The sequence below is a fragment of the Neocloeon triangulifer genome, unplaced genomic scaffold, assembly GCF_031216515.1.
Source record: "Neocloeon triangulifer isolate White Clay Creek 2 clone unplaced genomic scaffold, ASM3121651v1 ptg000015l, whole genome shotgun sequence".
Taxonomy (NCBI): Eukaryota; Metazoa; Arthropoda; class Insecta; order Ephemeroptera; family Baetidae; genus Neocloeon; species Neocloeon triangulifer.
In genome coordinates, this window is record NW_026775557.1 from 2,049,060 (window position 1) to 2,170,955 (window position 121,896).

The following is a 121,896-nucleotide window of genomic DNA, read 5'->3' on the forward strand; positions in this document are numbered from 1 at the left end:
TCCGCTCACCTGCACATTCTATTGTTGATTTTCGCAATTTTTATCGATAATAGAGTGCTTACGAACAGTACACAGTGATTGTGAATGGTAATTCTGCATGAAATGGCTGAGGTGCACCCTCCGAACGCTCTGCAACTCCCATTTTTCCACTTTAAAGACACTGACCTGCGGTACCTGCCGGCCGCCCAGCCAAACATCATGGCGGCCCACTCAGGTTTTGTTCCACTACACGAATTTCAGAAGCTTCAACACGCTCATCTAGAACTTCAGAGGGAGGTGAGCGTGCTGAGGATGACCGTCAGCCAGTTCCTCGGCTCCCAGCCAGAAACGTTTACGAAAGAAAACATTTCTCTCCACGGCCCAGTACCAAATGGCCCAGGTGAAAATCAAAGCTATGCAGGTGGCAGCACCGATCGGGACCACCAAACGGCACCTGAAAACGCTGCCCCTTGGGCCCCTTGCGCCCCTGCTGGTGCCCCTCATGACCCAAATAATTTCCTTGCAATTTCAAATAAGCCTCGTAATAATAAAACATGGAATAGCCCGCGCGGAGAAGGGGGCGCCCAAACAATCGGAAGTGGACATGAAATCCGCCGCCCCCGCCCTCCACCCCCAACAGCCGCCCCCGCACCTAGGGGTCAAAAAATGAAGTGGTTCCAACTCCCTCCTCACCAATACAATGACGAGACTTACAACAATTTCCGCGCCGAGGTCGACCGAATCAACGAGAAGGGTATCGGACACAAGGAGGGCGCCAAATGCAGGGTGCAACGGAAGCAGGGCGACCTGATGCGCGCCAACGAGCCCTTCAAGGCGCACGCCATCGCGGCCGACTGCGGCCTCCGCAGGGGCTACGCAGCTCACCATAAAAACGTGGTGGGAGCTCCGACCGTTCCGGAGGGCACGGTTGTCCGGCCGGGGACCATTCTGCCCCAGAATTTTGAAAAAAAGCAGGGGTTTCCGAAGACCACTTTCCTCAACTGTGTGTCCAAGGTCTATTCCTCGGAGCGGCTGCAGGACACCTGGGGACAGTTTGTCAACAATGTGGAGGTCATGGTCAAGGGTCTGGCCACTTTTTGCAAGGAGAATGGAGTGACCCGCTTGGCCATGACCAACATGTGCTGCGGGCTTGATGGCATGCCTGCGAAATGGATGGAGCAGCTCCTCTTCAAAGAGTTCCACGACCTGGACATTGAGATCAACATCTACCACATCAAGAGCTGGTGGCGCCGGCAGCAGCGCCTCACCGACCGCCCGCCTGCCCGAACAACCCACTACCCCCAACAGCATCCTCATGAGCAGCTACCTCAGCAGCCTCCTCCTCCCGGAGCTGAGGATTTTATCTCGGCCCCGTAGTCCACCCAGCACAGGATGAGAAAACTGAATTTTCAATAATGCTCTGGAATGTTGAGGGACTTTATAACACATTAGAAGCAATTCATTTTAAAGACTCTGATTTTTTCAATGGTTTTGATTTGCTTTGTTTTACCGAAACTTTTTCACAAAAACCACTTAATATTCCGGGATATCATTCTAATAATCTTTTTGCATATAAAGAGAAAAGGCAGGGAAGACCACTAAGGGGCATTTCACTTTTTTATAACGACCGTTTTGGGGATATAATTAAAACAATCAAAATTAAAGACTGTACATTAATAACATTTTTTAAAAATATCATCATAATTCTTTGTTATTTTAATCCGAACATGAATGAATTTGAATTTTTAGAAGAAATTTTGACTGCTTTCGGGAAGATTGATAACTTTTATGAACAAAACATTATTTTCTTGGGCGATTTTAATGCACGACTGGACAAAAACAGCGAAAAGGCCAAAGAATTAATTAACCAGACACAACAACATGGCTTAAAATTAGTTAATGATAGTCTAACAAAAACATTTGGAAATGATAATCATGGTAGCACAATAGACCTGATTTTTTATAGTAGAAACTTTTCATTAGAATATAAAAAGATTAATCAAGAAACATTTATTAAGAGCCACCATCCAGTTGAATGTAAATTAAGCACAAAGAGCCAAGGTTTTCATAAGCGAGTACCAAGGAATAAAAATAAACCGGTTTATAAAATTGACCTAGAAAAACTTAATTACTTGGTCGAAAATAATTATGTAAATATGAATACCCTATTAGACAATGAGAACATTGAAGCTTTTTACTTGCATATAGTTGACATCATTCAGAATAGCAGGCAGACTCCTCGAAAAAATAATAGAAAAAGTAAACCTTGGTTTGATGAGGAATGCTTCCTATTCCGAAAAGAATTAATTAATATTTATCACAGATTAATAATGGGAAATTTCAGAAATGATAACCTTGTTCAGGAATTTAGAGATAAAAGAAGAGAATATAAGAAACTTATTAAATCTAAGAAAATAGACTTTCAAGGGCGCAGGGAGCAAGAATTAATCAAAGCAGCCGAAGCAGAGGCTTATATGTTCCTACGGCAGCCAGTGGACATACGGAAAAAAGTTCAGAATCATATTCCAATCTCTGAATGGGTAGAGTTTTTGAGTAATGTATTAAACACTGAAAACCTGAACTTCACGGACAGTCTTGAGTTTGACTCTCTACTTGCTGATTATGACGAAGATATAATTTGCGAACCAATTTCAGATGCAGAAATTCAATATGCCGTACAAGGTTTAAAAAATAATAAATCTCCTGGCCCAGACTTAATTACTAATGAAAATATAAAAGTCCTATTGCCACTTATGATGCCACTGTTCAATAAATTTTTAAATAAATGTTTAACACTTGGGAAAATTCCTACGCAATGGAAACAATCAAATTTGAAACTTCTTTACAAAAATAAAGGGGATATAACGGATTTAAATTCATACCGGGGAATCTGCCTCAGTAATACCTTGTGTAAATTATTAGACAAAATTATTGCAAGAAGACTTTTAGAAAAGTTCAATGATTTTATACCAGAGGAGCAGTTCGGATTTATGCCGAAAAAGTCCACAATAGATGCAATTAAACTTTTTCAAGAAAAAATTTATAAAAATATAGGTCAAAAAGGATATAAGAAATATGCATTGTTTATAGATTTAAAAAAGGCCTTCGACTCCACTTCGAGAAAAATTTTTATTAAAAAAGTTGCAGAAAAAAGTAAATTCTCAAAAAGTGAACTCCTTTTGCTTTCGGAACTTCTTGCGATAGATTCAATTCGAGTCGACGACGGTGTGTCTTTATCAGAATTCTTCCCACAATCAAATGGTTTTAAACAAGGTATGAATTCTAGCCCAACCTGTTTTAATATTTATATACATGATGTAATTAAAATTTTTGAAAATGTAGAAGGGGTAGAATTCCTATTTTATGCCGATGACATGGTTTTTATTAGCGACTGTTGCAAAAAACTTGAGCTTGCTATGCGTAATTTTTTGGAATATTGCAAAGAAAACAATCTGCAACCTAATTTCGAAAAAACAAAAATCCTGAAATTTACAAATAAAGGCAAGGGTGCCAAAGGGAAAAATAATGAATTAATATGTGCAGGGAATAACATTGAATTTGTTAATAGTTTTTCGTACTTAGGAGTTGTGTTTCAACCCTCAGGAACTTCTTTTTCAAAGCATATTAGCGACAGATGCAAAAAGGCAGTCACGGCAATGTATGGCTCGGGAGATTTAAGGAATTTATCAATCGATTGTGCTCGCCGTCTATTTGCATTAAAATTTGCCCCGATAGCAACGTATGGCATTGAAGCCATTTGGCCACACCTAAAGTCTTGCGACTTTTTTATTTTGGAGAAATTAATGACAACTTTTTATAAAAAAGTACTAGGAACAGGAAAATACTGCAGAAACACGTTAATCTACCATTTAATTGCCGCCGAAGAATTTTTTGTCACAACCACCATGAACAAATTCAACTTAACCCACTCCGGCATACGAAGAGTTTTTAATTAATATTGAAATTAGAGCTGAAAGGGAATTTGATTTAAACTTCTTTGAAACGCCAGCTATGATAAATGACTGCTGGAAGCAACCCCTTTTCAAAAATAGACATGCTTTTACTCGATATGCAATGACTGGGTTTCATTATCTAATTTGTAAAGACAAAAGTTTTCACTCTACTGCTGGCGAGGACTGCGTGTGCGAGCTATGTGACGAAAAGTGCACCCAATACCACCTTGAGTTCTGCAAGAAGAGACTTCACTCAATAAACTTTTACGCCACGATGAAGAAGAAATAGTGCAATTTAATTACTTGAAAATTATATCTGTATGAGTGTATCAAAAGTTGTACCCAGATGGGTTTAATAAATAAATAAATAAATTAATTAAAATTTATTAGAATTAAAGAAAAATTATGTTGATATTATATATATATAAATCTGAGTGCGTTTAATTAACGCTCAGAGATAATTATAGTAAAATAGTTCCACATTTAATTAATGTATTAAATATTTTTAATTAGTTTTTAATAGTTCATGACATTATTATTGAATGCTATGCGCATTTTTCAAATTTTTATTGTTTTTCCAAAGAATTTTATGTTCAAAAGTTTATTGGTGTAAAAGTTTTAATGGAAAATAATATCCTTCTGGTCATCTTCATTCAAATAATAAAAAACTTATCGTCAGTGATGGGTTAAAATACTGTTTTTTTTTCCAAATTTTTTTCCCAATTTTGGAAATATGAGGTTTTCTATATCATTTCCATTCACAAAATATAATTTTATCGAGGTCACCAAACCCTTCTTTGTCATATTTTTCCAGAGCACTGCAGAATGGTGAAAAGCAGTGTTCTGGTGAATGGGGCACGACTTTGCGTTCAAATCTCGCAACGACTACGAACGTGCTCTACAGAGTTTTTTTTTCGTATTTGGCGATGCGCGAGAGTTTGCATGTTTGGCCGCTGCGAGATAATAATTGCACTTTGTTTCCTCGTCCGATGTTTGCGCGTTTCAAAAAGCAACATTGCTCGCGTCCAACGAGAGAGAATAAATACATTTTTATATTTGGAGTGGCCGTCGAAAAAGAATAGAATTCCCTCTCGTGCAGCATCTGTGTGGTCCCGGGCTGGCGAAAATATATTAAAGGCAGCGCGTGTTCCTCCATTATATTAAAAATAACGTACCACGGCTTTGATTGAAGAGACATTCGCTCTCTTTTGTGATGCGGTTTGAATGTCGCCGTCGTCGTGAGTGTTGCGTTTATTTATTAACCAAGCACAAGAGCTAGAGAGCGCACACAATGGAGGACTTCTTGTGTACAAAACCGAACACGCGCGCTGTGACACTTTTGCTTAATGAATTCTTTATTAGGTGCGGACGACAGAAGAAAGGCCTGCGAGAGGCTCAAGTGATAAATGGCTCATGTTGTAGCTCGGCGAAGGACGGTTTTGCGAATTTAATTGGTAAATATAGCAACATATCATTGCTAAAAATATTTTTTGGGGGAACTTCCAATGATACGAAGAATAAAATACAATTAAAGACAAATTTTGAAGAAGAGAAATCAGACATTATGTGAAAATCGACAATCCTATTACGTATAAAAATATTAAAACAAGAGATAAAAATTATTTGAATTGAAGAGGTTAAAGAAGACTTTATGCTGAAAGCAAAAATAATTTTAACTGGTTTTTAGCAATACTTAAGTTTTAACAAATTTAAAAAAACTCAATTTAATTTTAACTGATTTAAAAAGAACTGAAAGAAAACTGAGTTGCCAGACTAAAAGAAAAATAAAATTGGATCCTATAAAGCTGGAATATGAATAAAAACTAAAAATAAAAAGCGGCATGTCGAAGTATCAGAGGCAGTCTAAATAAATGCAAGTCAAAACCTTTTAATTTTGATTACCCTTGTGGTGTATCGATAAAAAATTTAATATATCATTTTGACATGTTATGAATTTGATTTTAGGTTTTCTAAAACTGAATGGCTTGAGCGTGAATGTTTATCCTTCTTTTACAAAACATATATATTTTCTAAATTCAACCCATAAGTTTGGTACAATATTTGATCCATATAATTATTTTGATCTCTTTTTCTATTATACACCCCTAATATTAGATTCCGTGTGCTATTTTCATTTAAAAAAAAAACTTTTTCAATCTTAAGTTTCATTGAAATTTTTTCTCAAGGGCTAATTTACCAATTTTGATACATTATTGTTTTCTTATTTTATTTCTTCAAAAAAGAAATAATGTTTAGACTCCTGAAGTATTTTTAATTTGCCAGTTATTCAAATTACTTGATGTACTTCTCAATCTTGGGCTTAGGCGGGTTCAGTTTGAGATTACAAGCGGCTGTATGTGTGTTTGTGATTCATGTAATGAAACCGGCGGGCGCCATATTGATCAAAAGAGAGGCGGCTTCGGCAAGAACAAGAATGAATATCCGGCGGCGGCCGTGCCGTCGGAGAATGACAGACAAGCGTAGGAGCTTCTCTTGTCGGTGAAACAATAGAGCGCCTACTGGGGCGGAGCATTCATTATTATTATGAATTTTGAGATGGGAATCAAATAAGAAGAAGAAGTGGCATAACAGTCAAGTCATTGGAAGAGTGGTTGGTTGGTTGGTTAGCTGTGCCTTTCTTTATGTACAGGGAGCTCTCTCGTCTGCATTGTTAGGCCATCAACTGATAACGAGGCCCGTCGCTTGTCATTTAATATGGCAAGTAGCGAACTCTTTGTTCAAATACCATTGTCTCGGACCTCGTCATTAATTTTCCTCTCTCACACACGGGCAGAAAAATGCTATTCAAATTCGGGGAGATGCCGCTACATAAGCAGAATGACACCGAAAAAGAATAAAAGAATTGCCTTTCATGGGAGGGAAACAATGTTCAGACCCACCCATGCAATATTAAAAGGTTTTCAATTGAAATTTAGAAAGAAAGAGGTTTAAATTAAAATTTTAGCAAGAGAGGGCTTAAAACTTTGTGTTTATGAATTATTATTTGTATGAAAAAAAAAACAAAATTAAAATACTTTTTATCATATTTCATTATTTTCTCTTGTAATAAACTACTCAACTGAAATTAGTATTTGAAAATAATAATTTAAAATTTCCAATTACAGAAAAATATTAACTTGCTGTTTCACAATTTCATGCCTCTCTCAGCTTGCGTGTTTGTTATTTGTTTGAAATCACAGAAAACCGAAAATCAAAACACGTGAAATAAAAACCATAGCATGAACACGACCAAGAAAAAGTAGCGTTTATGAGTTTCTTACATTTTTACAGCCGGTGCTGGCACCTAATAATGGCGCGGACAAAAAGTCGAGGCGTGTTGCGGAAAACCGGGCGAGCGACAAACTAAAAAAAGCGACAGACACGGAAACGGTGCACGAGTCCCTGGAAAAAAGAAGCGCGCGTGGCCAATTTGAATAAACGCGTATGATGAGCGCCGCAATTTGAATATCCTGCTCTGCTGCGAACGGAAACATAAGGCTAATAGCTTAAAGAGAGCTATCAATTGATGGGAATCTCGTCGGCGCTTAATTTTATTCTTATCACACCTGCGCGCAAGGCAAACGAGAGCACTCACAAGCACGCGGCGGCCCCGAATTTCCCTCTCTAAAAATAGGTCCCCGTGCTAAAGTCAGACGCACAGAGGAATATCATTATCAGCATCGACCGATTTCGCATCCGGTCTTGTGCAATTTAAAATGTATTCAGCTTTAATTAATTTGGCTAATTATGCGTAATTTCGGTAATAACTTTTTATTTTGTTTATAATTGAAGCAATCGTGCAAGAAAAATTTTTAATTTGTATGCGTAATTTGTACATCAGATAAAGAAATAATAAATACACTATATAAGATTCAAGCTAAATTATTTTATAATTAAATGTTGATAAGGAAAAAAATCAAATTATGATATTGATCATACAGATGAGTTACAACGAAATACTAAGACATGCAACTGCTTAATCTGCTGTCTTTTTGCTGTAATTTTTTTTTTAATTTCAGATATTAACAAACAATACAAAGAGTAAAAATTTAGTATTTTTCCACTTTTATTATTAACTTTTTTTTTGGCACTCTGAACAACATTTATTTTTATCTGATTAAAATTTCATTAGTTTTCATTTTTCCATAAATTTAAAAATAAATATCGTTTCAAAAAGAAAGTCTCTAAAGTTAAGGCCCATAAAAATGCAAATCAATAGACTCCCTCACGCCTATCGCATTTCAAACGCCGCCGCTGAGCAGGCAATTTGAATTGAATTCGCACACAATCACGTCTCTTTTCGCGGTCGCGCGACTCTAACATGTATATTTTTATCGGGGGTGCACATACAATTGCAGCCCATGCAGAGATCATAATGTGGCTGGGTGCGACACATTTTTCACGGGGATATCAGGTTACCTTTTTCAAAAGCATCGTCACATGCATGGGGATAATGTCGCGGACGCTTTTCATTGTGAGTTTGCGGTGGATTGCAATAAAGAATAAAAAGTGGTGCTGGCGCGGGATGCAAAGCGGGCGTATCAGTGTCCAGGAAGGAAGGAAACCGCCGACGACGGCGTTGACGACGGCGACAGACACATGCTGAAAACGCGTCGCATCAGCTGCAACCCTCAAAGTTGTAACGTGGCCGCATTGATGGTGAAACGCAACATCTCCTACAATGCGTGATACATCCGAATGCGACACTGCAGAGATGAATGAATGCTAATTAATTCACAGGAAACCAAGTCTAATAAGTTAGCTTATATTTATCATCATTTATTACTATTCAAGACGTATGGAATACTATATAAAAATAAAAAAGTTTAATAATTTATTTAAATAATCAAATTAAATAGAGATTTAATATTGCAAATTTTAATAATTATTTAAGTGATTAATTTAAATACATATAAACAAACATAAAAAATTTAAAAAAACAATACAAATAAAAAATTTTCAAGTTTAATTTTTAATAAATATATTTTCATAGCTTAATATTTAAATTAAACTTTAAACTTATTAAATCTAAAAATGTTAATTCCTGATGATAAATTAGGATATTGGCTAAAAGGAAACACTTTTTTCTTTTACCCACTTTAATAAATTAATAAATTTTTGTATTCAATCGAATTATTCTCTAATAAAACAATCTTTATTAAAAAGAAAAAAAATTATATATTATCAGCATGATGGGTGGCCTTGCTTGGTGCACTTCTATTAATGAAGGACACCCGTCTCGTCTGATGTATAAAAAGCTGCACCACTGTTGTGTAGGGACACGAATTAAGAGTCTCATCTGCTGCGCTAGTGTATGCACGCACGCATCCTCATCATCATCACGGGCATTGACAATAGAGGTGCGCGATGGGAATGTAAACTAATATCAAAGTGGAGTATGCGGGAAGTTCAAGTGGCGAGAGAGAGAGAGCAAGTTGTATACTGTGTGTGTTTGTCTCTGAATTACCAGCAGCAGAAACATTAACAAGGGAGGATATATCGACGCAGACAATGGAGCGCGACGTGGGGGGTGGCCGCGCGTGATTCCTCGACTAAGGGGGTGGATTGTTATTATTTATGCACGTCATCAACCCTTTTGTCTTTAGCCGAGACCACGGAACTCAAGTGTGAGAAACACGTCCGTGCATCCGCTCCTTAAATTTTCAAAATTCATAAATCCATCCAAGTTTTAACCACAACTTGATTCAGTTCTGTCCAATTCCATAAAAAAATTATTTATAAATAAGAATTTGGTATTTGAAAATTTATCAAAAGAAAGATCGGTTGTGATTGAAATCTAGAAATATGAACTAACGTTATTTGTTGGGTTTGCAGACGAAAATTTGATGGGAAGTATGCAACCTGCACATCGTCGGAGTGGAGCGCATTGCTACCCCTCTGGAATGCCAGGCAAGGGGGAGATTGTAACTCGCAATCAGTGCACATCTCTTGGCTTGATCAAATCTCATTCAGGAGGGATGAAAACAACAAAAAAATAAATCCAAAATTTAAATTAAATTGTCTGAATTCGCTAAAAATTTATGGATTTCATCCAACCTGAAGAAAAATAGGCTCCAATTTCAATAATTTTTTAACCTTTATTTGATTTTAAATTATTAAAAAGAGAAATCCTTCTAACTAGATCTGTTCTTTCAACCACAGAACGTTAGCCACAGCCAATTTGAATAAACACGCGATCCGCGAGAAAACGTCAAACGGTAGTTTTTGATATTTAATTGACCATTGTGTGCTCGGGATTGAAAACGCGGCAGCAGCAGCCAGGAGCACGCTTTGCTTTTTCCCTACGTAGGTGTCGTTTTATTTGAAGCACGAACACATGCACTCGGTGATTGGCCGATGTAAAGTGAACGCCTCCTCTCGCATTCGAACCGCCGCCGCATTTTTTATAAGCAGCAAGAAAGAAAGTCCCTCCTGTTTTAAATAATCTCACGGCAACCAGCAGCTCTGACGCTAAACAAGCATCCGCTCTTCCATCGAATAATTAATTAATCAGTAATAAAATATTATTGATTAAATCTAAATTTTATTATCTTTTATAATTGGCAGCTTCCTTTTTTCAAATAAACCAAAACTATAAAAATAAATATTTTATTTATATATTTTCAATTTTGAAGATTTCTGATCTAGAAATTTTTGCAAAGTTTTTCTATGTTCCTTTGTCACTTGTTTCTTCCGTGACTCTTGATGTTGCGGTTTGCCAGTCGGTCTCGTGCACTCTCGCACGCGCGGCCATAATTCTAAAAGGGTTTTTACGTTTTCAGTGTCGCAACGTCGTCCTTCACAAAATCTTGGCCGGTTATCAATCATTCTGCGTGCCGTGTCACGCTATCTCCAAAAACGCTTTACTGGGCCACTTAATTTTCGTTCTGCCCTTTACACTTCGTGCGAACAAACCCAACTAAAGCCCATATCAGACTAACATAAGCTCCTTAAAACCGTTAAAATAAAATTTGGTTTTGCTATATTTGACATACAAGAAAATTTAGATGTTTTCTGATCATTTTTTTTTTTAACAATTACCTTGGGAAGGAATTTCTTATACTCTTTTGTAGATCTGCTTTGCAATATACCATATCACTTTTAAATTTTTACCCAAAATGGAATTTTTTAAAGTTATCTGCAGAGGAATAATAATTAAAAAAAAATTCCTGTAAAAAATAAATTATATAAAATTCCATTTAAAAATGGACTGTACGGAAAACGTTGTGAAACACACAAACTTTCCGTGCACAAGCTCAATATAATTATGCAGAATTAAGTTTAATTTATGCCAAGTCTGGTGAACACATTATGCTAATAGAGTTAAGGGAGTTACGCCCTTGTATCCATAATTAGTTTTCTCTCGTATGTGGAATTTGCATGCACGCGGAGGGACGGACGGCCCAGCACTGTAGGGACGATGTATGCAAAAGTCGCCGCTCATCAAAAGATGCATCATGCCCTCCCTTAACTCGGGTAGGCGCGGCGGCAGTAGTGAGAGATGAATGTGCGCTGCACGTACTCGGTACAACCTACAATTAGCGACAAGATTTATGGAGCAAATAATAGTAAAATTGCGTTTCATCATTTTAAAATGCACACAATACGCGATTCGCGTGCGAGTTAATTACGACAAGGGGTGTTTTATTTTTGCAACACCCGGGTAAGTACACATAATACGCGGTGCAAATTATGCTGCATAATGTACTTGACGCTAATTACCGGGTCCTAATTACAGGGAGCGAAATTATTCTGCCCAATCAATTATGTTAAAGTTTTAATGCGAGAGAGAGAAAAAAGGCCTTAGGGTAATTACACTTTTAAAAACTTCACCAACTATATTTTGAAATAAATTTATTGTATCTGAATCTGACATACAATTTGAGACAAAGGGTTATTTAATTTTTTTAATTATAATTAATAATTGGGAAAAATTAAAAATAGAATTTTTTTAATTAATATACTTAAAGGCAATGCTTATTGTCAAGGTATAAAAATCATAGAAAAATGAGCTTGTCTAAATAATTAAATAATTATTGAAGCGGATTTATATTAAATAATGGGAGATATTTTCACATTTTAAATCAACTAAACGATTTCACGAATAGTTTGATTGTAGATTATTTAAGGCATTCACTGCAAATTCCATTTTAGACTATTTTTATTTTTTATTTTTAACAAACAGGTCTAGATTTTAAAAGCACTTGATTTAATTGACTTTTAATTCAAATCTTTCTTTGCTATATATACATTTAAAGCGTTAATTAACGCCCGGCAAATTAATCTAAATCAGAAATCACGCCCATTTTCAGGCAATCGTGCCGTGAAATCGCGAAACCAAACAACAGCAAATGCACATATAAAAGGAAACGGGTAAAGGATGAAAGCGAAAACATTTTTGTGATAATTGAATTCCGGGTGTCAAAGAGCGATAAAATTTTATATATGAATTCCACGCCCGTCCGACGTGATGTGTGCGATATAAATGCGTTATATATTTATAAATCTAATTGTTTTAAAGCGGCAGACACGCTATTTGATGGCCGCGTAGCATTCATATTATAAAATAAACGCGTGGCCGTTTTATATAAAATTAGGCCGCAGACACCTGTCGATATCATCAAACGGGCAGAGTGGAAAAGTGAGTGAGTGTTGCAGCGGCTGCCTGCGGTATGCGATAATGAATTCATTCTGCCAAATGTGTTACATCAAAAATATTTATTTATGTGTGTTGAAGCCAGTTGAATTTAAAAAAAAAAATAATAATAATAAAATATGGTTTGTGACAGACATTAAATAAATCAAAATTTGAATTAAACTCTTACTAAAATGCTAAAATATGCTAACTAACCTAAATTATTAGTTTTTTTTACTGCTTGTTATAGAGTAATTTGACAAAATTATTGAATAATTTGTCCTCTTGTCTTGCAATCAAACTCAAGCCTAGTATTTAATATTTATGAAATCTGAAAGATATTAAATTTTTGAAACTGTAGTTAATTTTTCAATATTATAATGTTATCTGAATCTTCCAGTTACTCAAAAAGAATTTTTATAGCCAACATAATAATAATGTTATATTAAACTTGTCTTATTACATCAAGCTTTTTTTCTTCTAATTAGCCATCATTATTTTCCGAGAAGTAACGTTCATACTGCAATGATGGCATTTTAATCGTTTCGCATTTATTTTTATTTTCATTTCCCTCAATTCAAGGGCATTCACCGCAGGCCGGGTGGCTGAGTCAGAAAATTTATTTTCACACTCTTGAGAGCCGCTGCCGAATGAAACAATAAATATAAAAACACTCACCGCCGCGGTCCAGACCAGAAAAAGAAATAAACACGAGAACAAATAAATAAGAACTCTATCTGCCGGCGCGTTATATTTTTTAATGAGCGCTCGGGCTTGCACACGTTTATTTTCACGGCCAAAAAAGGGGTTGACAGAATTAAGTTTCTCCGCACTACGAGCACAAAAATGTATGGCGGTCCTCGAGTATTAAATCATTGTTCCACCTTGTTTGTAATCTAAAACAACTAGGCGCGAGAGCAGGGACGCCAAAGAAGAGATAATGTAACGAAAGGCAGCGCGCATGGCTAAACATTTTTACACACCGACGCTTATTTCCGAACGACTCTGTTTCTCCAGGTCTAGTTTTACACTGTATATCTTAATCAACGCATTCCCACATGAAATATTAATGGGCAAACTGTTTTTCTTCTTGTAAACTGTAATTTACGGCCGCTTTATCCTTCTTTTTTTTACAAATTTAGGATTATACAAACTCAACGCTACTCACAAGTCTAGAAAATACACCAAATCTCTTATTTCCAGCTTGAACTATAATTTTGTAGTTCCAGCCTTCGATCTGATAGCAAGCAGAGTAATAAATTTTATTAAAAACAACTAGAAAATTAGAATAAAGTTGGCCAAAAATTTTATTTCATCCCTGGATATTTGGTAAAATTTATTTTCGATTAAAAAAATTATTAAAATCATGTTTTAAAATTTTGTGGTTCTCTTTCTTGAAAATTTCTTGCATGAATTATTTTAACCCCACCTGCTGAGGACGTTCCTCTGGTCTGACACACATCCGCTCAAGAGCACTTTCATTAGAAGCACGAGAGACCATTAATCAAGCTGGCATTATTTATTTTCCAAGATCAGGCGCCTCATATCAATATAAATTCATCAGCAGCAGCCATATGTATTGTGTGGATCTAGAATGAGTCACGTTAATTGGAGTGCAAAACCAGTAAAACCTCTTTTGCATATTGTAAATAGCTGTTGCTGTCTTACTTGTTTTCTTAATAAGGACAATATTTATATAAATGAACAATCCTGAAATGGACAGTTTTGCTTCTGTCTGCAGAGTATATCGTTTATAAAAAGTGTCAACACAGCAGGTCTCTTATTTCAGATTAACGCACAAAAGGGTAAAAAAGTTGCTCTGAATCTTAACTAAATAATTTTTAATTTAAAATTAATTAAAAGTACTTTTTAGTTGAATTGACTAGATAATTATTTTTCCCCTTCAACCGCAGAAATATTTTGAATTTTCATAATAAATTTAGAATAATTTAGGATGTGCTTGGAATCTTTTTTAACAATTTTGTTGGAGTGAGATGCATTTATATTAGGGTGGCAACGCGAACGGCCATAAAAATGTGCAGTTGCTGGGAGTGAAAAAAGCGGCGTTTTCCCTCCATAAAGTTTCAAAACCCGGCGGCGAAATGGGCCAGCGAGACGAGCATCAGGGAAATTTTCCGCGACATTAAAATTTGATATGGAAAAAGTGTCCGTTTATAGAATTTTTATGGTGTGGTGTCCGCTTGCGCGCGCGCTGCATGGAAGGCGAATTATGGTGGGCGCGCGAGAGCGAAAAGGCAAAAGCGCGCGGGCTACATTTTCTCCACCTCCAAACCCCCCGGTATAAATTATTACAGCAGCAGCAAACGACGCAGTGGAGTTTTAACTGTGGTGATATATATCGCGATAAGACTTTATTCCAGCGAGCCAGAGAGAAACAACGATTAGTGCTGGTCACATAAATCTCCCTGAAATAAAACACAATTCTGCTCTCGGCTCGCTCGTTTGCTCGCAGCCCCGGCAGCTCGGCTTGCACCAAAGTCTTGTTTTCTCACTCAAATTTTGCCACGGAATTATTTCAACCTCCCATTGGATGTGGCGCAAAATGAATTCAAATGATGTTCTGATCACACTCATTTTGCCGTTTTGTCTAACATGTAAATAATATTATTCTTAAAAAATTGTCTTTTGTTTTATTGTTAAAAACTATGCATTCGAAGGCGGCTTAAATACACTGCAAAGTGCAAAAAACATTGCTTATTTATTTAAAATAGTAAAATTGTTTTTGCCTATTTTAAATATTGATTTAAATTATAAATATATAACAATTTAATTTTTTATTTTATTTTGCCTTTTAATTTTTTTAAAATTAATTATGGTTTTGAGTATATTTTTTTGGCATGTGCAAAAAAAATGTATATAAGAAAATAATAAAATTGATGATGTGACAGACACATGAGTTAAAGATTTTCATACAATGAACATATCATAGCACTGTGTGACATTTATCTAGCATTCGGAATAAATACGTGTGAATTTATAATGTTAACCGAAAACCACTACAAATAATTATCAAAAATATCAGTACATAATCAAAAAATTGAATGTGTGGACCATCTGAGGAACAATAAATATTGTGTTCTTCATTTACTACAATTTTGACTTACTTTGACCTTGAGACGTGAAACCAAATTGCGTGCGCCTAATTCAAAATTAAATTAACCTTAATCGCTTCCCAACATGCACGCACTTCTAGTTCCTTATTTCATTAAACGTTTGCTTCCCCTTTTGTCTGCAAAAGATAAGGAAAACAAATAAAATGCACAATAAAATAAAAGGAGAAAATGTTGTTAATTCCATTAATTAAGATTTTCATGGAAATGAAGCAAAATCCGCGAGATTCTCGGCTTGCATGATGCTAACATAAATTCACACCACGTTCAGAAATTCCCTTTTCCTGGGAGAAGAATGCAGAGTTATTGGTAAACAAATCATCAAAAGGTCAGAACAAGTCGCGCAACAACCGAAATTCCAGACGTTGATTGCTCTTGCCGTGAAAAGCAAAAATGAATTTTCATGCTGGAGAAAGAACAATAAACACCGCGCGAGTTCACATGCTAGCTGGCACATTTAATTACCGGGGCAGCGCGCGTGTGCATTAAAAAAGTTAAAACGCGTATGGAAAAATAATACCCGCCCAAAAGCATCGCGTTGCTGCAAAGTGCGGGAAAAAGAGAAAGAGAAAAAAGTCGGCGGCTAATTACCCCTTTTATTTATGTTGTGTGTCGGGAGTCCATTAAAGCAAGCAAGCAAGCAAGCTGGTTTATAATAAAAATTTTATTCTTCTTTTAAAAGCTTATAATTACGCGCGGCCCAATGAGATTCGAAAACGGCGCGCATGCATGCATAACGCTCGTAACTTAAATTACACACGTTGCGCTCCTGCTTGTTGTTCTTTGTATATTTTTATTATTTTTTTTTATACCTCCAGCTCCGCCTCTGTACCTGTGTTTTCCGGCGCCGTACGGAAATTTTCGACATTGCTCCAATTCCAGATGCGAATCGCATTTTTGCGCCCTTTCTAATTCAAGGCAAATCGCGATTTAAGTTAGATGAGATTAATAAATTGGACCGGGCGACGGTGCTTATGTTGCCTTAAAACGTTTTGGTGGTACCTTTATTGCCAGCGATTGATTACAATCGGGAAAGTGGAGTGTTTATTTGTGGAAAAATTAAGCGTTTCAAGGGAGAATTTTATTGTGCTGCAATCAAAAGTTTGTTCATATCAGGTTCTCACCCTGATAAGTTTTCAAGATTTTTTAATAAGAAATTTTTTCATTTTATTGTTAATTGGAAATTGTGTAGCATAATAATTAAATGATTAAACATTAAAATCAATATGGTAGGCGCATTTTAGTAAAATTGAAAGAGGCACAATAAGTCGGAATAAGTATCAGAGAGTCTAAATTTTAAGTACCAAATCAGTCATTTTATTTCTTTTGTTATTAAACTTTATATAATTTAAAAAGCATTTACATTTATTGAAAAAAATTGAGTAGAAAACGTATCTTGTAAAATCCTAATTATTTCTCTTCTTAAAATCAAATTGGCCGAAAATAAATTTTGAATCTTTACATGATGTATATTGGTGTTTCTCGCACAGTTTCAGTAAATCCACGAAAAAAACCTCTTAAAAAAACTAATATATGATATATACGGTTTTATGAATAATAATAAAAAATTAAGAATTTGCCAGGTTATGAGAAAAATAATTAAATGTATTTAATTTTTACAATAAATTAAAATTTTATTTATTTATTTATTTAGTTTTCACGATCATCACAAGTTGCTCTATTTGATCCTCGGATTGGGCTCAAAATGCAATTCGATGCAACCACAAGTGCAGCCGTTGGGTCCGCAGACGCGCGTACCGAGCGTAATAATTTAAATAGCCGGCGGATAGATAAGTGAAGTACGGGCGAATATACGCGCAATAGAGCTAGAGACGGGCCTTAGCGAGATACAATCAGCAGTTATGCGTATATTTGGCCATAAATTATAGAGAGCCAAAATGACCCTTGAAGAGCTGATAAGCCGGCGGGCGGGCGGGCGGGCGGGCGGCACAATGGAAATGCAGTGCAGCAAGCTGCATCGCTCTGCAGGGATTTGCTCAATTGCACCCCCTTTGTCTGTTTAGCGGCCGCATTTTTGTCGCCCGCCGCCGTCTCCGATGTGATAACATCGCCCGCCATAATTCGCGATACACGCCTGCGGGCCGAGTTTGAATGTTTGCTTGCGATTCGCGCACATTATGTAGAGAGGGAGGCGCGATAAATTCTCTCAAGGTGCTGCGCCAAGATGTTTGCCCTCCAGATTAGCGCAGGGTTAATTGCTTCCGCGGTCAACAAGTTCCGTTCGCCACCGTGCAAGAACGAGATTTACGCGGGGCCACCTTTTGAGAGCATCAGCACGCGCCCTAGCTCTGCATCAATTCGTCATTATTTAAATAGCAAATTATAATATATTTTTTTATCGTGACGATTTTATCTCATCTGATAAGTTCATTTTGGTTTAAAAAAATGGTTTCATTCTAATTCTTACAATTAGTTTTATAAAAAACGTAAATTCATGATGCCAGCTTCTTCGTTTTTATTAAAAGTTGCGAAAAGTCAAAAGTTTCGCTTGAAGTTATGCAGCACGCAAAGCATCAGTGCAATGATGTTGCATAAATTTAGTGAAAAAATGCATCATCCTTAATAAGTAGTATATTTTGCCACTTTCTTAACCACTCTCATGAAATATAATTATTATTTGTACAAATTCATTAATTTTTCTCGAAACAGATCAGAGGAATCAATTGTGAAAAATTTGTTCGGAGGTAATAAATTTTATTACATCGGCCTATAACTCCATTTGGATTTGGCCGTACTTTTTATTTCTTTCAAATAAAAACTTTGTAATATTAAAAAAAAAATCTTTTTTAGATACTAAAAAACCAAAATGCAAGAGGAATTTAAATTGAGGATTGCTCTCTCAAAATATTTTAATAAATTTGATTATATCATAGCTCATATACCAGGGTGCTGGGCGGCCCGTCGGCGGGGCTGGCTTTAAATTTTAATTCACAAATATTTTTTTAAGTGCCCTTATTGTTAGTAACAATACGAGCTGTGGTGCTTTGGAAAACCACATGGTTAATCTTTTCTTTCATTAATTATTTCATCTCCTTCTAAAAGCAATCAAGTATCTAGATCAACAATTGAAAGCGTGTTACCCAACCCAAAAAACCGATTTGAATGTTATATTTTTATTATAAAGCATCGTTCACTACGTACACTATCTTGTTTTATAGAGTATGAAAACATCATATATAAGTATGTTATCTATTATCTCATTAAGGCATCAAAATAATCTAATCAAATATTTTTATTATTGCACTAGAAAGAGATTCTCCTTTTATTTTCCTTGAAAATACCAAAATATGCCTTAAAATTTGTATTTTTTTTTTCATCACAGCAATTAGCGCGCTTTTGATAATTACTTCCATCCTTTTTTCATTATACTCAGGATTTCTCTCACCGACAACCTTGAGAGCGAAAAACTGTCCTTTGTGCTGAGAATTTGGCTCACTTTGTTTGAAGCTGAGGTAGAATGCAGACCTGCAGATCAGCAGCAGTTTTTTGCTTCATTACTTTGATGAGTTTTGGATTTGCTGAAGGTAATTTACATAATTTTAAATTTTTTTACAACTAAGCGTTTCGCAATGTATTAGTTTTCACGGAGTTAAATTAATGGTTGAAAAATATTTAAATAGATAAAACGGCAAAGCTTGAACATGATTTGGAGGACCTTGAGCTTGTGACACATCCCGCCAGGCAGATCTCCCGTCGTAACGCCCAGGAATTGTATTATACTTGGAACCCTTGGAACTTTCGTGAATACTTTGAGGATGACGTTCCAACAGCACTGACCATAATAACTGCACCCACAAGAAACATGTATACGTGGAATCAAATAACACAAAAAATTATAGCGCAGAAAAAAAAATTTATTTGATAATTTGTACTCGGAATCGATTGGTTTCAATTTTCATTTAGGTTTTTAAATTGTATATATTCAATTTTTTACAACATTTAATTGTGAAATTCCATAAACAAAAAACATTGATCACTAAAGCTACAAGTTGATTTTTTTCCAATTTCCGTTCCACTCTTCAAAAAGCCACAACCGGCAGCGAAATTTTTTCTTCTTTCCCGTCATTTCCATTTTTCACTCCATCAGGGCCAGATTAGCCGCGGTGTGTGTCGTCGTGTAGCGACCGCAGAGGCAATTTTTGCAAAACTCGCTCACAAATCATCTGACAGCGGCAGTCGGTTGGCGCGGCGAAAAATATAAATCCCGGCGGCGGCACCGCAGAAAAAGAATAACCGCGCGAGAGTAAAATAAATGACAGCACTTTTAAACTGCAAAAAGAGAAAGAGCCAGTCTCATTCAGTGGTGACCACACCAACCACCAACAGCTCATCTCGCTCGTATAAAAATGAGAAAAAAAAATGTATGAAAACGGAATCACACTCTTTGCCTGCAATAATAAAAATCCCGCACCCTTCCTCTTTTTTATAGTTGGTTGTTTGTTCTCTCTCTCGCGCACACAATGAAATATGGAAACACGCAGTAAACATCATCAGTTAAAAATAAAAAAAAACAGCCTTTTTAAAATGTATCATCATAATGTATAAAAGCCAGCAGCACCGTCAGGACGGCAGAAGAGAGTGAGAGATAACGCGCAAAAATCGCGTTGGCCGTGCTGAATGTGAAACACACACCCGGCCAAAACTCTGCTCTCTGCCTTTATTTTGCGCAAAAAAATTGCCATTCGCGCTGGACATTGAATTCGGCGAGAGGCTTTTTATTATTCCCTGCCTCGAATTTTTTACAAGGGAGAGGAATGTAACATTTCGATAGCGCACGCCAACAGAGGAAAGAGATATGAATAATAGGGGACGCACTGCACAAACGTTCATTCTTTTCATACCCCTGGTTTGTTTGGCCGTTCGTTTGGCTTGCGGTAATTACGGAAGAATTGCCATTTTTTTCCTCTATCGCGCCGCTGAGTAAATCAAAACGCTTCGGACACGAGTGAAAAAAAAAATCGCGCGGTGATTTGCATCCACCTACTGTTATCTACAGGGGAGCGTAGTTTGATGAGTTTTTAGAGGCAAAAAAGGGTTGCTTTATTTTACTTCACTTCTGGCTTTTTCAATTGCTCACAATCAAAAACTTAATATTGTTGAAATTTCTTTAAAGAACCACACAAAAGATACATACATCATTTGTGGCTAATAATTAAATTATTTGAATTTTTATTTTTATTCTGTGTACATAATTTATTATGACTAATTTAAAATATCAAGCTAAGTGTTTTATGTGCTTAAAAGAATTTTATTTATAACATAGATTTTAAAAATAAAATTTTATTATTAAAATTATGTACAATTAGGGCTATTTATTTCTTTATTTAATATTAGATTTTAAGTTTTTTTTTAAATTTAAATATATTTATTATAACCAGTTTTCTTTATTATTTATTAGAGAATTTCTTTTCATGTGTTGAAGAATTTGTCATTTTAAAATATAAACTAAGAATTAAAAAAAAATAATAATAAATTTTTGTTTCCAAATGTAATCTACATGCAATTGGTTGTGCAAGGAGAAGAATGTCATCTCTCAACTCATATAATTAAAATTTCCTCTTATTTGTAATACAAACAAATTTGGATATTTTGAAGTTTCCATTAAAATGAGTACTTTTCAAAGATGAATGGTGCGAGGCAAGTTTAAATCCACACCCACCCTTATATAAATCTCCCTCTAGTGCTATTAAAATAATGAAACGCGTGTTTCACATTGAATTTTAAAATGAATTCAAGCAAGTCGACGGGCCGTGCTAATAAAACACGCTAACTAAGTGAAATGCAATGCACGTCTATTTAGTGCAGCCGCGCGCCCGCCCGCCCGGTCTCCGCTTTCAATCTGACCAGGCAAGTGTGAGAATTAACCCTCGCTTCATTTACTTTTGATCTACTTCGCTCGCCGCCGACCAAAAAGTATCAAAGGGGAGGCGAAGACTAATTTATTATTTTTGTCACCCTCTCCGTGTGCACAGAGAGAGAAAGAGAGGGACCAAGTGTGTTTGTGCATTAAAGCGGTTCCTTCTTATCGGACGTGCAGCAGATTTTGCAATGAGCAGTGAAATTGAAAGTGATTTTTAAAATGCGTTTGGCACTAGGCACTTTCATTGTAAAGAGAAAGAAACTTTCAGTTGATGTATAAAATAATGATTTATATTTGTTCAGTGATGGATCTTTTTAAATTTTATAAATAGTTTGAAGGAAAAGGGTAGATTAAAATTTAAATAAACATTCAAAAATAAGAAATCAAATTTGTAAAATTTATTGATTGTACAATTCATACTTATATATTTAATTTATATTTTTGGGGGAGGATGGTAGAGCAGTGTAATGTGAGAATGATCACGCACTGGTTTGGGGTGTGAAAACGGTGGGTTCTGCTTGCTTGGCTATGACTTTGAATAAACGCGGCACATGCACAGTCAATGTGCAACTCTCGCTCGACACGCGCCCATTGTGTTTCTCCAGAGTCATGCATAAAGATGTGTATGTTATTTCAAGCTTGCTATGAACAATGAACCCTTCGATGACGTAATTCTGGATGTATAAAGAGCCGTGAAAATTTTACTCAAAATCTTTGGATAATTTAATTAATAAAATCGAAATATAATTTGGGTTTTGAGAATACATCGTCAAAATCTAGCATTTCTCCCCTCTTAAATACATTTAAAATTAAAAACTTTATTTTAGGTACTTTTATTTTCAATTGTTAATTCAATTTAATATTTTTTAATGTATAAAAACGAAACGATGAATCATGGGATACAGTATTGGTCCAGTGATGCATATCAATTAAAACAATCTTAAAACTAAACCAAGTGCTGAGATTTAATATTAAGACTATACATGGTAATTTCAAAGCTTTTTAAAGAAAAAAACCTTAGGATAATTTATGGAATGGTGTTTCTGCATCTGCCATTGAAGTTGAATTGACCAGCCCCGCAACGCATTCTATTTGGAGCGACAAGTGTTCCAGATTCAGACATTCCTTAAATCATATTAGAAAAACAGTGTTATTAAATTGTACACAAAAAAACTTTCAATTTTCTTCAGTTGATATTAAAAGTATGAAATAACAGTTTATTACTTCCAGTTTGTGTTACACCACGGCACCGTCCATTGAAGAGAACCTGATTTTCTCCACATAGGTCGCGATCTGGAAAAATCCCAATTGCAGCTGAAGTAGGTGCTCCGGTAACAACGTTTGGCTCCGATGATTGCTTCAAATATTTATTTCCAAACGGCGTCATCGTGTAGTCGCCATTAGCTGAATAGCAGTAGCAATATTGTTGGCAAGTTTGAATTTTCCCTTAAATGAAACACGATTAAAATTAGTATGAGCAACATTGAACACTAAGGGGGCTATCAAAAAATTTAATATATTGACTTTATTTTTTTTTTAAATTATCCAAGAAAAGGATCGTCACAATCATTTTTTTCAGTATTAATTTGAGCAGAAATTGAGCGTTATTATAGTTGATCACCCATTGTTATTGCAGCTTATATAAAATGAAAAGGACTAAAAGGAAAAATTAAGATACTGAAATTACCATGCACGTATGTAATGAAGTTCAGAGCGAGGAATAGGACACAAGAGCTCTTCATTTCTGCAAAACCTGAATGAAACTGCTTCTTTTTTTGGCACTCTGCAGCTTTATAAACATTTTGCTCAATGACATGAGCTATCATTCAGAAGCGTTTAAATACCTTTTACTTGAAAGTACATAATTCCCATGAAGCAATTATTTTCAGGAGAAAATTCCAGTGTTGTAGTTATGCTTATTTAAATGTAAGACAAGGACGTATGTAAGTAGACATAATAGATATATCATTACAAAACGCGCGCGCAAATTAGAAAACGTGCGAAGATCATGTCGTGGTTTTGCAACACGCACTTTAATTGCAGGGAGTGCAATAAACCAAAAACTATAAATATAAATAAAATACTGTAAAATCGATACAAAAATATCTCGGAATATTCCATGCAAGGATTTTCCTTTTGCAATTCTCATTCACAGTCGTTGCCGCGCACGTGTCGGGGTGTTTTTCACATTACGGACCACTAATCTGCTATACTTTGGCATAGCGTGGCGCGCGTCCAGATTCAGAGCTAACAATCGCAAGTCATTTATTTATGTGAGAATGCGAGCTGTGAATTTATAGACGGATTATGAGCTCACTCGGCCGCGTGCACGATTTAACGTCCGCATTTAATGCACGCACCATCCTCACACTAAAACAAACAAAATTATTTATACAGGAATTATATAAAATAAAATGCATTTTTCATCTTTTGCAATTTGTCGATTGAGAGATAACATTTAATTGGGTGTCAAAAGTGCCCATTCTACAATTTAATCAGCGCTGATTGTGAGACGAAATCTTCCGAGCTGTGCTGTAATTTACGATTCAATTTATTAATTATTTTTGAATGCTTTTGTTTTTTTAAGCTCACACGCAGGCGTCCATGTATCTTGTATAATTTTTATTGTTCACCAGAACAGACAAAACTTTATTCTTAATCTGTCAGGAACATCTCATCAGATTGTCGCGAGAAATCATAAAAATGATAATGACGCAGGGCCGAGAGCAGCTTTGTAACAGTAAACACACAATCAATTAAAAAGCTGGTTGAACCGACGCATGAATTTTCACACAAACTGCAAGATTATCACACGAGATGTCTTTTCATTTTTGCTCATCTCAAGAGCGGGTCATCTGAAATTGTCCCACGGAAAGATTGATATAGTTATATAATAAAAAATAATTTTTTTTTGACAACATCTTTGATTTGAGAAAAATATAATTTAAAAAAATTATTTTTTTTTTTCAATGTATGAAAATTTCAGGATTTTTTTCTGTTGTATTATGTTTAGTTCACTTTCTGATATTCTATATTTCTTGTGATTCATCAAATTTTTTATGTTTTTCAATGAGACATTTGGTGAAATTATTCCCAGTGATAAATTATTTTGAAAATTGAAACTAAGAGTATGTGATTATTTTAAATATGAAAAATAAGAAATTTATAGCAAATTAGATTATAAAATATCATTTTGAGAATAACTTTAACCAGCGAACTTTCGCAATTTTTAAAATCATTTTCAGGACATTTTGTGCTCGATTTTATTTTTAAATTAAGCTAAAGGGCTGCTTAAACGGAAGAGGCAATCCATCACGCTCTCAGTGAAACACAAATAAAGGGCCTGTCGTAGTTTACAAGTCAAATTTGGCATCACAAAGGCCCCGTTGGTTGCGCTCGGCGTGTGACGCAAGCGAGCGCATCTTTCTCCTGAGATTATCGCACGGCCGCCAACAATAAACGCCACGACCGGCGAATTATGAGATAAATTTACCCCTTTTGGCGCGGCGTCGGGGCGATCGCTCATGCTAAATTGACATCTCGCAGGCGTTCGTCGGCGCGGCTGTTTGGATGCACGGCCGGCATAATGAGCGACAACAAAACAAAATTGATTTCGCCGCATTGATAACTCGATCTGTCTGTCGCTCAATCGCTGGCGGCGACAAAATTTGAATTATTATATTTTGCATTTGGCGTGATTTGTTGGAATACCATCAGCTGACTAATTACGAGAATTTGCCTTTTATTTTGCATGTTTGGTATTTTTCATTTTAAAATTTATAAATGATCCAGGTAAATGAATTCTAAATTTCAACAAATCACAAAGCAAAAAATGGTGATTTTTTAAATAAAGTTCAACCCGAAAAAAAATAAAATAAAAAATTAACTGGGGCACAGGCCGACAAGACTTTGTCTTGGCCTGACCCTAAAAAAAGAAAAAAGAAGCAAAAGAAAATATTTTTAAAGATTTAAAATCTACTATAGCAAATAGCTATTTTTCTAGAAACGCTTCAAGCAATAATTTGAATAATTTCTTAATTTCAATTTTAAAAGAATCGACATAAAATAAGAGCGAAACAAAAAATCTCAGCTCAGTTGGCCCCGCAAATCGGCCCCCTAAATCGGCCCCGCAAATCAGCACCGCTAGTCGGCGCCGCAAGTAAAAGTGTTGTGGAAGCTCATTTAATTTTAAAGCTATTTTTCTAGATAATTAAAAGTACGTCAAGAAATAATTGGTATAATTTTAAATTTTTCTATCTTACAAGAATCAACGGAAAAATCGGCGCCGCAAATCAGCCCCGCAAGCGACGCCGCAAGTATAATGAAGTGTTGAAGAAGCTCTTTCATTTAATTTTAAAGCTATTTTTCTAGATATTTAAAAGTACGTCAAGCAATAATTGGTATGATTTTAAAATTTTCGAATTTTCAAGAATCGACGGAAAAATCGGCACCGCAAATCGGCCCCGCAAGTCGGCCCCGCAAGTCGGCCCCGCAAGTCGGCCCCGCAGGTCGGCCCCGCAAGCGGCGCCGCAAGTTTAATGAAGTGTTGTGGAAGCTCTTTCATTTAATTTTAAAGCTATTTTTCTAGATATTTAAAAGTACGTCAAGCAATAATTGGTATGATTTTAAAATTTACAAGAATCAACGGAAAAATCGGCACCGCAAATCGGCGCCGCAAATCGGCGCCGCAAGTCGGCGCCGCAAGTCGGCCCCGCAAGCGGCGCCGCAAATCGGCGTCGCAAGTATAATGAAGTGTTGTGGAAGCTCTTTCATATAATTTTAAAGTTATTTTCCTAGATATTTAAAAGTACGTCAAGCAATAATTGGTATGATTTTAAAATTTCTATTTTACAAGAATCAACGGAAATATCGGCACCGCAAATCGGCGCCGCAAATCGGCCCCGCAAGTTTAATGAAGTGTTGTGGAAGCTCTTTCATTTAATTTTAAAGTTATTTTCCTAGATATTTAAAAGTACGTCAAGCAATAATTGGTATAATTTTAAAATTTCTATTTTACAAGAATCAACGGAAATATCGGCACCGCAAATCGGCGCCGCAAATCGGCGCCGCAAATCGGCCCCGCAAGCGGCGCCGCAAATCGGCCCCGCAAGCGGCGCCGCAAATCGGCCCCGCAAGTCGGCCCCGCAAGCGGCGCCGCAAATCGGCACCGCAAGTTTAATGAATTGTTGTGGAAGCTCTTTCATTTAATTTTAAAGCTATTTTTCTAGATTTAAAAGTACGTCAAGCAATAATTGGTATTATTTAAAAATTTCTATTTTACAAGAATAAACAGAAATATCGGCACCGCAAGTCGGCCCCGCAAGCGGCGCCGCAAATCGGCCCCGCAGGTCGGCCCCGCAAGCGGCGCCGCAAGTCGGCGCCGCAAGTATAATGAAGTGTTGTGGAAGCTCTTTCATATAATTTTAAAGTTATTTTCCTAGATATTTAAAAGTACGTCAAGCAATAATTGGTATGATTTTAAAATTTTCTATTTTACAAGAATCAACTGAAAAATCGGCACCGCAAATCGGCGCCGCAAATCGGCGTCGCAAGTATAATGAAGTGTTGTGGAAGCTCTTTCATATAATTTTAAAGTTATTTTCCTAGATATTTAAAAGTACGTCAAGCAATAATTGGTATAATTTTAAAATTTCTATTTTACAAGAATCAACGGAAATATCGGCACCGCAAATCGGCGCCGCAAATCGGCACCGCAAGTCGGCCCCGCAAGCGGCGCCGCAAATCGGCCCCGCAAGCGGCGCCGCAAATCGGCACCGCAAGTTTAATGAATTGTTGTGGAAGCTTTTTCATTTAATTTTAAAGCTATTTTTCTAGATTTAAAAGTACGTCAAGCAATAATTGGTATTATTTAAAAATTTCTATTTTACAAGAATAAACAGAAATATCGGCACCGCAAGTCGGCCCCGCAAGCGGCCCCGCAAATCGGCCCCGCAAATCGGCCCCGCAAATCGGCCCCGCAAGCGGTGCCGCAAGTCGGCGCCGCAAGTTTAATGAAGTGTTGTGGAAGCTCTTTCATTTAATTTTAAAGCCATTTTCCTAGATATTTAAAAGTACGTCAAGCAATAATTGGTATGATTTTAAAATTTTCTATTTTACAAGAATCAACGGAAAAATCGGCACCGCAAATTGGCGCCGCAAATCGGCGCCGCAAGTCGGCCCCGCAAGCGGCGCCGCAAATCGGCGTCGCAAGTATAATGAAGTGTTGTGGAAGCTCTTTCATATAATTTTAAAGTTATTTTCCTAGATATTTAAAAGTACGTCAAGCAATAATTGGTATAATTTTAAAATTTCTATTTTACAAGAATCAACGGAAATATCGGCACCGCAAATCGGCGCCGCAAATCGGCACCGCAAGTCGGCCCCGCAAGCGGCGCCGCAAGTTTAATGAATTGTTATGGAAGCTCTTTCATTTAATTTTAAAGCTATTTTTCTAGATTTAAAAGTACGTCAAGCAATAATTGGTATTATTTAAAAATTTCTATTTTACAAGAATAAACAGAAATATCGGCACCGCAAGTCGGCCCCGCAAGCGGCGCCGCAAATCGGCGCCGCAAATCGGCCCCGCAAATCGGCCCCGCAAGCGGCGCCGCAAATCGGCCCCGCAAGCGGCGCCGCAAATCGGCCCCGCAAGCGGCGCCGCAAATCGGCCCCGCAAATCGGCCCCGCAAGCGGTGCCGCAAGTCGGCGCCGCAAGTTTAATGAAGTGTTGTGGAAGCTCTTTCATTTAATTTTAAAGCCATTTTCCTAGATATTTAAAAGTACGTCAAGCAATAATTGGTATGATTTTAAAATTTTCTATTTTACAAGAATCAACGGAAAAATCGGCCCCGCAAGTCGGCCCCGCAAATCGGCGCCGCAAGTCGGCCCCGCAAGTTGGCCCCGCAAGTCGGCTCCGCAAGTCGGCCCCGCAAGTCGGCGCCGCAAGTATAATGAAGTGTTGTGGAAGCTCTTTCATATAATTTTAAAGTTATTTTCCTAGATATTTTAAAGTACGTCAAGCAATAATTGGTATAATTTTAAATTTTTCTATTTTACAAGAATCAACGGAAAAGTCGTCCCCGCAAGCGGCCCCGCATGTCGGCCCCGCAAATCGGCCCCGCAAATCGGCCCCGCAAATCGGCCCCGCAAATCGGCCCCGCAAATCGGCCCCGCAAGCGGCGCCGCAAGTCGGCCCCGCAAGTCGGCCCCGCAAGCGGCGCCGCAAATCGGCACCGCAAGTTTAATGAAGTGTTGTGGAAGCTCTTTCATTTAATTTTAAAGCTATTTTTCTAGATATTTAAAAGTACGTCAAGCAATAATTGGTATGATTTTAAAATTTTCTATTTTACAAGAATCAACGGAAAAATCGACACCGCAAATCGGCGCCGCAAATCGGCGCCGCAAGTCGGCCCCGCAAGTCGGCCCCGCAAGCGGCGCCGCAAGTCGGCGCCGCAAGTTTAATGAAGTGTTGTGGAAGCTCTTTCATTTAATTTTAAAGCTATTTTTCTAGATATTAAAGTGCTTCAAGCAATAATTGGAATACTTTTCTAATTTTCGATTTTACAATAATCGGAAAAATAAGAGCGAAACAAAACATCTCAGCTTGCGCTTAGTAAAAATGAAGTGTTTAGGCTGCTCTTCCATTTCATTTTAAAGCTAATTTTTTGACATTAAAGAGCTTCGAGCAATGATTTGATTATTTTCTCAATTTGTTAGTAATACAAAAATCGACGCAAAATAAGAACAAAGCAAGAAACTCAGATTGCGTCTCATCAAATGAAATATTAAGGCCACTCTTTGATTTTATTTTAAAGCTATTTTTCTAGTTATTAATATTAAGGCCTTCTTATTGACATAGTCAAATCAAGTCTTTTCAACAATAGCAAATATTTTATCAATAATTGGAAAATTTAACAATCATTGTTGTAAAGACTTGATTTGACTACGTCAATAAGGTTCCTTAAATAATTTTTAGCACAAAATATAATGTAATAGCCTTAAATAAAATTTTTGCTTCAGTTATAAGGTCGTCGTTTGCTGTCAGTTGAAAAATTGTATAAAATCGTTATTTGTAACTCACTACAAGTGTAAAAAAACTGTGCATATTTTGGTCTATAGATACAAAATATTTTGGTATGAAATAATTTTCCAAAAAAGGAAAATCTCTATGTCAGATTATGAATAAACAACACTTACAGACGATGAAGAAAAATTTGAATGGCTGAATAAACTCAAATTTTTCAACACCCTCTTAAAATGCACCCCGGCGCGACGGCCAAAGTGGCATCGATTGGGGTGTGTTTAGCGACAAACAAAAGTCATCCCGTCTTTAATGCCATTCATCAGGAGTCATCGAGCGGCGCTCAGGGATTAGCTTTTAAATATGTTTTACATTATCCGTCCGCACCCGCTCTGATAAAAGTGAACAACACGCATGCATGCCGAGGGGTGACTCGATCCGGCGAGGGGGTGACTTTTCTTCCGCGCATATATATGTGGGGGTTGCCGCGCTGGTTTTTCCAAATGTGATTATCGGGGGAATTACGGGTCAATCCGACCGACGAGGCAGTCAAGCAGCATCCATAGTTAGCCGACCCGCCACCCCTCCCCCGCCGACACCCCACTGGCCCTAGAGGGTGGGAAAATTGTTTCCTGCAAATTAAGCACGCGCCGGCCGAGAGTATTTATTTTTACAGAAATTATTCAAGGTTGCTTAAAATGCCGCGCAGGTCTGCGTTTAATGTGCTGCGGCGCACAAAAGGCCAGCGGAGCTTTAGAATTTGATTTTCGGATCATGAGATGATTGATGAGTGTAAATTGCAAAGTGTAATCGCCCGATTAGGAAGAGGTTTTTTTAATGTGAGAATTTTCATGAATAAAAATAATAGAACATGCTTCAGCCAGTTGAGCTTACACAAAGAATATTTTCTTTCCAGATTTAACAACTATGTTCAAAATATAATTAATATACTTTTTAATGACAATTTTTGTAAAAGAATTAAATAAAATTTAAAAAAAAATAAAAAAATTTGTTAAAAAAATTTAGAATTTAATTTTTTATAAAAAAATATTAAATTAAATATAAAAAATTAAACATATATACAATCAGTAATGATACTTATTATATTTTACTGTTGTTGCGTCTGATTAGTAAAGTTATAAATTGTGAAACATTAATAATAAAACTTATTCAAAATTTATTTAAAATTTCTCCTGCCTTTTTCATACATTTGTCTTCTTTTTAATTTTTTTTTTTTAATAGAATGCAGTTGAAATAATGAAACGCTTGAAGCTTGAATATAGTGCGATGAACCAAAATCCAACATAGTAAACGTCAAGTGTCAAAACATCACGCTTGTGTGCGCACGTGAGAGGAATAAATACCCAAAAACAAAAGACGGAGAGAACGTCAGAGTTGAATCATCCATAGACACAAAGATGGATTTGAAACAAAAGTGAGTGTATAGGTGTGTTCTTTTTTTGTTGGTCGTTGGGATGATTGATACGCCGAAAGTGAGCAGTTGGAAAGAAAAGCAATCATGGCGCTGATTGTGTGAAATGTGTGTGTTGTTGCATCCGACGCTGCGGCACTAAAAGGGATAGACACATTTTCCTGCATCAATTTATGGTTTGACTGGCGTTGGGGGAGAAAAGTCGAAGCTGGCAGAAGAGAATCCAAAAGAGAAAGAATGATCCCCGTGGGATGAAAGTGATCGTCCCTAAATATGGACGCGTATAAATAAAACGATAACTGCGGATATGGACTTCGTGTGAGCGGAGAGGGATCAAATCAAATACCTCGGCAGACAAAAGGCGCTAATCATATAGGGAAGATTTGTGTGACACTCAACTCAATACTTTTAATAGACCACATGAAAAAAATAATAAAAATTTAAATCGCAATCGGCTTTTTATGGGAAAATTTTTGTTAAATTGAGCTAAAATTTGGTTTTAATGTGAAAAATAAACGGGTTACACCGCGACATTGTTATTCTGTTTTTTCTCTCCCACTTCTTCTTCTAATAATATTTTTATTAGAATCATAAAAGAATAATATTTAGAAGATTTTTCACAAAATATTGTATTGGAGATTAAAGATGTTTATTAGCTGCTTAACAGTCCCTTAAATGGCGGTGTATGATTTCAAAAATATGATTGGCCAGTTCATAAATAATATATTTTCTTAAAACTCTTTCCTTTCCTCAAAATTGTCCGCAGATGCTAAAAGGAAATAAATTTTCACATCCTGATTGCATCGAAAATATGTTTTTGAAAACATCCTGTCTTTTTTCCATGGTGCACAAGCCAGAGAGGAATTCAAAATATGAGAGATTCTGTGTATGTAATTCGAGAGGCGGCCTTTCATCACTTAAGTAGATTACAGATAGAATCGAAAAGATGCAATCGCGGCCAAAGGGTTGTCATCTTTCATTTGCTCCTCACAAAGTGAATCTGAATGGGACGCGCCATCTGCAGAAGTTTTCATTTTTCAGCAGATGAAAAGGATGAAGATGCTTTTGCTCTCCGTGAGAGAAAAATATTTCGGTAATTTGCAAACTGCCGCCCACGCAAGTGTCAACCGCGATTTTCTGTGGAAGATGATCGCTAATGTTTACGCGCGGTCCTCGAAGTGGCGAAATTTAAATATTTATCCCAAACAGAGGCAAAACAATAAAGGCGGCCCCATCCTCTTTCGCATACGACACGCATAACACTAATGCAGAGAGAAGAGTTTATCAACGGATATGATCTCCAAACATACAAATAATACGCGCACACACAAACACTGCTAGCCCGACCGGCCCGAGCAAAATCATTTATGCGCCCAGAAAACAGTGGCGTATCTTGAACATTACTTTTTTTAATGCACGGATTTTTAATTTTAATTCTCTACCAGTGTTTTTTCAAGAAAGATTTAACGTAGCAAAATTATGTTATTATAATTTTGTTTTATTAATTATTCTTTTATTTTGTTGTTTTTTGAAATAAAAATCTCAAATTCTTTAGAAATCTTTTGACACCAATTATTTTTTAAAATTTTTTTTTTTGTGTGATTAAATTTAATAATAAAATTCGGATGTATGTACTTCCAATAAGCTTTATTAGTCAACTTAATTTGAAGAACAAAGTATAATTGAGTTTTATTTTCTATGATTTTCGTCTGAAAAACAAACGTTTTAATTTTTTTTATTTATATCTAAAAAAAAAAGTGATTTAAGACTCCAATTTCATTGAAAATCCATTTAAATTCCCCATTTATAACACTTTAGCCAGAAAAAGTAGAAATTGTAAAAAAATTTAGAGCATTGAACAGATACAATATGATCAGAAATTTACGTTTATGCGTCCCCAGCATCCGCCCCTGACATACACCCCTGCACCACCTACGCCGTATAATACAAGGGAGTGCAGTGTGTGTCTCTCTTTTTTGTGAGCTGTGCGAGAGGATCATCTAGATAAGGTGCAGTAGGCTCTCTTTGAACGATGCTTATCTAACGCAGACGCATGCATGCATACACTGGCCTCACCACACGAGGACCTGCCCTCGGAGGCTGTCGGGGGCGCCCCGGAGCCCGCAAGTTCGCCCCTGCTCGAAGGCCCAGTCCAGACATCCGAGAGTTGGGTGCAAGTGCAACCGTGTGTATTAACCCTTCCACATTTTGCGATGAAACAACTTACCCCTAACACTTTGGCCCATTTCCCTTTGCTTGTTTTGTTTGTGTGCTCGCGGCCGGGGCAGCAGCTTGATTGTTCGTCAACGATGCTTCTGCCACTAACGGTCTATCCGAATAAATAGAAAAAGTTTTCAGCTCTTTCTTGGTGAAATTGATCGTTTTGAATTTCTCCAATGCAAATAAGAAGAAAAATATTTGATTAATTTGACAAATGTTAAAGAAAAACTTTTTCATTTGTATACGCAGGCATAAACTTTAGGAAACAGTAAACATGTAGCCGGCTTAGAACTTGAATATTGATTTTTAACAAAATTATATGAAATAAAACAATATAATGAACATAATTAATGATGCAGAGGAGAATTGATAAATAATTCAATGAATTATATTTTTATTGGAATGAAATACGTTGCATTTCTATAGCTCTTTAAAACAATTTAATGCTAGCTTGGGTAAATTATTGAAGAAATTAAATTTAGGAAACCTTCAAGGTTTTCTACATTATAAATTTACGTACATACGCTCTCTGTCACTAGCTTTATGTAATTTACGGGGCACCTTTTGCATTTATTAGTGCCGCAATGATAGTTTGTCGTTTGACCCCAGCATCCTGAAGAGAAGATGACCTTCACAGAAAAACTTGTGTAGTTGGTTCCGAGACGAGTCATCGACGGTGAGGTTTATGATTTGGCCAAATCAGTTTGGCTTCAGCGGCCGAAACATGCGGTTCTTAGCAGCCGTGCTCATCTTCTTTGCAGCAAGTTTTGCACATTGTCAACCAGGTAACGTAATTTAAAATACTTTATATACTAGTAAGATTTATTATATTTTCATCTATATTCCCCAAATAATTTTTTTTAATCCCTGAGTGATTTTGATTTTTTTTTTTTTTTCATTTTTATTACATATATGTTTCCTTAGAGTGAAGTGTATTCTTGTAAAAAAGAAACTGAGAGAAAGAAAATTGTCGTTATTTTTACTTAAAAAAAATTAAAATATTTAAATTTAGATAAATAATCAAGTTCCTCTTCGTGTTAACCGACTAAAGATTTTCATTCTTCAAGTTTTAGCAAGGCATAAAAACCGTCAGCAGGCATGTATGTCATTTTCCACGGAACCCAGCAGCTCCAAGGATATGCGTCAACCTCAGCCTCATTTATCGCCCATAACTGATGACTCTACGAAATCCGACGGAATAGATAAAAAACCATCAAAAGGACATCAAGCAAATGTTGGCCCTGTTCATAGACCAACCTTTCATCCGATTTTAACAACAACTTCACGTCGGCCTTTTATTTTTGATGGTCCTCCACGGACTAATGTTTAAACGTTTATAAAGGATAATTTTGAAAACTTCTTTCTGAAATTCACATAAAAAAATTTTGTTAACTCTTTCTTTAAATTTTTTCTTCTATTTTAAAGGGCTAATAAAATAACTGGAAATGTCAAAATTCATAGCATTAACTAACATAGAAATTGAACAGAAAATAAAATTAATTAAAAAAAATTTAAACAGTCATATCAATTAATTGTGCCTTTCAGCATCAAAATAAGAACTGCACCTTAATAATAATAATATTGGGATATTTTATTATTTCAGTTTTTAATTTATATAAAAAACACCCTGATCCCCAAAACCCTCTTCCTCTGCTCTCCCTTTTATTTGTATTTGAAACTAAAATACAGAAATAATTCTGCACCACAATCATTTGAACGCAATTCGAAACTCGTTGGAAAAGAATCCGTCATTTTCCACAAGGCAGCATTAAAGCACCATAATTCACTTTTTCCTCTGATGGCTGCTCGGGCGAATCAATTCGGAGAGAAACATGGCCGCGCGTTATCGGCGTCGGCGGATTTTCTGCATTCGCACCTCTAGCTTGGTTTCTTCCTCTGCTGCATTTTCATTGTGAGAGCGCCAAATCCCATCGCTCATCTCTTTTCTCTCGTCGCTTTTCACAGCATCAACTTTCCCTCGAGCCGCGATTTACTTTGGAAAATATCTTTACGGCGCGATGGTGCTCTGAATGTAACACACACAACGTTCGTTCGGCGAACGTCGGCAAAACAGGAAACGCCGGAGATGAAACTGCAATCTGCGCGTGTCATAATTTCCGGGCCGAGCTGCTTGCCAAAAACCTTGACAATGCCGCCTGCCGTCCTCCCATTCACCACCCTAGCCGCCTTTTTATCGGCAGCTCACTCGCTAGCTCTGCGCGGCGTTCATTTGTATTCAAATCTGCTCGGCAATCGACGAGTGAGTCTCGGCTAAAACTTTTTCATCATATTTAATAAGAGATGGATGAACGAGCGGAGGAAACATTGACATATCCTACCGCCGCCGCTTTTCCAACGAGAGAGCACGTTTTCGTTTGGGGAAGAAGAAGCAGCAGCAGCAGCAGAGTTATCTCGTTGTGGAAACTTTTGCTTCTGAGAAGAGCCGTCGTTAAAAGTTTGCCGCACAATGAGGATGATGAAGAATTATTATGCACACAGGCAATGTCATTACTCTAATGCGCTCGACCGTACTTTTAAAACTTCTTCCTCTTCTCTTTGAGCCCTGCTGCTTTTTCATTCTTTCTCTGTCGACCGCGAACACCAGGCGAAAAATTAGTTTTGTTTGTTGCTCCGGACTAAGTGGCTCATTAATTTCACCCGTCTTTTGTCTCCAACTGGAAAGTAATTGTGCTGCTTTTTCTTATTTAAAATCGATTTTTAATACCTAAAATACAATTAAAAAAGTTATTAAATTAAATTAAATGTTCACTTTCATCAGCAATCCAAAATGTTGGCAGAATAATTTTTATTTATTAATAGTTTTTTTACTTTTTTAATGAAATACCTGATTCAGCACTTGTTTTTTATTAATTCAAGACCAAAAATTGGACTATTTTCAGTTTACGTGCAGAACGATATCCAAATATCATCTCCGTGTTCCAATCAGTGAACTTATGATTTAGGTTATGCACCAAGCACAACGGCAAAGCGCAGCGGGTTGCATGCATCGGAATGAATGCAATTCAAAAATTATTGTATTGACTTGAACGTCAAAAATTAATTGTTTAAATGTTTTACTTACTTGTTAGTCAATAAATTATTTTATTAATATTTTAAAATACCAAAATAAAGCGAGAATAATTTTAACTTTTTGATTCCTGGAAGAAAAGTTGAAACAAGAAATTTTGATTCACATCTCTCCCGGACGGTGCGCAAAAAATTCGCCGTCATATCGTCGGCTCTGCCGTAATCCTCACCAGCGTTTCTTTGTGCCCGTGTGCATGAATGCTAATCTGGCCGCGCGCGTCGGAGCGACGAGTGAGAACGCGCGGGTGGCAAAAACTCGACTCGGTTTTACTCGGGGGGCCATAAAGAAGCAGAAATATGGCGGCCGCGATGATGACAGCCGTAAAATTTGCAAAAACAATAAAAGCTTATTTTTATCACGCGTCGGAGGAAAGTAAAAACGGGGTAGAAAAAAGATGTAGTAAAGTTAATGCCTCCTGTTGACACAATAAAAAATGACGAGCGTGCCCGTTCATATTTATAGGGCCTGCACGCATCCAAAAATGCTGGCGGCTGCCGCGATAAGGAGGCTGCACAAATAAGGATCGCTCCACATAGCATCAACTCTCGCTTCGAAAGGGCCTGATGATGAAGCGGCGGAGGCAGGGAGGAGCTGCTGCTGCTGCTGCTTTTTGGTCTATTGTGCTGGCAGATTCATCTGTTAGGCGGCTGATAAGCGAGTGACTGCTTCTATAAGGGAAGCGGAGGAGAGAACTCATCTCATCTGACTGAATGCCATCGCCGCAGCAGTTAGACGGCGGCGGCTGATATGATGTGATTATCCACCCTCGAACAGAGAGATGCCGTCATCTTCGCAAACTTGATTTATCTGCGCTCGCACCATTATGCTGTGTATATAGAAAAGGAGCCCAACCAACCGATCTCCTCCCACCCCTGCGGAACGGGCTCGTTTTTGCATTATAAAGCGCTCGCAGCCACCCAATTCCATAAATCACAATTCCGAAAGAAAGGAGAAGGGCGCCGCGGGAAGTTGTGCAAAATTTTGAGCCGGGATAACGTCTCATTTCGATGCAGACCCTATTTGAAAATAAATTTTATAAGCTTTTAAATTTATAAAGGATTATAAATTATTATCGCACAAAAAGTGTTGATAAAATTAATTAATAATACAAAAGCTGAGTTTGAAAGTAGATTCAATAATAGATCCGATCAAAACAAAAAGTTTATGAACTGTTGAATGTCTTAAAAAATATTATTAAATGGATTATTTGTCGCCCATAAACTGTACAAATTTCATTATGACATCGCCGGAATATAGAGTAAAATTAATTAAATAGGTGAAATTCGCCAGATTTTATTTTATAAGTAAATTAACTTTTTTCCAATATCTGCTGCGGGGAGTTTTTGATGCTTTTAAATAATATCAGTAAATTCAGTTCGTCAATTTTGCTAAGAATTTATGTCTTTAAAACTCTAATTTGAATTAAAATCTTTCAGTTCACTCAACTTAATTGAGTCTGTTTCATTCGTTGTATTCTCATGTTCCAAAACCCGATGTTCAAACTGGTCTGTGTTTTTCTTTCTGCACCAAGAGAAATCCGGAACCAGCAATGAAAGTTTTTCCAGTGATGGGTACTGCCGTTTCAAAGAAATCCAGACCTTCACAGGAAACAGAAAAACATTTTAGTAGACTTTTGGCGTTTTTTTTTAGTTTGAAAATTATACCTTTCGCCTGCAGCAGAAGACAACAAATATGAGAAAAGCTCGCAAGGCGATCGCAACATTTGAGGCGTACCAGTACCACGGAAAGGCATAATTGAACCATGATAGAAACTCGGAAATATAAGTCAGACCCATTAAAAGAGACAACTTTGCAAAGAGTTTCAATCTAAATATTATTTAAAAATTAGATTTTTGCTATTAATTTATTAATTTAAATATACTTTTCCATGTCAAATTTTAGGTTTTCTTTCAAGTCGCTACGGTTACTGTCATCTGACTGTAGAATTCTTCGGTTCTCCTTTTTAAACGAGCGAATTTTCACCGCCGTCGTGATGAAAAGATAAATGTTGATCAACAATACGATGCCCATAGGAAGGGAAAAGTATAGAGCCCGGCCTAACGAGGCTGTAAATTAAAAAATTATTTACAACAAATTATAAACAATTAATTGAAGCTCACATCTAAACCAACAAGAAGCTTCGTCAAGATCTGGCCACACGACCCACAAGGGCAGGTTCATGTCATCTGTGAACTGTGCCCACGCCATGAATGCCGAGATGAGGGCAGGCACCCCAAAAGCATAAATTGCATACAACGGAAAACTGCGATTGCGAAGAGATAGGCCGCTTAACATTGAGTCCCACGACCTGCTTGTAAATTTACAAGATATTAAAAATCATATTTCGCACTCAAATTAAACACACCTGAATGTTGTCTGAATTATGATTGCGCGGACATTCAACCAGAAAAACGAAGACAGTAGAAAAAAGTGCGTGAAAATGCCTGGGGAAAAGTTTTGTTTAAACTTTATTTAAGAAATTTTGGTTAGTTTTAAACCTAACACCGTGCAAGTTTCCGTTTCCTGAGACCAAGCTAAAGGTCGGAAGGCCATGGTGAGGAAGGCGCCGAGCATGCAGGCGCAGTGGGCGATGAGGCTCAGACCTTTGATTCCCTGGCGAAGGTCTTTACTGATCGCGTGGATGATCAGGGTGAGGAGGGTGAAAGCAGCTCCGATCGCTGCCAAAATACTCTGCACAATGGCGTCATCAAAGGATATGTTGAATTCGGTGCGGTCACAATACATGGCCACGGTCCTCAGCTCACCCTGCACGGTCGCCTCTGCAATGCAATAGCTCCACCGGTTGGCTGTGTATCTAATTTTAATTTATTTATTCAATTCCAGTAAAATAAAATTCAAGAAAATATACTTTTTAGATTTCAAACTGCCAATTTCGTCGATTTCGAAATTTGTGACCAACTTCGGCCTTCTCGATTTCGCGTAATCTTTGCGCACAGAGTGAAAACACGAGCCTATAGCCTCGTAAATAGTCAAGTGGCGGAAGAACCACGGCTTCAGCTCATTTTTAATTAGCCTCAGGTCTTTCGCATTACGAGGTGTCCAGTTCGCTCCCTCGTCCTTGCATATCTTGACAAACGATTTGCCGGAGGCCCTAAAAATTTACGCAAGAGTTCAGGAAGTTATAATAATTTAAAATTAAATTAAAACCTATTGATGTGAAGTCTTTGTTTGTGATAGCAACATTGCGCGATGCAGATTTCGTGAAGGCAAGGACAGGACAAAAGGACCCAGTTGCGACTGGACGCACCAAGCATTGCGTCCACGCACCATTGATCGTAAGTCCGGTTGAAGGCAAATATGGAGTTTGAACCGCCGAGGAAAGTTAAATTTGTGCTCAATTCGATTTTTACAGGAGGAAGTACGTCCGCCAAAATTCCAGGACAAGGTCCGTAATAGTGATCGTATTCTTGAGCAGACGGCAACAGTTTTTGGTACAGGCTAAAAATAATTTATAAATAAAATGGAAAATAAAGATTAAAAATTAATACCTTAAATTTGTAACCTGCTGAGTTTTTAGTTGGTCAGGAACCCAATCGATTGACAATTTTCTATTGACAACTTCGCACTTTTGCGATGTAAAATTTAAAGCGTAATGTTCAGGACAACATTTTTGCAATATAAATTTTTTACTGTCTGCGAAAACTACTGCCCCAAGCACAAGTAACGTCACAAGCCACTTGTTTTTCATGTTGCCTGCTCGCGATTGTTTGCACTTGGAGGTTTCTTCTTGTTTGATGGTTTGTTTTTGTTGTGATTCGGGTTTGAAAGCGGAAGTCATTTCCGTCGTTTAATGTGATACTTTGGAAGTTTCATAAATTTTTATACCACTTCCCCATGATAAGTCTCAGTAATTAACTTGTTCAATAACAGATAAGAGAAATAGTTTACGGTTTAATTTATTCAGGAATTTTATTTTAATTAAAATAAAACCAAAGATATCAATTGTAAAATTCCTCTCCTTGCTTCAAAAAATAATTCATGAATTTAAAAATTCATATGGTGTTTGGCTCGAGTAAAAATATGTAATTTTTGGTATAAAAAAGAAGGTGAAAATTAGTTTAAAAATTTGTATAATATAATAATTACGCGTTTTTATATTTCATTTTAATAAGTAGGATATTTCTTTTAAATAAGTAATTTTAAATGAAAGTTCAATAATAAAAATCTTATTAAATAAGAAAAATCTCAAAATAAGTGGTATAAGTTTAGGTGAAAATAGGTGGTTCTTCTCAAACAGGTGTAAAATATGTTAATCTTAATTGGTGAAATTGGTGAATATTCATCAAAAAGTGCTTTTAGGTAATTCCAAATTGTCAATGTTTAAATTAAAATTATATATTTACTCTTTTAGAACATTAATTGATTTAATTTCCAACAAATAGGTGAAAGGGTGATCAACTGATCACCTATTTTCCCATCTCTAGTTTTTTCCGCAATGATATCGTCAAGTTCTTGAGTCCAAAGTGAAAAAAAAAAATGAAAATGCAATTACAAAACGATTGCATTATTAAGCCTTCCACTTGATCGATTACTTTTCGCGCGCTCACCTATCACATTTGCCGGTGCAGATAAGCGCGCGTTCGAGCGCCCCTTGATGTGATAATTCGATGGCTCATCATCTCGTCTCTCTCCGAAAATCCCACCCGGCTCCGCACGTTGCACCTCCTGGCTGAAATTCAAAGCAAACACGGTTGAGCAAAATTGCGTATAGCTGTCTGCGTGGGTGCTCCCCCGATACCGAATATAGATTTCATATTTTTTACTCTCCTTATCTCTGGCAGACACGCCATCGCGATTTTTGACACATCTAAACTCCCTAATGCGAAATCTTTTCCCTCCCCGTCGCATCACTTGCTCTCGCGCTCCGCCTAGCTCTGCGAGATGAGATTTCGCTGACAATTTGAGGTGGGAATCCTATGTTTATGGTCAGGAAGCCTGCATTCGGTTCTACGTAAATTTCCAAAATAAATATTAGGCGAGAAGGAGGATTTTGACAAAATTTAAAACTGTTCAAAAATGAGAGTATTTCACATCGAATCCCATTAAAAATGTCAAAAGTATAATTTTTTACGTTATTTTTTGTTAACTCTCAATATACATATAAGAAATTCGTATTTTACATGCTTCTACACACTAAATTGTTTGAAATGAAATCTTTGCCGTTCAAAATGAAAATTTATTTTATCTTTATAATACATAAAAAAGCATAAATTGTTCAATTAATTATTACTAAAGTCACAAATAATAAGAGATAAGAGCGAACACCCAAAAAATCGTTTAAAAACATGTATAATGTGATAACTCTGTTGATCACATTCCTTTTAATAAAATATTATCTAAGTTGATTTAAAGTTTTTTATGCATATTGGTAGAGATCGTTTTATGTCTTTATTATTATAAAAACTACTATATAAAATGATTATTAATAATATTATGTTATTAAATATAAAAATTAATAAAAAAAAATACAATAAAAAAGAACAAAATATTTTGTAAACTTAATATTAAAAAAAAAATTATGCTAATAAAATTAAATCTAGTTTAACTAGCCACGTCACCATGTAAATAATCCCATTCGCGAAGTTGCTCTGTGCTCTTAGGATTTACACATTGGGTCCCGTTTTCTTTTTTTACTCATTCTCTCTAGTATTCGGGCAGGGCGACGTTATTACCAAGGAAATGATGTTGTATTTATAATAGAGGGAGAGTCGGTCATAAAGCGAATCGACTTTTTGATGGCTGTGCACAAGAACCACCCACCCACCGCATCAGATCTCCAAATCGTATCGCTCGCCTCCGCCCTTTATTGAGATTGTGCGCTCTCTCTGATGCTCTGTATCGCACTATCGTCGTCATCACCGCCCGCCGCCGCCGCACAAAACGTCTCCCTTTGTATCCCTTTCTCCTCTCATCTCATCTCCGAAAGAGATAGCAACGATAGAGGCTGATGTGGAAAAAAACTGGCAGCTTTTACGACGCGCTCTCTGTCCCTCCACGCTTTTATGGCGGATTAAAATTAATTTACTAGAGGACGCCCCAGCAAGACTTTTTTATAACGTCTCGCCAAAGATGAATATTATTGTTTTAAATTTCGCCTTTTACGGCGGCGGAAATGAACGCTGAGGGGCAATTTTGGGGTATTCCATGAGAGCAGCAAAAAATTTATGATTGGCGCTGGCGAATGATAATAAATTCTTGTAATTAGAAAAAAAAAATCACATTCAATTTTAAATTTTTTATCTAATATGATTTAATTGTATAATTTACAGCATAAATTAAGCACTTTCATTTTATCTCGGTGTACTGACATAAAATAATTCTTAAACTTGTGATCCGAGTCCCTCTCTCTTTTCTGTCTTTATTCCCTTTTGCTTTCTTATTACACGGCTTGAACGTCATTAATTTTCTTGGGCCGCTCGCGCGCTCACCCAGTTGGCGAATGTATTTCAAAGTCACATTCAAAAAGTTTTGCCGAGCGACTCCTTGCGTCTCTAATCTCAGATTTCAATCTCTTTTAGAGTGACATTGAGGCTCTCTCTCTCTCGCGCGAGCGTCTATTTCATCTTATCCTCAAACTTTTGAGCTCTGCTCTTGATGTATTAAACGAGGGCAATAACATTTCAGGAGCAGCCATTTCTCATTTCGGCTAATGCGAGCTTGTCATTTTTATGCCGAATTTCTCTGAAAAGCGTCAAAACTTTGCATAAAAACGACGCAGTTTTATTGAGATCTTCAAAGCTGAATAAGTTGAAATTGTAGCATTAAATAACCAGTTGTAATTTTGCTTTATTTTTTAAACATTTCAGATTATAAAGTACTTCTTGTAAATCATACTTATCAGTCAATTCATGCTCAATCAATGAATTATCCAATGAACTCGTAATTTAAAAACTTGGAGACCAGGTAAATCTTTTGATATATCAATAATTTTGAAAAGTTCACTCTGCTTTCGTCAGAGATGATGACAGTTTTTGACACAATGTCCGTCACTTTATTTTAAATAAGAGCAGGCAATGAAACTGAAAGAACTGAAAGTAAAACGATCCAGTCTTATAAGAACCAACTGCGTTAAACAAGGAGCTAAATCAAAACGAAATAAATGAATTATTGATTGATTCTTATGTTAGATATTCAGTTTTCTCATTATTTTGTAATTACTCGGTTGGGTGGAAATCGATCATAATACCTTCTTATTGGGGTGATTTATCATGGTACAAAAAAAATCACATACACGATGCATTGACATTTTTTAAGCACTTGTCGTATTTTAGGAGTTAACATAATTATATGATTGCATTTAATTTATTAATAAAAGGAGATCTTTAAAATCAAAAATAAAAACTTTAAATTCTCTTAACAAAAACAATCACAGAAAATTTACTCAGTCTCTATAATTTTTAGGAAAATATAAAAATCTAAGTATCAGTTTAAAGTATACGCTATTTAATTTACTTTTTTAAATAATAATGTATTCAATAATAAAAAAGGCGAACGATTCAAATTTTAGTGTTGTGCCGTCATCTTTTAATATTCGCTGGGAGGATATAAATTATATCTGAAATCTTAACTAATAAATAAAATGATTTCCCTCTCAATTCTCATTCATAATACATAAATTCTCAAGGCAAAACTTTGTTCATTCATAAAATCAGCCCCATTATCCGCCAGATCGGACGCAATTAATTATCAACCCTTTTTGCGCCGAGATATCACACGCGAGAAGGCTAATGGCGAGGGCACCTTTGGAAAAAGGAGATGTATCTGCGAATAATCTGTTCGCATAATAGGATGATTGCGCGCCGGGTGCACGACGATAGGGGCGCAACTTTTATTGCCTGGCGAGGAACGAGAAAGAGCGTTTTCTTATCGGAGCGCCGGCCGAGATGCGAGAGAGATCCCAAAAGAAATGTCTTGCAATTTTATCTATCTCGCGAGATGTGCCTCCGCCGCCGCTTTTTCTCAGCACCAGCGAAAGAGAAAAAGAAAGATGGCGCGCTTGGATTGGAGATCGATTAGGGGTAGAAACCCCTGTAGCGGCAGATAAGCTTGATGAATGGTATGCTCGCCCGCCCGCCAGCCATGAGCCACCCCCTGGCCTCCGCAACTGCAACCCCCGCAGCACACACACGCGAAAAACCGCCGAAAAGTGCGAGGGACCAACTTTCTTCTCCGTCCTCTTTTCTCCTCTCCTCCTTTTATCCGTTTCTATCAAACTGCGATTCATTTTAATAATCCTTATCACAAAAGAGCTGAGAAAATTTTCTTCTGCGTCAAAGTTTTAGCTGGAATAAATTGTAATTAGTGTAATGAAATGATTCAAAAAGTTCAGCTTGATCTGCAAAAAAATCAATTTTTCATTAGCTTTCGCTCTTGTGTTTGAATACCAGTAAAAAAACTAAATCCACAAAGATTTAAAGGTTCTAAAATATGAACAGGTAAAACTGGCTATAGTAAAAATTTATAGTTATTACACTTATTTTTATAATTTAGTTTGCAATAAATAAATCGCATTCAAAAATAACTTAATTTTTATTACTATAAGCGTGTTTATTTGGAAATAAAAATAGCTTATATATGTATTCAATAAATGTTCAATAACTTCTTAAGTTAAATTTGTTTCCTTTCTGCATAATTTCTGAAACATTTATCTTGTCTTTCCGAAGCTCACCAAGAAAACGACCAAATTTCTCTTTCTTCCTGGATGAAACCTTTTCTATACTCGAAGGAAAAAAACATTGACAACGAATCAATTTGTTTAATTGAGTGTTTGTTTTTTAATGTGTTCAATGAAAAGGAATGAAATTATTTTTTTAGAATGAAGTCACAAGTTGAACTCAAACCAAAACTTATATTGTAAAAATAAGTATAAAACTCTTTACAAAAAATATTAACACTTTTTTGTGTGCTTTAAATCGGAGGTCAATAAATTAATAATTATTGTATTTTTTTACAAGTCTTTACTCAAATTTTACTATCTTTACAAAAATTTAAATCAACAATTTAAAAAAAGACAAAAAAAAAATTTATTGTTGGCACGGTAAATATGCCTCTATAGAACGCGATGAAGATTGGAATTTTAAGCAGCAGCTAAGTGTAAAATGAATAAGAAAAATGAGTGGTGAGGCGAACATGTCACTTCTGAGCGACAACGCGCTTCATCATTACAGCTAAAAAAAACGTCGTCGTATAACTGCATATTACGGTCAGCGACACATTATTTTAATAAAATACTTTTTAATGACGGTGTTCCTTTTTCACTGACACGGCGCCTCTCTGCGCAATTTTCCGCTTTATTTTGACTTTGAAGCATCGAGGCGTCAAGAAAATCGACATGTCCTCTGCGTTATCAGGCCGTGTTTGTTAAAATTTTCACCTCGTGCGGCCACCAAGGTGACAGCAGGCCAGAAGAAGTGTCCCATGAACATTCCAACACGAGTCCCAATTTTAATTATTAACTCTATATCCTCTCTTTAAAATAAATGCCTCCTCTAAATTAGAAATAACAAGAAAGAAACACATTCCAGCAATCGATCAAACTGGATGCTGGGATTGCTATTCGGAATGTGTTTGGAGCTCACTGAGTACATAATATTTTTTTATTAATTATCCCAATGGTTTTGAATTCATCCATCTTATTTAAATAAAAAAATAAAAATAAAATAAAGCAGCTATACTTGTCAACAAAAAGCAATTAAAAAATTCTTTTCATAGGAAAAATTGATATTAAAACTGCCAAATTTTTATTCTTCACTTCTTAAATAATTACAAATTTTAAAAAAACTATTAATTGAACTATTTATTGCTATAATGAATTGATTAAGTAAAAATGTAAAAGCTTGACCAGTGTTGTTTGTTTTTGTTTTGTATAGTTCAATATTTTTTGATATTCAATACAGATTTTCGTCTCACCTTTTCGTCTTCACAGGATTAATTTAATTCTTTACGCTGGTCTCCGACGATGATATTCAGTTTACGAAAATTCGCCCCGAATGAGAGCAAGCGTTGTGCCGAGTGTTTTGATTTTGGCCGAGAGTGTCACCCATCCGTCGCAAATGAAGAATAAATGGTACACACACGACGAGAAGACCAGGTGGTGGTCGTTGGTCGTTTTTAGCCCGGCTGCTTACCCGAGGGAGGGTTATCGAGAGGCGTCATCTCTCCGCGAGCAAGGCTGCATTCGCCGTCAGACGGTGACTCGAGATCCGCGCTGTCCGATAAACAACACGTGAAACCATTAAAGCGGCGGACCAAAATCAAAAGTAGTGTCGAGGGCGAGTAAGTCACCAAAAACTACCCTAACTCTCTGAAATATTCGTTTCACAATAATTAATACATCAATTTTTCAATTCATTGAAATATATACTGAATATTACAGAAAAATACCATCCAATATTATGCGCTTATGATTTAATCTTCTTGCTCAATAAATATAAAGTGTCAAGAATAATTAATACATCATTTAATTAGCGCTATGAAAGTTGGGCAAAGAAATTTTGATTTTGTTAAGTCTTAAATTTCATTATTATTAACTAAAAATGTAAATAAAACTTTGAACCACAGTTAGACATATATCTAATGATACAATCCATTCCCATGCATATCTCGCAAGCTGGAATTAAAAATAGTTTTACAAACACCATTAAGTGTTAATTTTAATTGCAGTTAAAAGTCGTATTAGTAGTTTAATACTATAGCAAAAACTTTATATAAACATAAAATATAAAAATTTAAAAACACAACAAAATATTTAAATAATAATTTTAATTGCTCGAATTAAGTATGATTATTAAAGTTAGTTTTAAATAATATAACAATAATCTCAAATAAAGTAAAATTAAAATATTTAGTTTTTCTCTTTTGTCCTACAACTTGACTGGCTCTCAATGTGGGTATAATTTTATGCGGAATCCATTTAAGTTTTAATTAAAAAGGTTTCCGCTGCGTTTGCCCTCTCGCAAGCAAGAGAGAGAGCCAAGGAAAGACTTTGCTGAGCTGGTGAGCGGACAATATGCGCGCTGTATAATGTTTTAAAAGCAAAAGCATCTGAGGCTCATCTCTAAGAAGCGGCAGTCGGCGCGCGATGTTGGCTTTTGATAAGCGACGATGTAATTTTGGACTAAAGGTTTGGGTATGTTCGAGCAGCAAAAGCAAAAGGGTTCTTCTTACTTACTCTCTTTCTCTCTCGTCAGATAAACAAGGAAGATAATTTTAACAAACTTGTTGGCTCCATACAAACCGAAGGCTTATGCGCCTGGGCGTATTTTCAGCCTTTTTAAATGCATTCAGAGATTTACTCCTTTTTTCCCATCGATCCATTTGTGGGAATGGTTAACATTTCACTCCTAGATTTTATTGGAAAAAAATCTTTACTCTAATGATAGATAACACATAAATGGGGATTATTGATGCTTACAAAAAATCTGATAAAAATTAAACAAATATTTTTTAGCCTTTTGTTACCCTTTTAAATCCTTAACACTTACACACAATATTTATATTTTTAAGGTAAAAAAATTGAAGCAAACTATTTTAGTTAAAAATTAAATTAATGCATTGTAATAAGAAACAAAATTAAAACTAATCAACAAATATGATATTCATTTTAGGTGCCTATTTAGTCCCCATCATTAAATTATATAATGGATTTGAGCACTGGAAATAAGGGAAATAAGTTTCACGCCATCAATAGAGTCGACATCTATGAGGTTTTGTTTCAACAGCGCCGGGCGTCCGAAAATACGTCTGAAATGTTAGCAAATATTCTAGCTCAATTAAAAAACATCTTGGCTGATCTTGGCTGATTTATTTATAAAAATATAAAAAATATCTTTGTTTAATTATTATAAATTTTAATTAAACCAAAACTGGTGATTATGAAGATAAAAAAAAATGCAATCATTTGCTGAAAATAAATATCAAGAGAAAAATCAGGGAGAAAATTAACTTTTAATGCTAAGGAAAAATTTAAAGTCGCTACATAATTTTTTTTTCTTTAATGAGAACGTCTTGCAAAATTTTGGATACCTCCAAGCCCTCCTTTTGAAAAAGCAGGCCATTCAATGATTTTACAAAAGCCATATGAAGTAGGAAAAAATAATTATGGAAATCAAGAGGTTGCAAATGAATCAGACAAGCGTACATGTTTGACAATTACAATTGCATGTAACATTTAATTTTCCTCATTTCTAAAACAACATATTTGATAATAATCGACAAATCATTACACTTTATAATCATCGAATATTTTATAATAATATGACAATGTATTCAAATTCACCATAGTATTTTTAATAATCGCACAGTGCATTCTCCGGGGCAGAAAATTGAAACATTCATTTGGAATTTTACTTTGATCCAACAATATAAAACCAATACAAATAAATTTTGCAACTTTGAGCCGCCAGAAGTGAAATATTTGCTACACCCTGCCTCAACTCGAGGATTCCTGCCGAACCCCCTAAACAACATTTTTGCATCAGTCTCTTGCATAGATAATTCTTGACAAAAGCGAACCTTCAAGGCCGCGACTGACAATGAGTGACTCAATTTCATTCACTTGATACTCTCAAGATTTATCTGGGTTAAATTTTTTATTAAAACTTTTCTAACCCGTATACTTGGATACAACTTTTTCCCAAAAATACATTATTTCCTCTCACCAGTCCGGTCAAAATTTATCTAGTAGGTTTCAAGAAATACAATATTACGTTATCAGGATGGAATTCTGTTTTCAAATTGCTAGAGTGCATTGCATTGAGTTTTCTTTTTTTATCAATGAACAAAGACAGTTAGTGGTATACATTTTTTTTTAATCCAAAGGAAAGTCACTCATTCAAACTCACACATCTTGTTGATATAAAAGTTACAAATTTCTCTACAGATTTTTGCATGTTAATTTTAGAAAGGAGGACATGAATGTTGTAATTTCAATTAATTATAATTAATCGTGAACTATTATTGGCGATAATTATTATCCTAATTAGTCTATTCCAAGTCCAGCGTGCAGCTGGCTCACACATTTTTCCGCATAGAATCTGAAGCCCGTAACCAAAATAATTATTAATCCAAGAAGTAATAATTAATTAAATCATAATATACTGCATTGTTTGGATACAAGTTATTATTATTAAATGGATTACCGCGTTCTCAACATTGACTAGACGGAGAAGAATTTCTTTTTAATTTAAATTGCTTAAATGAGCCCGACAGCACTGCATTTTATTTTCAAAATACTGAGGCGCGTGAAAAATACGAGCATAAAAGTTACTTTTGTACTTTTTTTTTGAAGATGATGATTATAAATCAAAGCTAAAATGAGAAGAAATACTGTGAAATGCATTGATCGATCCAAAGTAATGGATTTTTATAGTGACAAAGAAAATTCAAATTGGAATCAACAGGTTAAAAACCAGCATGGCTTAGAATTAGTGTTTCAAAACTGGTGTTCTGTGTCTGTCATCTGTTTCATCAAGTATAAGTTGTTGACGTGTATGTTTGTTTTCGTGAAATTTCATTTTGAGCAAGTGAAATTAGTTTCCAAGTATGTGGCTTATTGCAGATTACCGGATATGAAAGGAGGAGGGCGGGCAAGTTTGTTTAATTTCCAACTTTCCTAAGGGCTAAATTTGGCTTAGCAATTATTATTATTTAGTTAGGAGGGTCAGCGCACAATACGTTTTTGCTTTTTATGGCATATTGTGTCTTGTATCACACTAGAAAAATTGATTCTCCTCCAGAGGAAGCACAAAAATATTTCTGTCCATCTCTCGGTGAGTGCGTAAGTGTTCCAGGTTAAAAAATTACTGCTCCTCTTTTGCAACCAAATACACTCGTGGACAAATTGAAGCTACAAATGACAGGTGGATTTCATCACTCTGATAATAATTAGACGGTGGAACATGACCAGCAAGGATATGACCAACAACTGACTCGACCCTTTCCGAAGCTCAGACCCCACAACGCCTCATATTGGAAATTGTTTTAAAATGTTTACAAATCTGACGAAGACATGAAGAAGTTTGGCACCAGCTTCCTTGAGCTCTGGAAATTTTACAGAAACTGTGGAGTTGTGAAATATTGGCACTGGAAATGGGAATTTTTAGGCGTTGCAGATCGAGGCTGGAAAGGGGAGCAGAACACTTTTGCAAGTTTAGCTCGTCTTCTTGTCGAAGAGCTGCAGTTTGGAGCGGACGGTGCCCTCGCAGATGCTCAGTCTCTGGGGGATGGAGGTCTTGCGCACCACCGGCTTCTCCAAGGGCATTCGCTCCAGGCATTTCTGCAGCTGGGCAATTTTGGGGGACCTGGAAACCTTCGCCAGCCGGTGTGACAGGGCTTCAATGGCCTGGGCAGAGCTGCCAGGGTACTTTTTGGCCGCCGCCTGGAACAGCAACTCGCGGTGCTGCCTGGCCAGCCAAATGGCTGCCAGAGACTCCTTCCGAGGGTCTTCGTCGCAGCAATTCGTCCTCTGCTTGCGTTCAAAGTACTCCACAATGCGGGTGATGTGCTGGTGGCTGCTCAAGTTACCAGTAGGGCGAGTAACCTGCAAATTTAAAATTCAAATTATTAAAATTTACTACAAACTTGAGTCGTAGAAAATTATTTTATGCAACAAAGTGAATTAAATAAAAAAAAATATTACATGTAAAAATACACAAAGAAAAACTAGTTTTCTAAATATATTCCAAATTTCATTCAAGATATTTTTAACTTCCATAATTTAATTTTAATTATTATGTAAGTTAAACCGAGGAAGGAAAAAAGTTAGGATCATTTCGGATCATAAATCTGAATGTGATCTTTTTTAAACATTAAGGTAGAAAAAAATAAATATCTATTTTAATTGTAAACAGTGCTAATCCTTAAATCTATGTTATTTAAATAATGATAATTTACAAATAATGCCAACTTACTGAAGAATTATAATTAAATTTTTTTAAATTTAACACATACATTTTTAAATACTTAAGTACAATTAAGTTTAAAAAATTTATAACAAAAATGTAATTTTATCTACACAAAACAAAATATTATTCATTTATAAAGCTTAAATTTAATATTAAATGATCATGCCCATCATGCATAGAATAGCTCATGCATGAATTTATCAGAGCAGTGAATAGTTTTGGGGTTGTTCAGCGTTTTTTATTTTTTTTTTCCAGATTTAAAGATCTTGATAAAAGATAAAAAAGTATATCTTTTATCAAGATTTTGGTATCCATTTAAAAAATTGAAATTATAGTGATTATTAAAAAATTTCTGATGGAAAAATTTAAATTTAAATTGCAAGATAATATTTTTTAAACTATATTTTGGAAAATAAACTGATCACAAAAGTTACATCGGTATAAGTTTTAGTAAATACACTTTTAAATTCTTTATTTGAATGCACTCCTGAAATGAATTGCGTGTTTCTATTCAATTTGTAAAAATTCCATAAAGCTATAAAAAATTGTAAGAAACGAAAGGTCCATTTTAATTCACTGATGTTATTCAAACATCAAACATTTTGTGTGGGACAGTTTCAATTTTCTGTTGCTATTTATTCTACTCATGCAATGAAAATTAAATTTGATTAAAATTGAAGGCTGTTTTTTTTACCTCATCCCAGCTGAAGTCACTGCCTCCCAAACTGGAAATGTCCTCTGAGCTGTCCGTGTAAATGGACGAGGACCGCTTTGCAGAAAAGTGGGATCTGCTGCTGCCAGCGCTGGACCCGAGTCCCAGACTCGAGTACTCGTCCAGCAGGTCTTGCCACTCGGACAGTCCTCCAGAAGAGGAGAGACAGCCGAGGGCTGCGGCCACTGACTCGTCCAGGGACGCCTGGCAATCGGGGCTGAGGTCGGAGGTGCTGGTGCCCTCGCCCACGCTGAAGAATCCGGACTCACAGGAGCCTCTTCTCCTTAGCAGGGGGTAGCCCACAGTGTCCACACACCGCTCGTCCAGAATGTTGGTAGTCGAGTTGCAGATGCGCTGCTGCATGAGGAGTGGATGTGGCGCCAAAGGGGTGTTTGGCGTTTGGCGCAACGAACCCTTTCCCATTGGCTGCTGCGAACTTCTCGTACGGCCTAAATGATAAAAAATTTACAATTAGATTATTTTCAACAAGGATTATAATTTAAAAGAAAAAATATATGAATATTCGAATCACCTGCATTGAAAAATAAAAACACCAAATGTGAATATATTGGAATTTTTATGGTGCTTTAATTTAAAATCAGCTTTTCAGAGTCATTTATTGTTTAGCAGTAAAAACAATCAAAATATATTACATGAGAACCGTAAAAATTAAAAATTTCTTCCAATTTGGATCTTAAAAAACAAATTCCAATAACCTGTAGTAATTAAATTAGTTTTGATTTTACTTCTTGAACGTTCTTACTCAATTTGTTCAAAGTGGCAATTTTCTGCAACTCAGTCAACTTCTAGTTTTCTTACCAGCAAACAGTGGATGGGCAAATAACGAGGGTGCCGTTTTTCTCGTCGACAGGCCAGCCTGGCCATTGACAGCCTCGACGGTCTGTCTGCCGTCCGAGGCAGAAAACTTCCTCCTGACGGCCGTTGGGGACGACGGTAGTGACAAAGTCTGCTTGCCCACTTTCGACTTCTTGAGCGTCGAAGCGGCCGCAGTCCGCGTGTCCTCGTTGGCCATCAGGGCCTCAAAAAAGGCCGAAGGCAGCTCAAAGCAGGAAGAAAACAAGTCTCCTTCTCCCCAACCACCACCTTCTTTGGCCCCCGGGAGCAACTTCTTTGCTCCCCTGAATTGAGACAGGGCTGTGAAGGGGTTGATGCTGCCCTGACAGGGTTTGTAGTGAGGGTCTTTGCGGCCCATGCACTCCCCTAGCGTCTGAGGGTTTAGCAAGAGACCGTCGGCGGTCACCTCAGGTGGTGGTGGCGAGTTGAGGTTGCGGTGGAACATGAAATGGCAGCGCGCCTTGTCACTTGGTGTGGGCGACTGTATCACTTCTTCGGATAAGGAACGTCGATGGCTCACTGCCGAATAAGAAACACAAAATTATTATTTGATCCAAATATTCCCTAACAAAATACAACAAATTTTAACACATTGTATACTTATTTTGAGATTTTCAATTTAGCTTGTTTTAATTTATTATCTGATTAATTCAATATTTTGAAATTAAATAATTGCAAATTTTTAATAAAATAAAAATACCACAATCCAAATTACTAAGATTCGGTGTGATCGCAAAAAAGAGCTTCATGTTACCCTGCCATACTTTTAGCCCAATTGGAATCATTAATATTGCCCAATATTGCCATAAAACTCCTTTCTGTGACAAATGAAATTGTTCCTCTCAGACATAGAAAACAAAGAAACAATAAAAATAAGTACCTTTTACATTTCCCGTTGTACATTTAAATAAACGAAGAAAATAATATAGTATATTTTCATTAAAAATTAATTGACCTTTTTCTCACAAATATATAATGAAAAACTGAAGTGAAACAATATAATTAAAAATTGCACATTAATTAATATTTCATAAGTGATAAAAGTGAGAAATGATACACACGATTTTTTGAAAAACAAACATGCACCACTCACATTTTCTAAAGCTTAGTCTTGGCCTCTCAGGCCTGACTTCTGCAATGACCTCTTCGCTGCGCGCGTTTATGCTGCCGATCATCACCCCTGGCGACTTCTCCTTGATCGGACTGACTCTCTTGACTGGGGACGGTGACTTCAGTTCTCGAGTTTCGCCAGTGCTCCTCAACGAGTTCTTGTAGGACTCGATTTGGACCTCAAGCCTCTGGTTAATCTCAGTGAACGGAGGTCTACTCTTTGGTTCATACTGAAAACAACACATTTTTTAATAATGACAACAATATCAAAATAATTTCAACTCACAGTACAACAGGAGAAAGCTAAGGTTAGGAAGTCTGGTGGACACGGGCCGCACATTTCGCCAAAAGCGATGTAGTCCAGTCCAAAGTTTTCAGTCCGGGGCATGACGTCAGGGTCTGCCTCGATTCGGGCGATCAATTCGCACAGGATGATGCCAAAGGAGAAGATGTCCGACCTTTCGTCGTACCACTGGCCCTTCAGGCACTCTGGCGACATCCAGTAGGGAGAGCCGACCGTGGGAAGTCGGTACCTACTCCTGAAAATTAATTTTTTTTTGCACGGTCAGTCAAAGTTTCGAAATGATTTTAAAGGCCTTGCAAAGTTATTCAATTTGAATTCAGAATGGAGTAATTTCATTGTTGAGAAGAATTCTCTAATTGATAATTGACTTGTGGGAAAATTGCACCAGAGATGGTCTGATAGATAAATTCCGGTTGCACAACGGCCGTTTCCACGATTTTTAGTTTTCATGACAAAGCCAAATATTTATTCATAACTCTTCAATTAAAATCGTACTGCACAAATAATGAACGAACGGGGAATGAGCAAAAAAGACAATGCGAAGGCGAGGCGAAAAATTCCCATGGCGATATTAACAAAAGTACAGTTCAAGGAGTTTCCACGTGATAAGAGATGCGACCGGAGATAATTATTTCAGCGGCGATTACCTTGAATCTGGAATCTTGGCAGCCAAGCCGAAGTCTCCAACAACGGCAGTCATTTCGTCCGATTTCTCGTCTCGCTTAATCAGTACGTTCTGAAACAATCAAGAGAGAAAATTATTGACAATGACAGTGAGTTTTTCGCTCAAGATCAGCTTATCTTTTATTGTAAAACCTTGACTTCTACCATTTATTTATAGACGAATTAATTTCAAGACTTTTTTTATTATTAAATTTGCTATTATTAAATCTTAATCTTCAATGATAAAGAAACATTCAAGAAAGAAAATTACAGACAATGACAGTGAATTTTTGCTCAAGATCAGCAGAATAAAGAATAACTTATTTATTATTGTAAAACTTGAATATTTTCAATTAATTATAAACTGTTATTGTCAAGGTCATTTTAATCATTTAATTTATTACCTTGAAAATAAATTTTTAACAGGATTACAGAACCCAAAACTTCTTTAAATAGAAAAATGCATTTTTTTTTCACATTTAAGAGATTTAAGATTCGAACTGCAAGATGATTCGTGAAATTTTCAACAAAATTTTCGCAGGTCATTTGGCGCGTTAATGTAGCTGTACATTTGCCTAAATGTGTGTGAGTGCACGTCGGCCACATGCTTTTCTCCGCAAATCACACATTGATTGGTTGCATAACGGGGCACCGTATTTGATCAAATTGTCGGTGATTTTGCACGGACGGGTGGCCATACAGTCACTTGATTACCGCTAAAGGATATGCACGCACCGCGCAGCTGATGCAAGAGAATTAAGAAGACGTGATTCAGCAGTTGCCAGAATCCCTCGGTCCAGCACCTGTCACGAGTGGAAAGAAAAGAGAATGACGATTTTGATCAAATGTGTGCCTCCGAGATGCGAAAGAAAGAAAAGAAAAAGAAACTGGAGCCGTCGGCGGACGCAGAAATGCGCAGATTAGAGGAAGAAAGCTGGACCAGAAGCTGCCGCCGAGTTTCTCTTTCTCTCCTTTTCATCCCGAATTGTTACATTATTCGCTCTTTCTCCTTCTTTTCAATTTGTATAAAGCCATTCAGCCGGCTAATGGTCTGTCATTATGCTCTTATTCTCATGAGCCGTTTGCTGATTGGATTCGTTTGCGCATTATGTGTGTCAGCAGACAAATCGCGAGCTAAATGAGGAATTAGCTGCCTCAGCGTCAAATTTTGAGCCAAGCAACTCTTCAATTGAGAAAAATTGATACTACTAAATTATCAAATAATTATTCTGAAGAATGCTCTTCGCTTTGTTGTGGAGTAAATTGTAGATTTTAAATCAACTTTTGCAATGCAGAAATGGAATAAAATGGAAATCATAATATGATCCAGTGATTTTATATTATTTATTTAATGTTTTATTTCTAAATAATATTTATTCTAATCTGTAATTAATGTACAAGCAATAAGTAGTAATTGGTAAATATTCTTCCATATTTTCATTTTGAAAATAATATGCATGCGTTCCAAACAGAACTATTTACTTTTGAATGAAGTTCCATGTTGTTGCAAACAGTTCAAAGAATTTATGTTATTAAATGAATTATTTATAAAAGCATTTTGTTATAATTGATTGGATACAATTTTAATATATCATTTTGAAATATAAAAAATATTGCTGTAAAAGAATTTTAAATCATTTAAATATAGTAAAATGATATAAAATATACTTAAATAAAACATTTAGATATAAATTGTTATAAATACATATTTAAAATTTTATTTAGATCACTGCATTACTTTTCTATTTCGACATTTTGCAAATTAGTTTATCACTAAATTATGCAATCCCTATTTTTCCCACTAACCTGCACTTCTTTGACAAATTACACTCAGTTTTCACATAAACATGTTTTATGTGAGGAAAATTACACACTCTGGCGGCCGTTCACTTGCAGAACCCGCATTTATTTAATCCGAGTGCACGTCTCTCCATTAAATAGAGCCTGAATGCATCCATTAATAAATAATCTGGAGCTGCACAAGATCCGCCAGCAAACTCTCTTTCTCGTTTCAAAGCGGCTAATCGCGAGTCGGTGTAAAAGCGCCGCGAGGTCTGCGTGAGCAGCCTGTTGCCTTTTCTTTAATTCTGAAACACGAATGCGAATCGCCAGAACAAAAGAGAAGAACGAGCGTGGGTGCGCACTTGACGTGAGATAAAATTAATTTCTCCGAGAAGTGCATCTCTCGGTGTGCAGGTTGAATTTAAATTTTATCTCTCACGTCCGAACGGAAAAGTAGGAATTCCACGAATGCAACGTGAAGCGGACGAACGAGCTCGCATCGCCGGTCGACAGACGGACGCCGAGTGCGCCGGGCAAAAAATAAATAAATAATACGAAAAGTAGTCGCGCTGCAACAACAAAAGTAGAGAGATGCATTCTCAATCTCATGTGAAAAGCTGTCCACCTGTTCAATCTCTCCGATCCCATCGAACAGAGGAATAGCTGATAAAAGCAGTGGAATAAATAATGATGAAGTGTATTGTAGAAATAAATAGATAGTAAGACTTGACCAGACAATCCAGACATATTCCTGGAAGTAAATATAAAAGGTAGAGGTGCAAATACTGCAAACAATCAATTCGGAGGAATAATCTTGGTCCCTTTTAGGGATTTCTAAATATTAATAATCTCCTAATCAAAACTTAAATTATTATAAAAATTAAAAATAAGTTAATAATTAAATTTAATAAATTGTAAGCATGGCGTGATCTACTGATTTCTATAGCATGAATTTTTGTTGGATGAATATCAACATGAATAATTTCTTCACGTTATGAGGACATTGCCCTTTGTTATTCCAGAGTTTTCCAACATTAAATAGAATTATTAAAATAAATCAATTTTTGAAGCAGCATGAACTAGTTTTCGAACAAAGAAGAGATAAGTGTGTTCTATAAATAAGCTTAGGTGTTAAAATTAAAAAATAAACGTATTGTTCACCAAATAATACCCAGATATTTGTCAATTTTCTGCGAACCCTTTTTGCTTTTAGTCTGCCATTTTTTTCCGTGCGTCACAATAGCGGAATTTTTGCCACGGCAAAATCAGCATTACCTAACTTTGGAAACCTTTATCAGCGCATTATTGTCCGGGGCGTTATCATTTTTCACTTTTTTTTTCAGCCCACAGCGTGAAGAATTTTTCTCTGCAAATCGCAAGCTGCGCGTGTCACCTTGGGCGCTTCTCGATTGCGTAAAGCAGCGTGAACAATATTATATTCCAAATGTACGTAATTGTTATTTGCTTTCGGCTGAAAAAAGGCGGATTCACTATCGCAAATATATGCACGCAGTAAACGCGGAAACGACTTTCGGTCGGCAGCAGGAACAAAAATATATGTATATTTGGTGCGCCTTTCTTGTTTGCTTGAGTGACAATCCGTTTTTTTATTTTCATTCTCGTGCCAAGCAACGACATAAAGGATTTGGTGCGGATAATCGCCTATGTGCGTCGCGAGAAAGCAGCCGACTTTAGAGTAAAGAAAGAGAGATATTTTTGGAACAGGTGGGCCTCAAGGATTTTCGCCAAACTTTGGCAAGGACGGTGGATTAGCAGCATGACTTAGAAAAGTTGCTCTAGGGTAAATAAATTAAATTTTACGTTAAAAGTCGTCAATTTTTGCTCAAAATTCAATAGATTAATTATTGAACAATAATGGAATTTTCAACGAAACTTTTTCAACGGAAATTCACGTCTTTTTAGCGTAAAATTAAATCCGTAAGTTCCAGTTATATAATAAAATAAAATTTTATATTTTTATGAGAATTTCTTACATTAAAAAAATCAGTAAATAAAAATTGTGTGTTCTCAAATTTCCTTGATAAGCGATTTGCGTTCAAAATTGACTAAATAAATTTAAAATTCTTAATTCATATTTTAAAACCAAATTTCTATCAAATATTGTTTTTCCTTTTCTTGCATAGAATTTATTTCAACTCATTTGTTTTTCTCCAAACAAGTCAGAAGAATCAACTGTAAAAAAAAAAATAGAATTTATTTGTTTAGAAAATAAAAGTTTGATAAATAAAGCAGAAGATCTAAAAAAAAAAAATTCATTTTCGTCATATGCAGGTTATTTTTATAAACAGCGCTTAGTTTTGAAACTCCAATACAAATTTAGGTGTTCCAAAAATTTATTTTGGTTTATTGGAACGAAGCCAGTTCTTATATCACGCCTATAAAATAATTAAATTTCCGCCTTAATTATTATTTTGAAAGAATTGGTAAGATCATATAGGATTTATAAATTTTATGCCGATGGAAACAAAATGAAGCATGTGATAACATACCATATTTGGATCCATAACACTTTCACTCTGCACAGTGCGGAAGGATCACATACCACTCACGCTTCCCCGATTGTACGTTGTGATTGTGTTTGGAATTACGTACCGAAGATAATTATGAATGCAGCTAAAAAAAATAATCAATCAACAGCACTCACGCCGATTGAATAATCGCGATAATGAGTTTGAAAACACGCCGCACGCACTCGCTCCACATACTTGAACTTGCTGCACATCATTATGTGATTGATGAGCGTGCATGAGCATAAAATGCATGTCTGCATTCGAATGAATAATAATGAGAGAGTCTCAAGAGGCTTTTCACGCTTGAACGAATGTGGCCCAGCCATATTGCTTCAATTCCATGTGCACAGCCAGACGGTACAGTTATGAATTCAGATGCAGGAGCACGCCGACGCGGTAATTGTAATTATTATGTTCGGCGTTTCGAGTGCTGCTGGGTTATGATTTTGTGCTGATCCGCTCAGGAAGCAAAATCGATCAATAAAAAGAGGCTGACGACAAGTGGAGCGTCGGATTGGTGTGTGTATTTGAGAGATTTAATTAGCGGCTGTCGCCGGTAAATTTAATTGCTTCGTAATTAGTGAGAGAGACGCAAAAGTGGAGCTCGAGGATATTTTTATGTTGATTTAAAAAAAAAAGAATGTGAGGCAATATTACCGCTCGAGCAGGACGGATTTAATGGGAAGTCGCTCGAATTTGACTTGATTTTCACACCCAATTACCTTTAATGAAGTGAAAATGCCAAGGTGATTTCAAGAGGATGTGATGGTTAAATTATAAATAAATATTCCTGCTATAGTCTTTTTTCATTTTCATTTATGATGGTTCTTTTATTAATGGAGGAGTAATAATTATAACACCCTGATGCAGAAATTACAATTAAAAATCAATTTCCTTTGACTAGAATGATAACCACGGTAATTTAAATACAATTTTTGAAGACTTAAAATTAGATTATTTACAGCAATCGTCACTTTATTAACTTTCAAAGTTTTTTATAAGCAACAAATTTGTAATAAAATATAGAAAAATAAATTTTATCTTTAAAATTTCTATAATATTATCATTTAACTTTTAATATAAATAAAATAACCTGAGAATATGATTGAAATGTTTTTATAAGGTTTAACTAATTTTGGCGCAGATTTTCTTATTTTCCTTAATGGTTAAAAACAACCTTATAAAGTCTTAATAATTTTTTATTTATTCGGTTATAAATTAAAACATATTAAAAATATCTTTAATGTTTTCGTAACAATATTATCCATGGTATATATGAAACAAAAATGCTTGTTATGACTTTAACCAAATTAGCAGATTTTTCTCGTATTTCTTTCTGTCTTCCAGTCTAATAAATATGTAAAGTAATATCTCAAATACACAAATAAATAATATTTTTCTGTGATTATACTTGATTAATAAAAGACTATGATTCAGTTCTGACCTCCCGCACTTTAAAAACGATCAATCAGCTCCAGAATGCCATTCGCCGTCATAATCTCGGAATGCTGCATCCTCTAGAAAGAACAAACCGACGAGGTAAACTGGCTCGACGTGCAAAGGGTATCGGATATCATAAGAGAAAAACTAGCGTCGTGGTCGGCGAGTGGCGCGTGCATTTGGCCGGACGCCAGCAGCCGGTGAATTAAGTCTCGTTGAGTGAATGCAATCGGACGGAGAGGAGTCGTCAGTTGGGCTGCATAACTTGGAAGAGCGGGTGGTGGTGCATTTTATAAATATACATATAAGAGGAGTGCACGCGGCCGGCGGCAACGAACGAAAGAAAAGGCGCCGGCGAGCTCGTGTGTCGCAGCCCAGAGTGCATTAGGCAAGGAAGAGAAATAAAGGCTTGCATAATGAAAGTTTCCTCTCTCTCGAAAGACGTTGCGGCTGCGGAGAGTATGAGAAGCAGCAGCTTCTGCCTCAAAAGTGTCGCTTTTGAAAGAGCAAAGGCGCCGCCACATTGCGAAATGTCACCGCAATTTTGTTATGAACGCAGTTGGCGAAAATTGGAATGCGACCAAAGTGCACAGATTAAGGCTTAACTAATTGTTATACGAGTCTGTTAAAATACCATTGGCAATTTTGTTTTGCGGAATTTTAAATTTCAATCCTGTTTTTACAGACCTGCCTGAATTAAATTCAAATAAAATTGTAAAATTTGGCTTTTATTTTCAACACTCGAACAAATAATTTCTAGATATATGTAATATTCATAAGAAAAAATTTGCATCAGGTTAATTTTTCAATTCAATCTAAAAATTCAAAATAAAAATACTTCCTATTTAACTTAAAATTTAATTACAAAAAATGCAAATAAACGTATTAGGTCTTAGCTCGCATAAACAAGAGGTCAAAAAAGCAACATAAGCGCTTAATGACGATGTAATTTTTCGTTTACAATTTTTTGGCACGCGCTGAGCAAACAAATTGTAAGAATTTGCTGATTACAAATGACAATACAAGCGGTGGTATATTTTGAAAATAAAACTCCCATACGTTTCTCAAATCGGGAGAGTGGAAACTGTCCAGAGTTGAAACTGTCCAGGGGTTGAAACCGTCCAAAAGATGGAGGATTTACAAAAAACACACCCTTATATGGGGAGGAGTGAATTGTGAGGGCATGACCAAGAAAAGTGAGAAATGGAATCGTATATAATATATTTTGAGAGGGACAAATAATCGATTGCAATGATGTAATTATTTGTATCTTTTCTCTCAATATTGGACAGTTTCCACCATTGAGTTGAAACTCTCCAGGGTTAGAAGTGGCACCGCTGTCGCTGGACAGTTTCACCTTCTGGGCAGTTTCAACTTGTAAATAATGCTGCTAATTGTTATTTTCCAGTACTGGACAGTTTCCACCGTTGCGTTGAAACTCTCCACGTTTACAAGCGGCAACACTGCCGCTGGACAGTTTCACCTTCTGGAGAGTTTCAACTCTTGACAATTAAATCAATCAGGTATATTTTCTCGGACAGATTCACCACAACGGTTGAAACTGCCCAGCAGTAACCTCTGCAGGAATGATTTAACTTTTATTTTATGTCACATTGATATATCAATAATTTTAAAATAATAAAATAATAAATAATAAAGTTTAAAAGTTCATTTACAGTGAGCTATGATGAACTATTTAAATAAAAACAGAACTCGTTTAGTTTAATTAATAATGATATAATGATTATCATTTTTGTGCAAAAAAGTGCTGTTTAAACATACTTTTTATATTCAAATTTCTTATGGGTTGTAGTCATTTATCAGTTCTCATAAGAATAAGTCTCAATCGCTCAATTTGAGCTGTGCAACCATGGGAAATAAAATTATTTTCTCATAAAAACAGCCAGAAAACAAAAAGACAAGTGCGCAACACATATACCTGGCTCGCGAACAACAAGGCGCCGTGGGGCCGGTGATGGCGGTCAGCTGGGTCACCCGCGGCCGTCTGGGGTCTTTCAATCTCTCTATTGAAAACCCCCAGATTGATCAACATTGTCTCAAATAATCATTGAAAAAGTGCTCTGGCTGACAACTTCTGCAGGTTGTGCGAGAGAAAGAAACACTTTAGTTAACATGGGCCTGCAAGGTGTAAACAGGAATTTTTCTCTTAGCCTGTGATTCAATTCTCTGTTTTAATTAAATAAAATGCGGTTGAGCTCTCATTTAAAAAATTAATGCACCTTCATTCTCACGCAGAGCAGAATCAAATTTAAAACTTCCATATTGGTCAATTATCTAGCGCGGTGTGCAATTTAGCTTTTAGTCGTAATTAAAACAATTTTAATTGCTCTCAAACTTTGATTTTTTTACAATTCGTTTGTCATTTATCTAATTTAAAATATTTAAATTGTCAAACATTTAAAATGCCAAATAAATAAATATAACATTGTTAAAACTCCATAAATATTTATAAAATATTTAATAAATTTGCAATATCTAGCGAATGTGAGAATATTCTTTTGAAATATCGAGTAAATATTTAAATTTATTTATTACATATAAATTTTAAATAATCTCTTTGTTATACTTTTAAAATTCACTTTTTTTCGATTTTTATTAAATTTTTTCGATTAGCATAAAATCTTAAAGTTCAATTATGTAGGTTCCAGATAAAGTTACCTAAAAACTTTTGATACAAAAGTTGATGGTAAAAAGAAAATTGAACCCCTTTTTCAAAAATGAACATTTTATTTTAATTAGGAGCAAAGTTATAAAAATTTGAATTCTCGCTTCCAAGTGATCTAAAATCTCGGCTTCACTCTGCTATAAGCGTACGGCTGCTTTTTCGCGCCGCTAGAATTGGGCGTGACAAATGTATTAATTGCTGATTTCTCATCTCCCATTAAAGCAGTGAGCTCCAAATTTTATGGATGTTTTCATTTTTGCCCTATCTACGTCTACAAATTTTTTGAAAAAATTCGTTGTCAACGCGAGCAAGTTAATAAGAAAAAACTTAAAAAATTAGCATATTTTGCTGAATACTGTACTTTCTTTTGTACCAAAAAATGTTTCAAAAATTCCAGATATGTGGCACATATTTGCGCACAAAATTCTGTTGCAGAGCAATTTATAACCCTTTTTGTTTTTTTAATATTAAATTCGAAGTGAAAAAAAACGCGTCAAAAATGGAAAACTATTGAGCGTGTTATTAAGAAAACTGCTGGTCAGAATTTTACAAACAAAACGTTTACCATTCTAGAATAAACGTCTCTGGATAGTAAAAGAAACTTTTTTCAAAAATTTATCAAATATCCACATTTTTTAATTTTAATGACACTTTAAATATTATGAAAAATTTGAGAAAAACAGGCAAAGTAAAAATATTTATTTAGAATTTAATGATGCACGTTTTATAATTTTGCTGCGTTAAGAACAATTGCAAATAATTAAAAACAGAAATGGATTTTTGCAGCAATCAGCTGATTCCACAGACCGCAGGAGAGACGAAAAAGATTTTTCTTCCTTTTACTGCCTCTCCTGGAAGATCTTTTTCGCTCAGCGCACGAACCCTTGGGCTATTTTTATTGTTTCCTTTGTGTGCGCCTATATGCCTCATCGACTGCATTTCTGGCTCGCTCACAACCTCCCCTTGGAGCAAGAAATAGGTCGCAAACAACAAATTATACAAAGGGTTGAATGAGCTGCTTTGCCACCTTCGCTCAGGCACAACAAAATTACAGATTTCTTACTCAGAGACGTATACAAATTTTGGATACTTCATTTATAATTTAACCTTTATTTGCCGCGGGAGAGAAAATCTACGAGACTATTAATAGTGAACCTAAAGCCCTTCAGTGATTTTTAACTAAACCAATTTATGTAAACGCAACGGAATGTAAAATAATTCACAATAAAGTAATTAATAGGCCTCAGCTTTTTAATTTGAGTGGGATTGAAATCAATCTCGTTTTATTAATAAAAAATATAAGCATGCATAATGTTTTTATGGCAGGTATTTCCCAAACATAAAAATCCAAATTTCTTGTTAAGTTTTCAGAAAACACCACGTTTCACCCTTTTTTGATTATATTCACAATATTAGTTGCAACCTCATATTTATATGGTATTTTCAAATTTTGCTTGTATAAAATTTAATGCTTTATTCATAGTTAAGAAACTGCGTTACGCCCCACCAAGCATCTCCTTTTGACAATACCTGAAACTTTTTGCACCCTGAAGTCCCTGAATAAGCCCGCCCCCGCGTCAGCACCATAAACCATAAGGGATATATGGGAACGAGATCACCCAAATATGTCACCGAAATATCACTCAATTTATATTCTGGGAGTAGCAGAGGGGTGAATCTGTCCAAGAAAATATACCTGATTGATAATAGTCAAGAGTTGAAACTCTCCAGAAGGTGAAACTGTCCAGCGGCAGTGTTGCCGCTTGTAAACGTGGAGAGTTTCAACGCAACGGTGGAAACTGTCCAGTACTGGAAAATAACAATTAGCAGCATTATTTACAAGTTGAAACTGCCCAGAAGGTGAAACTGTCCAGCGACAGCGGTGCCACTTCTAACCCTGGAGAGTTTCAACTCAATGGTGGAAACTGTCCAATATTGAGAGCATTAAAAGATACAAATAATTACATCATTGCAATCGATTATTTGTCCCTCTCAAAATATATTATATACGATTCCATTTCTCACTTTTCTTGGTCATGCCCTCACAATTCACTCCTCCCCATATAAGGGTGTGTTTTTTGTAAATCCTCCATCTTTTGGACGGTTTCAACCCCTGGACAGTTTCAACTCTGGACAGTTTCCTACCACTCTCTCAAATCAATTAAACCCTCTCGTCATTTCACAATGGATTCAAAACCATTAGCTCTTGAATTTTATCTGCGGCGGAACGACACCAAAAGGCAAACTTTGGTAATTAGAAAGGGCGTCTTATCAATTGTGGAAGGGCAGCTGTAATGAACGACCCTATGATAAAACATCGTAACGAGCACCATAGAACTCTGACGCAATCCAAGGCCGATTATCGTTGAATAATTCTTAAATTCATCATCGGATGCATAAGTATGTGACAGGCGTGAGTGCATAAATGTAAAAGTGCATCGAGTGAGTTATGTGAAGAGGAAGAGAGCGACGTCGGCGCCTCCACTTCAAAGGGCGCCCACCACGGCGCCTCCGAGACCTCGGTTCGGCGCTGTCAGTGGTGCTGCCTTGATGTGTCATTTCGCGACGGAAATTGCTGCCATGAGCTTTCTATTGTTCGCGGATTCTACATTTTAAGGGAGTTGCTCTTTGAGATGCCCTCTTGCTGAGAAAAGTTTGAAGTCGCGTTAATTGTTGTGGTTCACATCGCGGAATGCCAAATTGTTAAGAAGATTTTAGAACTATTTAATAAGAATAAAATATCTTAATTGTATTGAAAATTGGCTACAAATATGCCGTTGAACCCCATTGAATGCAATTAATTTTGATTTGATTTTAATAAGATAACTATGAATTTCCTGTGATAGTATAAATACTAAATTTCGAAACTAATTTATGTCAAGTTTTTTTTTTGGCGTTTTGATGCCTGTGCAGTTGTGTATCATGACAATGGAAAAATTTATAAATATATATAAAATATAATTATATTAATAATTGTTGCAAAACAAGAATTAAAAATTAAATATAAATTTTTTTATTAAAAATTTAGTTAAAATGTTTACTAACTGTTACATTAAAAAATTAATAATTAAATAACTTCAAATATATATATGCATTATTTAGCTTCAATTTAATCTCTTTTTGCTTAGCAGCACTAAAAATTGTATGAGCCACTCAGAAGAAATAATCTACTTTTAGAATGATGCAACACAATAATTTTTTAGAGCAAACATCAGAAATGCAAATATTCACTAGGCAGGAAATGGATTCCGGAGCGAGTCAAGTGTGATATGAAAGCACGCGATCCGCGCTCGAGATTAGCAGGGTGCATCTCCTTGATCGCCGTCGGCGGCGGTTGAATTAGAAAGCAGAAATCGGCACTTTGGCGGCAATAATAACCAACCCCTTCTTGGTGCTGCCGCGAACCGAAGCAATAAAACGCTCCACTTATTGGCATCACGCCGCGCCACATCTAACGTGATTCCGGCCTTGTGGGGCGTAAAAATAAACTGCCAATCTGTGATTGCGAACGAGTCGTGCCAATTAATTAGTGAATCGCGCGGAGCAAATTGGTTATTAGCTCAAGATCGAGCTAGGGCTTGCACCGCACGTGCGCGAATTTGCTGCGTTGATTGAGTGCCAGGAATTGCGTCATTTTCAGAGAAGCGGTGCCGCCAACATGTTATATTTTGAAAATAAAAAATAAAGTACTTTGAAATTAAAAGTTATTTAACAAAATTTAATTACTAATTATTTATAATTAAATTAATTCACAACAAAAAAAATTTTGGCAAAAAAAGTTTCCTCCAAGTAAACATTTTACTTCCTTTACACTTTCGAATGAATTTTAAATAATATAATTAAATAAATTTTAAATGGTAAAAATAATAAAATAAAATATAATTTATAAATAAGTTACAATGAAATTTTTTAATTTTTATTTACTTTATTTTGGTAAAATGTTCCAATTTTCCAAAAGTATTGAGTCCATCAAAGTTCATAATCGTTCTGAGAATACAAAATTCATGAGCCTTGATAAATTGATAAGTTTCCCCGCATGGTTCATGTTGAATTTTATTCGGAAGCAAAATTCCTGTGAACATCATAAAATCGTTCTCTCTCCAGTTATCTCTCAAATGTGAAGCGGCGTGCGCGCATATCGTGTCTTCCTAGATTACAAACTCTAGAACAATATTTATTTTCTCACACAAATCCGTACACATTTGAAAACCTTCATGATAAAATCGAGAGATAACCGTACGCGATGTTGTTTCTGCACGAAATCCTATTTATTTTATAAAAAGGCCCAATTTTCCACTCAACTGGCGAATTCCTTCCTCACTAACCTAGAAATTAATTTCACAACCGTTTACTGCTTTTATATGGTTAGAAAAAAATAAATGCAGCTGATAAATCTGCGAGTTTCGAAACACACACTCGCACAGGTGCAGTGACCTGATCAGCAGCTCGTCTTTCTTTCTTTCACTCTACGCCTTGCACAAGGAATCTCGGACTTGTTGTATTTTCCTTTAAAACTCATTTTCACGCTTTTTGAACTTTGCGTGCAGAAGGCGCCGCTCCCACCGCAGAGATGCTCAACGGCAGCAACCGAGTTCATTTATTTTGAGCTGCAGCGAAATAATTAATTGCGCCGCTTCCAGCAACGAGCCGAGACGCGCCGAGAGTGCCAAATTTGAGGCACGAGTTAATACTTAAGACAGAGAGTTCTGCGACCTTAAATAATTCAGTCTATTCAGAGTCTCTCTAGTTTTATTTTTGACATTGGAATTTTAAGTAGCGGAAAATAATTTGGGGCTTATGTAATTGCAACTAATTGCATTTCAATTTTATAATTAATCACATTTTAAATTATAATTTGTTGAAAATCCCAAGCGCATGGCAATTTTAAAAAACTTTGGATTGTGTAAGAAGCTATTTTATTTTTTATTGAAATTATTTTTTAATATTTTTATAATATTCACAAGAAATTAATTGTTTTGATGATTTTTAGATTTAATTTATTTATTATTGGTAATTTTATATTTTGTTGTTTTAAGTGGGGTAAAATTTGATAATATTAGGTTTATTTATGTAATAAATTTTCATTTTATTTTAAAAGAGCAGATTATAAACAAATATTTAAACATTCACACAATATATCAAAATATTATCACACTTAAGGACTCTAATTTTTGTGCCATTGGAAATCATCACAGTAAATGATTGTTAATAGAAAAAATTTAATATTCATTCAAAAGTAAAGAAAGAAGTTAATAGAAAGCAAGAAGCTAACGTTCACGGAGTTAAATTATTTAGCTCACAACTTAGACTTAAATTTCTTGAGAATAGTAGATGGAGTAACAGTATCAAAACTTATTACACAATCAAATGGGGTAAGACAGGGGGGATGCACGTCACCATTTCTGTTCAATTACTCTTTAGCTGATATAAATAATATTCTACGAGATTTGCCAAACGTGAAAGCCATTTATTATGCAGATGATATTGTTTTAACCTCAGAAAAATTAAGTGACTTGAAAATTGCTTTAGCCAGAATGAAAGAATTTTTGTTAAAACGCAGTTTGAAACTTAACTTGGAAAAGTGCAAATTCATGAAATTCAGAAATAAGGGTCTAGGAAAATATGCATTAAGTGACCGCCTAGATTTAGGTGGAATTGAAATAGAGAGAGTTGCTGAGTTTACATATTTAGGAGTTACTTTTCAACCATCAGGAATCTCTTTTGGAAAGCACATTGAAAAAAGAACAAGAGCTGCATTGCTGGCCACTTATAATATACGAGAACTAAAACAATTATCCATTGAAACAGCACACAAGCTATTTGATCTAAAAATTTCCCCAATTGCGTCCTACGGCATTGAAGAAATATGGCCTTTCCTAACAAAGACTGATTTTGAAAATCTTGAAAAAGTCAAAACAAGATATTTAAAAAGAGTTTTAGGACTGTCCAAGTATATTAGATCTAGATTTGTGTATGAATTAGTTGACACTGATCTCTTTGTATCGGACTTACAGGTAAAATATTCTCTAACTGAAACTGAAGCATTCCAGAAATTTTGTATGTCTAAATATTTAAACAAACTTGAGATATGTGATGAGTTCTACGAGACAGAAACTATGAAGAATAAAAATTGGCAATGTGCAATGTTCAGTGATCGCCAAGTGTTTACGAGATTTGCCTGTCACGGGTACCACTATTTATTTTGTAAGAATAAAAATTTTCATTCTCAAGCGACAATAGATTGTGAATGCAAGCACTGCGGTAAGAAATGTTCACAATATCATATTCTTGAATGTAATGAACGTAAACTAAGCCTAAGAGAGGCTGCAAAAATCAAAATTAACTAATTTTGTACTTTGTAATAATTATCGAAACAAGCTTAATTGTAAAATTAATTTTAGGAAGACAAATTAGCTTTAGACACCCGTTGTACACCTAGTTGTGTTCAATAAATACTCTATCTAAAAGTAAAGAAAGTATAGAATTTAGAAGAGGAAACTTTTTCAAATGTTGACGAGTAAATTATACAACTAAATCTTCCTCAATTAAGATCAAATTCAAAGTTGATCACAATCTTGAATGAAGATTGAGTCACCCTGGCAAGTCATGTACAACATTTTGGCATTGATCAGCTCGGCAATTTATCCGTGATGGTGAATCGACTTGTATAGTTGCGCTCTTTTATTATTGGCTCATTGTCAGTGCGGCGCACTCGCTCGTTTTCGGTCAATGCCAAACATCGAAGCCTTTGACAAAAGCTTTTGCCCTGGCGCGACCTTGCACGCGAACATTTATTCAGAGACGATCCCTGCTGGATGGCAATTAGCCATACACCGCGTGTGCAATGCAAATAACTTCCTAGGCCGATTCTGCTGGACTGACTCATCTGCTTTTCAACAATTTTTGCGATCTTCAATAACAGTAGCCATGATTTTCGCGCACTCATGGTCGGTCCTGCATTTCAATTTTCAATTTAAGGTCGTTCGCGAGGGATTGCCCAGGAAGGTCCTTCACCTTGCTCCTCCAAACTGAGCTACGTGCAGGGATGGTGATGAATTTTTATTTCAACCAAGCTGCCCGCGCCTTTTTTGTCGAATGGATTAGCAATTCCGTGAGCGAAATTCCTTCCAAGGTCTTTAACATCATTCAGCATTGCTGCAATGACAGGTTGTTTACCCTGCTTTCACTTGCAGATTGCTTAAAATTAGGTGCAAAACTCTCAAATTAACTGTTTCTCTTGAAAAGTATAAAAACGCAAGGAAGCTGTTCACTAGTTCACTTTTATTTCTTCATAATTTATAATTATACGTGTACGTGAGTTTTCGTTAATCGCTTCTGGTAATTTTAGAGAGGTGAACAACTCCAGCATAATAAATGCAAACCATTTTTAAAGAAATTTTGATCAATGAATTAGGCACATAAAGATCATTCAATCATTGGAATTGATTCTCCCATCTTTTGGATAAATTTAATGAGTTGTATTCAGCAGGCTAAATAGTTATTTAATTAATTTGAATTTATTTTAAATTCGAATGACTCACGTCAATCATTATGAAACTTACAAAAATATTATATATCGATTGCCACATAAAATTTAAAAAAAAACATTATTACAAAATTTAATGGGAAAAAATATACAAACATTTAAAAAGTCTAATGTTAAAAGAATCCTAATTTTATTTAATAAACGTTGCTATATTTTTAATATTTAATTCTCTTTTCTCCTTTTGATAGAAATATTATTTCAAACAGTTCTTGTGCATACATTTTTTACACTGAATTTCACGCACAAAAAAAAGTAATATTCAGCCAATCATAATCGTGAAACAACAAAATAATGCTTTTGTTCATATACAATCGTTCATTTTTTTTATCTCAGTTAAAATATCTCATATGAATAACAAAATGCAACGTTCAATAACTTGTAAATAATCTTCGTTGTTAATAGATTTCCTAACAATTATGAGATGGCTGAATAAATAATAGATAAATTTTTGGTTTATTTTGAATTAAAAAAAAACTCGAGTCAAACATTATGAATCTCGTATAAATATATCAAGCCAAATATTATTGAAATCCCATATTATAAAATTTTAATAATTTTTATTGAATAAAACATAAAAAAATTAAATTTTAAATGTCTTTTAATGTTACAAATAAAGGTAAAAGAAATTCTTGTTTTATATTACATTAACGTTTTTTATTTTTTTTATAAAGATGTATTACTATTTCTTCTTTTGATAAAAACATGTTTCTATAGCAATCAGATTTTTTGCACATAACTTTTTTCCTGCTAAATTTCATGCAAAATTACAAATAAATTAGAAAAATTATTTTAAGCTTTTATTGCAGCCAATCATGATCGCAAAACAACGAAATAACATTTATATTCCAACAAAATCTTTCATTTTTTCATCTTGGATATTATTCGTGTGGGGGGAAAGTTTCCGTTTGCTCAATTTCCTCTCGAAAGCAATAAATTAATTTGGTCACTTTGTCTCTCTGACTCTCACTAAAGCTTCCCAAATTAACTCTGCTCGTCCCCTCGACAAACAAGAGCAATAAATTCGGCACGTCGCGCAAAATCAACACCCACACGCGTTGCAACAAAAACTTCTTCATTCCCCTCAATTCCGTCGCAAACAACTTAATCCGTTTCGCCGCTGCACGGCAATTATTTCGATTGTGTTCCTCAGCCGAAAAAAGGCTCCTTAACATTCAAATGCCTGTCCAAAGGAGCACCTTTTTTGTTTTTCGGGTGGGCCGCCCTGCCGGACGGGTGGGTTATTTGGTCGGTGCACCGCTCGCTCGACGCGCATTTCCTCGTGATGTAACTAACGCGCTTCCTGTCTGTGATGCAAATGATGCTCCAACGAGCAATGAACAGCGAGCCTTTATTTTTGCGTGCGCAATTATCTAACGACAAGGCCACCGAGCCATTAGTCAGCCTTCGAACACGTGTTTTATATTCACATCAATTTGCTTTTAAGCACCAGGCCATTTCATTTGTTTGAACAAAACTTTTCTTTAAATACTGCTTAATCTTCTTGATCGAAAAAACCATCTGGATTTTAAATTAAACACGTTGATATATTTCAAAACAAAATTTTTTCAATAATTGTTAATGTACGTGTTTCTTAAATAAATGTTATATTAATTAATTTCACTTAATGTATTGCTGGTATTTCAAGTGTTTAATTTATAAAACATTTTTACGTGGCTTGACAGTTTTGGGAGAAAAACTAGACTTGAAAGAATGGAATAAATATATTAAAATTTTTATTTTTATTTCAGACATTGATTTTTAAATGACCTTAAAATTATCTTTTTGCGTCTTAATGTTTGTTGCATAAAATTTTTGAAATACAAACATAAAATCGTCCAGCTGTACAAACGATGATGCATTGTGCACGCGCCCAAGAGGGAAAGTACAAAATAACAAATAGCTCGTCCTCATAATGGAAGGAAAAGTGATTGGCACGCTCGGCAATGCACTTTTGTGAAAAATCATTGTTCTGTTTATTTATTACATTATAATAATCATAAAGCAGCAGACAGCTTTTATTTTATTGTTCGGCGGCACGCGAGCTCGCGAGACCAATAATTATACTCGCATATGCACTTGTTTCTTTTTTTCCTCCATCCATTCACAGAAGCAGGTACGCGAAAAAGTCATTATTCCGCTCAGTGGTATTTGAAAATCGCGCACTTTCCTTGTTGTTTTTATTTTTATGGGAGATTGAACTGCGGGCGATAAAATCTAAATTTTTTTCGGCTGCACTCGCCGTCAAATTAGAACAATAATATTATTGTGCCGTCGTCACGAGAGAGGAAAAATCGTTGTGAATGGAGAGTGGCCAGTTGTGAGTATAAACAAATAGCGGACCGACGGCTAATTTGGCCCAGTTTTTTAGCTCCGGGGGTGGTCCGTATGAATGCGGCAAATAAATAATAAAATTATACGCACCGAAAGCCGTGTGTGCTTTAAAAGCAAACCGCCCACCTTTTACCGGTCCACAAAAGTGGCGAAAACAACCGGCACTGGCTGGTGATATAGAAAGGAACAAATGGCAAAATGATTTGTTGTGGGTATCGGATTAAACTTTTATGTCAACACGCCCTTAGATGGATTTCAGACATTTTAGACATTTTATTAAGGATTATAAATGAATGTATGACCAAAGATTTAATTTGAAATATACCAGCTGGAAAAAAATCGTAACTTTTTCTTTAAAAAAAGGTTTACCTCTATAAAAACTTACATGATGAAAATATTGCTTATGATTATTTATTTTGGAATTATAATAAAATTGATTTTAATTTGCAGTTTGAAATAAAAATAAAATAGCACAAATAATATACAGAGATTTACAAAAATAACATTAAAAATTAAATTTAAATGTAATATTTACATTCAAAATAATTTAAAACAATTAATTAATTCCTGAATAATACGGTTTGCCATAATATGACATAATTAACTCGTCCGCTCTCACAATGGAGCGTGAGGTTTTGCTGGTATTAATTTCTTCTTCCATCGCAGCAATTGTGCTGTCGACTCGTTTGCATGCAGGAATTTACGCCTAATGGGATCACCGGTGCGCTCACGCAGCACGCATTGTGTCGTCGAGCGCCAACCAACGTGGGAGGAACGAAAGGATTACTTTACACACTCGCGGCTGCTGCAATAAATTTAAATCTCAGGCGCAGGCGGCGCGCATTAATTTATTGGACGAACCAACTCGCTCGCCGTGAAATGAGAGACACTTCGGACACATCTCGCCTGCCTAACTGTGCTTATTTTGTCACTCTTTGTGGGTATTCTCATTCTGTATGGGAACAACGGACGCGGGTAATAAACTTTGGCGACCATTCTAAACTTCCAAGGCTTGGTGAATTTCAGCCAGATCATTTCTCAGAGAAGTAGAACTCAGAATAGAAAAACGGTGTTTAATTTCAAGGGCACCTTGACCAATTTATTTCTGTTTCAATCTTGTAATATTTTCATAAAGAATAGTTTAATTTTTCTTTCTTAAAGTCAGCGCTGATCTTTAAAATAACAAATTAATTTGGACTATTTAAATTTCTGAAGTTATTTTTTTTTTTGTATATTAAATTTTGACTTATTTTAATATTGAAAAAAATAATTCTTACCTTGGACGTTAGGTCCCTGTGGAAGATGCCTTTGGAATGAAGGTACGCCATCCCTCTGGCCATGTCGTTCGCCAACTTCATCCGCAGAAGGTGGGGTAGTTCTATTTGCCTATTCTGAATCAGCTGCTCCAGGCTGCCTCCATTAATATACTGCAACAACATATTTTTTAATTAAAAAATGACATAATGGTATCACTTGACAGCATGTCATTTAATTTTTTGTACAACGTGAATTAAGAAAAATGGAGCAAGCATGGGAAATTCAGCAGTGGCACCGCCGCATGGGAAACTCGATTTTAATAATCGTAATAACAACATCACGCGGCGCTGCAGTTGTGCGGCTGCTGTCGCAGAAAAACGTGATTTCGTGTTATTAAAACGAAAACTCCTTGCAATAACGTCCGTTCCGTGTGACAAATGGGAAATGGAGAAAAATGTAAATGGTTCGTGCTGCGCTAAATAAGCCACTTCTGCCGAGAGAGTCTTTAAATATTTAGGTTAACTGCCGAGCTGAAAGAATTAGCTCCTGTACGAACACCTTGAGAAAAATAAAATCAAGAATGAAAATAAATTTCTATAAACATTTCTCTTTCAAAACCACTCTTCTGGCAATTTCAATTGGCCAACACCCAAGAGAGTTGTGTTTTCATTCAAAAAAGGAATTTCTTTCTGTTTTGCAACAAGGAGCGGCCGGTTTAATAACGATAATTACAGGATTTGCATAAGAACGGTGGACGCACTCTGGTGGAATTAGCGGCGTGAGTCAGCCGTGAAACCGCCGTGTCTGCACCGAAATAGCCCCTCGTCGCTCAAGCGAAATGTGAAAATCCCTCTCTCCACATATAATAACAGTGTCGAGAACCAAAATTTTGAGCTGCACCTCCGCAGCCTGGAGCGCGGCCAACTCCGAATTTGCATCACTCTGAGCCAACAGAATCGTTTTTGAAAAACCGACACGAGGTGCTGAAATATTCCGACCCGGCGGAAAAACAAAAGGATTATTTTTGCGAGCTGCTTATTTCAGTGCCTGAAACCTTCTTTTTATTGTTTTTTTTTTCTGTCGAGAGGTTTTGCTTTGTTTGCATTTCGTCTGAGCTAATTTGTCCCGGCTGAATTAATGCGCAGCAGGAATTTGCAGCTCCTGCTCCACAACAAAGAAAGGGGTGTCTGCCGCCGACACGGGACGCTACTTAATATTTGACTCACGCGCGCCAAAGCGTGATTTTTTCGCAGTCGGAGACGAAATCTCGCCTCTTTCATCTTTATCTCGGAACAACACTTCTTCTTACTCTGTTTTTTATTGCACGTCTCGGTGCTGGAATGTCTCAAGAGCTGGACTCGTGTTTTTACAGTGTCAGAAATGTTATCTTAGATCGCTAATGAGAATTTTTTTCATTTATTCAAAAGTTAGCCTATTGATTTACAATGTTTAATATAAAATAAAAATAAAAATATAACTGAAATTTTTTATCTGTTATGGTTATTGGGTAAAAATAATTTGATAAGAAAATTATACTTTACACTTGTCATTTGGAATAAGACATAAAGATTGGAATTAACTCTTAATTATTTTTCCATAGTCCAGATAACATACCATTATCTTAAATTGACGATCTATAATTTTAATTAAAATGCCTGATAAGAATAATCAGTTGATGATTACAAAAATTAAATTTGTTGATGGAGAATTAGCCAAAATCAATTTAATTTAAGCGAAAAGGAGATGAATTAAAAGAAAGGCAAGCAAATCGGTTTGATGAAAATTTTGACAAGATAATTTTTGCACATTTTTAACGTAATCATTCATCCTGCGCATCTGGTCCGGAAAGTGCAATTTCGGCCAAATTGAGGAAGGAAATCAAGATGTGGGCGCCCTTCCTGTTTATAACTGGGTAATTAAGAAATTTGCGGTCGCGCCAGGCGCGTGTTCAAGCACCGACCGCCTTTCGTCCGATCGATGTTTGTGTGCCACGGCGAAAGATGCGTGTGCAGCGGTAACAGAATGTAAATGACTGTGCGTGTGTGAATTATGCGCTCAAAAACTTGCACGTCGCTTCTTTTTACCATTAGCGAGAGATTGAGAGGAATTCGTAGAGCGTTGTGTGACTCGAAGCCGATACGCGCAATTATGCGTCTTGTGACGAAGATGCCTTTTCAAATGCTCATGATTTTGAATGCACCATGCACTGCTCCGTGCTTCCCGCGGCGTGCGTGGAATTAAGTGAAAACATGAAATCACATGAAATGAACCAAACAGGGAAAATTCTTGTAGCTTTAAAACATGCTGTGTAAAAATTATATTAAAAATATTATTAAAATGGAAATTTTAATTTAAAAAAAAATGCAGATTAAAATATTTATAAGAATATATTTAGATTTTTCTGATATCTTCTTTTTTTAAATATGCAGTTCAAACTTAAGGGTTGTTAAGAATATATGTGTTTAATTGAAATTTATTGAGTACAATTTGTTTTCCAAAACACAAGATAAAAAACATAATTTCCAACTTGTAGAAATTTACGTTCGAGTGTGATAAGAAATATTCTGTTCGCCTTTGGCGATCTCAAATAATATAAAAGTAACAACGAATTTCCTCAATCAAATTTGATGTTTTGTGAATGTCAAATGCGCCAAATTTCTCCGCATTTAGCATGATTTAGCAGCAATTTCGCTCTCTAACAGAGAAGATTTTGTGCCCTGTGGTGGATTTCACTTTCTGAAAAAAGCACTCCCCCGCAGAGTTTTTCGCTAAATAATAAATTAGCAATAGACATGCCGGCAGGACTTCAAAGCGCGAGAACAAAAGTGAGTGGAGGGCCCGAGCGAGAGAATGGGTGGAAAAAAGAGTGACGAGAGGACAAAGAGGGCACGCGGAAGGAATAATGAGAGCAGCTAACTACAGAGAAAGATGGTTGTCGTCGCTGCAGAATTTCTCCGCCGAGTCACGCGTTTTGTGTCTCTTTTGCCACTGAGAAGGAGTAAAAAAAATTAATGAGGGGCTCCTCTGGCATCAGATTAAACACTCGGGACACCCCTTGGAGCGTGAATTTTAATCAGCGCCACCTGCACACTCGCACAAATTGCATTACGAAAAATGTGTGCGTGTGCGAATGAGTAAAATTTGAATTGCATAATGCGCACAACACGACCCAGCGAATTGACTGCTGGGTCTCAAGAGAGGGTTGAGAGGCTTTTCCGCGAAAACTGAAACCCAGCAGCAGCGCAGCACACCCTCCTCGACCTGTTTTTCCCTCTATTCAGAACTCGTGCGCGCGGCCTCGATCTCAAAAGCAACACTCTGCTGTGGGTGGTGAGTTTTTGTGCCAAATCAGCGCTAAATATGTAAAGGGGACTCTTGATAACGAGCAAATGCAGGCCATTACAAGTTTTTTAATATACAGAGGGCAGAATTTATTTGAAAATCTTTTTTTTTCAAGGCTGATGAAAATTAAGTACATTCATGCGGTGCGGGCTTCAGCCATAATTCATGAGCTTTAAATTATTTCAACAACATTAATATATAAATTAATTTATTGATTTAAAAATGATTTTTGGATAACATTAATATTTTTAAATGCTATTTAATCGTTACAAAATGGAAATTTTAATTTTTAATTTAATTTTTTTTAACAATTAAGGTTGTGCAGATTTGATAAAAGATAAAATCCTTTAAGAGATCAAGTTAAAAAAAATCAATGAAAAGCACAGCATTTAAATTAAAGCATCATCAAAGACTAAAGTAGCATGATGCAAGATTTATCAAGTTGATCTTTTGGATAAACGGCAGAAATATGTATAATTATTCATTATTAATGAGTTTAAATTTTGACTTCATGGCAATCTAAACATATAACACAATAAAATTCAAAATGTAATGCAAACATACAGACTTTTGGTCTTTTTATCATAAGTAACAATATTAGGGAACGCTATATGTATTTATTTGGTGCATTGCTTGAAACGGGAAGCGACACGAAGTAATCAAAAACCAGGGCGTTGTTCCCGATGCGCCTTATAAGATGGGCGCAGAATGAAAATTACACGCTCTCTTCCAACTTCCTCTCTCTCTCTCTCTCCTTTCTTTCAGTTCTTTGCTTCATTGAGATTTATCGTGTTTTTTTTTTAACTAACACAACGCGTACAAGCGCTCGAAGCCAATTTACAACAAAATACAACACACGCCGCGTGTGCCTTATTAAAACACACAATGCACTCAAACGGATATCGAATTTCATCATACTTTTAAAAAAAGTGACGAAAATGAATGGTTCATGGTAAAATAACAACACAATGGGCGCGTCGCGATCGATGACCGAGCCGCGAACTCCTTTCTCGATTTAATTGTTGGAAAGTGTCGCAAGGGCGCTGTGCATAATTTCTATATGTAACGTTTGGTAGGAGGGGCTACGCAGGAATTTATGTAATAACTTCTCGTGTCCAGCAGGTGACGCAACCCTCGAGGCTTAATTGTCCCTCTTTCGCTCAATTATTCATTTTGTTGCGCTGCTGCACCAGAGGATGTGCTGTGTACGTCAAGTTATTGCACAAAGCTGCACGTTTTCTAAACGCCATGCCAGGCTGGTTTAATGACCCACGCCAAGCCACTCGCTCTCCGCAATGCTGCTTTGAATATTTTAAAATCTCTTTGTTGCGGTCAACTGCGCGCTCCAGTCTAGGCCGCACAATGAAAGAGGCAGAGGTGTTTGTATCAATCTTGCAGAGGGCAAAGGCGTTTGTTGTGCATTCCACCCCAGCGGAAAAAAATCCACAGAAAAGAATAAAATTTACAAAAAGAAATGGACTCAAGAGCTGGAAAAACTTATATTTTTTTCTAAATAATTAAATAGGTACTATTAAAATCAATCTTCTGTATAATTTGCTGTTTAACTTTAAATTAACGACCAATTTTTTTCCTAATAGTTATAAGTTAATTATGAAATTTATTATTTTTTTATTTTTTAGCGCGTTTGATTCATTCCATGAGGTTTACTCTACCTAGGGGTTTATGCAACTTTGATCTAATTAAAATATTTTCAGCTATGCATTAATTGAAATTCTCAAAATTTAAATTTATATTATCATAAATGTAAAATTTGCTTTGCTTCGTGGAATTAATTGTTCTATTTGGAATTAATTTTTACGTGTTTATGGCTTTTTCGGACTTTTATTACAATTAAACAAAGAATAAAATAATTCACTGTATTATTCTTTATATTTACTTTCTTTTTCTTTTTAAATATTAGCGTTCTGAGAACACATTTAAGTATGAGCTGGATTGTTAACATTTTTGCAGACACAGAACGCCAACATCAATTTAGCGAGTTAGCCAAGAGCAGCTTGGGGGCAAAAGTGGCTGTCTCGACGCGTCTCGAGCTGCGCCTCGTAAATTATGTACAAAACAACAAAAAAACGAGAGCAAAAGTGTTTCGTCTAAAGAAAGATAGTGAGCCAATGAATCACTCTGGCGCAAGATTTCATTTCCAACTACCAAAACAAAAACATCACTCGCAGCCACGGTTGCACTTCTATAAATAAATATACAAAGTGTTTTCTCTGCGTCTCTATTTCGATGTTCGGAGCAACAACAATTATATAGTGTGACGACGTGCGCAATTAAATTTTCGGCCAGACGGCAAAGTGAACAAACTCACCTCAGTCAAAGCGTGAAGTTGTCCTTCGTGAACACAGACTCCCATAAACCTGCAACAGAGGAAAGAATGCGTAAATTTCATGCCGACTGAAGCTGCAAAACAATGGGCGATAAATTAAAATTTCATTCAGATTCATTTATGTGGGCCGGACGGAATTTTTCCTTTCGGTTTTTGCGTGACGTGCATCCAATCTCATTATTTTGTCAAGTAAGATGAGAATTCGCCATTAATCAAAGACATCAAAGTGTCTCCAAATATTATGACAAGAGATGTGGTAAAATGCACCTCCAGCTGACGTAGAGATAAAGAGAATGATCGATGTCATCTTTTTATTGATCACATCAACGCACGCAATGTGATAAAAATAAATGCATGTTTCCTGGAACACATCTTTTTATCACAGCTAATCACACAGAGTAAATTTCCCGCCTTAATCTCATTTCGTATTATGAATATCCCCCAAATCCTTCCCCTGAATAAAAATTAAAAAATTTTAAGAAATTTATTTATTTTATTCATTTTCAGAGCACTTTTGGAGTTTTGATTTTGAATAATAACAATTTTTACAAACAATTTCCACTTCTATGATCATTTTCCTCAAACAATTTATGAAAGCTGATTATAAAATAAAGTTTTAATGTAATTTAAAATACTGAATATTTTTTATTATTGTTTTTATCTATTTCTCTACGTTGACTTTTTAAATAAATCAATATCAAAATTTAAAATGATTTTAACAAAAAAGGTTTGATTATAAATTATAAATTCGTTGCAAAAGAAAAAAGCAAACTTTTAGCGTAAAAATAAAAATATTCATCATCATGAATATATCTGGAGTGAAGCAAATTTAACTCGTATCCGCTTTCCCATTTCATTCATTCGGTCAGAGCACAAAATTAGCGATGCTGGAGAAAAGTGCGTCACAAAATCGCACGCACATGACTCGAATGTGCGGCGCCGGACGCGAATTGCGAAGCCTCAGCTGAAGAAACTTGGCTCCGAGTTCTTACTCTAAATATACAAACTTCTGCACGCCTACCTCACCCAGCAATAATTTGGCCCTGGCAGAAAACAGGCGTGCATGAGAATGAAAAACGGCGGAGGAAAGTGGGCCGAATTAAAAAAAAAATCACCATCTGCCGCGCAGTATGTTTGCACTTTTGCCAAATGCACTTTCAATAAGTATATAGTTTTTGCTTCTCGAAATGCAAACTTTCTCAAATTTGCGGTCAACTTGCCAGCACATGTGGATGGTCGATAATGAGTGGAAATCTGATATGGATGGTGGGCCACATTTCGTTCCGTTTGCAATTATGTGCTGTGATTTGAAGAGCGCGGCTCATTCAGCGAAAATAAATGTGTGCGGAACGTCGTCATCCGAACATAAAAAGTGCAGCCCAACCTTCAAGCTAAACAAGCTGAATTGGGGGAAAAGGGGAATAATGATATCATGCTGATTCTCCGGATTCTACCATCCACATCAGAGATAGAAAAACACCCACTATTTTACTACAAAATTCTGACAGATGTAATTAATCTTCAATCGTTCTAAAAAAAATTCTCCTTGAAGCATAATCATAATTCCTGGTTTGACATTTTCCATTCTGACTATGTACATAAATATATTTCATATAAGTTTGAAAACTTTGAGAATTTAACACACTGTTAAAGCTCACCACCTTCATAGTACTGAATACATTTCCTCAATGATAATTTAATTTAGTTGAATAGCTCCAGAATAGCTTATTTGTTAAATTTAATATGACGATAGTTATTCATTAAAAGCAAAATTGTTTAAAAACTATTAAATGCATTAAAATGCATTTATTATGAAAATAAAAATAAAACAGAAAAAAATATAATTAAATTCAAGATTTTAAAATTAAATTTTGACATTAAATCAAATATTTCTTAAGCACGTGTGTTTCATAATAAATGCACATTAATAAAATTAAAATTGTAACTAATTTTTTTTAAATATATAAAAAATATTATGTAATAAAATTAACAATTAAAATAAAATTGTTGAGATCGATTCAAAGTTTAATCAAAGCCAAACAGCGAATAAAAAAAAAGCAGCTGCCGCAAAGTTCCTGTGTTCAATCTTGAGTGCAGTGTCATTCGGAACGACACACGAGGCCACACACTTTTCCTAACATGTAACAACAAAAACAAATCGCGTCCAATTATATCAGCCGTCGGCGACTTTTCGTCACACTATCCAATTCCCTTACATAAAAGCCCGATGCATTTGTTACGCAACGCGAGCAAGATGCATTTATTTTACTTAATCCTAAGCGGCATTGCCACGCCAGATTAGCATACTCGGTGAACGCTCGCTCGCTCGCTTGCGGGACAGACCGGCAATAAATGGTGAGATGAATCAGAGAGCGAGCCGGCGCCAGAGTGAAAGCCGCGCTTTGTATTCGGCGGCCTTGGGGCGGCCATCTGCGGCGGCGGCGGCCGCCCCCGCCCTTATCGCGGCCACCCCCGAACGAGCACCGAAGCGGGCGGTTCCGTCTGGCTGGGTGGCCAACAACCCGTAAATCGCCACTTTTGCGGCTTTCCCGGTGACATCTGTGCCGCCGATGTCAAGAATAAGACAAGCGTAGTGACCTTTAAGGGAATTTACTCGCGATCAGAGAGGACAAGACGAGCGAACCTTGGGGTCGCCTTTTTTGGAGCGGCGAGGGTAAGCAATTGGTGAACGCGGAAATTACATTTAAAGAATGAAGCGCAATTATTTTTCGACCGTTTCGGGCTTTCGGAGGTGTTCTAGTTTTCAGCAGGAACTGATTCGTGTTGTTTGATTTGAATTTGAAATTAGCTTGTTAGTCTCGCCTTTGCTGCCGGAACGAACTGGTGCAAAGAATTATGGAATCGGAAGTTGGATAGAGAGATTGAGATGGCCCATATGTATTAATGTTTTATAAAAGTTTAGAGTTTATAGGCTGCAAAACCTTCACCTGAATTTTACGTTTACCATCTGCTCTGCATTGATTTTGGACGATTGCCAGGAAACCAAATTTTAAAATTTAATCTTGATATCAACTGAATAGATTAATTAATTTTTTTTATTTTATGATAAAAAGTTATATTTTTGGACAAATTTCAACACTTCCGCGTTGACTCGTTAGCAAAAAATAAACAGATGCCCAATGTCGTGCCGTATACCGAATTATGTTAGAGTTTTGACCTAGTCTCGGCACCACGTACCGGTAATCTGTGTGAAATAATTCGAAGAGACCAAATAAGCCACACGCCTGCGGTCGCTCAGCCGAGTCTGACAGTCGGATAATTTACACGCACAAATATTGAGTGCGCATATGGTCTGCGAAAAACATTCTCTCTGGCGAGTATTTTATAAAGAGAGCGGCTCTGCGTAGGGAAATCCAATCAGCCACCTGATGAAATGGAGATATCATGTAATCAGTTATGACGAACACTAGACGATTGAGATTTGAAAATAGACCTCTTGATTAAAGTGTTGCACCCTGCTAAAAAAAATATCACAGAGAAATTCCAACATTATAAATTATTAGCTGGTCATTTTTATGATTTATCTAATTTTTTATAATAATCTTATAGTTATCGTGCCTGTTTTATTGAATTAAGCATGTAATTTTCAAATGTGCAGATTTATTTATTATCATGATATTTGCAAGAATTGTGGAGTAAAAAACCTTTTCAGAAAAAAGCTAAATGAGAATTAATCAAGTGAAAGGTCAATCATTTTAATCAAACAGTTGATAAATTTAATTCAAAAATAAATAGCCAAGATAATATTATATTTGTTTGTTAAAAATAAAAAAAGAACATTAGTTAAAGTAAATTAAAAATGAAATTTTTGTTATTTACATACATTCAACTGATCCAACTAAAGCTTTTTTTTAGATATAAAGCGAGAAAATGAGTGCAAGAAAGAAAGGTTGCGGTTCTTTGTTCTGTTTGAGTTCTCTGCGTCCAGCAGTTTACCAAATGGAAATGCAAGGATTCGCCCAAATAAGGTAAATCACGCTGGCGGGGAGGTCGTCGGCAACCTCGGCAGGTCGGAGAAAGAATGAGCACCGATGCAGCCGCGCTGAGATGCTTGCGGTGCATGGCAAGAAAAGAAACGAGTTGTTTATAAAACGACTCTGACTCTCCACTGAAATAACCTTAGCTGTTGCCCATTCTATTTATATTTGTGCCATCTGCGATTGTTTTTGGTTTTTGTTATATTTACCGCTGCGTGTTTGGAACGCAGGCGAGAAGAAGAAGTAAAGCATGGAGCGAATGTTCAAAGAAAATGAGCGGCTTTCCGCAAAAGTTTACTATTAGCGCGCACTTTATGTGCAAATTCCGATGAACATTTGTTTAGAACCAGAGGCTGTTTTAAAGCCGTTTGGAATGTTCAACTTCCTGTCATTATTTTGAACTGAAATAATGGCAGAAAAATCCACGTTTTTTTTAAGACTAAAGAATTAATAAAATGACCAAACAGTTTTTATTTAATCAAAATCCAATTCGTTTTATATATCATTTGTAACTATATTTATGATAAAAGGTCAAGTTGTAGCTACAACCAAGCTTAAGTTAGATAACTGACTGGTTTTTTAATCAAAGTTTATACTTATAAATTGAAAAAATTATTAATATTCTACAAAGACGACCATACAAAGAATAAATTTAAATCAAATAATGCTGTATAGCAAAAGATTTGTTACATAAATTATTAAATTTCTATATCCTTTTTTCAAATAAATTGTTTTCAACAATTAAATGCAAACGATGTGGACAAATAAGCATAAACAACAATAATAATTAATTAAAACTAGTGCCTTTTGTAAAAAAATAACAAGATTTTTCTTCTTCCTCTGTAGTTCACCAATATGAAAGAAGTTCCTTCTCTCCTGGCAAATTTCGTCCTTGCCAAGACTCATCTCATCGAGTTCAAAGTCGACCGGAGAATGCGTAATGAACAAGAAAAAAGATCGGAACGCAATTACGAGGCAACCCCGAGCACAAAGGAATCATAACTCAAACTACTTTATTGCCAGAAGCCTCCGGCAGGAAAGGATGTAAAAAGGAAAACAATTATGACGCACATCTCGTGCTGCATTTCAATTTGCATCTCGACCATTTCATTGCGAAGTGGCGCGACGACCTTTCACAGAAGGATTTTATTTACCTGCTGGCAAATGTGACCGGAATAAATAAACGACAATCTGATTCGCTCTGCCTCAGTTCCTGATCGGAAGCTATCGATCAATTTAATCTTTCTAGAATTTGCATTTCAACCTAAGTAGATCAAAAGTGCTGGCAGCAATTAAATTAAAATAATAGTAAAGGGAATTCTGGTTTGCAAATTGTTTCTCCAACTCGGTCATTCAGCACTCCTTCAATTGTTTTCTTTTCAGCGAGACCAAAACGGAAAAGTGCGTAATGACTTCTCTTTCTTTCTCTCCGGCCCACCGTGTAATCAATTCGAACCTGCTAATTACGAACCAACTTGTGATGCAAATTTCTTTTGTTGTTGTTTCCAGTCTAAAATTATATATCTCTCCTTTTTCAATGGTGTGTTTCATAATTTATGTCGCAAAATTGGGTTAGACTGTGTGTTCAAAAGTAAGGCACACTCTCGTTTTCAAGTCGGCTGGGGTGGCTTTCAAGGCAGTGTCACGAGACCCTGCGCCAAGATCGGATTTCGCAAGACTGGTTCTCTCGGTGTGTTCAAGTGAGAAAGGAAACAAATGCAGAAACACACGAGAAATTCAATACACACGGCTCGCCGCGAGCTTACATCAAAAGTGTGCGAGATAAAAGAAGTCGGTGCTTTCAAACTCACGCGCGCAGGCCATCACAAGTGCGTTGGTTATCAGAGCTTAACGATTGCAAAATTCGCTGACCGGCCGAAAAATGTTGACTCCCACGGTGTTGGCCAAACGCATTTCGCCTTGAATTTGGTCATTTACGCATGCATTATTATGAAATCAATCGCTTAAAAATCTTTCATTTTTATTATTAGCATTTAACACACTTTCACAAAAAAGGAGCTTTCGTAAGCACATTAGAGAATTATCAACTTGATTATTAAAATATTTGAAATATTCTTATCTTATATTTATTTATTCTATTAATTTAATAATTCTTTTAATGATCTTATATAAGATTTAAAAATTGTTAAAACAGAAAGATTTACTTTGTTTCCAGACCAAATGTGGTGGCTCATTAGTTACAATTCAAGGACTGTTTAGAAGCTGTTAATTTTAATTTTTATAAAAATTGTTGTATTGACGCCCCAGTACATTTAAATTCTAACAAAAAAATTAAAATTCTTGAACCTAACATTGTGTTTAAATTACAAAATACGAGTGATTTTCTAATTAATAAAAGCAAATTATGAGCATAAAATAATTCAAAATCCTTGCTATTTAAAAAGAAAAAAAATTAAAATTTAATTAAAAACTTACCCTAAAATGTTGGGATGCGACAGTTTGTTCATCAGCTGCACTTCTCTCAGCATGTTGGGTCTATTCCCGCGAACCCTGTTCATTTTGAGCACCATCACTTGACCCGTGGTTCGATGCACCACCTGAAACAAGTCAAAAGAAAAAAATCAATCACTCGCTTAGATTCGTAAAGCCTAGAGGCGTCAACTTTTCAAATCGACGCCAACATTAATATTTTTTCTTCTTCCCACTCGCGTGTTTATTTTGGGCCGCGTGGGCGTCTCGACGTTTTTTTGTGGCCAAGAGGAAGTTGCTTATGAGAATGCTCCATTAATGAAACGATGGGCTGCCATTAAATTAAGCTAAACGATTGATTAATGGATTTTCTGGCGTTATTTATGTGCAACGACGCCAGGGAAAAATTGTGCTGCATTAGAGTGTGTGGAAGGATGCACTCGTTGATTAGATTGGCTCTAAATGCGAAGGCGAAATTCGGCTTACAGTGTGGATTTAATTAGGTGAGTGATGGCCTGACATTTATCAGTATGGCCATCAATCACCTCAGAATTAATATTACAGTGTTTGTTATAGTTGGTAATATTTAAACATTAATAAAATTAATCAACAATTACAAGCCAAATAAATTAATATTTGCAACCAAAAATATTATATAGGTTAAAAAGAACTACTAACTTCAATGAATGAAGAACAAATCAAAATAAAAAATAAATAATTTTATAAATAAATAAACTTAAGACAAATAAATCGATAATTATAAAAAAAAAATGAGATTTTTCAGTTTCTTGTGTGCATTGATAAAATTAGAGATTTAAGACAGATTTAAGATTTAATTTATAAAATTTAAAAGTTAGGCACAAACGTATTGTAAAAATTAAAGACTTCAAATTTTTCCTGCAAATTAGATTTGTAGTCGCAGAATGTGTCCTATCAAGAAACACAACCAATCATCACGTAGTGCCCTAGATGAATTTATGGAATTTATTTATTGATTTTCCAGATAAATTCTAAAAGCCTTCATGAAGACAAATCATAAATTTTCCAATGCAGTCTTTGAGTGCATTGCCTCTGACCAATTCAAAGCCATGGGCCGCGAGCACAACAGAACAAATTCTTTTGATAATAAATCTCAAGCAGTAAAATTTTCTGACGCATTAAACGTCATTACGAAATGATTTAATGTCGCATCCAGGCATGTACATGAAAAGAAGAAGGGTTCGGGCGTGCATTAATTTTTTCTCTCCTGAGAAAATCCCCTGCAGCCGATGTTGATCCGAGTAATAATGATAATGCCAGAGACAAGAAGTCGTGGGTGCAATGCACTCTGCGCTTACATTAACAATAACTTTCAATTTCTCCGAGTAGCGTGCGGCGACTGTGTGGTAATGAATTATATTACACTTGAAACGAATGCACAATGCCCGTCGGGAAATTAATAATCCAAGCATAGGAAAGATCCCACACTTCACGCAGCAGAGAAATCGCTCTCTTATCTCTCTTGTTATGTATTAAAAATAAATAATTCAGCTCTTTTTCACTTGAATGAGTCGCAATTAAATTCATATCACTGTCGTTTAGAAAGTGGTGCCGCCGAAAACGCTTTAGCGGAAGCAGATGAGATTGTGAGAAAATTCACCGCTGCGCATATAGGAAATGGAATGCTATTAAAATATATGTGCCACTGAAGTTATTTTTTTCATTCTTTGAATGTATTTAAATGAAGGAAGAGGTCTTTCCTCTCTTGGTGACAAGTCGGAACACAAAATTGATGGCGGGGCGTGCTTTTTACTGTCGCTCTGCAACAAATCAATGCGTCGAAAGCTTTAATTTTAGATTTGTTCCGCGTAGGGGACAATTATGTAAATAAATGGGGCTATACTTCTTTCAGCAACGGCTTGACGTGCAGTTAAGAGATAAATTTCAAAAGAGAATATCAATGAATAACAAAGTTTAATAATGTTGAAGAGAATCCTGATTCAGCAACAATGAATTTGAAAAAACTTTATATCCAATGATCAATAATCCTCAGCATGGAAATAGACTTTCATCATTTAATAATTAAATTAGGAAATTGTGATCCTCAGAGTTATAAATTTATTACATTTAAATTATGGCGAATTACAGAGATACAATGCGCTAGAGGCGGACAGACGATTTTGTGATGAAAAAAAAGAGAGAAAATAAATCTATGTAAATTATTAATAAAAAAAATAATAATAAAAACACAAAAATTAATTAAAAGTAATAAAAATTATACTATGTATACTAAAAAATATTATTTTTAAACATCCTAAAGTTTTTATGAAAACTGTCTGCCAGAAAAGTTGCACAAAAGTGCATGCAGGCGTTGACTTAAGTTTCCTGCCATAAAACTAGAAATCATGCCGTGTCTTTAATTAAGGCCCATTAAATATCTCACACACGCCCATATTTTCCTCGTTATGCACCGAACTCTGCAAACGCAAACCACTCTCGGTGACGCTGTCAAACTGCTGTTATACCTTTAAACGAGCACCAGCATCGTCTTGCACCGCGCCAACTAACAATAAACCTCCATACCTTGGTGTCTTGCGGAGAACATTTTCGAATCGGAATTCACGTGGCACGCAAGAAGGCGCTTGGAAAGCGACGGCAATTAAATCGTCTCAAAATAATTTTCTACTCATTCAGTCGAGACAGCGGCGATTGTACTTGGTCGGTCGTCTCGTGAACAGATCAATGCAGAAATAAATGCACCACTGCCTGGCAAATCGCCTTGAAAGAATAACGACCATTATCGATGGGCACTCGGCCTCAAAATTAGACGCTTTGTTTCAACGGCCAGCTCTAGGAATGCTCCTATTTTTTACTTTGAGACGACACCGATTTTATGGTAATGCAACGGCAAGCATTCCGGGACAGTTCCGAGAAAAGTAACAAAAAATTAAGGGACTTAACCTAAAATAACCTTTTGGTATTACTACTGGAATTTGGTGGGCCCACTAAAAGCTCAATTACAACCAAATCAGAATCTAACAAGTTGAACGTGTTCAAAATTATAAATAAAATGAAAATGTTTGAAGAAATTTACGGTTGAGGAGATGGAAAATTAATCGAGTCGATGGAAATTAAGAGATCGGGCTTTTCCTCTTTGCGAAAATTGTTTTCATTCAAAAAATAATAATACAAAACATTAGTTTTTTAGAATAAAACAATATTTGTATGGAGGAAAGCCCGATCTCTTTATTTTCAAAATGAAAATGCTTTAAAAAGAAAAAACTAAAGCTACATCTGTTATAAAAAACCTTTCGTTTAATTAATTTAATTAATTGAGAGTCTGAGGCTCTTGTCTAAGTTAAGACTGTAATTAAATTTAAAGTTTATCTCCAAACAAAGAAAAACTATTATCAAACAGGTGCTTGCAATGTAAACCGTGACCGACCGTCCGTCCGCAATCGAGGCTTCAATTGTCGTTGCTTTGAAGCATGCAGGAGGGCTGTCAAGTGCAAAACAAGCATTGATTCATTGCTCTGATTACGGTTGGGCTATGCAAGTGAGCACATGCTCACTGCAAAGTCTAATAATCCCATTACCGTGTATAAATTCGCAGCTGCCGCTTTTATACGAATGTCTCTTCGTCGGCGACATCATGCTCAGCCACCGGCACGAAAACCTTCTCTTGTGTTTTGTCATTCTGGCACGACAATAATCTCCGTGCTAACTGTATGGTGGGTTTTATAGATTTAATACCAAAGACGTCTAAATGAGCGAATGAAAATTCGAAATGCTGAGACGTTTTAGCGCCTCTTGCAGGCACTTTGAATGTCAAGTATAAGGTGTTTTATTTTGTTTTCCAATTGTGCTTTTGTCCGAGGGATTAACCTCAAAGTCACGAAATCTGCGCTCAAATCCATTGTTGGGTACCGCTATTTGAATTATTAAAACTTATTTTCATGTCGTGATTTTCATCCTGCGATGTGCATCCGCACGACGTCTGCAGTTGCTGACAAATATAATGTGTTATCGTGCCCACGACTGCACATTCCACAATCGTGACAACGCTTTTAATTTGTCTAGTCGGTGCCCTATCAAAATATAAATAAATTTGAAACAGCCCAAAGAGTATTAAATAGTTTCCTGGTAAAAATTAACAATTTATTCTGCTGCTTTTAAAGTTGAGAGGTAAAATTAATAATATTCAATTCAACCTGAAATCTATGTTCAAACAATTCCTACAATTAGTAAAAATGAACTGTAAACTTTCAACTTTTTAAATATTACGTATCAGTTCTAATAATCAGGAATTCTTAATTTTCGTTACAGTTCAGTAATTAAATAAATTTATTTAAGTGCCAATTATTAAAATTGCACCAGGACTTTCACTGAACGATCACTAATTAGTTAAAAATGGCCTTTCACAAGTTCCTGATTTCCAGTAAGACGTTTCGTTTTCATGATTTTTTTTCTCATGAACACAATCAGGACGGGCGAGAAAACTCCCAAGTGAGCCAAATGCCTCGTTATTGCCCTTTCGATCGTTGAGTGTGTGCAAACTGCTTTCTGGCTGTTTGTTATTGCGGCTCGTGCGGCGATCTCCATAGTCAACCACCGTGTCTCTCTTTGGTTAGATCGTAAACAGAAAATCAACTTCTTCACTTTGATATTGTTTTTTATTTTATTGCAGAGAGCACTTTTTACGGCCTGTAGCAGCAGCACACGTTTCTCCAAGCGGATGCCAAAAATTTGCGGGCAGGAAAAAAATGAAAATAATTATAACCGACCCACGCTTTTTTCATTCTGACAGCTTGAGAGCTTTTCTTATAATTACAAAACAGAAAACGAGATTCAAAATAAGCGTCTCTGGGTGAAAAGAATATAAAATTTTGCTTCCTCGGCGCACGCCCTTGCCACAGAATAATGCGATAAACGCTGAGTGACAGCGGCCCGGCTACATATTAATTAGCCAAGGCCACAATTAAGCAGTTCCTTGAATCCTTCAACTCGCCGATATGATTAGCCTCTGAGGTAACGTGCTGGATTGTCATTCCGCAGGGAAAACGGAACTGGTAGTGAAAAAAGTACGGTGGCCTTTACGGTGGCAACGAGTGAAAAATTACGTGTTCGCTTGCGATGACGTTTGCCCGCTAATCTCATTGCTAATGGGTGCAAATTGTACCAGGAAAGTGACTCTGTAACAACTCTGGTAAAAATAAAATGGTGTCAAAAAGGTCCTAATTTGAGCTGTACTACACTAAATATTATCCAATACCAACTGCTTTAATTATTTAAAATTAGTAAATTCGTAATCAAAATTTAATTTAAATAATAATTTTTTTTAGGTCAGCCCAAGACAGTGTCTTATCAGCCTGTGCCCTTGTTTGAGCTTAGGGAAGGCAAGCTTCAGTCTTATTATTTGGGTACTTTTTTACTATTTATTATTATTTAATTATTAAATTATTAATTATTTTAGAGTTAAATTTTGAATTAAATTTTTTTTAAATAAATACAAAAGTAGTCGCCTTTTTTTAAAATTACAAAGAGGCCATTAATTGGCAGGCGTTGAAAATTAATGTCAACTGCTCATTCAATTCTATCGACCCTCTAATTGGGTCTCATTAAGAAGGTTTAAAGTGGCTTGAAGGACCGATATACACAGATAATTGATTGATATTTATTATGCGCCACTAATACGGCCTCCCATATAATGATATGCAGCCAGATCTAGATCATCTCGGCGCGCAGCTGCAACCTTATTTTCATTTATGGAATCAAAATAATATAGAGCACAATATGCAGACGTGCGCAATATCCGAGTGAATGACATCCGTCTCTAAAATTATGCTGGCTGCAATTTGAACGAGTGAGATTCCTCAGCGTGTATAAAATGAGCGTAAAATGAAACAGAAAAAAAACGATTGGTTAGACGAGCCACAGAGAAGCAGCATTTGTAAGATAATTGGCTTTGAATATTTTCGTTCATGTGTGGTCTTGAGTAATTTTATTGCTTGCTGGGAATGGTAAAAAAGAAACGGCAGCTGAATTGTCACACTGTTGGATTCTTGACCTTAGATGTAAAATTTTTAGATAATGTTTAAAATAAATTTCTAAGAGGGAATCTCAATATCATCATTTTTACTTCTTTTATATATTTCTTTTAATATTCTAGAATTTAAATAAATTTTTAGAAAATTTACATTTTTTTTTGCAGAATTTGGTTCCATATTTGGGAAAAAATTCACAACTTCAAGTTAGCGAGGCAATTTGTTACATAAGTTTGGAATAAATTCATTATTTTTGCATCAGCGATTTTCCTTTCTTATAATATCTGAATGCATAATAAATTCCATATAAATCACTCTCCAATTTCCAATTCAAACGTATTGAATGATTCATAACGAGGGAGAACACATTATTTGCCAAACCCTTTCTGGTCGAGAGAAAATTGCTCTCTCTCAAATCTTTTCCTTTGGCAATGATCCCGGAGGCATAAATTTCCATTCCAATGAAACTTCTATCCAATTTAGACTGCGATTCGCCGAGATTTTCCACCTTTCCAGACGGTCCTTCATTTGCATGCACGTTACATCTTAATGCCTTATTTATGCGCCACTTAAATGTTTCTCTTGCAGCACCAAAAGATCAAGAAGTGCCTCCAGTTTTTTCCCATCCCGAACATGCGCGATTTATTTATGCGCCAAAGTGCGCCATTCGTCTCCAGTCGAGACCTCTTTTTGTCCACTCGAGACAGGTCCCTCTTTTTTTTGCAAAACCAGCACTCGAAAACGCACCGGCGCGTAATTCATCCGTAACAACAAACAAACATCCTCTACAATCGGCCACTTTCATGCTCTCTTCAGACATGCACAATTAAAATAAGCAAAGTCCCACGAGGTGTTTTTTATTCGACCTGTGAGACCGCGTGTGTAATGTCGTTTTAATTGTCCGTCAATGGAAACATCTTTCTTTGTTTCCTCCTTCTCTATTCACGTCTGCCATCAGATATAGAAAGTTTGTGAAAGGGTTTGTTTCGTTGATTTTGATTCCCAGCTGAAAATGCTAATCAACCTTCTCGCGGGACAACCGCGTAATCGCCCATTGTCATCAGAGTCTTTGCCATAGACTGTTTTTTATTTTTAGATCGTCATCACCGCCGAGTAGCTGCCGAAACAGAGATGTGTATTGTCTGCGTGTTTGTTTTCGCGATTTTGCCATCTCATCTCGACTTGATCAAGATCGTGATCGAAATTGCTCTCTGCGCGATGCTCGGCCAGAGAGAATTGCTAATCGGTTATGGGCGAGATTTGTATCTCATCGGCCTCTGATCAAAATTGCCTCTTGAGTGCCGAGTGAAACTCAATATAGGGTTGTTATCTGCGTAAAAAGATACGCAAAAATATCATTCATTGTTCTTAAAATTAAAATATGGCAAAATTGTACTTACATTTCATTAAGTTTCCAATACTTTTAAAGAAAAGTCTTCAATAGAGTTAAAGAAATAGTAAAGTATAAATAATATGACAATAGTTTTATCGCTTGTTGATATTCAGATATTTTTATTTAAAAAAAAAATTAAAACAAATGTGGTTAAAAATTATAATTATGTTATATTTTAACCAGTTTCTATAATAAGAATGGAATTGGGACAACAAGGAGTTACTATTGTGAAAACATTCAAAGTCCCAAATTAACCTCTAATCTTTTGAAAACACATTCGAAGAAATGACGTAATGGCAAAATACATATTTTCAACCAATGCGTACTATCACAAAACGTTATCGCTTTAGAGCTCACAGCAAAGTGCTGCTGCACTATTTTTTCTTTTTTTTTCGTCTCGCACCTTTTGCACCATATAAATAATCCATCTCACCCACACATGTATGCGGTTGAGATAAGAGGGCGCCTCCATGATTCGCCACTTCGCAGCGTGCAAAGTGAAATTTCACGCCTGCTTTTTGCCGCCAGACGATGCTTGACTTTTTTGCCGCCAAGCGCGAAATGTGCACATGTTCCAGACGACGAATGCTAATAATTGATGTTTATTAATGCACAACTGAAAGTGCACTTTCGAAATTCAATTTGGGCGGAGAAATTGCTTTATCAACGGGCAAACAGGCTCTTTATACAGCAAATTCTACTGCTGAATGAAATAGAAAGAGCGGCATTCGGTGAGTGGCGGAACTAAATTGACAGCCGAGCAGTTTATTTTATGACTTTTAAGAAAGCTTGTGCTCAGTAGATAACAAATTATTTAAAATTAAAATAATAAACATTGGTAAAAAATCAAGATATTGGTAGATTTTAAAATATATTTCGGCACTATTTATGAATTTAAACGAGGAGGAATATGAAAATTTGTAAATTGAATATTTTTTAAAAATATTAATCCATTATTATAAAATTTTGCTGTTAGACAACGCGTACTAGTCCTTGAAGGAACTCAAAAATTTAATCCTAAATTTTAAATATTTTGTTCGTAGACAAAAAAATAATACATACTAGTCTATCAACATATTATTTAAAATTTAGGATTAAATTTTGGAGTTCCTTCAAGCACTAGTACGCGTTAATTTCTCGTCTATCAACACAATATTTAAAATTTGGAATTAAAATTTTGAGTTCCTTCAAGGACTAATATGAGTTATTTTCTCGTTAACGGACAAAATATTTAAAATTTAGGAATAAAATTTGGAGTTCCTTCAAGGACTAGCATGTGTAATTTTCTCGTCTACGAACAAAATATTTAAAATTTAGGATTAAAATTTGGAGTTCCTTCAAGGACTAGCATGTGTTATTTTCTCGTCTACGAACAAAATTTTTAAAATTTTGGATTAAATTTTGGAGTTCCTTCAAGGACTAGTATGTGTAATTTTCTCGTCTATGAACAAAATATTTAAAATTTAGGATAAAATTTTGGAGTTCCTTCAAGGACTAGTATGTGTAATTTTCTCGTCTACGAACAAAATTTTTAAAATTCAGGATTATACTTTTGAGTCCTTCAAGGACTAGTATGTGTTATTTTCTCGTCTACCAACAAAATATTTAAAATATAGGATTAAATTTTTGAGTTCCTTCAAGGACTAGTATGTGTTATTTTCTCGTCTTTGAAAAAAATATTTAAAATTCAGGATTATACTTTTGAGTCCTTCAAGGACTAGTATGTGTAATTTTCTCGTCTACGAACAAAATTTTTAAAATTCAGGATTATACTTTCGAGTCCTTCAAGGACTAGTAGGTGTAATTTTCTCGTCTACGAACAAAATTTTTAAAATTCAGGATTATACTTTTGAGTTCTTCAAGGACAAGTATGTGTAATTTTCTCGTCTACGAACAAAATATTTAAAATATAGGATTAAATTTTGGAGTTCCTTCAAGAACTAGTATGTGTTATATTCTCGTCTTTGAAAAAAATATTTAAAATTCAGGATTATACTTTTGAGTCCTTCAAGGACTAGTATGTGTAATTTTCTCGTCTACGAACAAAATTTTTAAAATTCAGGATTATACTTTTGAGTCCTTCAAGGACTAGTATGTGTTATTTTCTCGTCTTTGAAAAAAATTTTTAAAATTCAGGATTATACTTTTGAGTCCTTCAAGGACTAGTATGTGTAATTTTCTCGTCTACGAACAAAATTTTTAAAATTCAGGATTATACTTTTGAGTCCTTCAAGGACTAGTATGTGTTATTTTCTCGTCTACGAACAAAATATTTAAAATATAGGATTAAATTTTGCAGTTCCTTCAAGGACTAGTATGTGTAATTTTCTCGTCTACGAACAAAATATTTAAAATATAGGATTAAATTTTGGAGTTCCTTCAAGGACTAGTAAGTGTTATTTTCTCGTCTACGAACAAAATTTTTAAAATTTTGGATTAAATTTTGGATTTCCTTCAAGGACTAGTATGTGTAATATTCTCGTCTTTGAAAAAAATTTTTAAAATTCAGGATTATACTTTTGAGTCCTTCAAGGACTAGTATGTGTAATTTTCTCGTCTACAAACAAAATTTTTAAAATTCAGGATTATACTTTTGAGTCCTTCAAGGACTAGTATGTGTAATTTTCTCGTCTACGAACAAAATTTTTAAAATTTTGGATTAAATTTTGGAGTTCCTTCAAGGACTAGTTTTGTTAATTTTCTCGTCTATGAACAAAATATTTAAAATTTAGGATTATACTTTTGAGTTCCTTCAAGGACTAGAATGTGAATTTTTCTCGTCTACGAACAAAATATTTAAAATTTAGGATTAAATTTTGGAGTTCCTTCAAGGACTAGTATGTGTTATTTTCTTGTCTTTGAACAAAATATTTAAAATTTAGGACTATATTTTTGAGAAAATAACACATTCTAGTCCTGGAAGGAACTCCAAAATTAAATCCTAAATTTTAATTTTTTTTTTGTAGACGAGAAAATTACACATACTAGTCCTTGAAAGAACTAAAAAATTTAATCCTAAATTTTAAATATTTGGTTCCTAGACGAGAAAACAACGCGAACTAGTCCTGAGTGGAACTTTAACGAAATTGATCCTTTATTAATACCAAATTTTGAGTTCTTCGGATATTTATTTCTTCAAATTACAAAATAATAGAGTAATAGAGAAGGACTAACATGGTTACAAGTTTTCTTTCTTCAATACCATGAAATTCAAATTGAAGCCTTAATTTGAATCATAAATTGCTTAAAATTTTTTCACACGGAGCTCTACCGAAAAGGGGTCAATCCGTTTCAGGTGAACATTGAACTGTTTGAAATTAAATATTGTTCGGTCTGAGCAGATTTCAGCAACAGGGGGATTGACACGTGTCCACATGCAAAGTAATCCAATTACCTGCTGGCAAACTGCGAAACAATGTGCCTAGGCGCTCCGTTTCTGAGCGCCAATACATAACGTCAATCAATAAGTGAAACCAATATATCTAGACCGGTGTATATATGGAAATACGCCTAACATGAAGAGGAAACGCAATTTCCCTTTCGGACGTAAATCAAAAAGAGTTCTGAAGGATGGTCACGCAGGCAGGAGGAAAAGGAAAATTTATCAGGTCGACCTCAGTGATATAAAGTCTGCGACCTTGCGTGAAAAACGGTTTTGACCCCAAATAACAGTGCAGCGTAAATTTCGAATTTTGTTTTATCAGTCTGACGTTTTTCAGCATTGCAGCAATGAATCATCATGGCCTGGAAATTTCACGACTTAATTTGAATTTGCCCCCTTGGCTCGTATGGAGACGCGTCACGCACTTTGCCGAGAAGGGAACTCGGTCATAAATTATAATTTAGATACAAAATTATTCAATTTTTCATTCACTTATATAAGAGTTTATTTATTCTCCATTCAATTAATAACTCTTATTTACTTGTGCCTTTTGGGTTGCGGGAACTCAATTTTAATTAGTAAAATTGCCATAAACTGCTCCGTAACATCTGATTTAATTTTTTTGTCTATTTTTTAAGGCATATGAGTTTTATCTCCTTATCTCTAATTCTTTTTAATTTTTCATATAAATTGAGCAACTTTTTGAATGGGAAAACTGTTTTGGGGTTCCCTCTGTGGAAGGCGGGGGTGAATCATCCTTGGACATAAATTTTGCGTTCGAAGTTAGTGATTTACAACAAGTTGCGTCGTCGTCGGCGGACAAATAGCAGTTTGTGTTTATTTTCGGTGCGCGCCCCAAAGGTCTGGTGCAAGCGGCTATATTAAATGCAATAAGCTTGATAGGGGAGCGAAACCCCTTGCAAGAAGCCGCCCTTGGTTAGCATAGGGATGAGTCACTCGCCAGTGATAATGAACAGATAGCTCTGCTCACCTCTGGCCTCCCGGCACACTCAGTGGGTTTTTTTCCGCCATTCAAGAGCAACACCCTAAACTAAAAATGCTTTTGGGGCTTCTGGTGTTGCTCCGAATGTTGACATCGGCCGGATAATATCGATCGCGGTTGGATGGAAATTATGTGAATTAATTATGAAGAGGAAACCGCGGCTCTTGTTTCACATTTGGGTCTTGTTAATTAGCTGTTTGTTCAGGGAGTCCGCTGGGAAATGAGATATTTTGAGACCTGCGGTTTGAAAGGTCAAAGATTTTAAAAGGGATTAGAAAAGCTCACTATAACCAGTATAGAATATAAATATTTTAAATAAATTTTTATACAAATTTACAATATATTTTTTATTAATTATTATATAATGAATTATTATTTAACGAAATTTATTTGATTTTAAAAATCCACACTGACTATTGGCGTCGTCTAAGTAAGAATTTTTTTAGTTTTTTTAATCCAATGAATTTATATCAATGACAATAACTGGCATTAGTCCAAAAAGCGTTCAGGATAAAGGAATTCGATTCCCAAGGGCCATGATAGGAAGCGTGGAGAGGAAAAGCGCGCGGCATTTGCAGCACGAATTTCCGCCAAGCCGTGCCAACTTTTATATTTTCAGATTCAAAGGTCAACGTCACAAGATCGACCTTAATAATCGACTGCAGCTCCGCAATGAATCTCTCTCGGCCGTGATCGAGTGATAATAAATAATGTGCAGGAAAACACGTCTGTCGGAGGAGGATCACTCGCTGCATTATTTGCCGAAACGGCGGCGATTAAACCACAGAGAAGCTTTCACTGTTGCTTGCTCGGTCTGGTCGCGAGCGAGCGATAATGATTAGGATTTGCAAGTTTTTGGCCAAATTGCTGAGTGAGGTATTTATTGAAGGAAAGGTAATGAGAACTGCTGATTGCGGCTCATCACGGCTTCAATTTCACTTTCGTTCAACACATCGTAAAATTTGCCACAAATTGTAGAGGAAAGAAAATCTCTTTGTAAGAATAAATTTCATTTCAAAGAGAGGGAACGTTTATTATCTCCTGCTATTTATTGAATTTTTTTCAATTGATTGAATTTTTAATAAACTTAAATAATTTATAAAATATTTCATAGAAAATTAAATAAAAATTTTAAAAATAATAATTTTTCATCCTAAAAATAAACTGCATAAAAAAAATCGAAATTAAAAACAAAAATTGGGCGAAATAACATTTGTGTCAAATTACTTAATGTACTTTTTTTTTATTTTATACAATTTTAACTGCATGAGAAATTGGCGAAATCCCGCCGAGCTGCTATCATTAGAAAATTAGAAATCCATTTGTCTGGCAGTTGAACTAACTGTCTTGCTAACGAAGTAACAAACTGCGCGAAAATGCAAATACCCGGCAGATTTCGCTCAACAATCGCGCAGCCAGCGGATGAAGAGTCCGAATTTCTCACAGAGATGCATCCTCGAGATAGCCGAGTGTGAGAAATTATCGCCGGGCGGGCGCACACTAGCATAACAAATGCATTCGCTGTTTATTTGCCAGCAAATAAAATTTTCTCTCGTAACGGCGGCCGCCGATGTAACCAATTTTACTACGCCAGCAATCCCTTTCACTCTCGTTTTGCTCCTTTGCTAATTAAGAATGAATGCTGAGCCCAGACCACTCTCTTCGAATAAAAAGTCTCTCACATTACTTGCACTCCGCAGAGCATTTAATTAGACGCAGCTTCTCAAAACGAAAATTCTCGCCGCATTTGCATTAATTTCTTTTTGCTGCGCGTTTTATTGCTCTTTGTAATTAGCCGGTTGTTCACCTTGTGCAGGTGTTTTATTTGTAAAATGTTTTGCATAATATTCATGATGTGAAATATTATAAATAAAAAGCTTTCATATAATCAGCGTAATTAAATTAAATATCAAAATAATAAATATTTATTTAAATAAATATGCTTATAAAATTAAATTTATTATTGTACTGACAAAAATTGTGGTATGAAATTTTAGTTTACGTTTAAAATATCTAATAATCTGTTATTTTTATGTTGATAACTTAATCTGATTATTTTTATTTTATTGTTTTGTTTTTTTAACGACATGCATTGATTTGAGGTTACTTTTGTATTGATTTTATAAATAATAATAATTGCAATACTCATAACAGCTTCTTTCTAAATTAAATTTAACACCGACTTTCCTCATTTAAATCATCACGAATTTCACCGCAAATTGACCGTTTTACTTTTAATTATTATTTGCTTCTGGCTGTCGTTCCTATATCTCCTATATCTTCTCATTCTTTATGTCTTGCTTGGAAAAGAAGATTAATGACAAACCAACTTGCGCTTTTTGCAAGCTGCGCTATGGGAACATCTCTGCGCTTGATGTGCTCTGTTTGCCTGGCTTGCAAAATTTCTCTTATTTTTATCCGCGTCTCTTTGTCACGCGGACTGTTCTGTTTTCCTTTGAGACGGCGTTTTATTTCATTATTTTTTTATATTCTCAACTTTTAGATTCTTTCCAGCTTATCTTGGACTTGAAGCGCAAAAACGGCGTCTTAATTCCATTGAGACGAATTTATAAGAGGCTTTTCAGCACTTTAAGGATCATTTCACGTCGATTCAATTGTCCTGTACTTGAAAATAAAAGTGGCGCCGATTGACATGCATGCAACGAGAAGTAAAAGCTGATTATTTTTTCCCGATCGCGCCGGAGAAAGTGCCTGCAGCGAGTGTGTGATCCTGGCATGTGTTTTTGTTGTTCATGTGCAACATGCTTGTATTTATTTATTGCTCTTGCTGAGAAAACAATGCAAATGAAAATAATGTATTATAATGGTTCACGATGGAAAACGGCCCGTTTTTAATTGCAGCATCCAGCTGGTTTCACCACAAACTGGACAAAGCGCCGCGAGTGGATTTGATAAATTTGCATATATAGAATCTGGACAGAGTTTAAAATAAGGAAGTACTAAAAATCTTAGTAATTTGAATAACCATCGAGAGGAAGTTATACACATATTATGAATGTGAGAAATTTTTCAGAAATCATAGTAACGATTTATTGAATTTAAAAATTTTTGTTTACTTTCCAAACTCTGTTTAAGAAAATTGAAAGATGTATTAATATTACGTTTGTTGGAATTCGTCCTGCAGAAAACTTACTTTTTAACCTCCTTAAAAATTGAAAGTACTCTTCAATTGTATTTTTTTTTATCAGCTCTACAATAATTATTTTTAATCCAGACATGCGGAATTTCAATTAGAAAAAAAAATTGTTTCCTCCTCAATTCAACCAATTTATGTAACTCCGGTGAAATTGCAACTGACGTTCACTTTGGATGATTAACGAGTCACCGATTCGCACTCGCAGTTAATTCAAGAATAAATGACGTGTACGGCATCGGAACTTTTCCCTGTGGCGGAGAATTTAATTGAGGCTGGTGATCATTCCAATCTAATTAGCAGTAGAGAGCGACAAAAAGTTGCACGCCGTTTTCACGGTCTACGCGACCCAATGCACATGCAATCAATGAAAATAAAAGCGATTAGGTTTTTTTATGCAGGTGAGTGGGCGAAAATTTGATCAATCTGGAGACACGTTCGGCTGTGCTGACATTGCAATGTCGTCCTCTGAAGAAAAGTCAACTTCTATAATAGAACGTTCGTTCTGCCAATTAAAGCAAAACGTAGTGCGCAATTCATTGATTTGAACGATGGGCTGGATGTATATTTTCACGTGCTACAGATTGAGTTAACAGTCGCAGGAGGTTGTGAAAAGGGACACCACGCCACGCAGGTATTAACTGATGATGAGCATCACGACATTTGCCAGAGATAGCCAATGAAGTGTGTCTTATGTTAATTAAGAAAATAAACTTTGCATCGCTTTGCATCACAAAAAATCTGATGATGTTTTAATAAAAATGGTAAAATAATTCTTAGGCAGAATTTTTAATCGCCAATGATAAAAATTATATTTAATTTTACATTAATAAGATATAATAAAAAAATCAAATGATTATAATTTAATTTTCATTCTTTCTTCTTCCAGCAAACTTAAATTTTTTTATTCTTCTAATTTTCAGATGCCATAATTAATTAATCATTTTCATGTTTTTATTTTTGTATGATTGATCTCTGGAACTCTTTCAGCTCATTCAATTCTTGACGTTGCCTACTCAACACCCGCCGTTTCTTTCTGCGATCCCTTTTGTCGACAGTCTGTCTGCGATTCGGAATTCGAAAGACAGCCAATGTGGATGAATCATCAATCAGCCAACGTACAGAAGTAAATGTCCCCGTCAGTCAATGGGCCGAGGGGAGCAAGCAAGGCTCAAGCGATGCTGGTGCGTGAAATAAAACGTTTCGAAGTGATCGACCTTGCCACGCCAATCGGCCGGGCCGTGACACTCAATTAACGGACAAGTCGGCGACCGTCCCAGTCTCAACCACTTGTCACGCTTTTTACGAGCACAAGTTTTTGTGTTTTTATTTTATTTAATCGCTGGGAACCGGGTAACGCACCAAGAAGGAAAGGCAAGAATTATGCAAATCAGTGGCGACTGATTTTGAAATAATGTTTCATTTGGTCGGCTCCGAGGGAACAGCCCAGAACCTCAGAATGTGCAAACGTAAAAAATACACAATATGAAAAATTACAATTTTAAAGGGGTAGCTGATGATTCCATAAAAAATTTATTTGTAGAACAGGGGGCTTTTTGGAGAAAAAAAAAATAATAAATATATTGAAAAAGTGTGAATTTTAGTAATAAACATGAAAATATGTATATTTTTTGTTGACATTTTTATGTGATTTGAATTTTCTGTAAAATTCATGAAATTTTATTAGTTACAGAACTAAATAACCTTTCATTAAACCTAACCTAGCACTCGGTAAATAGGAGCAAAATGAAAATTTTCAAGAATTGTCCGATTGAAAGTGGTCTAGTCTGGTTTGGTCCTTTCTCCGGACATCCAGCATTCTAAATTTTCCTTCGGCAGCATAGCACGCTTGGATTACCACGAAACTCGTTCACCTCTTTTAATTATACTTTTTCTGCGAACGTCTGTCAAAATAAATAAAAAATTTCACCCATGCCGCATCGAGACGGACGCTTTGTCAGAAAGTAGCCTCTCCTAATCTTATCGCGAATTCTCTCTAATTCGCAAACCGGCTCCGGTTTTACTTTCTAACTTGTTTCGGAAAGAGCGAAAATGCGCCAGAAGTGTCGGGATTAGAACTATTTTGCATGTGAAGAAATCAAACTGGATTCCGACGTGTTTGCTTTGGGGAAAGAGCACGTCTATGCGAAACTAGGTCGCTGCTATTTGTTTTTGCGCTGCCGCAAGAAGAAGCGCAAGAAGTGTATCAATAGATTTAGATAAATTATTGTAAAGAATGTAAGAAACCCACATGGCCTTGCTCGTCAATTAAATATCGATTTGTCACCGAGTTGATCAAACTAGGCCGGCTGACTTTGAGATAAATACGAAAAGTACAATGGAGAGAAGCGCCGCCTTTTAATTGATAAGTCTGGCCTTTTGAGTGATCGTTCTCGACCTGCTTGTTCAATTAATGGAATTAGCAGGGCCATATATTTCAATTACTTGTTTGACTTTTACCCGCCCACTTAAAATAGTGCTTAATTTTGGTCTAGAGGAAATGAGAGGATGAGAAATTCTCACAGAAAAAATATCAAAAACATGTATAGTGCAAAAAAATCGAGCGAAATAAAATCAATTACTTTTTTTTTCTTTTTTCTACTTCTAGAAACACTTCTGAGGTAGTTTTGAACTGCTTGAATATTGGGTTCAGAGGTTGATGCTCTCAGCGATGTCAGGAATTGTCCCACAGCATTGATATATAAAATCGCAGCAAATATGTAGGATCTTGTTGACAATTTGGTGCGTGACCTCGCGGCAACGAGCTCTGAATTCTAAGCAGGTCCCAATTCGGAACGCCAAATATTCAAGGGGAAACTCTTTCTTCCCTTTCTTTTCAGAGCGAAATCACAATTTCACCTTCTTTTGGCTCGGCTTTCATTAAACAATGTTTTGCCAATTTACTTTGCACTTTTAAAAATTGCAAATCAGAAAACATCTTTCTTTTTTGAGCAGTTTTAGCATTGCTTTGCGGGCACAGCAAGGAAAAAATATTTAAGTGCTGAATTTCAAAATTTTAAATAACAATCATGCATGTAACAATCAGAGGCTCGCGTAATTGAATTAGCAGCAGGCGCACATTCATGGGGATTCCTTGACCGGTTTGTTTACCCAGTGTGAGTCAAATTGGCCCCGAACCAGAAATAAAATCGCATAGGTACCGATCCGAGGAGTTTAAGTTTACTTGTTGTGATTACTTAATTGCACACTTGAATCAAGTCCCATTGAGTCCCATTATTAATTAAGTCGCAAGGTTTGCAAATCACAAATTCTTTTCAAATACAAAACTAGATTTAATAATATCTTCATCGAATTATTTATTTCATCAAATGAGTTTTACCAAATTACTTAATCAACAATTTATTAAAGTGATTTAGTTGTACGTCAATTAATTAAACTAAATTAATCAGTCTAAAATATTAAAATTTTTAATTTGTGACGTTATTAAAAGCTTTTTGACTGATTACCTCATTTTTTTGACAGATCAAGAAATAAACTAGTAATAATTACTAACGGAAATTAACTACTGATATATCATACTTATATAATTAAATTATATTATATAATATTAATAAATTATGCACCTGAAGTACCTGAACAGTAAAATTATATTATAATTCGGCATGCTTTGCAAACTGCATCAACCTGACACAAAATCAAGTCATTTTAAAACTGATCAGATACATGAATACTTATTATTGTTTATTTTAATTCAGCATTCATTTATCTCTGATTTGTCCACTTGATGGCAACAGAAATAAGAGACAATTAGAAAAAAAGAAAATTAAGAGAACCAACGCGCCAAAATTGACAGCAAAGTCGAGTGAATGTTACGAACCTTGTAGACTTCGGAGAAAAATCCTGAACCAATTTTCTCGGTGCTGAAGTCATCCAGTCTGTTGAGGGAGGCGACGGCGTGTCTCAGGGCCTGACAGGACGACCCTGTCATCATTTTGTCAGGGGGCGTGCCCGTCCTGGTGGCCGCCGACGGGCCGCCGTTGCCCACCACATCCTCGATTTTGATGGGTGCTTCAGACCCCGGGTCGCAGCGGTCGCAGTAGAAGGCCTCGGGGCCGCTGCCCTTCTTGGTCAGCATGCCGTCCGGTCAACAAGGAGTCGTCGAAAGGGCTGCACTGATCAGTTCGGGCATCCTCTCAGCCCAGACACTCGCATGGGTCACCTCAGAGAACAGAAACGCTTGGAAACACAAATGCAAAACGAAAGGGCCACTCGGAGGCAGGTCACTGGTGTGCCATGTCAATCGCGCGGCGACTGGTGCTCGAGTATTTACTCACACGGACCATCGCTCCGCTGCCTCCGGTTCTCGCTCCCTAGTTTACAACGCAGCTTCTGCCGACGGCCACTGAGGGCGCTCAAATTCATTGATTTCCTGGCTTGCAAGGCGGCTGCAGCGGTGCTGACACCTTCCAGGACAACAGCAAGGGCCAAATTTTTGCCGCCAAATATTCTCCTCTGAGCCAGCTGTAGAGGTTGCAGTCTTGTTTGCTTTTTCGCACCTCTGGTATATTTTGTGATTGTAACTTATGTAAGTAATATTCTTTCTTGAGTCAACATAATTCTTATTGTTATGTATTAAAATTTCTTAGGAGTGCAATGTGTGACCGAAAATTGGATGACATCGAGAGGACGCTTGAAGAAGCGAAAATCAAAACCACTTGGCTCAATCCGGTCACTCAAATTATCAGGTTTGCCGATGAAGAGCCCGAGTACAAATGTCTGGAGCTCAACAAGGACTTGCTGGAAACCCTTGAATCGGGCCAGAGGTACTTTTGCTTTAAAAAAAATATTCATGATAAATTAATGAATTGACAATTTTTTCACAATTTATAGTTTGGTTATTCGAGGAGACAAAAACGACAACGCCGTTCTGTGCACAAGCAGCAAAACCTATGATTTAAAGGACACTGAGACATCAAATTCCCTTTTAATAATGCAGTCTTTGACTTATCATAAAGATATCAAACATTTGCAAGGAGACGATATTGACAGAACCGTAGAAATTAAAATTGTAAGTATCAAAATCATAATCAATTTTAATTTGAATAATTTTAACTAAAAAAAACTTTTTTCTTATATTTGATTTCAGGTTGACAAATTAGTACACAACTACTTGGAACCAAGACTCATTCAACCTCATTTAAAGATAATTCAAGAGCTGCTGAGCAAACGTCTTTTCAAGGGGCCCGAAAGGGAATCTGAAGACTACACTGAGGATTTATACAGTCTTGATAAATTACTGACTACAGTTCAGGCAAGTGAGGAGGAAATTCTGAACGAGCTATTTGCTCTGAATGCTATTGAATACAAAGGTACGCAGGCGTTGAACACTCAAATAAAATTTATTTTTTAATGATTTTATTTAGGATATTGGCGCCTGTTGGAATTTGAATATCATTTCAGAATATTTTCTTTCATTACCACATATATCGAGCAAGAGTCGGTACCTTTCGATGAAATAGACAAGGAAGCTTGCTGTGCGGCTCATGCAGAAATTGTCCCAAAAGAAATTTTTGAACAAGTTTTCAAATACTACACTGATCTTAATTATGAAAAACCAGGTATGAGAACTTTTGAAATTTTTTTAAAATAAATAATTCATACAGTTTTATCTTCAATAATCTCAATAGGTTTGGGATACTACATTTTGAAAAAAGACAAGGTGTGTCGGATGGTAGCTGAGAGCATTTTGAAAGCAGCAAGGAAGTTCAACCTCAACGAATTCCTCCCAGTCTGGCAAGAGAGTGTCATTCCTGGTAATGGTGTATTAAATCAGCTAATATTTATTTTGCTCAATTTCTTTTATATGCATATTATTTAGGTCTAGAGACAAATCTGAATCAACTAACTGGAATAGTAATAATCGCCAAAGATTCCAGCCCACCAGCAATTTGGTATTTTCCAGAGAGAGATTTGCCTGAAGACGTAAATTTGAGACTACAGCGTTTATTCCAAGAGAGGTCGTCCTGGCCTATGGATGACATTGTGCCGTACATGCAGTAATTACATATAATTTCTTAGGATTTCTCAATATTTCAATTGCAAAATAATTTTTAGGAGACTTGCTACAGCTCAGCTTCCTGTAAATGCTCTGTTGGCAAAATATGCTAGAATGTCTACCAAGGAGGGCATCAAGTATTTTACTGGACGTCATGCAAAATAATAACATAATAATTATATAATTATTTTGTCAATTCTTAAATTCCCTAATTGTTTCAATGTACAAAAAAATTAACCTATTCTAAATAAAATTTGCATCAATTTTTTGCAAATCTTTTTTTGACAAGCAGTTTTTTATTTACAAAATAATCAAAGTATTTCAATGAAATTCAGAAAGTAAAATTTTTAATTTTCTAAGTTAGTTGCATTTTTTTTACATTCAAATAAATAAGTCTTTATTATTATTAACGAAAATACAATAAATAAGTCTGAACGGCTGCCACTGCAATATAATCCATATAATCACAAAAACGTTGAGATAATTTGTAACATTTTAAGTTGGCAGCGTTGGTAAAACACAAATATAGTTGCCTACACTGATGTTTGTTGTTTGTTTACTTTTGTAGTTTTTGCGACTGGCTGATTTCTATAAATATTTTAGTTTTTCGAAAATCGTCAGCAATCAAGGAGAGCTTCAGCGTTAAGAAATGGGTGGAGGAGACTTGGTAACAAAATAAGTTTTATGGATATTTAGAAATTCAAGTCGATTTATCACCTTTATATACATACAAAGTTCCAAAAAAATTATTCCTGTTTTTTTTTTTTTAAGAAGTGAAAGTTCTTTAAGAATTCGTCTTTAAAACATTTTTCATTTTTAGAATTTGAAAAAATCATGGCACCCAAACACTATGAAGAACATGGAGAAAGTGTGGAAGGCAGAACAGCGTCAAGAGGCAGAGCAGAAAAAGATTCGAGAGCTGCAGAGAGAACTGCAAGAAGAACGGAACAGAGAAGAAATCACTAGCTATGCAGAAATGCAAGGAGTCATTGAGTATATCACATTGTAATTCATGGGTTCTTATTTACTAATAGTAATCACTCACCAGCAAAAAGGATGGATCAAAACTTGACTGGATGTATAAAGGTCCTGGTGGTAAAGTCGATCGAGAACAGTACTTGCTTGGGAAGACTATTGACAAGCCTTTGGAGGAACAGTTGAAAACTGAAAAGGTCTCCAGCACTAGTGTGGTGGACAGCACATCTAGGATGCACCCTGAATATGGTATAACTGGCAATTTTTATTTTTAGATTTTTAAGAGACTTATAAATACATATATTTATTTTTCAGATGGAATTCCGACGAATATTTTAAAAACTTTCGGCTCTGGATCTGGGCATGTTGATGTTGCCAGAAAAATAATGGAGGACCCTTTGAGTGCAATCAGGAAAAAGGAGGTGGAGACTAGAACTGAACTTTTGTCGAATCCAGTCAGGATGAAGCAGTTGAAAGAATTGGTTTGCTATTAATTTAATTCACTTCATTATTAGATGTGTAAAATACCTTTTTTAAATTATAGTTGGAGAAGCAAAAGAGTGGAAAGAAACACAAAAAACACAAGAAAGAGAAGAAAAATAAGAAGAGCAAGTACAATGATGACGAGGACTTGGACAAGCTTTTAGCTGCGAAGTACAGTAAACTGAAGCATGTCATGGAGCAAAAAGATCTAAAAAAAATTCTTGAGGAAGAGGCCAAATCGAAAAAGGCTAATGCAAAAAGAAGCAGGAGTAGATCGGAGTCAGTATCCTCAGATGAGGATAGGCCGAAAAAGAAGGCATTTGGTCTTGTGGTATGTATTTTGGACACAATAAAAACTAAAAAAGTAATAAAATAAAATTTCAGCTCCCTGCTGGATATTCTAAAAAAGAATCGGCACGGAGGGAACGGTCTCGCTCCCCTCCTAAGAAAAAGCCAGATCCGCTTCCTCAGAAATATAGAAGAGAAGCTCCAAAGAAATTATCTGAGGAGGAAAAGGCAGCAAGATTAAGAGAAATGCAGGCAAATGCAGGCTGGAGGGATAGCGAAAGGACCAAGAATGTTAAAAGATACAGAGCAGAGGATACGTTTGAGAAAGAACATCACAAAGAAAAATATGACAGCAGTTTCATAAAGTGAGTTTTGTTAATTAACCCTGTCTGTTATATATTTTATTATTCTCTATATATTCTAGCAAGCAGTTGGCTAAAGCAGCGGAACGAGGCACAGTCGAAGAACGAATTCGATCCAACAAAAACTACATCCAGCGGGGCTCTGGCTCCATGGATAAAAATTTTGCACGTCGATAATCTAAGCGTGTTAGCATAAGTATAGGAAAATAAAAATTACATTATATAATTAATTTGCAATCATGCTTTGGCTGTGTTTCATTAATGAAGTTAATCGGAAGATATTCAGTATCAAAATTCAAGACTTTTATTTGATTTGTAGAATCAGGAATGGAACAAAATAAATGATAAATGAGCTCTCTCTATGACCCATTAATTCAGCCTTTGTGATCAAACTAATCTTTCCAACTGTCCTTCCAAATTAGGTAGCTCTGGATGTCGTCGAATTGCATACCACCGTCTGAGTCGTATGTGGCACTGAAATATTGCATGGGATCATCAGAATCGTAATCAACATCTGAATCAATGTCATCATAATCATCATCATCTTCATCATCCGAGTATTCAGGATATGTGTCAAGAACTGTTATGCCAACTGATCTGGCCACAGTCCTCAACCAATTTGGCAAAGAGAAAGAAGTGCTGTAGGGAATGCAAATCTTGACTCTCTTCAAATACGGTGAGCGTTGCATTAACGTGGCAATCACCTTAAGAGAGATACAAATAATAATTTGATCCTTAAAGATATTTTCAAAAATACCTCTACTATATCTCTTTGGCCAACTTTATTTGGAATCCCCTTGATTTCGAGCTCTTCCAGTTTGTCTAGGCAGCATCGAGCCTCTTCCTTCAGGGCCCAAGCAATGGCTCGCAACTCACAGGCACTCTCAACGACCAGAGACTTCAGATTGGATGGGTAATGGAGGAAAAATAGTTTGAACAATTTTGAGATTTGGGCATCAACATGTTCAAATTTGGTGTGACGAATATTGAAGCTGTCGAGTTGAAAATAATATTTTTTTTTTAAATTCATCATCCATTCTTACCTTTTGAGGTTTTTGAAGTTATCGGCAGTTAACTTAAAGAATGAGGATCTGTCAATTGTTCCATTACTGAATTCAACTCTAAAGTGCTGCAGCCGAGGGCAGGCCAAGATGTAGCTGTGGATGCTCAGCTGGTTAGCTTTGCCCTTGCCAGCATGATTTAAACATTGTATGGTCAGTCTAGTAATTTTTCCTCCCAGTTCATTGAGGAAGTAAATTATTTTGTCAGGAGGGATAATGAGGTTTAGGGTGAGCAAAGGATCTGCAGGGGGTAGACAGCTTTTGTTGATACTGCCAATCTTGACATCTCCTTTTCCGTAAATGTTCAACTCTTCCACTTGCAAACACTTTGTCCATGGTGTGGTGATTACATCTTTGTCGCCGATGTTGAACCTGAAATAGAGACATGTCACATATTAAACAAAGTTGCACATAAAATCTATAATTATTAAGTTTAAAAGTTATAATTTAAGAATTGCAGATAAATTTTCCTATTCTAAACTCACCAATGGCATTCTAGAGTGAGATTTTTCTGTGGGTAGAGCTCAGCATATTTCTTGACGAACCAAGTGTGACATTCTTTGTAATACTCTGGAGTTGTCATGTTGAAAGTCTCGAGGTTTGGCACAAGACCAGCAGCATGGACAATGGCATCAAACCTTCCATAATCAGATCTGTTCGAACCAAAACTGAATCGCAGGCACCTCAGTTTTTGCATTCCTGACAAAAGTTGGACATCTTCAACAGCAATTTCATCCATTTGCATGGAGATCTCAAGAACACTAAAAATTTGAACATTTAGGGTCTAAGAAAGAAGATTTATTAATTTTTAGAACCATAAATTTGGCAAGTGTTGGCAAACAGCTTTGATCAGGTGAATCTTCCTTTCCTCCAGTTCATGTTTATTGGCATTGGAGCGCATCACATCAACACTTAGGTAAGTCAGATTGGGCCATGAGAAGGCCATCATGCCAAAGATGTCCTCATTGTACAGCCTTGGAAGCAGCGAGTAGTTATACCACACATTGCTAGTAACTTTTGCCTTTTGGATCTTGGGACAGTTTTGCAGCAGGTGCTTGAAGAACATTGCCTCTGAGTGAATTTCTGAACTTTTGAATTTCTCGTAATCCAGCTCCAGTACTTTGTCGTTGAGCACTTGCAGGAGGAAAAAATAAATTTTGCAATAATCAAGTGGATCAAGTGGACATGGATCGTTCTTTTTGGTGACAATGTCTGTAACTGAAGCCACCAGTTTATCCACAATCCCAAATGCTGCAAAGAGAAAAAGATACAATTAAAATTCATAGTTAAATGCAAATTTTAAAAAGCATTCAGCAAATTATTAATATAATTAGTAAAATTTAAAATCATAATTAGATTCCTGAAAAATTTGTACTTGTAAAAAACTTCAATCAATTTATTTTATAACAATTCTGAAAGAAAGCTGTTTTTAATAATAATTTTTTTCTTTTTCCACAAGCAATTTTTTTAATTTTGTAGATCTTGACTCTTGTCAGTGTGGCATTGTTATATATTTTATAATTTAATAAAAAAAAATTCAATTTATATCACACAATGGAGGACTCACGCAAGTCAGCAAATGGGTTGAGTTTCTGGTTGAACATGCACTTGGAATTCCATTCCATAAAGTAGGGATGAATCACGATTTTGGAGATGGCAAGTTCCTGCAACGTTTCTGGAGATTTTGCATTTGAGCCAAGTCTCCACTTGCTAAGGCCTTCGGTCATCTCCTTGATTGCCTCAGGGCTAAAACAAAATTCATGAAATATTTAAGACCATTCTTAAAATTCGCAAAATTTAAGTACAAACCTTGGCGTGCTTTTCGCGTCAAGCGCAGTTTTCAAAAAGGTGTCCATTGCTCGATTTATGTTGTCTCACAAAGTCACAATGCCTATACTACGTCCATAAGATTTCAAATTATGCTTTTCCTGATTAACCTAAAATTATCTGTGATATTTAACGAGATGCTTAATTCGCCTAACAAAACAACAACACCCACACCCACATTGGGATTCTTCTGCTTGTGAGCAGTGAGTATTTGAGTAGTCGCAGGTCGCTAAGGTCGCTTGTTCTTCTGCTCGTGCTCAATGCGCATGCTCTACTTGTCTTGCTAGTTCTCATTTCTGCCGATTTCTGCCATCAGGTGCAACAAGAACAAGGGGGAACACCTGGCGGCGAGACCGATAAAGCTCTAGCTGGGCCAGATAGAGGGCCAAGATCAGGTGGGCAACAATAAGGAGAGTAAAATCTATTTTACTCTCCTTAGGCAACAAAACTTTAAACGGCGCGAAGGCAGCACTTAATGCGTGTGTGTGGTCACAGTAGAGAGAACGGGAGAAGTCCATTTTTACTTTAGCAAGTTAATTGTGTACTGTGTCATACTGTGGAAATAAAATATTAACCTTCTGAAAATTTATAAGCATAACAAATATTTGAGGTAAAATATTACTAAAAATAACTTAACTCATATAATTAATTATTTTAAAGAAGATGTATGTTTATTTCAAATTTAATATTAACAAATGTAATCTCATTACATTTGTTTTCATCCTCCAGTTTCTCACTCGTTCTAACTGTCACGCCACATCAGGTAACTTTCTGGCCTATTTCTGGCCTTCAAAGTTCAAGTTTTTAATTTGCAGCACAAATAAAAATAAAAATAGACATAATTATTGAAACAAAAAAATTATGCAGTAAATCCTTAACACCAAAAGATATCAAAATCTGACCTTCCCCTACCCCAACCAAATCCACATCCTTTCTTAATCTATTTTCTCTCTTTTAGTTTTCAGCTTTGTTTGTCATCATCGCGTGGACCAAAATTAAGGATATGCCAGCAAAAAATGATGATTTTTTAAATAAAGTTGAACCCAAAAATAAAAATAAAAAATTATTTGGGTGGTGCCAATGAATTTCATAATTGAGGACGCGCTAAAACTGCCGATCCAAATACAACATGGGTCGATAATTTTTTTTCAATGATAAACACCTGTCCATAGGTCACCCCCAGGCCCCATGAAAAATAAAATTCAAATTTTTTTTTTCGAATTTATAGAAATTTTGTTAAAAAAACTCTAAAATCAAGATTTTAATTTCCTATGGGAGATAAAAACTTCTAAACAACTAATCTAGACAAATTTTGTAACGCCCGACAACTTTTCAATGGTGACCTAACGTGTACAAACACACGTATAAGGTCACTTTAAGACAAATTTTGACTTCGACTGAAATTTTTGAAATGAACGCTCCCTTCGATTTTTTTGCAGGTATAGGGAAAAATGTAGCCCATCTAATTTTTAATCGATATGGTTATTTCCAAAAATATATTATTTTTCGTTTTTATTTAATTAAAATGCAAACAAATAAAAACATTATCTCTCGGGCAAAAAGTTAAAAAAGTTTTATAAGTTAAAGACTTTTTCTTTAATCCTGGAGTCTTTGATATAATTTTTTTATTTTTAAACTATCATGCTATCGAATTAAATAATTTGATTGGGAAATTTTCTGTTAAAATTTAGCACTATATAAACTCTATTTCATGAGATCAAGAATTAATTTTCACAGAAGTGTTGGTTAAAGTTATCATATATGTTGTTGAAAAGTTTGTTTTCCAATTCGCACCCACTCCAATTGTCTGAAAAGATTAAATATTAAATTTTAAAAATTATTCGTGAAATAAATAATTCAGAAAATGAAAATTTTGTTACTTAGGATCATAAAATTAATTTTTCCCTTGATACATATCACGGCAAAATAAATTCATTATGCCAAAAAATCTTATTTTTTATTGTGAATATATTATTTATATTTTGTGGCGGGTTTAAATTTTTTATAAATGACGCACTAGGAAGAAAAAATGAGGGATAAATATTAAAAAACTGGATAATTTTGTGAAAAATATATATCGGCAACTAATAAATATTTTTTATCCGAGAGACTTTACCTTGGCACTGATCTCATGATACTCAATGATACTGAAGTAGGAAATACATTTTTTTACTTTTACGAAATGATAATGTATAAAACTTTTGATCTATAATAATAATTATAAAACTTAAATATAATTTTGTACTCTACTGTGTATTTTATTATCAAAGATTAAATTCAAATATTATTAATATTCACCAAAAGATCAATTCTATTGTTATTGTAATAAAAAATAATTTTTACTATATGATTTTATTTTTAAAACCCGTAAATTTTGAGGTATTGGGGTAAAACTATATATTTTTGAAAACCTCCTGACATGGTCTTTCTGGTCCTAAAATATTTTAAAGATCACATGACCCTTGCCAACGCATTGCACCTTTCACGATTTTTCGCCGAAAGAAAGTTACGCGGGGTAGCTTTTGTGCGTGCGTGTTTTGGCGTGTTCTGCGCATCGGTTTCTGTTATAGTACATACCGAAACGCCAAGGAGAGTAAAAATTATGTTTTTACATGTACACATATGTATTTATTTCATACTTCTACGCTCCTCTCCTATTATGAACACAATTGCATGCGGCTGCGGCACGCATTTAAAAAGGCACCCTTTGCAGTCATGCCGCAAATTGCAGAGTGCGGCGGCCTCTGCCTCTGCGGCCAGTCCAGCGCAGCATTTACTGGCCGCTCGCTATTTTCCTCGGGCCGCTGGCCTTCTCGCTTGCTGGCCGCTCACAAGACTGGAGGAAACCTAGAGTATTGATAATGACAGTTACATACCTCTTCAGCAGATTAATTGTTGAACAACGTTCCCTTAACAACTCTCTGAACTCTCCAATCCCCTTAAATCTTTGTAGCTTTTAATTTTGCATAATGCATGCATTTTATTAAATTAATTTTTCATAGTGATTCACCATCTTTATTATTTATTGTTGTTCCTTCGCTTGAGCATTTTTATTTATTATCATCAGAGCCGCGAATTAGTTTGCCGAGTGTTTGTTTTCGTGCCCAGCTGATGTGTTGGCTGCAGCGGAAGAGGGGCGCTCTGTGCGCCGGCGCCAGCAGCAAGAGAGAAGGAGTGGGAAGAGAAAGTTAGTTCCGCTGATTTTTACCCTGGCCTTTCTTATGCAGGCGAGTGGCGACGTGTCGCGGGCGCTGCGGCTTCGGCCAGCCCCCTGGAGTTTGGGCGGCCAATCAGAGTGCGGCAAGAGGGGAGTGTGGTCATCTCCTATACCTACAGCATTGGAAAGTTCGAGAACCTTCTAGAAGAAAGGTGGAGTTTGGGGTCTCCGATTTCCCAAGATCGTCGATATATGCAAATGAGAAGAAATGATATAAAAACCCGAGCCGCTCGGTAAGCGGCGCACTCTTTGCTCCGGCTCCTTCGGGAGTGGGGAGCGGAGACCCCCGGCGGCCCGCAAGGGCTGCCACCAGGCTGACCTGCGGGTCAGGCTGAGGAGGGCGGCCGGAGGCTATGCCGGTTTCCCTGCTCAGTCTGGCTGCAGAAAACGCTGGCTCTGTAAACCTGTGCACGGTTTATGGAGCCACGCGTTACGTTAGTTGAAATCCCGATGCAATAATGTTTCTATCCAAGCAGCGGATCCTGCAGCCAGAGGGAGGAGCCAAATCACCGCAGATCAGATTCAGCCTTGCAGAGAGATAGAGTCACCGGGGAACTTCGAGCTTCGAGAGCATCCAGCGTTGGAGCACCGCAGATCTTCCCTGCTCGTCGAGAAGAAAAGCCGCCTCATTGGGAGGTGCAAAAGAGCCTCCAGATCTTCTCCGGCGGCAGATAGAGCAGCGGGAAAGATCGGCGCCCCAAAAGGAGTGAGCTGTTGGCAGTTAAGCAGCAGATAAAGCGCAGCGGGACTTAGAAAATTCTGCGTGCAGCTTTTGCGAGTCCAGCGGCCGGAGAACTCCGTCCCGCCGAGGGATAGAGCCGGCCCAACGCGCCTAGAGTTCAGCCAGAGTCTCCGGACCATCCTGACAAGTGTGTCCTGGAGAGAGGAGTTGGAGAGTGAGCGTGATGGATCGTGGGAATAATGTCCGCCGAGCCCCCCGAATGCGTGGCGGCGTGCGCGATGCAGAGGAGAGCGAGCGCGGAGTGGATCAATAGTTATTCAATCCTTTATGCAATGAGCCAAAATTTCAAAAATTATTAGTTCTTACTTCATAAATGTATTATTTTTCCATTTATTTCCACGACAAGTAAATTAATTTTTTAAAGATAATTTATTCAAGCAAACCCATTATGTAATATATACTAATACAATACAATTTCAATTTTGTTAACGTACTGCTTCTCTGCCTAATCTTTCCTGTCAATTTTTATTCTTTTAACTTGGATACAATTAATTAATTTGTTAAAAAAAATCTAATGAATATTGGACATTTAACCTTTTCAAAATCGGTGGCAAATCAACAGAGGGCCACAAAGATTGCGTCTCCCTTTGTGAGAGCTGTGAAAAACGCTCACAAACTAGCGCAGGCAACAACAAAAGCTCTGCACCTTTCTCCCCAGATATGGTCGTGCAGGTATGGTTAGAAATTTCTCCACATAATTTCAACGTTGTAATTTAAAATGAGGGTAAAAAATATTCTCTCAAATTTTGGTCGTCAATTTGAAATAAAATACATTTATTTATCAGATCCCTCCAAGAGCCATGACCTCTCGCAACCCCCAAGCCCAAGGAGAAGCGCTCACCAAGCCTCCTCAGAACAGTGTACTAACTGCAGCAGGTATAGCAGAAGCCCAGGAAGAAGAGAACGCAGAAGGTCTCGATCTAAATCTGTTGAACGCAGACCCATCAACAGCTTGGAGTCCTCTTCAAAGACAGCTTTCCTCCTCACATCGCAGTCCACCAGCCTGGACGAAACGAAAGGGCAGACGTGACTCTTCATGCGCACTTCCAGCTCTGCTCTTCATGCTTATCGTTTTCAATTTCCCCTGGAGAAATAGTTGAGACTTGACTAAAGGTAAAAGACTCATATTGATCATGCTGCCTAAAAGTCCAAATGACCAGACGGTTTGCTCATTTAGCACGTACCTGACAGAGATGAATCGTGGGTTGAAGCAAGCATATCCAGCCAAGCTTTGCTTCTCCAGGATTAAGAGAAAGTACAGAAGGAATATGTCCAACCCAGCATCACAGTTTTTTGTCCCCATAAGTATATGTGTCTTGAGAGTATGTGCATCATAATTTGATTTTGATGATTTTCAATATTATGTGTATGCATATATTATATATATTATGATTTCAGATGCAGATAAAGCAAAATTGTGCTGAGGGCAGAGCTAGGCCAAAAAAGAATTGTTTGATTTTAATCAAGTGGATCCAAAAAGTGGCTTAGGGTGTTCTGCAACTCATTCAAAAGAGTCGGAGATAAATTGCAACAATTTTCAAAATTGACGAGTCTATATAGCATTGTGGTAATGGTAGTTTTCTACCAAAACGCAGTTTTGATAAAAAAATTATCGAGTTCAATGTCGAATCAATTTGTGGAATTTGGCTCTCGAGAGCATTCTCTACCTGCTTCTAACTATGCGAGTCTCTATCCTATGCAGCCTGTAAAATCTCTTAACGAACTTAAACAACATCATATTATGGATAATAATTAAATTGGTTGCTGATATGCCTCGAACAACATGTCGGAAATATCTATCACCACAAGACCATCATACATTTTTTGCTAGCAATCGACTTTGTATTCTTGGAGAAAATGTCCGCAGCTACCACATTCCAAATATTATATTAAAAGCAACTTAATTAGGCTGCTTCAGAAATTCCCAGAAGGTGTTCAAGCATCTCAGCTACCAAAACTTTAAAAATAAGCTTACTAGTATGTTATTTTCTCAAATTCGTCACTGTTATTTTTGTAAAATGAGCCAAAACAAACTAAAGTCATAGGAATATATATTATGTTTTATGATTAGTTTTCAATTGTTTTAAATTGCGCACGCTTCTTAATAATACATATTTGAGAAGGTATTGTTTGCAGTCCGAAATTTTGACATGCTCTGAAGATTATTGATAATCTTAATCAAACCCGCGCGCAAGTGAAGCTAATATATAAAAACATTTTTTAATTGGTCGCAGTTTAGTTAGGTAAAAAAATATTGACTGAAAAGATAATTAATTTTCAAACCTGCCAATGACCAAGACTTCAATGTTCAAAACTTTGGATTCCAAAATGTAGAGGAACTGATACAAAAGTCTCAATATTTTCAAGGCAGCTGGTTCAAATTCAGGCGGTGTCATGGTTAATTGTTGATGCTGCATCTGATCTTCCAATCTCCAATCTAAAAGTAATTTTTTTCATAGCTGAATATCTGTCATTATATTTTATAAACCATAAATTATCCTTTTAAAACACAGTATTTCATTTGAAAATCACAACTAGTGATTCTTTTTTGATATTAATTTGTTAGTATACTAACAAATTATACTTATATGTGATAAATAAAATTAATGATAAACAATTTTAGGTCCTAACACAGTTGGAGCTAACAATATGGTCAGTAGACAGTTCTCTGCTTTTGGCCCGAAGGAAACAACATCTTCCCTCAGGATTTAAACTTCTAGTGGCCGAGATGGAATTCTCAAATACTCAGCCAGAATTTGCTGTCACTGTTGGTGAAATTTTCTCTCCATCGCAATTCTTCGTTCATCAATACCAATGCTGATTTGGATATTGTTATGCAGGAATTAGGATCGATTAAGTGCAGAAAATTCTTAAGAATCTAATATTTTGTGTGTGTATGCTTGTGTGATTTATGATATTTTTTTCAGTTATTTACAACTCTAACAATGATGACTTGAAGCTTGAAGGTGCTGTTAGAGGGTTTGTATGTGGCTACCAAGTTTTGCAAAAAGTGGCTCAGGGCTCAAATCGATGATAATAGCTTAAAGCAAAATAATTTGAAATATTTGTGTGCAAAAGGATGTTGCAAGGAAGATGGCTTTGTTTTTTGGAGTTGTGGCTGTTTGACAACATTGGAACATTTAAATAAACCTCTTCTTGACTTGACACAAGAATTTAAGATGAAATTTTAAATTTATGCACCAGTTAAAATATCATTAATTAGGTTATCATTAAGAGGAGAGAGTAAATTGTTGTTACAATTTTGTTAGATCCTGCTGCTGTTAATCAAAATGAGTAGTGCCCTTCTGGGCAACTTTTCCCTCTATGCAGCCGACAGGCATGTATGGAGGTGCTGGTTTGATGCGCAGCAGGTACCCCTATCCAGCCTCACGTGCAGCTTACACCTCAAGGGATGCTGAATCCCGCTCACACCAATTTCTACCCCAGCGACCAACGGCGGCTATCACTCAAGGTAGAACACAGCAGAATGGTCGAGTCACCATTGACAGGAGGCCAACTATTAAATGATTTGGTGAAGTTGGAAAGACCCAATTAATTAAGTAGTGAATCTGATTGGACAAAACCTGTTCATTTAAAACCAATTTCGATGGTTTACTAATAAGTTTAAATTTTCTTTTAGTTAATGAACAAATAATACACTTGATTAAACTTGGAAGGAAGCACATCAAAATAAGGAACAGAATAATAATGCAACTTTCAAAGCGTAAAATCTTAAGCTATAAGTTTAAATCACAAATTCAGAGATAATATAAACACACTGCTTAGTGCTTATGTGTAGGTATGTGTATTGCCTACATTTAAAATAAAAACTTTCAGACGACCTATAAAAATTCAGGTGGCTGCTTATTTACCAACTGATGTAATGCAAAAATGATTGCAAGAAAGAATTTAAAAACATACAAAATTATAAGCATTCGATATTCGTCATTTATTTTTATTAAGAGAGAAGACATATATTTATAACTTCATATCATTATAAATAAAGAATTTTTTAAGACATTCGGTTTTCCAGTTAAAACATAATCTGAGAATGCATACTAAAAAATAAAATTTGGCTTGGAAACTCAATTAATTAACAATCTTAATAATGGCGTCCAATTCACCATTATTAATTGTCAGGCTGGCTGTCTTCCTTTGCGGACGGGTGGTGAGAAGGGTGAAGAGTCCATCCCTGCCGTCTACGTCGCCCTCGATGACATCTCCAACAGTGATAAACTTGAGGCAGGTCAGTCGATCACGCAGAGAGAGTTTGACGCTGTCGTTCACAGGTAGGTTGGACTGGAACTTCATGTGGGTGGCTGGAGCAGGAAACTTCTTCAAGACGAAGATCGAGACGGGGCTTCCAGAATAAATTCCCAGACTGGAAATGCACCAATCTGGGGCCCAACAGTGGTCTGCAGGTTGTTGAGGTCCCATATCAGAGAACTGAAACAAGCCTATCACGATGGATTTGCCATTTTGGCTTTTGAGCTTCAAGGCCACCGATTGCCGGCTATCCAGACCAAACTTTGCCATTAAGGCATCAAACACTGTGGTTCCAGGTTTTTTGAAAGCAAGCATTGTCCTCCAAAAACCACACTCGGTCGATCCAGGCCTCCTCCTGGTAAGCAGCCTCCGACGACCACTTTCTTCACCATGCCGTGCTTCACGAGGAGGCTCTCGGGAATTGCGGGTGGCATAGTTATGCGATCTGAAAAGAATTAATGTTTAATTAATGTGTTAGGATAAATAAATAATCTTAAGATTTTCGAAACAGGGAGCAAAAAAAAAACCTTTTGCGAATTTCGTCACCCTTGTCGGACGTGAAACCCATCGAGACCGTGCTCGAGACCGGTCGAGACCATTGGTATCGGTGGGTCTCCATCGGTCTCGACTGGCCTCGGAAATTTGTAACTTTATCATCGTAGGGCATTTGTTCCACATGGTCTCGGTGGGTTTCAGCCAGTGTCGGTGGGTCTCGGTGGGTTTCAGCCGGTGTCGGTGGGTCTCGGTGGGTTTCAGCCGGTGTCGGCGGGTTTCAGCTGGTCTCGGTGGGTTTCAGCTGGTGTCGGTGGGTCTCGGTGTGTTTCAGCCGGTGTCGGTGGGTCTCCGTGGGTTTCAGCTGGTGTCGGTGGGTCTCGGTGGGTTTCAGCCGGTGTCGGCGGGTCTCGGTGGGTTTCAGCTGGTCTCGGTGGGTCTCGGGTCCATATAAGCTATTTTTTTTTAATTATTTCGTTCAAAATATATTTTAGTTTTAATTTATCATCAAGTCAACTTAATACACAACTATCTTAATAAAGTTTCAGTTTAATGTTTATTTAATGTGAACTTAATTAATTTTTTTTACATTCATAAATTTTCGTAAATTTTATC

At 36.1% G+C, this 121,896-nt stretch overlaps 7 protein-coding genes and 1 long non-coding RNA gene across 15 annotated transcripts; 3 read left to right on the plus strand and 5 right to left on the minus strand.

Annotated features, from left to right (window-relative positions):
• Positions 1-22,029: 22,029 nt before the first annotated feature.
• On the minus strand, positions 22,030-23,373 carry LOC132202586 (uncharacterized). Its single transcript, XM_059629582.1, has 3 exons — positions 23,267-23,373; positions 22,804-23,025; positions 22,030-22,704 (listed from the first exon to the last, which is right to left on the minus strand). The coding sequence occupies exons 1-3, from the start codon at positions 23,319-23,321 to the stop codon at positions 22,607-22,609; spliced, it is 375 nt and encodes a 124-aa protein (XP_059485565.1). The 5' UTR covers positions 23,322-23,373; the 3' UTR covers positions 22,030-22,606.
• Positions 23,374-37,665: 14,292 nt separating this feature from the next.
• Positions 37,666-40,048, minus strand: LOC132202505 (G-protein coupled receptor Mth-like). Its single transcript, XM_059629460.1, has 9 exons — positions 39,849-40,048; positions 39,508-39,798; positions 39,209-39,451; positions 38,838-39,154; positions 38,705-38,783; positions 38,460-38,647; positions 38,222-38,405; positions 38,004-38,166; positions 37,666-37,937 (listed from the first exon to the last, which is right to left on the minus strand). The coding sequence occupies exons 1-9, from the start codon at positions 40,046-40,048 to the stop codon at positions 37,752-37,754; spliced, it is 1,851 nt and encodes a 616-aa protein (XP_059485443.1). The 3' UTR covers positions 37,666-37,751.
• An 8,450-nt stretch (positions 40,049-48,498) lies between these two features.
• Positions 48,499-105,884, minus strand: LOC132202324 (uncharacterized). Its single transcript, XM_059629167.1, has 10 exons — positions 105,391-105,884; positions 86,604-86,725; positions 80,152-80,200; positions 74,501-74,650; positions 54,892-54,980; positions 54,227-54,479; positions 53,924-54,170; positions 52,795-53,349; positions 51,958-52,424; positions 48,499-50,899 (listed from the first exon to the last, which is right to left on the minus strand). The coding sequence occupies exons 1-10, from the start codon at positions 105,646-105,648 to the stop codon at positions 50,510-50,512; spliced, it is 2,580 nt and encodes an 859-aa protein (XP_059485150.1). The 5' UTR covers positions 105,649-105,884; the 3' UTR covers positions 48,499-50,509.
• Positions 105,885-105,944: 60 nt separating this feature from the next.
• LOC132202325 (sister chromatid cohesion protein DCC1) lies at positions 105,945-107,821 on the plus strand. Its single transcript, XM_059629168.1, has 8 exons — positions 105,945-106,098; positions 106,160-106,336; positions 106,404-106,581; positions 106,660-106,882; positions 106,937-107,131; positions 107,201-107,326; positions 107,392-107,569; positions 107,628-107,821. Coding segments are annotated over exons 1-8 (1,185 nt in total). The 5' UTR covers positions 105,945-106,096; the 3' UTR covers positions 107,734-107,821.
• A 275-nt stretch (positions 107,822-108,096) lies between these two features.
• LOC132202585 (pre-mRNA-splicing factor CWC25 homolog) lies at positions 108,097-109,946 on the plus strand. Of its 2 annotated transcripts, XM_059629580.1 has the most exons (8): positions 108,097-108,235; positions 108,389-108,561; positions 108,617-108,792; positions 108,859-109,025; positions 109,088-109,357; positions 109,411-109,679; positions 109,739-109,872; positions 109,928-109,946. In XM_059629580.1, exons 1-7 carry the CDS (start codon positions 108,218-108,220, stop codon positions 109,851-109,853), a joined length of 1,188 nt encoding a protein of 395 aa, XP_059485563.1. In that variant the 5' UTR covers positions 108,097-108,217; the 3' UTR covers positions 109,854-109,872; positions 109,928-109,946. The 2 variants fall into 2 exon arrangements, with proteins under 2 accessions (XP_059485563.1, XP_059485562.1); XM_059629579.1 differs by lacking the exon at positions 109,928-109,946 and having other exon boundaries at positions 109,739-109,914.
• A 4-nt stretch (positions 109,947-109,950) lies between these two features.
• On the minus strand, positions 109,951-112,818 carry LOC132202584 (uncharacterized). Of its 3 annotated transcripts, none has more exons than XM_059629577.1 (8): positions 112,743-112,818; positions 112,547-112,684; positions 112,305-112,483; positions 111,553-111,988; positions 111,223-111,498; positions 110,720-111,109; positions 110,434-110,668; positions 109,951-110,380 (listed from the first exon to the last, which is right to left on the minus strand). In XM_059629577.1, exons 2-8 carry the CDS (start codon positions 112,591-112,593, stop codon positions 110,069-110,071), a joined length of 1,875 nt encoding a protein of 624 aa, XP_059485560.1. In that variant the 5' UTR covers positions 112,594-112,684; positions 112,743-112,818; the 3' UTR covers positions 109,951-110,068. The 3 variants fall into 3 exon arrangements, with proteins under 3 accessions (XP_059485560.1, XP_059485561.1, XP_059485559.1); XM_059629578.1 differs by having other exon boundaries at positions 112,737-112,760; XM_059629576.1 differs by having other exon boundaries at positions 112,547-112,785.
• Positions 112,819-115,619: 2,801 nt separating this feature from the next.
• On the plus strand, positions 115,620-119,762 carry LOC132202248 (uncharacterized). Of its 5 annotated transcripts, none has more exons than XR_009442353.1 (4): positions 115,620-117,399; positions 117,463-117,636; positions 117,701-118,966; positions 119,147-119,715. It is a non-coding gene; the product is annotated as an uncharacterized LOC132202248 (long non-coding RNA). The 5 variants fall into 5 exon arrangements; XR_009442350.1 differs by having other exon boundaries at positions 115,621-117,636; positions 117,701-117,845; positions 117,922-118,966; XR_009442352.1 differs by having other exon boundaries at positions 115,621-117,195; positions 117,309-117,636.
• A 696-nt stretch (positions 119,763-120,458) lies between these two features.
• LOC132202545 (uncharacterized) lies at positions 120,459-121,523 on the minus strand. The gene is made up of 2 exons (XM_059629518.1): positions 121,317-121,523; positions 120,459-121,234 (listed from the first exon to the last, which is right to left on the minus strand). Exons 1-2 carry the CDS (start codon positions 121,454-121,456, stop codon positions 120,613-120,615), a joined length of 762 nt encoding a protein of 253 aa, XP_059485501.1. The 5' UTR covers positions 121,457-121,523; the 3' UTR covers positions 120,459-120,612.
• Positions 121,524-121,896: the final 373 nt, after the last annotated feature.

Bases quoted from the DNA above. Each gene is read 5' to 3' on its own strand.
- LOC132202545 (XM_059629518.1), bottom strand. From the start codon at position 121,456: ATGCCCTACGATGATAAAGTTACAAATTTCCGAGGCCAGTCGAGACCG. The intron at 121,235-121,316 runs GTTTTTTTTTTG...AATTCTTTTCAG, and splicing joins GGTGACGAAATTCGCAAAAG to ATCGCATAACTATGCCACCC.
- LOC132202585 (XM_059629580.1), top strand. The intron at 109,358-109,410 runs GTATGTATTTTG...ATAAAATTTCAG, and splicing joins AGAAGGCATTTGGTCTTGTG to CTCCCTGCTGGATATTCTAA. The intron at 109,680-109,738 runs GTGAGTTTTGTT...TATATATTCTAG, and splicing joins TATGACAGCAGTTTCATAAA to CAAGCAGTTGGCTAAAGCAG.
- LOC132202505 (XM_059629460.1), bottom strand. From the start codon at position 40,048: ATGAAAAACAAGTGGCTTGTGACGTTACTTGTGCTTGGGGCAGTAGTT. The intron at 39,155-39,208 runs GTATATTTTCTT...AATTAAAATTAG, and splicing joins GGCAGTTTGAAATCTAAAAA to ATACACAGCCAACCGGTGGA. The intron at 38,406-38,459 runs GTGAGCTTCAAT...TTTAATTTACAG, and splicing joins AGCTTCTTGTTGGTTTAGAT to CCTCGTTAGGCCGGGCTCTA.
- LOC132202584 (XM_059629577.1), bottom strand. From the start codon at position 112,593: ATGGACACCTTTTTGAAAACTGCGCTTGACGCGAAAAGCACGCCAAG. The intron at 112,484-112,546 runs GTTTGTACTTAA...ATTTTGTTTTAG, and splicing joins GACGCGAAAAGCACGCCAAG to CCCTGAGGCAATCAAGGAGA. The intron at 110,669-110,719 runs GTAAGAATGGAT...TCAACTCGACAG, and splicing joins AACTTCAAAAACCTCAAAAG to CTTCAATATTCGTCACACCA.
- LOC132202324 (XM_059629167.1), bottom strand. From the start codon at position 105,648: ATGCTGACCAAGAAGGGCAGCGGCCCCGAGGCCTTCTACTGCGACCGC. The intron at 54,981-74,500 runs GTAAGAATTATT...TGATTGTTTCAG, and splicing joins ACAGGGACCTAACGTCCAAG to AACGTACTGATTAAGCGAGA. The intron at 54,480-54,891 runs GTAATCGCCGCT...ATTAATTTTCAG, and splicing joins GCCAAGATTCCAGATTCAAG to GAGTAGGTACCGACTTCCCA.
- LOC132202325 (XM_059629168.1), top strand. The intron at 107,327-107,391 runs GTAATGGTGTAT...CATATTATTTAG, and splicing joins GCAAGAGAGTGTCATTCCTG to GTCTAGAGACAAATCTGAAT. The intron at 107,570-107,627 runs GTAATTACATAT...AATAATTTTTAG, and splicing joins GACATTGTGCCGTACATGCA to GAGACTTGCTACAGCTCAGC.
- LOC132202586 (XM_059629582.1), bottom strand. From the start codon at position 23,321: ATGAAGAGCTCTTGTGTCCTATTCCTCGCTCTGAACTTCATTACATAC. The intron at 23,026-23,266 runs GTAATTTCAGTA...GTTTCATTTAAG, and splicing joins CTTCATTACATACGTGCATG to GGAAAATTCAAACTTGCCAA. The intron at 22,705-22,803 runs GTAATAAACTGT...ATATGATTTAAG, and splicing joins TGGTGTAACACAAACTGGAA to GAATGTCTGAATCTGGAACA.